The sequence below is a fragment of the Ambystoma mexicanum genome, chromosome 6q (genome assembly GCF_040938575.1).
Source record: "Ambystoma mexicanum isolate Mex_15411 chromosome 6q, UKY_AmexF1_1, whole genome shotgun sequence".
NCBI lineage: Eukaryota > Metazoa > Chordata > Amphibia > Caudata > Ambystomatidae > Ambystoma > Ambystoma mexicanum.
In genome coordinates this window covers 709138452-709282630 of record NC_090937.1, presented here as the reverse complement: position 1 = coordinate 709282630, position 144179 = coordinate 709138452, and positions in this window count along the sequence as shown.

Sequence of the window (144179 nt, the reverse complement as noted above, 5' to 3'; positions counted from 1 at the left end):
GATTCTGATGGACTTCCTAATCGTGACACTGATGGGTAAAACTTTGGTTGTATGAGAGCAAGATTCGGCATACAGTTAATTCTGGGTGACAACTCCCTTAACGCTAACTTAGCATATTACATTATTTTAATGGTGTCAGAGTTGGTGATAGTCAATTTATGCATATATTTGTCTGAGAGGAGCTTGAAGTGGCGTATAGGGGTGTGGTAAAGCTTATCTGTTATTCCATGGACTTCATGTGTAGGGCCTTGAACTGTGAAGTGCTTAAGACATGTGCCTTCCTATGAGGTGCAGGCATGAGAGTTGGGTTTGAATACCACCGTTGCCAATGCCTTTTTGAGGTTTTTCACTTTACAACAACAATCGCTTTAGGTAACATGAGTGCATACAGAAGGGTAGAAACATACTTTGTTCTTAGTTGGTGATTCTGCCAGTGTTTGGAATCCCCTTTGCTGCCATAACTGGCCATAATCATGAACTACACCAGAAGCATACTGGGAATCAGTGTATATGTTCACTGTTTTATTAGCGGCTTACACATATGCCCTTGCTAAGGCACACATGGCACGATTTGGGCTCAGAACCTTTTGGGTTGTGGTGCATGTTCTATTGTAGTTGTAGTGGAACATATGCAGAAACTAGTTTCCCTTGATCATTCCAAGTGCATGACCCATCTACAAAATAAAAGAATTCTTCAAAGGTATATCAAGAAGGTATTTGTTGTCTTGGGGAGGTTGGCCGTGAACAAAATTCAATCATGTAGTTCTCCATCAATCGGGCTTAGAAGTAATGAGGCAAGATTGAAGATAGAACAGCTAGTCAAAGTGATGTGAGAATTTTCCATTAGAATCAGTTCATACTTAGTAAGTTGGAAAGTAGACACATGCTGTTTTATGTTATGAGTAACAAGCAGTAACAGTGTGTTGGCACTGTGACAGTCAGGGGTGAGTCCAAAACTAAGGATTCTGATAATTGTACTGTCAGAACAGCAGTCACTACAGACTGGCAATAGAGAGGGAATGCAGTGGTAAGCGGGTCTAGAGTGGTGCTGCAGTAAGCTAGTGTGCAGTGTTTAGCCTTGTGTTTCTCTGTGAGCCCATCTAAAGCCAACCCATATTTTACATGACTAAAAGTGTGAAAGATTTTGCATAATCAGGCAAGAACAATGTGGGTGCAGTTTATAGTTGTAAATGTTTATTCTTCTGATGACCACTGTAATGATTCTAGTGTGTTAAGGCATGTGAGAGTTTGCAATGGTTTGACAATAATAGTATAATGTGATATCCATTGTCGCAATTTCCAGGCATCCCTAGGAAGGATCACATTTTGGGTAAAGTGGTAGGTCTGGGCATTTTTACAATATCTACTACACAGGTGTCTGTTAAATGTCGGGCACCTGCAGAAATAGTAACGTGTCCTTTTTGCATGCCCCATAAAATGGTGAGACTCTGAGTAAGTCATCTATGTACTGATAAGACTATATCATCAATGCCCCTTGTCACTATCTGGGAAAACAGGGTGGGAAATTCAGTGTACCCCTTTGGGAGCCTTACCCATATACAGTGCAGCCAAAGGTACAAAAACGGTGTGATCTGAATAGATTGGCATCTAGAAAAGAAGGCAGAGCATAGGTCTACAACAATAAAACAGTTGTCACAGTGACTCGATGGTCACTGTAGCACAGATGGAGGAAAGGACTGCTGTAGTTCCATCACATCATTTTTGGATCCTCAGAGTGCTCATCTAGTTTTTTCCAGCATGGCACCTGCGTTGCAACCCTCTAGTTTTCTCCTCTTGGGGTAAGATGTTAGTTTTCCTCTGTGTTCATCCTGGCTCTCTGTCTACGGATCCTTCATTCTTTGCCTCTTCTGCCGACCAAGTATTTTACTTTCTTGCAACTTCCCGACTCCTTTTCTTGTACTTCCACTACTTCCTGCTATCAACTTTGGAGCTTCTGTTCCTGCTGCCTCAAATTCTGTTATTCTGGACTTTGCTTGAAACATCCAGGGTTTTTTCTGCCATTGAGGCTTTTTCCCCACATATTGAGGGTTTGTCCCACTTGTCTTCCTCTGTGTTCCACCTGTATATTCAGGGGTACAACTTAGCAGCAGGTCAGGACCGACCTTATCTCTACCAAGAGCGTTTGAGAGATAGAAAGAAAGATGGGACTGACTCAACATCTCGGTGGACACCACCGAAAGGAAACACTACCAAACTCGCAGGTGAGAACAGGTTGAAGGAAATTATAGTAGAAGTATTAGGGTCTACTGGGAAGGGAATTTACAGCACTGAAGTCCTGCACAAATTGATTCTTGGTTTTGCCAGGTTTTCTCACAGGCAAGATAAGAGAATGACATGGGTTAGCAGTCAGAAAAATAATTCCTTTTTGTAACAACACATTTATGACAGTTGCTATTCATAGTTTCCTTGGGGCATAATGGGTACTGTGGCACTTTCAGGAGGGTTTACATAGATTTACCTGTATTCTTGTGTACTGTATATTTTGTAGGTGCCACACATTATTACCATATAGGGACCACAGGCAATCTGGAACGTAGAATATTACATCATCAAGCTCCTTGTTTAAGTGTGCATTTATTGGGGTAGAAGTGCTAACTGCTAACCTTGCAGAGTCACAAATACAATATCAGTGTTTACATAGGGGACAGCTAGAAATATTACATCCGGTATACAGCATCTCCTCCTCGGAAAATAACAGAAGGCGAATGACTTAAAAGAAAGGCATGCTTGCCAGAGATCAGACTCGGGGAAGCAGAAACATGCATTGGCACAGGGTGTAAAACATGTTGATTGGAAATGCCAAAATAGAGGTACAAGAAAGAGTGGCAGTGGGGAAGTCCTCAGATCAGAAGACAGATCTATTAGCCTCAGTGTCTGTGGAATCTGATACAGTTTGCCTCTTTATCACACACTGCACAAATGTACCTTCTTGATCTATGGGAATGAATGGATTCATGACGAGGTTCCCCTCACCCGGATGTCTTAGTAGGAATCGTCCCCTGGTGTAGAGGGTATTGTGTAAGGTGGATTGGGCAGATGCATATGGATTGGGGAAGATGGTACATTAAGGAACTGGGTGAGAAACTCCAATTGCGTCTGTTAGGGCATTCAAACTTCCAATGACCTTTACATTTATAATAATTACATGCTGTGCTGCTTTTAGATAGTACACCTGGAGTGACATTCATAGTAACTCTCCCGCAATCTCCCTTAATCTCTCCCTTGACTACTGACATGCTACACAGCGATTAGCCACTGTCACTAATTCCACTAATGGTTGTGGCAGATGGATGTCTGCCAATTGACACAAATAACCTTTAATTGTTGTTGATTTTTTTATTGTAACACCTGGACAAAGGCAGCTGCAGTCGCTTGCTGTTCAGTGTCTGTAGGTTTATTAATATCAGAATGCTATGAGCATGTCACTTTCAACCTGTCTAGAAAGTCTGCGTGGGATCCCTCTTTGATTTCTTTCCAATTGTGAATTTTAGCCCAGTCTGTTTGTTTGAGGCAGACATTGGGGATCCCTGCTATTAAATAGTGAATATTATTGATTCATTGATCATGAGGCTGCTACTGACCAATTACTGTGTTCAGTTAAAGGTTGGCACACCTCGGCTGACAGGATTATTCTCAAAAGCGGTTTTATATCTGCCCAAGATGGGGTGTAACACTGTATCATGGTTTGGATCTACTATATGAAATGCTCAAGTGTTTTTTGTATGGTTTGGAAATCTTTAGAAAAATGCTGACTGTAACTCATGTACAGTCACTAAATGTGTGCCATTGCCTGTGTCTTGGGTTAATTGTCTCAAAAGGGATTGAATTTGTACCACAACAAGACCAGACTGTGTTCTACTTCTAGTAGTAAAGGCAGCAAACACATGTGTTGCGGTGGCTGATATCCCTTCCCCTCCTCTTGGGAATATGCTCAAGGACTGGATGGCAATTGCTGTGCTCATAGTTAACGAGGGAGGTCTTGTGGGATTAGAGCAGTTTGTTGGTACAGAGCAGCTTGGTGAGGAATTTTAGTTGGACAAAAATAGTCAAAACAGTGTTCTTCTTTTTCGTCCTGCTTTGTTTCATTGAGTAACTAGATACAAAAGTAAGGTAGTCTTCTTTCCACCAGCTACAAGCACTCCTTTTGAATGCCTCACTTTTTCTATGTCAACAATAGCTGAAAGATCAGATGTTAAGTAATTCCTCTCAATTGAATACATCCATGTTTTGCTGTTGGTGTGCTTTTTGGTGTATCAGCAAAGTGTTTGACTGTTTTGTCCCCATTTCCACTCACACAAAAAGGGAATATCTGCTTATCTATGGAGCCCGAGGGAGTAAAAGAGTTTCAGTCACTAAAAAAAGGATAACTTCGCCAGGTGGGGCCTTAGGAAGGAATGCTCTCATTCAGTCTAGGACGGATCACAAGGTTTACTTGCTTTCAGAATCTACTTTCTTGGGAGTGGCCTGGTTCTAATGGAGTCAGTCCAGTCGCAGAGGGTCCTTCTCACTTTTTTTTATATCGAGGTGTCTGTTTCAAACGCAAAAGAGCACACTTAAAGCTATAACAAATGGGAAAAAAGGCTACCCTTTCCTTAAACGCAAGCAATTATGATGATCACGACTTCAACAAACAGTTTTCAGTCAATATATTCTATTGTACCATATTGTCTTTTAAAAACCAATGTATTGATCAATTGTTTCAATACATTTAAAAGCATCAAATATATCAACAAAATAGAATACGGCATTAAACACTTTCTGTTGGTTTATGCTGTGTGACAGTTTATGTAACATACAAAATGAGAGAACTCTGCTCACAAAAGGGGGTCAGTACACCATACAGTGTGCAAATGTAAATGGAACATTACTACAGAGTCTAAAAATCAACAGAGTGACACAATCCACAACCGAGTGTACCTAACATACGCAAAACTTGAGTCAGTAGATAAATGAAGACTAGAGACAAAGAATAAACTCTCTCCAAATTATAAGGTATTGAATGTCTTCCACAATAGAAAGTGGATAATCTCGCTGTATAGCAGATTGGCTCTTTCTGACTGAGGGATTGACTCCCTTCAGGGGATAACTGACAACATGTAATGTTTAATCATGGTCAGGTCGACACACAGTGTTTCAGCCCCATTTTTCAGATGCGTCCATCCTGAGATGTTCTTCACGGGATTGAAATAGGGCCTAAACCAGGACAGGAGGCTTCTTTACAAATGAAGATTAATCCGGCAAACCATCTTTTCCCTGAAAGAAAAAAAGATAAAAGACCTATTTGTTTATGGTACAACTAGAAAATCCTACAGATGTGTGTTTTAGTGAAAGTCACGACATGCAACTGACCTTAATCTTAATGTAGCGCAAATAGGGCTGTCATGATTCTTCTTTTCTTTCACGCAAAGTGCTCAATGAAGCCAAGAAGTGCACGCGCAATATCAACAGACATAGATGCCTTACTAAACAGCCTTCAAAAGACAAAGTAATGTGAGACAGACTATAGTTCATACGTACCAACATCGGAGTCTGGCACCTGCTTCTCTCACAACTCTGTGGGGCCTCCAACAGTCATTGCCCACTTTAAATGCAGCCCGCTGCTCCGTCTGCTCTTACACAAAAGATATGAAAAACATCGATCTGTATGAGTTGAACTGGAAATTCATGACTTTTAACATCTGCAGAACACAATGGGCCATATATCGGTATTGAGTGTCCTTGCAGACTCATTTACATTTGCAAAACCAAACGTGAAATTAGACCAAGAATTTGCAAACACAAGTTCTGTCTCAAAAACCGTATTGCGGACACATCACTTGTTGCCCACTATGTGAAAAAAAAACATAAATCAACTGAGCTCTTCTGGTTCATTGTTCAAACTGTCAACAAACTCCCTCGTGGTGGCAACAGAGATAATATCTTGCGCAAAATCGAATAAAAATGGATCCACAAATTGGATTCTGTAAGAACGGGCCTCAACGCAACCTTTAAATGGGGCCTGTTCATGCATTAAACTTTTTCACTGTTTTTCTCTTATGAATCTGTGATTTACATATTTGCATGTACGGCTGCATTTATACTATTCCTTTACATCATTTATGAATAGGAGCATAGATGTTTGTTGCCCCTGTAAAATATTTGCGATGTGACCTATCGAAATACATCTCCTCTAGTCTATTAAAGGGCTAACCAGTGGCCTGAGAACTCCTTTCCGGTGTCCCCGAAGTCTACACTAAGGTGGCCGCCATTAGGTACCAAGCATTGTTTCCTAGTGTTCTTAGAATGCATCCCTATGACGTCTAGATGCCAGCATGATTTGAAAGGGACAACAATCTCTTCCACGCATACCAAAATTGATATGCCTTGAAGCTCTTGTCTGTTTCAACTCTCCTTTGCATGAGGTATGTTATGGACAGCATAACCCCCTTGATTCATAGTTCTGTGCTGCGAATGAGTTGTTGCATGCAGGGGAACTCCCAATGAACGGTGTACTTTGCATGGTCCTTATTCAATGAACGCCCGTGTTTATAAGACCAACGTACACCATTACTGCACCTGGGGGCAGTGGCCACATTTCCCTTGCAGTCCTACTGTACCGCATATTTGTTAGAAATGACTCAAGGGGTTAACAATGGCTAGGAATTAACCTTAGCCCCCCCGTATTTCCATCCATGTAGTTAGTTATATTGTTGCAGTAACTATACAGCCATAACACCGACCAGTGTTTTTCCCTTAACAAGACTCAAATGCTTTACTAAGCAGCTTATGTCAAAACTACTTAGTAGTTCTCTTGTGTTCCATTATATGGGAAGCCATTCAAGTCAAAATTACCCTTTGTGAATGTGACATTAAAATGAATACAACTTGCAGTGAAATGAGTAAGGCATATACTGAGATGACTATAATACGTATCAAAATGAGTATACCATGTATTGAACTGAGTATGACATGCATTGAAGTGAATATGACACACGTTGAAGTGAATATCATATTCATTTCAATGCATGTCTTATTCATGTCAACGAATGCTATATTCACTTCAATGTTTGTGATATTCATTTCAATGGATGTTATATTCATTCCATTGCATGCCCTATTCACTTCAACGTGTGTCATATTAATTTCAATGGGTTTCATATTAATTTCATGTCTTATTAATTCCAATGCATGTTATATTCATCTAATGCATGCTAGACTCACTTCAATGTGTGTCATATTTATTTCGATGGGTGTCATATTTATTTCAATGCATGTCCTATTCATTTCAATGCATGTCCTATTCATTCCAATGCATGTTATATTCACTTCAGTGGTTGTCATATTCATTCCAATGCATGTCCTATTCACTTCAACGTGTGGCATATTCATTTCAATGGGTGTCATATTCATTCCATTGCATGTCCTATTTACTTCAACGTGTGTCAAATTCATTTCAATGGGTGTCATATTTATTTCAATGCAAGTCTTATTCATTCCAATGCATGGTATATTAGTTTCAATGCAGGTTACATGCACTTCAATATGAGTCATATTCATTTCAATGGGTGTCATATTCATTCCATTGCATGTGCTATTCACTTCAATGTGTGTCATATTAATTTCAATGGGTGTCATATTCATTCCATTGCATGTCGTATTCACTTCAACGTGTGACATATTCATTTCAATGGGTGTCATATTTTTTCAACGTGTGTCATATTAATTTCAATGGGCATTGCATGTCCTATTCATTTCACTGCATGTCTTATTCATTACAATGCATGTTATATACAGTTCAATGGTTGTCATGTTCATTTCAATGGGTGTCATATTCATTCCAATGCATGTTATATTCATTTCAAAGTGTATCATATTCATTTCAATGGGTGTCATATTCATTCCATTGCATGTCTTATTTACTTTGTGTGTCATATTCATTTCAATGGGTGTCATATTCATTCCATTGCATGTCTTATTTACTTCAATGTGTGTCATATTCATTTCAATGGGTGTCATATTTATTTCAATGCATGTCTTATTCATTCCAATGCATGTTGTATTAATTTCAATGCATGTTACATGTACTTCAATGTGAGTCATATTCATTTCACTGCATGTCTTATTCATTACAATGCATGTTATATACACTCCAATGGTTGTCATGTTCATTTCAATGGGTGTCATATGTTTTCAACGTGTCATATTAATTTCAATGGGCATTGCATGTCCTATTCATTTCACTGCATGTCTTATTCATTACAATGCATGTTATATACACTCCAATGGTTGTCATGTTCATTTCAATGGGTGTCATATTCATTCCAATGCATGTCTTATTTACTTCAACGTGTCATATTCATTTCAATGGGTGTCATATTTATTTCAATGCATGTCTTATTCATTCCAATGCATGTTGTATTAATTTCAATGCATGTTACATGCACTTCAATGTGAGTCATATTCATTTCAATGGGTGGCATATTCATTCCATTGAATGTCCTATTCACTTTAATGTGTGCCATATTCACTTCAACGTGTGTCATATTCATTTCAATGGGTGTCATATTAATTCCAGTGCATGTCCTATTCACTTTAACGTGTGCCATATTCACTTCAACGTGTGTCATATTCATTTCAATGAGTGTCATATTTATTTCAATGCATGTCTTATTCATTCCAATGCATATTATATTCACTTCAACGTGCCATATTAATTTCAATGGGTGTCATATTTATTTCAATGCATGTCTTATTCATTCCAATGCATGGTGTATTAATTTCAATGCATGTTATGCACTTCACTGTGAGTCATATTCATTTCAATGGGTGTCATATTCATTCCATTGCATGTCCTATTCACTTTAACGTGTGCCATAATCACTTCAACGTGTGTCATATTAATTTCAATGGGTGTCATATTAATTCTATTGCATGTCCTATTCACTTTAACGTGTGTCATATTCACTTCAACGTGTGTATATTCATTTCAATGAGTGTCATGCATGTCCTGTTCATTTCGATGCATGTCTTATTCATTACAATGCATATCATATTCACTTCAACGGGTCATATTTATTTCAATGGGTGTCATATTCATTCCATTAAATGTCGTATTCACTTCAACGAGTGTCATATTCATTTCATTGGGTGGCATATTTATTTCAACATGTGTCGTATTAATTTCAATGGGTGTTATATTCATTCCATTGTATGTCGTATTCACTTTAATGGGTGTCATATTCATTTCAATGTGTGCCCTATTCATTTCAATGCATGTCTTATTCATTGAATTTAACTGTATGTCATACTCATTTCAATAATGTTATACTAATTTCAATACGTATTATAGTCATTTCAGTGTATGCCTTACTCATTTCACTGCATGTTGTATGCATTTCAATATATCACATTCACAAAGGTGTAATTTTGACTTGAACGGCTTCCCATACCATTAAGCATCTTGACAGAGTCTTTCTGAAATTAGTTACAGTTCCTTACAGTTCCCCTAGTTAGAAAAAGGCATGTATTAGTAATGTGAAGAGGGCTGCACCGTTCTGCTCATTGCGATTACCAGTGTACAGCCATGTTGATTTTTTTTATTTTTGTAAACAAATTTATTTTAAAGCAAGGCAGGACAGGTTACAAATAACATTGCATGGCAACATTGCATATCATTAATAGTTTCTTCAGGTTCGTCTTCTCTTCCCCCCTCCCCGTTTCATATTCCAAGCCCCAGTCCCCGGACCTCCACTTCCAGTTCTCTTAGGCGATTTCGCAGCCCATTGCCCCTGCCTGTTCGGTGGTCTCCTGATCTCTTGGGTCCCATCGGGTGTTGATCGGTTTGAATGTCAGAGCAGGGAACCGCTGGTCATAGTCCAGTACCGGGGCCCAGATGTTCTGAAAGCGGTGTAGAACCCCCGCTCTCGCCGCAGTGACCTTTTCCGCGATCACGATGTCCCCGAGTTTTCCCCACCAATGTGCCATGCAGGGACCGTCCGGGGACTTCCAGAAGCGGGCTAGCACAGTTTTGCCTGCTAAGAGGCATTGTGTCAATATTTTTGCCCTATTTCTGGAGCGGGGGTAAATCCCAGGTGCCGGGACCCCCAGCAGGATGGTTTCAGGGTCCAGTGGGAGGGCGGTCCCGGTAATCTGTTCGATGGTCGACAGGCACCTAACCCAAAATTGCTGAATCTTGGAGCAGGTCCACCACATGTGAAAGAAGGAGCCGGGCTGAGCGCAGCCCCTCTAGCAGTGGGGGTCCACTCGTGGGTTCATATGGTGTAATCTGAGTGGGGGGGTAGTACCATCGCAGCATGAGCTTGTATGTGCATTCCTTGTTGGTGACACAGGAAGATGAGGTGTGGGTGCGTGTCCAAATGTCCACCCATGTTCGATCGTCAATCGAGTGGCCCAAGTCCACCTCCCACTGGGCCATACATCGAGTTTTTGCCACTAGAAAGTCCCCCATGAAGCGTCTATATAGGGTCGAGGTTCTGCCTCCAGCTGGCAGGTCTTTAAGTGTTAGCTCCAGGGGTGACAGGGGCGGGTGGCCGCTTGGAGGGTCTGGGGGTGGGCGCACCAGTGGTGGAGCTGGCAATAGGTAAATCTATCTCCCTCCTGGAGTTGAAACAACTCTTTGCATTGTTCAAAGGTGCAGGGTTTATTCCCAATGTATAGATGTTCCAGGGTTTCGAGGCCCCCCTCCATCCAATTTTGGAAGTTACGGGGATGGGCCCCCGGCGAGAAGTTTGGGTTATGAAAGATTGGTGAGAGCGGACTTTGCCCTCTTGGGATTCCCTTCCGTTTCAGGGCCCAGTCCCAGGAGCTTAAAGTGTGTTTGGTCGTCCGCAAGATGTTCTTCCAGCGCTCTCTGAGGGGAGGCTGAATATGTGGGAGGAATTGCAGGGGGAGCGGGAGTTGAGCTTGCTCCAATACCACCCATCTGGGGCAGGCTGTGCTTATCTGCCAGATGTGAATGTGTGCCAACTGCGCCGCTAACCTGTATGCCTGGAGATCAGGGATACAGGTTCCTGAGCCTGGCATTGCCGACTAGAGTCTTGTGGGGGATCCTGGCCTTCTTGCCTTTCCATATAAACTTTAGCATTTTCCTCTGTAGATCCTGGAGGGCTGGTGTCGGTATTGGTACGGCGAGGGAGCAGCAGGCGTAAAGGAATCTCGGGAGCAAGTTCATTTTGGTGGCTGTGATCCGACCCATTAGTGAGATTTCTTGCGTGGTCCAGTGCTTCAGGTCCCACTATAGTTCTCGAAATAATCTGGGGAAGTTTGCCTGTTAAGTGTCTTTCGGGTTTGCCGAGATATGAACTCCCAGATAGGGTATGGACCGTTCCCGCCACCTGATTGGGCACAATCTGGTTAGTGTCTCCCGTTCCTCTGGTCGGAGGCAGACACCCAGGGCTACTGATTTGGAAAAGTTGACAGTGAAGCCGGTGGCCTCCCCAAAGTTCTTTATTTCTGCCAGGGCATGCCTCGCTGAAGTGCTGGCTTCTGAGAGCGTCAGCAGTACGTCATCGACGTACAATGCAATTTTGTGTTGAGATGGGCCCACCTGTGGGCCCTTAATAAGGTCGTTCTGCCTGATCCTCTGGGCGAAGGGTTCCATTGTGAGGGCGAAGAGAAGGAGACATAGCGGACAGCCCTGTCTTGTCCTGCAGGTCAAGGAGATCGGAGCTGAGAGGGCGCCATTAATCCTCAGGATGGTTTTAGGGGCTTTGTAGTTGGCCAGAACCATGGACCAGAACGTTGGGCCAAAACCAAAAGCTTCTAGGGTGCACGGCATGAATGACCAGTCTACCCTGTCGAAAGCTTTGGTGGCGTCTAGGGGCATTAGGGCAATGCCTTGGGAGTGTCGGTGGGCGATGTCTATCAAGTCCAGGGTTCTCCGGATATTGTCTCCCGTGGTTCTGTACAGGATGAGGCCCGTTTGGTAGGGGTGGATTATGTCTGGCAGTATGTGTGATAACCGGATCTTACAGTAGAGGTTGGCATCTATATTCAGTAGAGCGATAGTTCTGTACGAGGCTGGGTCTCTTGGGTCCGTCCCTGGCTTAGGAAGGAGGACAGTTGTGGACTCTTGCATTGAGAGGGTCACTGAGCCCGACCCCTTGAATGAGTTAAAAAGTGTCACCATGTGGGGGATCAGTTGAGGTTTGAATATTTTATAGAATCTCGGGGAGAACCCGTCTGGGCCCGGGGCCTGCAATTTAAGGGCCTTGATAGCCTCGTTGACCTCTTTGTCTGTTATTGGAGTCTCCAGCTGCTCTCTCGTGGAATCGGGGAGGCGTGGCAGGGCGGCTCTCCGCAGGTATTCTTTTTGTTTGGATCAGTCTCGTGGGGGTGCCGTCATGACCTGAGTTAGGTGGTCCACTGCTAGTTGTTTCATTGTTTCAGAATAGTGAGTCACCCCTTGTGGGTCTCGGAGCCCTGCGATGGAGTTGGTGCGTCTCGTTTTGGTCAGCTTGGCAACCAGTAGCTTGTTAGCCTTGTTGTTTTTGGCGTAGTAAAATTGTTTGGTCTTGGCCAGTAATTGCGCAGTAAGCTCTACGCAGTGGGCCTCCAGCTTCTTTCTGGCTAAGCGGAGGGCTTGTTGAGATCTGGGGGACCATCCGTTTTTCTTTTGGGCTTCTTCTGCTGACCACAATTCTTCTTCCAGGGCTTGCCGGATTTGTCTCCGGTCCCGGTGGAATGCCACCCCTTGGGCGATCAGGGCTCCCCTGACCACTGCTTTCATCGCATCCCAGTTGTTAGCAGAGGAGCTGTCTGAGACCGGGTTCTCCTCAAAGAAGTTCCTAATGGTCAGTAAGATCGTTGTTTTTGTTCTCCCCTGTTCCCTTTCCCTTGCCTTGTTGCGCTCTGAAACACTTGTGTATGAGCGCGATAGAAATAAAATATCAATCAATATCAATCAATCAATGGTAGTTGCGATTTTGTCCCTGGTTAGCATGTCGTTGAGGATCGGGTCATAGAGCGACCATCTGCGTGGGGTGTTAGCTGTGGGGTCCTGGATGCGGAGTTCCATTATTATCGGATCATGATCCGATAGGATCCTTGGGCCGATGGATACCTTGTTGGTGAAAGCGAGGGTTTGGGGCAAAGATAGGAGGAGGTCAATTCTAGAGAAAGTTCAATGAACATGGGAGAAGAAAGAGTAGTCTCTCTCAGTGGGGTGGAGCACCCGCCAGGAGTCCACCACCTCCAGGGTTCTGAAAAAGTGCAGGAGGCTGAGGGCCTGCGTGAAGTCACCAGGGGTGGGGGATGGGATTTGTCTCTGGTGGGGTCTGGTACTCCATTGAAGTTTCCTCCTACTTTTGTATGGCCTTCCACGAAGCCCGAGAGGGAGGAACCCAGTGAGTCGTAAAAGGTTGCCTGCCCCGAGTTGGGGGTCTAGACTGATACAAAAGTATAAATGTCCCCCAGCAGAAGTCATTTGACAGCCACGAAGCGGCCCTCTGGGCAGGTCATAGAATCCAATATCTGGGGATTAGGTCTTTCCTAAAGAGGATCGCCATGCCCCCGCTCTTGGAGTCTCCCGAGGCAAAGAACTGGCGTGGGTAGGTGCAGGATCGAAGGCGGCTAAAGTCAGCTGGAAGGAGGTGAGTTTCTTGGAGCAATGCCACCCCAGCATTCACGTCCTGTAGTTTCTGTAAAATTGACTTGCGATTGGGGGGGCGTTAAGCCCGTTAATGTTCAATGAGAGGCATCTCAGTGTCTGATACTCCTGGGACAGAGCCTCAGTTACTCCCGGCTCCAGGGGGGGGAGGGAATTGGCCGAACGGCCAATAATTGTCATCATATAGGTGATTTGGGAGCGTGCTGTCCTGCTCTTGGGGTTTTAACACCGGCCCCCAACGGGAGGCCAACCTTTTAACTGGAGGGGTGGGCAACTTTGTGAGTGTAGCCCAACCCCAGGCCAACAGGGCCAATTGAGACATTAGGAGTAACATGTGTTTCCAAGGACTTTGAGGTGGGACGAACCTTGGAATGGGCATGATCCATGGGCGAAGGCCGCTGCAATGGGTGACCATAACTTTGTGCAGGGCCAGAACTGATGCGTTATGTTAGCATGGAGGGGGGGGCGTTGGGCGCCCAGGCAGGCAGCGCAGCAACGGGTCCTTTAGCATGACTTAAGATCCGATTACCTTCTCCTGTTGTTCCGTGATGCCCTCGACCATGAGAACTGCCTAGGTTGCAGGGGAGGGGCCGTCTCAGGGCTCCCCGTTGCCTCAGGGCTCTGCGAAGCGGCCCCCCTGGGGGAGGAGGGATGCATGATCTTGGCGGCATCATCCAGGTGATTGACCTTCCGAAGGGAGCCGTTAAATGAGAATTTCAGTGCCGTGGGGAAAAGCCATCTGTACCGGATTTGTCGCTCCTGAACGAAAAGGGCCAGAGGTCGGAGCACCCTTCTTCTTTGCAGGTTCAGCAGCAAAAGGTCCTGATAGATCTGGATAGGCAGGCCCTGGAAAGAGAGCTCATCACGAGAACGGCTAATGGCAGAGATGGCCTCTTTCGTGGAGAAGTAGTGGACTATAGTGATGACATCTGGAGGGAGGTCTGATTCCACTCCCCGGCGTGGGCGCAGTCTGTGGGTCCGATCCAGCAGTAGTTGGGATTTGTCCAGATGCGGGAGGAGGGCCTGGAAGAAGCCCCCAATATATTCTGGCAGGTTTTTGTCTAGGACTGAGGATGGGACTCCCCGAATCCGGAGATTGTTGCGGCAGGCTCTATTTTCCAAGTCCTCCTGCTTGAATTCGAGGATTTCACATTTGTCTTGAAGAGCTCTTAATGCCTGCTGGATGTCTCCCAACGTAGTTGCCTGGGCTTGGGAACGGTCCTCGACCTCACGTAGCCTTTGCTCCACCTCAGTTACCCTGTGGTCAGTTTGTTCCAATTTGGTGGTAAGTTCAGGCATGCAGGACCAAAATTCGGCTTTAATGTCTGCCATAAAAGCCAGCAGGTCACCCCTGGTGGACGGGGTATCACCCCCCTCCTGGGAAGTCTGCGATGTGGGCTTAGCAAGCTCAAGTTTTTTCCCTTTGTCCGGAGCGGAAAGCATGGTGGCAATGTCTGCGTTTTTGGATGTTTTCGTTTGCTTAGACATGGTGCCGGGTTGTGGGGTAGAAAAGGTGTTGGGAAGGCTGGCTTTGCGTCCAGCCAGCAGAGGGCCGGTTATGGGTCGAGGATGCTGGTCTCAAGGTCAGCTGACGTGAGGCCCCCCCAACCCCCAATGAGGATCCAATTCGACAGTTCCGAGGGGTGAAGGTGAAGGAGGAGTCCCCTATGTCTGGTAGGGGGAGGAGGAAGGGCACTCCGCTCCAGAGAGGCGAGAAGACCACTAGGTTTCCACTGGAATCAGGTTGGGGAAAGGAGCGTGAATGGAGCAATGGGCCGGGGTGCCCCAGGAAGTGGGTAGCTGGAGTGTGTCGCTTCTGGGGTTGCTGTGGGGTTGAAACCTCTCTCTAGCAGGAGATGGAGGGGGGGCGAGGGAGGGTGACCCAATATGGGAAACAGTCCATCTGTACCCGGAACCAGAAGCAGTAACACCGGGCCAGGGCACCAGGAGGATGGCGTCGCTCTGCCTGCCGGGTCTTTTCACCCCCAGTGAGTGGTATCAAGAGTCCAGGGCTCGGGGCTGCAGGTTGGGTGGGCAGTGGAGCTGGAGACACAGGACTGTGGGCCCCTCACGTTGGCCAAGCGGGGCTCCTTGCGCCTACACTCCCAGCTTTATCCCACTGGCTGGAGGAGAGAGAGAAGAGGAGCCTCCGAGTTCTGGGCCAGAGCAGAGGCACGGAGTGTAGGCTTGGGCCGGGGCACCCCAGGAATCGTGAGCACGGGTTCTGGGTCAGCTGCAGACTCTCTCCCAGGCGGAGGCTCAGTGCCAAGAAGAGGAGACAGAAGCCAGTTCCAGGGGCCTCCGGGGGGAGGGGGAAGCAGCCTCTCCGTGTCTCATTGGAGAGCACACTGCAGGCACCTATGGTGAGGGGTGGCGGGGGCCCAGGAAGGACCTGAAGAGGGCCCCCAACCCAACCCTCATTCCCCAGCAGCCCCTACCTGATGGGGTACCGATTGTGCCGTCGATCCTTCCGGAGTCGGGGGCGAGAGGTGCTGCGCCCTGCAGGGCTGTGAGTCGGTCCGGGGTGGGCTGCAGGGGTGTCGGAGACCTCGCTGTGTGGCCCGCTGCGTGCTGTCTGCTTCGGAGTGGATGCGGGGGGGAGGATCCGGGGAGACCACCTGCCTGGCACCTCCCAATAGATCCGGGATCCAAGGCGATCCGCACCAACGCCGAGGGCGGTCCCGGGTGCCGTCGGCCACCCCTCCGAGGTTCTGGAATAGGCGAGGTCCCCATCTTGATTCTCCGGACGCCTATACGAGCCAGTTGGTTCAGGGCCATTAACTTCGTTCAGGAGGAGCGATACGCTCCCCTCCTCGGCCCATTGATGCCTTAGGCGTTCCGACGCCCTGGGGGATAATTGGACTCCTGCCAGACTTCATGGAACCGCAATTATTTCGCCATTGCGGCGGGCTTCACACGGCTGGCCTCAAGGGAGCAGCCACATCGATGGCACTCCAAGCCACACCCCGCCATGCTGATTTATTAAACATATTATTTTTTACAGGAGATTAACGCGCCTTGCTAAAACCTATGAGTTATGCCGAACAAGGTGAAGGTCAGTAGCTTCTAGTGTTTCATTCCAACATAGTGATATGTTGTTGTTGTACAAAACTTTATTCAGCAGTTAAGCCATAAAAGCAGAAAAATATACAACAGATTACCAGGTTAATAAATTGAAAACTGCTTGTGGAAGTCATGATCATCATAATTGCTTGTGTTTAAGGCAGGGGAAGTCTGTTTTCCTATTTGTTATACCAGGAACTCATACAATTATTCAGTCACCGTCATTTGTTCGTCCCCACCGCTGGATGCCTTTCCCCCAAAAGGAATATGAGGAGTCGCAGCCTGGTCCCGAAAGCGTGCTTTTGCAAAATTGGTGTTAATCTGTCCAGAGGATTTTTTTAAATGTTGAAAAAGTAGGTAAGAATTTCTAATATCTCGGTTCGGTCTGCAGAATTGTAACAGTCACTGTTATTGTGCACAGATGCTGATTGGTCAAAAGTGAAATCTGATCAACGTAAAAAATTCAAACGGGCGCCATATTGTATTTGCAACCTACCCTTGCAGTCTACAAACATCACGTTAAGAAAATATTAAAAAACACAGTATTAAACTACATATGCAACACCCTCTGGGGAGGGGTGGTGAGGATGAGGAGGAATATTTGTAGCAAAGGGCAAATAAAAGGCGTTTTCCCTTGATGTCCGTGGACCCCTAAATGTTCGGGACTGTCAGTGCTGTTTCGGGGACAGCAAAATGCAAGTTTCCTTGCATCATACAATTTTACATTTGTCCTAGCTAGGAAACAACCATGACTTAAGGTGGCTCGGAGCTACCTCGGGCAGAGCACTGGTAGACAAAAGCCTCCTTGAGACAGGGTGCTGCCAGGGCTCTCTTAGTGCACTTTAAGAAGTGCCCATCCTGATTCTAATCAAAAACACTAATGCTAGTGTGGTAGGGATGCTGAAAGCTATGTGCACTGAGTACCTGACTTCCAAAGTACAACTCTTTTAAATGTGTATATATGATTCATAGTTTAGTGTCACTTCCCGGCAGAGTACTGGCATTCTGCTTGTTTAATTTATGTGCAGAGAAGGATTGCAGATTTGAATCATTTTGACAGTTATTTCATATATACATTTTTTGTGTTCCTACGTTTCCAAATTGCTTTTTGATTTCATGCAAAACATCAACTAGTTTGCATTGGTAGTATTTGTTGTCCTCTCCTTTCATACAGGTGTTCCCCTGGATGATGACAGGGCTAGCTGCAGATGTGCAGGATAAGTTAGCACCTTGATGTCTGTCTTTGGACAGCAAAAACACAATTAAAATCACATAGGCCCTCATTAAAGGTGTAGGGGAGGAGTGGTCCAAAAGACCCCCCTTGCCTACACCTCCACCCCAGGTGAGGGCCATGGCTCATCGGGCGTCCCCTCCTTACCACCAGGGCCCAGGTGGTGGATGGCTCACCTGCTGAAGACATTGCCCGCACGTATTGAATTTAGCTAGGCCTCAGAAACCATTTTGTCTACTAAAGATGGTGTGAGCTCAGAGCACTGTAGCGCGGCCCCCACCTTCGGAAAGTTTCAGTTATCCCTGTCGCCGCAGCACCATGGCAGATCCGCTGCGAGCCCGTTCCCACGAACAAGACGGACATGAGCTAGCGCAATACACTAACATTGTAACAGTTCATCTTCCGCAGTGTATCATCGCTGCCAGCATGACCCGGCCAGCAGGCCTGGGCAATGGAAAGAACAGTAAAATGGTCATCAGATGGCAGAAAGTCTCTACATATGAATGCCAAGACCACTTGCAAAGTATGCTTTTCTCCACAAAATCTCTTATATTACAAAAACCTGTAAAATGTATAAACATAAGAAAGCACGCCTCCATGATATAAGCAATGGCGAGCCCACACCATTGCAGTTGGGTACTAGTAATGAAGGAGCGTTCCAGGGATCTATTTGTTACGTGTATCACTGGGAAACCTACACTCCATGGTTTTGCGCCATAACCGAACTAATGCTGCTAGACTACACGAGAAGACGAATGTAACAATACAGAGGACTCATGTGCAGGATGCGCGAGAATGCACTTGTCATGTGTGTATGTCTAAAGCCCCTTATGTACCACCACCGTCACGTACAGTGGCGGGTTACTTTCTATGTACTCCACCAACCTCGCTACTACCTCACTTACTGCAAATGTATATGCATACAACTAAATACTGTAGCGTTAAACCATAGGGTACGAATAAGGTGCCCAGACTGGATATAATCGAGACACATCCAGCAAAGTTGAAATGCATGTTTTAAAGTGATTTGAATAAGTATTATAGAGTGTTCAAATGTTTGTGATGTTTTTACCTAAAGTCGGCAACACACGAGGGAGATACCTTTGTGAATATGTGCAAGGCCATTCCCCCTCCCTCCCTGCGAAGACTGCCAAACATGAGAGCAGAGGCCCGCGCCGCGCTGCTCCACCTCCCCCAACCAGACTGGAGCCGCTTCAAAGATTTGTAGCCCCCTCTGCAGCACCCAAGGCCGCGGCCCGCCACCTGCATTATTTACAGCACAGCAGTAAACCTCTGCCTGAACACACACTTCCAAAGGCGCCCTCTCGTAAACCCCACAACCCACCGGATCATCTTAAACTCATGGCCCTGTGCAATCAGGACACCCAACACTTTGACAACACACAGCGGCACATCCATAACAACTTCTAACAAGACAGAAAAGACCTGTACCGCCCGTCCCAGGCCCTGAAGCTTAGCACCTCGACCTATGGCCCCGGTCAACAGGACACTGGTAACCATGTCCTGACGTATTACCATCAGACCCCTCACAAGGTGCATTCCTCCTGTGTTGCATTAACCTGTAGAATAACCTATTGGAAGATTTACTAAAGAAGATAATATTGCAATGACCGAATGACTGCGGTGTGCGTGGCATAGGGCAAATAAGTCAGGAAAAGACATTCATCTCTGACACTGGTCGCGATGGCACAACAACACCGCCCGGATGAACTCAGCCAACCTGCCAGGCCCAGCCCAACCCACGAGGCTGACCAGTGACGTCTTCCAGCCAAAGCCAACCGCATAGCAGCAGCACCTATAGTTAGTCACCGTCACCCAATCCCATCGAACTTGTGCCCTCTATAGTATGTAGGTTCTTATGACGTTTTTTGTAAATATATACGCCTGTCTTTGCTATTGTCAGACAGAGAGCTCTCGGAGTTTGCAGAGTTCTTTGCATGCCCTATTCTGATTGATAAACTCCCATTTAAGCTCACCTGCAGGGCTAGCTGCAGATGTGCAGGATAAGTTAGCACCTTGATGTCTCTCTTTGGACAGCAAAAACACAATTAAAATCACATAGGCCCTCATTAAAGGTTACCGGCATCTTTTCCAGACCTACTCACTTTGATGCACAGACAGCTTTGTTCATATTAGCCTTGTCTTTTAAATTGGTCTACATTTGCTTAAATGAATAAAAAAATGCCAAATCCCAGGGTTGGCTTATGTAAAGTCCAAATTGATGGAATTTAACGCGGCCTCATATATTTATTTGCTAGATATTATGCTTGTAAACGTGGTTAAAGATCTCAAGTCTAAATTCTGGGACCATATATTACAGAAAAGGAAATACAGGAGATGTTGATATTATCTAACGAGGGGCATGAGATCATAGCTGTGCCATGTATTCAGAAATATTTATTATGGACCGAAAATCCCTCCCAGTGAATGTTGATTACCAGGGCACACTTTAATTGCCCGCCTCTGAGGCAATTCACAGGGAGAGCTATCACAGGGATATTGGAGTGTAATAGCACTAATCGGGGTTGTATACTGTGTAATTCCGACCACGAGGATCTAGCTCCCTTTCTGTTGTCTTGCTCGACCCTCTCTGAGATAAGAGCCAAGACTTTAAGGCCGTTATTTCGAGAACTTTGGTTCACACATTATAAACCTACCTTGCTCTATTTGTTATGAGTTCATTCCCTCAGAGTGGTTTGGGCAATTTTATCATTTCTGAGGCAAGCTTTGAACAAGGGTAATTTTAACTGAAATTTAGATGTTTATGACTTTGCCTTAGTCACCATATTTATTAATTAATTTAAGCAAATTTATTTAACTTTTTGTTTTAATAGGTTTCACCATGTCTTGAAATGAGATTTATGCTATGTATTTGTTTTTGTTTTTATGAAAACGTACGCTTCTGTTTTTATGGAGATCATTCTAATTTCTGAAATAAACTTTATTGATGATGATGATGGTGATGATGAATAGAGTTATTTAGTGAAGGGCTTACTTTACTTAAAACATTATATAAGAACGAATGAATGCACAGACAGCTTTGTTCATATTAGCCCAGTCTTTTTAAATTGGTCCACAAAAATATTTTGATACCTTCCAAACTTGTCTTTGAGTAATTCTGGAAAAGATAAAAAAAAATTTGAGAGTCTGTAGAACTCTACATGTTTCATGGCAAATTGCATAGATATTCCAGTAACATCTTCTAAATGATTAATTTCCCAATTAACAATAATTTGTGGGAGTTTTCAATTCACCCTGCACTGACATATTTGTAACACCTGAATCCATACCACACAGCCCAGCATCACCAAATTATAAAACCAAGTTCATGTGAGGTATTAAGTTGCTTTACATATATGTTTAACCAATTAACCCACAAATGTCTGAACCGTTAGGCCCTTTTGAATGAGGTAGCACATCGTTAGGTGGATGGGGAGCAGAATAACTCTTACACCAATAATAAGACTGACACAGGAAGTTGGCAAAGTAAACTGTTTTACTCTCAATTGTCTAAAACAGGGAGTACAACGGACATCAACGGACGTCTCGCAGCATAATCTCAATGCATCACATAATAAATAACACTGTTTGAGTAAAAACCCATCATAAGTGACGTCATACTACATGGAAAACTAAGAAAACATATTTAGGATCGTGGATGGTCTACGGGGGAACATCTAAGTATACTTTCTGTAGGGGATTGGATTGTGATTGGATCTCTGTAGTCAGGTAAACAACTTATGCCCACCCCTTGTGCAAGTCATTCTAAATATTTGTTAGACACACGACACACCAATGGCTCTCAAACCATAGAGCTCTTCAATACATGGTCCTCTATAATTGGTTGGCATGCTTGTACCCTTCTGGAATACAAAATTTGGCACTCCTAGTGTCTTTCCGTTGCACTTTAACAAGAGCTTGCCTCGCTTCTCCCTTCTTTGTATCTCCTTGAATAGATAACCAGTTCTTGGTTGCTGCAACCCTTGACACTGGGCCAGACAGCCTTCTCGATCCTTCATTGATTTTCAGCTGTTTTCTCTGCTGTGCCACATTTTCAGTGGAGCGGGTCAGTAGGGAGAAAGAGTGGAAGCAAGAGGAGGCACAGGGAGTGTATGGGACAGTGAGGTTGAGTGCACCAGGATTGGAGGGGAGTGGATGCTGAGTACACTGAGATGCAGCAGAGGCAGTGGTAGGTCGCTATATAAAGAGGACCCCAAGACTGTGAGTCTTGGGTGAAGGAGCAAGAAGGTTGGGCGGGAAGGAGATGGGAGAGGGCAGGGAAGGGATGGCATTGGAAGCCGGGTGAAAAATGACTTCTGTTTTGTTTGTTCAGCATAAGGCAGCTGTAAGGGTGTGGAAGTCGGAGACCGGCACACAGGAGGCATGTTTCTGGCTATAGACTTTTATTGGTAGTAAAATAAAATAGAAAACCTTGTCTGACCCTACTTCTAAGAGGGGCTTCCCTGCCTCAAGTAATACTAAGGAGTGTGTCAGGATGTCAGTCTAAAACAAAGAGTCCACAACCTATTTCCAACCCTTACACTGTTTACACAACTAAGGAAAAGGGTAGGTCTTCTTGATTCAGAAGAATGGTTTCTTTTTTCAGGATGATAGCCAAAAGTTCACTTCTGGGAGATTCAAAATAAAATGTTCTTCTTAAGGGATACAAAACAAAATTCTCAACAAAAGGCTCCTTGGATTGTTGTTCCAATAAGGCACATAGAACAAAGAGTCTTGCATCTGCACAATATCAAGGGAGGACCCCCTCCTCATGATTACTTTTACAATATCCACAAACACCAGGGGAAATGTTTCCCTTCCTCTGATCTTTTCCACGATGCTCACTGTGTTCACAGCCTACCTGTTTCACGAACCTGGCAGGCACTGTGACTATAACAAAGGTTTTGTGTATAGTTTGTTATTGGGTGTGGATCTCAATTCTGTCTTAGCTTTTCCTGATTCTAACAGTTTCTACACAGTTTTCTATCCTGCTATGTATTTTTGTTGTCGGGTCCCAAACCCCTTTAGTATTCTCTGTCTTGGGTCCCAGACTCCTTTGGTTCATTGCTTTTTGGTCCCTGAGGCCCTTGGCTTTGTACCTGGTGCACTATCCTACCAGGTATTCTTTCTGTCGGGTCCCATTTGGTATTTGTTTCTCTCTATTTTGGGTCCCAGATCCCTTTGGTTTCTTGCTCCGTTGATCTGGGCAACCCTGGCCTTCTATACTCCCAAGGTTTACCATGAAGAAGATGGCTCTGGCGGACCCTCCTTATTGGATCTGGGTCCGCGACTCGTGTCCCACTGCAGTGTAGTCTCTTGGGGATTCCCAGCAAGCCTCCCGGTTTTCCAACCCTTCTCTGGTTGCTCACTGATCTCTGTCAGCTGCTTCTTGGTCTCTTACCCCCATTCAGAGACCTCCTCCTGCGTTCGAGTTCCACTCCAGAGTGGCTTCCTGCTTTCGGGCCTCTCGTCCCTGGCAGACCACGCTCTCCAGCTCTCATGATGAGCTGACGCTTTGTCTTCCTGCTTCCAGACATGACCTGACCATGGTGGAGCTCTTTAGAGTATCTCTGCTGACGGGTAAGCGTCCTGTACTTGATTGTTTCACGCAGCTCCACACCGCTGGTACCGCAGCACTCAGCCCCCCCAGGGAGTATCTCTGACTGAGCTTGAATTTCCCTCTTCTATTTCACTTGTGTCTTGGCCAATAAGAATTCCACAATGGCCCTCATTACAAGGTTGCTGGTAGGCCGCTGGCAGTACCGATGGCCTACTGGCAACCTTGGCTTACTGTTTCCACTGCTCGATACTCCAGAAATATCAGGATGTTACGGGCAGCAGCAGAATGATAAGTTCCCATTCCCGTGGAGTCCCATAGGATGGCACAGGAATGGGAACAATAAAGTACTGGCACTGTTAGCAACATTGCCAGTGCTTCAGTGAATTATCTGCCGGTAGGGCCATGAGCTACCGGCAGGTCAAGCCTGTCGGTAGTTCACAGCCACTACAGTCAGACTCAGAGTGACGTGGCCCGCAAAAAGTGCCAGTAACATTGTTACTGGCACCTTAATTGCGGACTAGGCCACTCATAATGAGGGCCACACTCGACTGCTCAGTATGGTTCACAGAGGTGATCTCTTTGCTTCCGCACATCCTCCTCATCTCAGTACTGATCTTGAGGACACCTAGTGAGCCAGTTGGATTCTTCCTCATCCCAGTACTCCCTACCTTACTGGTTTTAAGGAAACAGATCGGAACACTTGGATTGGTGTTGTAGGGGGTTAGAGTGGAAGGCTGGTTAGGGTTAGGTGGGATATGGGGATACCATGTTCTCCTGGATTCTCACTACTCCCATAGGGGGCTTCCCTTGCCATGAGATCCAACCCCTGAGCACCACCCCCAGGGGGACTTTCGGGTAGCGGCCTCACCACCCTGGCCTCATGGGTAAGGGCTCTCCCTAAGGGAGAAGTGGTGACATTCGGGGATTCATCACACAGCAGAGAGTCATCCATTGAAAAATTGCTGGGAGACAGTTCTTTATCCATTCTGAGATGGCTGGGTGAAGGAATGAAATGCAAAAAATATTTAAGGGTCAAGTTAAGGACTTTGTGTAGTGGGGAAGGAGAGAAACTGGGTGATAGTTTTCTGGGATCTTTGGGTTGTAGAGGGTTTCTTTAGTAGAGGTAAGAAAGCTGCAGATTTGATGGAGACAGGGCAAGACTGTTCCCCTCATTACGAGTTGGCGGTGCAGAATTAACATGTCGGTTTTACCATATACCGGCACGTTTTCGCACTGGCCAACTATAAGGTGGCTGGTGAGGTGGCTGGAAGGACCTTGCCACATTACCAGCAAAAATAGCCTGTATTACAGGTGCTGGTAATACCGGCGTCTGTAATACCGGCACACTCCCCCATGGAGTTCTATTGGACTCAATGGAATGGGGAGTTACCACTTCACCGGCACTCATAATCAGGTGGACATTCCACCAGACCGACTACTTGTAACAGTATTACCATTTTCCGGTATCCTGGTGAAATTACTGCAGGATACCGCCAAACTCGTATTAAGGGCCTATGGGCCTCATTATGAGTTTGGAGGTAGCCATGTCGTTTTTACCGGCATGGCTACCCCCAAACCCGGGTCTGAGTCCCGAAAAATGGGATTTAACGGACCATTCTGACATTTGCAGGCCGGGTAATTCCCATTTTCGGAGTCAGCTGAGTCTTGGAGTGCTGTGTGCTGAATCCTGTTTTCGCTGCTCCATTGTGCTGCCTGGAGGCTGAGCCCTATCCCTGCTTCAAAGGCCCCTGACTCTTGCGGAGCAAACGCGGAGTCAGCTGAGTCTTGGAATCTTGGGAGTCTTTGGAGGCATGGAGGAAGGAGCCCCTTGGCGGAGGTCAGAACTGCACCCCATTCTACAGTCAACCATGTGCTTAAACAGTCTTTTACATGTCCGCGTCTTCGGCGCGAGTATGCTGGGTCTGTTGGTATGGACACCACACACGTCTGCACAGCTGACAGCAAAGCGGCAGACAAAGTCTTTCTATCTACCCAAGTAAGTGTCCAATCTGATGGCTGTGACTTTGCTCTTATGCAGGCTGCTACTAACATTGCCTCCATAAAGGAAACCTTCACTTCACGGCCGGATCTATTTACTAACTGCCTTACGTGTCACCAACATCTTTTCTCTAATGTCTGCAACACGTGTACCTCTAATTTACCGACCAGCAGTTTGGCAAGCTACCCCAAGCAACCTGAACCAGTGGCACCCTTCCCCCACTCCTCCTCTCCCTCCCTCACAAGTACTGTTACCTGCTCTGCCGACCAGGGAGGAGGTGGGATTGGGGGCCGGGGAGTGTCCTGTGCCGGTGTCAAGACTGCTGATGCCTCCCTGCCCACTTATACACTTGCTGCAGACAATGGTGGGCGTCGATCCGGTTTATGTCCATCTCCACCTCTGGGGGTCCCAATGCTGCGTGTGTTGGCTTGGCGTGCATCGATTATGTACTCTTCAGATGCAAATGCGGATGCGCCCTTAGACACACCCTTCTTTTCCGTGTCGGAAACTCTGACATATTGTGGGACGCCTGCACTCAAAGTCTGTGGTGAGACTTGTCCAACCTTTGAATTCATCCCAAATCTAAACACCATCACCTCGTTTGTCCCTAATACTGTTACTGCTACGGATGAAATCCAGCATGTACGTCACATAGAGCAAGAGGTGACGAACACTGTTTGTCTTTCAAGGATGCGCGCAGTAGGGGACTTTTCGTTAGTCGATTTAGGCCTGCTTGTAAATCCACAACCGACTTGCGAGAGTTTTTGTTGACAATTAATGCAAGCATGAAGGCAGGCAAACTGAAATGAGCCCTGACGATCTATTTGGACTCATAAAAAAGCCGGTCTTTTCAGAATCACAGCCTGCCGCGAGTTCCAAAGAGTTAATTAATCTCAATATGGGATCCGAGATGACACTCTATGGTCCTTCGACAAATGGTAACCCTGAACTCCACTCTATTGTGGATACGCCTATAAGGAGGAATTCGTTTGATGCTGTAAACAAATTATTAAAAGACCTAACAAAACTAAACAAATCTAGAACTGAAAAAAACACTAGACTTAGTTATTCACAACAATGTCCAAAATTCTGTTGAGAAAAACACTAATTCATCTAACTCAAATTGCTTGGGACTCACTGGTAAGCTATGCCGGATAGAAGATAGTGACTCGCCGGGTCTCAACTGCTCGCAACAAAGAGCGCTAAAGAAACGGTTTATACAAATTTCTGAGCCCAGTCAGACAATTGGGATGATACCAGAAAGTGTCCATACTTCTTTAACAAAGACTTGACAGTTACAACCCACTGAAACCTCATCGGATTCATCCTCGACTGACTCCTCCTTTAGTGAAAGAGACTTCCCAAAAATAAGACGTTCACAAAACAAGACACAACTCCTACGGTTTACCTCCTCTGTTTCATCTGAAGGGATTGTCAAAAAACTTCTTCAAGATATACAACCCACTCTGACTTCAGCTATGTCTATGATGATCTGTCCATTCCTTAAAATGTATGAACAGTTGAAAGACAGCGTAAATGATTTGAGTACTTTGGTGACCCTTCTGAACTCTAAAATGGTGAACATAGAAAATGACACCAATCTTTTCAAAAAACTGATTTACGACAAATAATAAAATTGATCACTCACGAGCTGTTCTGGTAGAGCAAAAACAGAACAACAGTGAGGACAAAAAACTCTTGGCAGAAGTTGTGAAACGGGCCATTGGCCTTCTAAAATCACAGAATTCTAACATATGTCATAATATTAGTCATACTGTGCCGCATATTCAAAGTACGTGTGACAAAATTAATAAAGGCACCTCCACTGATGCCCGTTTTAACATATGCAGTGGCACCTTGATCGCCAGAACAAATAAGGACCACGCTTGCAAAGGAGTCATCTATGAGTTTGCCTTCTATCATTTTGTCAACTTTAGCAACTGAATCAGTGGTCATCCCCACCAGAAGGCAATCGAACGACTCTCTAAGACCGAGGGACGAAAACACTACACAACTTCGTTGTGGGGAAGAAATAGCAAGTTTCTCGGAAGCAGTTTTAAGTTCTCAATCCGAGAAAAACACTGCAAATGCTAATGTGCAATTACCGGACTCCTCAAGAATAACCAAAGATCAAATTACAGATCAGGATAATCTCTATGAGGAGGTTGGTTATCAGACGCTCCGAACCCTGTCGCCTTTCCGATATTTGACCGCCGGATTCATCAGAGGGTTATACAGGGTGGTTTGAAAGCACCCCAGTCAAAGAAATCCAAAAACATCCGGACTAAAACTTCTAAAATGACAAACAACTCAAGAAAGTTTTTGCGGAACATTAAATCTGTCTATATGAATTTACAAGCCCTATCTGACCCCGAACAGTCAGTGCTTACAGCCCTTAAGGACGGACCGACTGTTGACCTTACTGAAGGACAAAAAGCAAATAGAGGCTCAGATGCATCTGAAGCAACTATGGGGATAACATCTGGAGAGTCAATTTCCCTTCCTACGTCCCCTGACATTACTGTCAATCTACTTGACATGTCAATTTACGAGGAAGTGGATCCTGAAATTCCAGCAGTGGATCACGAAATTTCCACAGGCCAAATGACCGTTCCAACTGTACTGGAAGTGAAATTACCTGCTCCGGTTCCTCTCCTTTTTGGTGCCAGAAGCAGTGCTAGGGTTTGCATCTTAATTCCATCTGAAATTTCACCTGCAGAGGTTCGACCTGTTCCCGCAAGTCCACTGTTTATGAAGCTGTGTCAGAGATGGGACAGGCTAGCCGAAGAACTTAAATCCTCCCATAACCCAACTAACTGAGACACAAACTGGTCTGCCTCAGGCCGCCTAAAACCAACAAACGTTCTATCAGCACTCAAGGAAAGTGAGCGACAGGATCCCAAGCAGCTCCCAGAAAGATCCTTAGGTGATCCTGTGTCTAAAAAAATTCACACTGGCACAAATGAGAAATCATACTCTAAATACTGCCTGGCACTGGAACGTATTAAAGAGAAAGACAATGCCCTTGTGCTTAACCGCAAAAATGTATTGCGACTTCTTCACTATGTTCCCTCACTACGAATGATCGAGACAAACGACGTAAAAGTCGTTGACTTCCACAATAACGAACGCCACGACATGGTGAGACTTCACATTGATTCGAGAATTGTTTGCAACACATTGCTGGAAGCTGCTCCAGTGCTGATTTCAATGGGCTTTGACATTACTGAAATTCACTTAAAGAAAGATCATGTAGTGACAAACCCTGAAATTAAGTCCAAAAACTTAGTTAAAAGGCGGACAAGTGATCATACAAGCCCTGCAAGTAATGCTTGTGCCTTAACTAAATTTGCTTGTGTAGGCAAGATGGAGAAATGCCTAGAAGCCTTATTGGCTGATGATTCTAACTTTAGAACAAAAAAAACTTCACTGTTTCCTACTGATCAAATTAAAATCACTATTGCCCAAAACATCAGTCTACCTGCAACTAACGCAATCTCAGCAACATCGGGTCTGTCTGTTGATTCCACTAAAGACTGGAGTTGGCTTTCAAAAGCTCTAATTCCTCAACATAAAGGATAATGCCAAATCCAACACAATGAGCTTGAAACAAATTGTACCCAGCTGGAACACCTGCGGCCATGTGCATCTGCAAATACCAACCTGGCTTGAAAACATTGATATCATGCCTGCCCAGGAAACTTGGTTGACTACATGCCCTGTCATTGATGGCTTTGAAATAGCTTTCAACCCTGCCACTAAAAAAACTGTGGGCAGGTCAATAGCTGGTCTCCTGACTCTAGTACGTAAAAGCTCGGCCACACGATTATTCAAACTCATAATCACACCCCTTACATCCAGACAACACTGATCCAGTCTGCAAATTCTTGTAATCAGAAAAAGGACCTCTTATATGTCCTTAAGGCATATTGGCATCATAAAGCCTCCCTGCATCTGTCTTTATTGACCAGATAACAGACATCATTGATTCTATCTATGAAGCAGACGGGGCAGCAAAAATACTGTTATGTGGCGATTTAAACATAATCTGCTTAGCTCCATCATCAACCAAACCTAAAACTTCAGCCTTGCAGAATGTGGCCCAACTATGGTCAGTGGAAATGGAGAGCAGAAATATGCATATGCTGAACGGGCATACCACTGGCGATATACCACCCAGACCTACGTGGAAGCGAGAACTTCAAGAATCTATGTTGGACTACTTCTTCGTTTCTGAGAGTATGCATAGAGAGTGTGCATATTAATGTGTTGAAATTACAGGTAAATTACATGATGGAAAGCAATCACAATTTAGTGATGCTCACTATTGCCGTTCCATCACAAAATGTTTCCGAGAAATGGTCTCACGACATAGTCGTAGAATCGAGTCGAGTTCGATTACGTCTGTCTGAATCAGAGATGACAAAAATAAATGCTGCTTATCAGGAGGACAAAATTCAACTCGAATATAATTATATCTTGGAAACCTATATGAAGAAAAAACAAGGTTTGAACAATTGCTGTTTCAAGAATTTGCATGCCTTTGACTTAGAGGTTCTCCAACATAAACGCAATATGAGAAGTGACATAAGAGCATGTAGCAGCAACTACTCTAATGAAACTGCAAAAAAGATCAAAAATATAAAATAAGTCTATAAGAACCGGATTAAACGACATAAAAAAGCCTTGATGCAATCTGATGCTGAAGTTATGCTGTCAAAATTGGGAAGTAACAACACACGTGAGTTCTGGAGCCTCATAAACAATCTTTCAGGCACTCAAACCGCTGGCTAACTCACTATAAGGATCTGTATGAGAAAAAAGTCTTTATTCCAGACTATTCCAGACTTACCTCTTCCAAAATTAGAGCATTGGGATCTGACGTTCTCCAAAGAAGACATCTTAGAGACAATTAACAACTTAGGCAAGTATAGGTTTTGGACACAGCCAGGCATGTGCTTTGAACTTTGTGACACAGACAATCCTTAGCTTTATTTAGGTAGGGATCTCCCACCTTAGCGTAGTGCAAGCTAGGCCTTTTACTACCTTCTTTATTTTAATAAAGGTTTGTAGCCCAAACTTTCAGTGCATTGTCTGTGTCTCATTCATGATGCCTTCACAGCCCCCAAATGAAAAGCAGTGAGCATATTTACCAGGCTAGCCTCATCATTCCAGTGATATGATTTAAGGGCGCCATCTGCACTGGGCTATCGTTCTACGTGGCCCTGCATGATGTCTATTCCGAATCTGAGTAAGGATCTGGACTATCACATGTGCTCTGGATATCACTTTGGACTAGCCATGAAGCTGTTTTAGGTCTCTGGATCTTCCAGACCCACAAACACCACTACGCTATAACCCTCCCAGCAGCAGGATCTCCTTTTCACAGGGTAACCAAAATCCATGGCTTTTGGTTGACAGTACTGTATGATTGTTGGTGATTTAGGTCACTCAGATGCATCCATGAAGCTGTCTGTTGTCTATACGTATGAAATGGAACTGTGAGACTCATTCCCTCCCTGTCGCGATGCTCAGATTTCACCCTGGGGATATAGTTGGGGCAGGGCTAGAACAACGCCTCTGCCCTATCCTCATGGATATGGCCTGGCCATCCTGTGCATGTACAGGAGGCTCATAAGTATTATGGACCATGGTCCCTTAGAAGAGTGTTCACTGATAGTTCCTTTCAGCAGGACCCATTCACCTCCAATGGAGAACAATAGTGGCTGGTCTACATGTTCCTTTAGGGAAAACCAACAGAAAGATGGCTATCAAGGGGTGGCCACAAGAATGATCCAAAGCCTAGTCTTTTTTTTTAACTTTGTTTATTTTTGAACAAGGCAGGATGACAATTACACAACCACTTGCAACATCATTAAAGCATTTTAAGCATGTTAACCCGCAGGCACTTTCCCGCGCCCCTCCCCCCTCCAACTCCCCCCAGGTCCGGGCTCCTCCCTCCGGGGCCGTCTGTCCCGCGCCCCGGCCACTATGTGTCCCTTTCGGGGTTTTCTTGATCCTTCAGGGTCCAGCGAGCGTTAATGGGTTTATAGGTCAGGGCTGGGAATCGCCGGTCATATTCCAGAACTGGGGCTCAGATGTTCTGAAATCTGTGTAGGGCCCCCGCCTTTTCCGCCATTACCTTTTCCACCACCAGTATGTCCCAGAGTTTCGTCCACCACTGGGCCATAAGGGGGCCTTCTGGGGACTTCCAGGCGCGGGCCAGGGTGGTTTTCCCGGTTAGTAAGCACTGGGTCAGCAATCTTGCTCTATTGCCAGCCCGTGGGTATATCGCTGGGATCGATGCTCCCAGCAGGACGGGCTCCGGCTCTAGCGGGATCGCTGACCCAGTGATTTGCGCAATGGTCTCTAGGCATGTCTTCCAGAATTGCTGAATCCGTGGACATGTCCACCACATGTGGAAAAAAGAGCCTGGGTGACCGCACCCTCTCCAGCAGAGGTAGTCCACTTGGGGGTTCATGTGATGAAGTCTGAGGGGCGGGTAATACCACCGTAGCATGATTTTGTAGGCGCTTTCCCTGTCTGTGATGCAGGTGGACGAGGTGTGCGTCCAGGTCCAGATGTCCACCCATGTCTGGTCTTCTATCGGGTGACCCAGGTCCGCTTCCCATTGGGCCATGCAGCGCGTTCTCGTGCTCAGGAAGTCCCCTAAGAATCACCTGTATAGGATAGATATCTTCCCGCGGGCCGGGAGGTCCCTGAGTGTCAGTTCCAGGGCGGTAGGGGGGCGCGTTACTGCCTGCAGAGTTTGGGGGTGTGTGCACCAGTGACTCAGTTGAATATAGGTGTATCTGTCTCTTTCCTGGAGTTGGAATTTTTCTTTACATTGCTCGAATGTCAGGGGTACCCCCTCCCCGTATAGCTGGTCTATGGTTTCAAGGCCGACGTTTATCCAGTTTTGGAAATTGCGGGGCTCGTGCCAGGCGAGAAGGCCGGGTTAAAGAAGATCAGGGATTGAGGGCTCAGGCCTCTCGGGACCCCCTTCCATTTTAGTGCCCAATCCCAGGACTTTAAGGTGTGATTAGTTGCCAGGAGAAGGTCTCCCCAGTGTGTTCGGAGAGGGGGTGGGATGTGTGGCAAGAATCGAAGTGGTAGCGGTATTATTGACTGTTCCAGCTCCACCCACCTGGGGCGATATGTGATTGTCTGCCATGCGTGGATTTGTGCTAATTGGGCTGCCACCTTGTAAGCCTGTAGGTCCGGGACTCCCAGACCTCCCAATTTGGAACCTCCCAATAGCGTTTTAGGGGGATTCTCGCCTTCTTACCTCTCCAGATAAATTTCAACATCTTCCTCTGTAGGTTTCGGAGGGCTGGAGCGGGGATCGCCACTGGGAGGGAGGCGCAGGCATAAAGGAATCTCGGGAGGAGGTTAATCTTGCACGCTGTTATGCCCCCTAGCAGCGAGATCTCCTGCGTCGTCCATCGTTTCAGGTCACCTTCCAGTTCCCCGAACAGCCGGGGAAAGTTTGCCTTGTATGTGTCTTTCGGGTCCGCTGAGATATAGCTCCCCAGATAAGGGATCGCCCTTTCTTCCCACGTGGTTGGGCACATTTTAGCCAGTGGTTCCCGTTCTCCCGGGGTGAGGCCGATGCTTAGGGCCGTAGACTTAGCGAAGTTTACCGAAAAGCCGGAAACCTCGCCATAGCTGTCTATCTCTTCTAGCGCGTGTAAGAGGGATTAGCTGGCTACTGAAAGCATGAGTAAGACATCATCGGCATACAGAGCGATTTTATGTTGCGAGGGGCCGACCCTCGGGCCTTTCATCTGATTGTTGAGTCTGATTCTTTGGGCAAAGGGCTCCATGGTCAGGGCAAACAGCAGTGGGGACAGCGGACAGCCCTGTCTAGTCCCGCAGGTCAGGGGGATTGGGGCCGAATGGTGTCCATTGATTCTCAGGAGCGTCTTCGGGCCAGTATAGTTAGCTAGTACCATTGATTGGAATGTTGCCCCAAAGCCAAAGGCCCCCAAGGTGTTTTTCATGAACGTCCAATCCACCCTGTCGAAGGCCTTGGTCGCATCTAGGGCCATTAGGACCAACTTCTGGGAGTTCCGGGCAGTAAGGTCCACCAGGTTAAGAGTTCTCCGGATGTTGTCTCCTGCCGCCCGATGTATGATGAAACCTGTTTGGTCTGGCTGAATGATCCCCGGTAGGATGGGTCCCAGGTGGTTCGCCAACATTTTGGAGTATAGGTTCGCATCAATGTTCAATAGAGCAATCGGCCTGTACGAGGCTAAGTCTCGTGGGTCTTTCCCAGGTTTAGGCAGGAGGATGGTGGTCGACTCCTGCATCGAGGGCGTCACAGATCCTGTCTCCCTGAAGGAGTTAAAGAGTGTGACCAGGGGGGGAACCAGTTGGGGCCTAAATAGTTTATAGAACCTTGCTGAGAATCCATCTGGACCCGGGGCTCGTGATTTGAGTGACTTGATGGCCTCCTCAATCTCCTCCTCTGTGATGGGCGCCTACAGCTCCTCCCTTTCGGTGTCAGAAAGCCGTAGTAGCGCCGCTTTACGTAGGTATTCCATTTGTTGCGGTTGGTTTTGTGGATTGGCCGTCATGATCTTGGCAAAGTAGTCCATCGATAGCTGTTGCTTTTTGGATTCCGAGAATTGGGTAACTCCTTTGGGGTCACGTAGGCCCGTGATAAAGTTGGTCCGTCTTAGTTTGGCCAGCTTGGCCACCAAGATTTTATTTGCCTTGTTGTTCTTCGCGTAATACGATTGTTTAGCTCCGGCCATGAGTAGGGCGGTCTGTTCCGCATAATGGGCCTCTAATTTCTTCCTGGCTATGCGCAAGGCTTTCTGTGTCTTAGGGGACCAACCTTTCTTCTTGTGGGTCTCTTCTGCGGCCTTCAGTTCTTCTTCCAAGGCTATCCGGGTTTGTCGCCTATTTCTATGGTAGGCTGCTCCCTGGGCGATCAGGGTGCCTCTGATGACTGCTTTCATTGCATCCCAGGTGTTCCCCACAGAGGTGTCGGATGCTGGGTTTTCTTCAAAGAAGCTCTTGATGGATTTTGCGATCTTGTCCCTTGTGGCCATCTCATTGAGGATGGGGTCGTATAGAGTCCATCTGCGTGGGCTGTCAGATTTTGGGTTCTGTTCCCGGATTTCCAGGATCACTGGGGCATGGTCTGATAGGGCTCTCGTGCCGATGGCCACCTCCTTGACGAAAGCTAGAGTTTGGGGGGAGGTTAAGAGGAGGTCAGTCCTCGAGAAGGTTCGATGGACGCCTGAATGAAAGGAGAATTCTTTTTCGGTGGGCTGAAGAACCCGCCAAGCGTCTACTACCTCCAGCGAACGGAACATCTTGAGGAGGCTCAGTGCCTGGGTGAAGTTGCTATGGGTGGGGGGCTGCGATTTGTCCTTTATGGGATCAGGAACACCGTTGAAGTCTCCTCCGATTATTGTCTGGCCTTCTATAAATGATGAGAGGGAGGTACTTAGCGAGTCACAAAAATATGATTGCCCGGTGTTGGGGGCGTATACCGAGATGAAGGTGTATAGGTCTCCTAGCAGAAGACATTTGACTGCTATAAAACGGCCTTCTGAACAGGCTTTTGTTTCCAATATCTGTGGGTTCAGGTCCTTCCGGTAGAGGATCGCAGTGCCCCCTTTTTTAGTTCCCCCTGAGGCGAAGAATTGGAAGGGGTACGATCGGGAGCAGAGCCGGCCGGTGTCCGACTGTAGTGCCTGCGTCTCCTGGAATCATGGCTATTGCCGCCTCTTCATCCTGAAGTTTGAGCAGAATTGTTTTCCGTTTGGCAGGTGAGTTCAGCCCATTGACGTTTAGAGAGAGGAGTCTCAAGATTTGGTGATCTGCCAACCGGTCATGTTCCGTGAGTTGAGCTGGCGTAGAGGGGGGGGAGCCGGGTGGAGGTGGGTCAACTGCCATTACTGTTGAGATTTAGATGTGTGTCATCCTGCACTTGAGTTTTTAACATGCGCCCCCAGCAGGGGGACGTAACCTTAATTAGCGGGTGGGCCGACATTGTGTGTGCGGACGCACCCTTGGCCAACTGGGCCAATAGAGGAGTCAAGGTGTAAAGTATCGTGGGTTTCCAAGGATATGATGTTGGAACTATCCCTGGGGTGGGTATGAACCGTGGGTATGTCCCGCCGCCACCGTCGAAGAGCTCTATTTATTCAGGGATGAGCTGGCGGTTCCATAGTGAGTGAGGGCGATACGGCCGAGGTTAGTGTGGCCCAGATCTCTGAGGTGCGCATCGCCCCTAGTTATCTCCTCCTGTGGTTTCGCTGAATCTTCGACCATGAGGACCGCCTGGGCTTTGGGGGGGAGGGGTGGTTCAGAGTCCCCCGCCTTTTCCGGATTCGGTGAGGAGGTCTCTCTGGGTGAGGTTGGCTGCATGATTGAATTTGCGTCCTCCAAATGACTGATTCATCGAACAGCGCCTCTGTATGAGAATTGTAGTGCCGTTGGGAACAACCACCTGTACCACACCTGTTGGTCTTGGAGAAAGAGTGCTAAGGGGTGGAGTGCCCTCCGTTTTTGTAGAGTGAGCAGCGAAAGGTCCTGGTAAATCTGAAGGGGGGAGCCTTGGAACTAGAGGGTTTCTCCCGTACGGCTAATCGCTGAGATGGCCTCCTTAGTTGTAAAGAAATGAACCCTGGTGATCACATCTGGGGGAGGGTCTGAGTCCACTCCCCGGCACGGGCGCAGTCGGTGGGTCCGATCTAGCAGTAGTTGGGATTTGTCTAGATCTGGTAGCAGGGCTTGAAAGAAGTCCCCTATGTATTCCGTTAACTTGTTGTCGGGGACAGAGGATGGGACCCCTCGGATCTGGAGATTATTGCAACGTGCCCTATTTTCGAGGTCCTCCTGTTTAAACTCTAGAATCTCATATTTATCTTGCAGGGCGTTGATGGATTGCTGGATTTCTCCAAGGGAGGCAGTGTGGGCTTGTGACCGATCCTCGATCTCCCCCAGCTGTTGTTCAACCTCTGTTACCCTCTGGTCCGTCTGCTCTACTTTGGAGGTGAGTTCTGATAGGCAGGAGCGAAATTCAGCCTTAATGTCTGCCATAAAGGCCACCAGATCCCCTCTAGTGGCAAGAGCATCTTTTTCCTCCGGCTGTTTCTGTGGGGTCAGTTTGAGAGGGTCCTGTTTCTTGCCTTTGTCCGCCCCTGCAAACATAGTGGGGATATCCGCGGCTTTGCCGGCTTTCGTTTTCCTGGACATGGTAGTTGTATGGAGGGGTCGGGTTGGGGAGGTTCCGGCGGCCACCAGAGGGCCCCAAGAATGTAAAGGAGGCCTCATAGGTGAACTCTCCTGGTGGGCACCCCCAAGGATCAGGACTTGCGACTTCTTGAGTGTTGACGGGCTGGTTAATTGAGTGTGTCCAATGGTGGCTGTCGTGAGGCGTTTTGCGTGGGGGGGCACCAGAGGTCCGTTGCTTTGATGAGCGCTGGATGAGCGTGCTGGGCGAGGATGTGAGCCGGGGTGCCCCAGGAAGAATGTGGGGGGTGAGAGTTCGTATCTAATTGGGGCTTAGCTGGCGGTGCTTCAGCTGGGCTAGTGTGAATTTGTGCTCTCAGCGCCCTTCACCGGGGAGGGTCTGCGCTCTTTGCGTGGGGAGGGGAGGCTGTGTTCCGGAGGTTCTGGACTGTGCCCCTGCACTGCTTAAGGGGCCAAGGGCATTCCCCCTGTTGTTGCTAAGTTCGGTCCAGGCCTGTGGCCGACAGATAATGCTGGGGAAGGTCTCGTGAGGAAGCCGGAGGTTTGCGGTGGGGGGCCGTGCCCTCAGCTGTAGTCGATTGGATCCAGGGGAGGAAGGCCAGCAGGTGACCCAGGAGGTCCGCGGTGCAGGGGAGCAACCTCGAGCATATGAATCGGCTGTCCACTGCTGCAGCGAGGCTATGGGGTGTAGTCGGGGCCTTCACCCGCGGGGCAGGTTGCCAGGGCTGGAGTGGCTTCCATAGCCCTGAGGAGGTCCAGACTGGATGGGCGTGCGGTGGGGTTCCCACCCGAGGCCCCAGCCCCCCGGTCCTGCGCTTGGAGTGACTGCTGGAGTTTGTGCTGGCTGGGGGCAGGGGCGGCTCCCGAGTGACCCCTGGTAGCGGGATGTTATTGGTACTCCCCCGTATTGTGGGCTCCTATAGGGCCTCGGCCGGGATCAGCTTGTGGTGCCCTGAGCCGCGCAGCGGGAGAAGGGGGGAGGTCAGGAGGAGCTCCTCCTTCGCCGCTCGACTCCGACAGGATTTCTGGGGTTGAGAGGGCCCCTGGTGGCTGTGCAGGTATAGTTGCAGCCGCGGTTCTCACCAGGGTCGCGGCCGGCTCTGCCTCCTTCTGGACCCCGGCTGGGCTCCGCAGGTGGGACCGTGGCTGTTTGCGCTGTCAGCTGTCAGTGCGCCCCCCTCTTCGTCCTCTGCCAGCTCCTCTCATCTCGGCCCGTTCCGCTCGTTAGGGTTAGCGGGCGTCCGCCATCTTGTTTTCCCAGGAGGGCGCTGGGCGCTGGGTGCTGGGTTTGAGAGGCAAATTTAGGCATAACGCGTGCGTGTTAGCCTGTCGACCTCGACCTCGGCAAGCTTCAGAGGTTCCGGTCACCAAAAATGGTACTGGCGATCACGGAGCTTTGCTGGAATCGCATGATATTTGTGGCGGCGGCGGGTCATCCACGGGAGGCTTCAAGGGAGCGACCGCATCAGTGGCGCTCCAAGCCACGCCCCCCCCAAAGCCTAGTCCTAAGGCATTCTTGGCCTCCTGGCTATTTCTAAACTAAAACACATCTATTGCAAGTCTTGTCCAACAGAAGAGTTCAAAAATACTATTCCGAAGCAGCCAGCTCTAGTCTAAAGACTGGACAAACAAAGGTTCCCCTGGGAAATCTCTTGTAGGGTTGCTCACAAAATCATCAGCCTATTAAGACATTGGAAAGGCAGTCTATTTTCCTCTCCCTGTTGTGTATTGCTGCTGCCATTTAATGATGTTAAAATGCAAAGGCTTGCTGGTCTCCCTGGTGGGAGATTTACAGGCTGTCTCTGCTGTGCCCTTTGCATCCATCCAAGGTGGCGTCCACAAGTGCTCACACAGCCTCGTTGCTGTGTAACAATCACCTGACAACCCACAGGCTTTAAAAAACTGGGCAACAAAGCCAGACGGTTTCTTCAACACTGAGGTACAGGTGAAGCTTCTGGGATGCACTTAGACCTTCTGGACATGGTTCGGCTGTGACATACTCTATGGATAAGTAGAGGGATAGGTATAAGGTTAAAATGTCATTATTATTATTTAGAAACTTTGATGTTATTGGTTGTAAGAACTCATCCAACTACAAAAGCGCTGTGATACTTGTGTGTAAAGGGCACCAGTGGGGTGAGTCTATTATAATTAGATTACCCAACAGTTTGTATAGAAAAATCTGAACACTACTATTTTAACACTATTATAATACAAACTCTTTTGGCACATATGTGAAGATAACATTAATGGATGAAATGATGTTTTAAATGTGAAGACCAAAGGCCCTCAAAGCCTTTTCAAATTGTCAAGATTCAAGTGTATAGAAGGTGAGTTCTAAATTAGTATAATCAACAAAGAGTTTAAAGCCGATTTAACATATATTTACACAACATCGACATATAGTTCTATAGGGAAGCAGACAGGATTGACCCTTGACAAAGGATTTAGGAGTCCGAAACATGATGCGAAATATTTCAATTCCAGAAGCGACAAATAGATTAATCTGCACAAGGGAATCTTTACTGATTATTGAATATGGATTAGATTTGCTTGTATAAATAATTTGTTTTCATATTTTCTCTTTTAAAAAAAATGGGGGTCGTTATGACCCTGGCAGTAGCCGTGCCGGTAAATATTGTCACGTCTGACGCCGGAGTTATGAATTTTCCGCCACCCGGCAATGGGGATTTACTGGGGCATTACAACCCCGCCGGTCCCGGGAATTCCCTATTGCCGGGTACCGGAAAATATTACTCTGCCTTCCCATTTGAGTCCCATTGGACTCAATGGGAATGGGGAGGCCGGATGCACCGGCACCATTCATGAATGGTACCGTGCATCCGTCGAGGTCTGCGCGTGGTATGCCGTTCAGCCTGCCAGGTCAGACCTGGTGGGCTGAAAGGCACCCGCTCTCAGAACTCGTAGTTTGCCGGTCCGAAAACAATGGTTTCGGCAACCTTACCGGTACCGTTGTTTTCCGGACCGGCAAATTTTAATGAGGCCCAATGTCTTTTTGAACTGTTGATGGAATGTGGTATAGTTAAATGAATGTGTATAATGTTCTAAACATACAAATTGCTTGTGTTTGAAATGTATGTATATAATGACAGTGGGCCTCATTACAACTCCGTTGGTAGCCGTGCCGGCAAAACCGGCACGGCTACCGCCGGAGTTGCATTTTTACCAGCACCTGCGAATGGGCAAGAGCTGGGTAATGCCGAGTTGGGCGGACCCGGTAACTGCCCATTTGCAAGTGCCGGCAATAAGGGACTCCCCATCCCCATTCGGCCCTGTGGGACGTCGGATTTACCGGCACCATTCAAAATGATGCCGCTTGCGGGTGCCGCTCTGCCAGCCAGGTCAGACCTGGGGGGCTGACAGGCACACGTGAGCACAGCTCGTAGTATGGTGGTCCAGGAACTCCGGTACTGGCATGCTTACCGGTACCGTAAGTTCCCGGACCGCCATGCTTATAATGAGGCCGAGTGTATTGTTAAAGAAATTCAAGTTTGACATTACAACGATTATAATGGTTGATTTCAATTACAATATGATTGATTTTGAAACTAATTGAAGAGGCTATTCTCGATTAGAGTGCAGGGGACTAACAGCGATTTCTTTTTCTTTTAATATTTGTTTGATAAGACCCACTGGAAGCCAGCCTGGATATCTGAGATGATGTATACCAGGTTCAGGAAGCTATTGCATGTCCTTGCTTGATCTTGCAGAGAGGGAGCAGCTACTTTTTGATGCAGACACAGAGGGTTGGTGGCTACCTTTGTGAAAGGGGTGTAGACCAGCGGGGGATTTGAATCCCTTCCTTCGTTTTGATTCACTAAACAGTCTGTGTGATAAGCAGCACTTGTCCACGTGACCATTGGACACTTAAGCTACCTCCTTGTTAGTGTACAGTCGTGTCTGTGCAGCAAATCAAACAATTCACATTCATTAAAATAAATGAGCTCTACATCATGGCAATCTTCCTCAATGCACCTAGGCACCAACCGCAGCAACAGACAAGGCACTGAAAGCAAGTTCCGTGGATGATGAATTGTTGACTCGTTGTACAGGTCAGAAGCACATGCGAGGGGTGGTGGTGGTGGGGGTAGCGGCTGATAGCGTTACTGATATTTCTACAATTGGTGGTTCAACTGACTGGTGTTGATATATAAGAGATCATGGTGACACTATAACTAATCTTCTTGACTCTAACTACTATAACCACAGGCATAAAGAGAGGAAAGCTGCTACTTTGAAAAGTGTTATGGCTCTACCACAAAGGAGAGTCACACTAAAATAGAAAATGGCTCTCCCCCAGGGCAGAGTCATACCTTGGCACATTTGTCCAGCTCTCCTGAACAGGGGAACCATTCTCAAAACAAGTGCATGGCTCTTTCCTGGACAGAGTAACACATTTAATATGTCTTTTTGTCTCACAGAGGTAGTTCCCTCTCTCTGCCACCCCCTCCCCTTGCACTTGTACAGGACAGTGAATATATAGGTGACTCCTCAAAGCATTCTTTGTTTCTCTGTCCTGGAACTCCCCTGGGCCAGCCACGGATCTGCATTTCAGGAATGTTCTGCCTTATTACCAGATGAGGTAATTATGCGTGTTGCCCCATGTGGAGGTAAGCCACCCATTCCCCCGAATCAGATCGGGGATCCAAGAGTACTTCGCACGTTGCTGGTGTCCCTGTGCCTGGTCGTGTGACTAGTAGCCTGGAATGCTTGGGGCACTTCCAATGACACCATTCCCTACATGAATGAATGGTAGTGAAGCCCAGCATCCCCAGGCTTGCAGACAGATGCATCATGCGTACAACTGACAGCTTCTTTGCAGCTGGTCTCAATAGGGTTACATTTTACCATAATGCTCAACATGAAACATATTTTACTACACTTCATGAACTTCTTGCAGTGTTTTCATGTTGCTGTGCACCCAGGGAGAAGTGGTCCCATGCAGAACCAAGGGACAGGCATTGATGTGCAGTCCTAGGCCTTCGGCCCAACTTGCTCGCTCTGCAACAATGGGCACACCAGACGTAGGCCTCCACATCATCTGCTACCACCTCGATTCCCAGTGCCTCTCGTTTGTCCTGCAGCCGGCTCATCCCCCTCACCCATAACTGCCTTCTGAACTTCCACATATGCCACCTACTCCTTCCCCTCCCCTCAATGCAGTTAATTACACACTTGCAATTGCAGCCACCACATTATCCTGCTCCTCACAGCTGTCCCTTCATCCTCCTTCACAGCCATCATTAACTACTCTTCCCTGAAAGTTGTTTCCCTTTCAGCCTCCACAGCTGCTTATTTTACTCCCAATGCTCCCACCTACACCTCCTATATTCATGCAATTGCCCACATCAATACAGTCCTACCACAGCACTTCCATTACAGCCTACACCTTCTTCTCCTCCATCTCCACCTCCATGAAAACCTGAGTCTCCTCCATCACTTCCTTATTCTGTTGCAGTTCGCCAGACTGCCACATTTTCCTCAGTCACAACCAGCTCCCCCCTCCACTTTACCTTTATCCTCCAACAGAAAGTTCACAACTTCCCCATTCCTGCCCCGACAAGCTGTTGTCAGGCACGACCACAATGTGCTGCTCCTCCACCAAATCAATTTTCGTCCAAATCTACACTCCCTCTTCCCCCTGAGTCTCGAATAAACAGGAGCAAAACAACCCTTTCAAAATCCATGTACCTTCCATTTCTCAATGTTCTGCCCAGTCCCAATATCCTAAATACAAACGTAAAATAAGGAAAAGGGATAAACAAAGAGTCATTCAACATAATATATATATACACACGCACACACGAGAAATGAAAAATCTCAAGGTATCACAAAAACCCACTAACACCCCCCCTAAATGTACTTTCGCACAATCTTCCAGACCCTCCTGCTTTCTCCAGCGGTCGATTATTCATGCTCCACCCGTCCAATAGCTTAGTAAAATTCACTGTGAAACAGGCTGTGATCTGCCTTTTCTATAGAACCTTGAATTTGTCAAGCGGTTTGAGGGGTCTGATTGGCTGCTCTAAACCTCCCATTTAAGAGTCTGAAGTGCCTAACGGTCCCGCAGGAGCATGCCATTCAACTTGTCTTGAACTCATACCAGGAAATTCATGATAGCTCTTGGGTTTGCTTGGGCAATTTCATTCATGACTGCATTTTTACTTGCTGTGCTATGAATTGTGTAGAAATTGCCTGCCCAAAGGAGACTAAACTTGATGTAGTCAGGGCAGTATTCCAACCTCGCTCGCTTTCTGCTCGCCATTCCTGCGCTGTCTACTTTGCCATAAACGTTGGCGTCTTCACCCTAGGTCTTCGAGACCTTATGTGCCCTCCAAAAAACATTTGGAAAATGTTCATTACTTTTAGAAGAACACATTAATGACAAGGTTTTCATTATCAGGTGTATTACTTCTCACACTAACACAAATCAGCGAGTCAAGCAAACATTAGAGCATTGTGGATTTCTCTGTCTAATTAAGATATAATTCAGAAGGTTAGGCACATCCCGGTTTAGCAGTATGACGGACTGCGAAAGCGGCACATCCCACCTTAAATCTGCCCAATCCTCTTCTCTTGTCACCCTGTCACCCTCCCGCACTGCCTCCAGCCCACCCCTTGCACTGGGGTCTGTATCGGTACCCATACAGTCCCCCCCCCTTTATTTCCTGCACTTATCTGACCTACCCTGTCTGCTGCCTTAAACTCAGCACTTGCCACTTGCTGGCTGCACTACCGTTTTTGTTGCTTTTTATCATTTATTTGTTACTCTGTTCCCTTTTTGCTCCGCACTTTCCACTTCTCCCCCTTCCTTGCACTTTTCCCCTCCCCCATGCACTTGCACGTTCTCAATGTCACTGGGCCTAGTAAGATCGTTGTTCTGTTCTGTTCTCCCCTGTTTCCCCTCCCTTGCCTTGTCGCGCTCTGAAACACTCGTGTATGAGTGCGATAGAAATAAAATTACCATTTCAATTTCTTTTGCCCCAGTCACCTCCTAGTGAGAGAGAACCATTTTATTCTTCAAATTGCCACGACCAATTTCGTCAAATCCCAATATTGGAATAATTCCCAATAGCAGCGTGCAAATCATGTTTTATCCATACCCTACACTAACAGAACAAAAACGGGTCAAAATAGCTTTTTCCGACAGAAATGTTGCAAGTCTAACCATCAGCGCTATCTGCATTTAATTTCTCTCTGTGGAAAGAATGTGTCCTTTTCCTGCTTAACAAATACAGCAAGTACCGTGTTTCCAGCATGAAGGAGCAGCGATTTGCGCATTGTTTACCAATGGAACCAGTCAATATTCTGCACATGATGCGTCTAAAGGGCCTTCCAAGCCACCAGCCCACATAGGGACTCGAACCAATATCTCTTGAATCCGGTTTTAGGCGGACCACCAGGGGTCTCGTTTGTATTTGAAAAACCTGGGTTACATTGTGGCCTAACCACAAACCATTGCATGCCATTAACAGGCCGACTTCCAAAGAAGGAATGACACTAAAATCTGAGTGCAGTGAGATTACTTTTCCAATAGTAAACATGTGTTATTCATGTGATATTTCAAAGCGGCGTCAGATGTTTGATGTTGTCTGCTACGCAGAACAACATCCAAATGGACACGACTGACAGCAATGTACGTTGCACAATTACCCATGTGTACACGGGCTTTTGGCTTTCTTGGGAGGCAACTTTAACACACATCAGCACTTTCTCCTCATGCGAATCGTCAGATATGCTTAATAAGGACCCCGTGTGTGCAGGCTGTTCCCGCCATGGATACATAATGCGGATGGTGGACGAGTCGTGCTTCTTCTGGCACAGAATACGAGGACCGACTAAATGCAAAAACTGCTCCAGTGCAAACATGCACTACATTAATGTATTTTTCACTGGGTCAGGGTGGGCTGGGGGTTTTCGCCAGATAAAAGGCTGCTGCATAATTGCACTGTGGCAGTGCAGGTGCTGGGTAGCTGCTGGCAGCATGAAATGACCTGACCGTCATTGATCAATCGTGCACACAAAGCTCAAATGGCTTCTAGTTATTGTAAGTCGTGTTATAACACTGATGACTGTTATGCTATGTCATGCTATGTTGTGTGGCTTCATAAGGCCACAGCATAGCACAAGAGTGGTCGGAGGGGTGCAGCTTTATCGGGTGATCAGCAATGCTTGTTTAGGTTTTCCAAATTGGAGGTGATTCTCGGTATGAGGAAATTAATTCCAGAAAGTTGCTCCCAACACGGAAAGAGCTCGACCTCCTCTGCCAGATAGATTCTCCATCTTAATAGAACATCATGCTCTTTCTGGTGTATCTGATCATTCTGGGCTATAGTTCTGGTGGTAGTCAGTGTCATTCTTAAAAAAAGTGCAACCTTCAAGTCACTTACTCGGGATTCAGAAGCGAACTTATAAAGGATTCGCACACGGATGTATGACCTTTCTCTTGGCATCCGTGTTGGCGTACATACCACACAGTTTGTGTAACTTTTGCATGGGTAACTTACTCGGAAACCAGCAAAAGTTGGCATTCTCAGTGGTGTGTTGGGGAGATGTACCTGCTTCAAGTGGCTGCCCCAGTCGTGATGAGGTACACACTCACAAAAGTGTAACTTTATGAGTGTTCAAGAAATGTCAACGTTGTCCTAGAACCTTTTCAGAACGCACTTACGTTACACCTGAACGTTCTAGGTGTACGTGTTGATTGTGAGTTACGAAAGTGAATGGAAGAATACACAAGCATGCAAAGTGCGAAGTCAGAAAGAGGATGTGTAATATTTAAGTTATAGAAAAAGGAGACTATTGTTTGTAAACGTTTTGCCTTAAATGAATCAAGCGCCCCCATCTATGCACAGTGTATCTGTATTTCATCTTCTAAATATGTTTGCAATGTGTGAGCAATAACTTCACATTGCATCGTTATAAATCATTTAGTTAAACCAGCCGGTCTATATGAGCCCTCGCTTACCGTGAAACTTCAAATGCACTATGATCAGTTTTGCAGCATCAGCTGGTGTCCAAGGGGTATACACTTTGGGGGTAACTCCTTGCACCTTCACAGCTCCTTCCACCCTCCTTTAGAGAGACGCACACCTGGGCTGCCTTTTGTCTTTGATGGTGGTGCGAACTGTCACCTTTATTTTATGCCTGCAAAATGAAGGCCAATGGACATCACCTCAGAGATCACCTGGGAGCTCTATAAAAATATGGCCTAACAGCATATTTAAAGTAGGAGACAAGAAAAAAGAAATGAAATAATTGCAAAGGGCTGACCCTTCTTTTCGTGTTTCAACACGCCTCACTCATTTCTGTCATTTTTTGGCTTTGGATGAAACCTTTGTGGGTGTATTTGTTTTCACATTATTTCCCTCGAATAGGATGGTCTTTCAGAGTGACGCAGTCACACTTCCCAGTTAGTGGACCAGTTGATCAGTAGTGCTTTCAGGAGGTTTAGCACGTCAAAAAGTCTATCAAATTTTTAGATCTCTCTACAAAGCACTCCGGGTTATGTCAAATCACTATGCGTGGAACACGGCAAAGATCTACCTACTCATAAAACCCAACTTACGGAGGTGAAACCCGCAAAGAGGCCTCTACCCTTCTGTTTTGTAGGGCCTTCTTATCTCCTAGGACAGGGGTTTGCAACCTTTGACTCTCCAGATGTTTTGCACTACAACTCCCATCATCCCCAACCAGCATATATAATGGCCAGATGCAGGTCTTTTTACGTCTTTTTTTTGTATTGAATTTTATTATTAGAGAATGAATTGTCTTCCATTTTTGGTAATTGTGTAAATGTCCTAGTTTTCTTTTCTGTTTTCTTTTTATTATATTATGTATTTATACAGTGTAAAACATTTAATATACTATGCAAACTAAAAAATAATATACAGATATCATGGGAATTGTGGTCTGAGAAATTTGGAGAGCCAAAGGCTGCCGATCCCTGTCCTAGGAGGTGGGCAGGAGTGGGTTTAAGAATAGTGCCGGTAATTTACAGGGTACAGGCACACTAAGCAAGATGGAATTTCCCGTCAGAATTAATGCCCACACTCCAGTCCACATTATTAATCTTCTTGCAGCAGCAAATATTGTTTGGGGCGCTCACATTTTGAGGAACCATACCGTTGGATATGTTTTGTAGCAGCCCAGAACACATCTTTGGTTCAATGGGCAGTGCCAGGCAATTACGTGTATCATGGTACTGCTCTTTGACACCAAGCTCTGCCCACTTTCCTCATGCTTTTTGTTTTCAGGTTCTAGGACAGGGGTCCTCACCATTGGCTAGGCCTGATGGGAGCTGTAATCCGAAACACCTGGAGAGCCGAATGTTGTAGACCCTGGTTCTAGGAGAAGGGACCACTGGCGCAATTTACGATTAAGCTGTAGTAGAACAATTTGCACAAAAGACGATTAAAGCATACCATTTCTGAAAAAAGAGTTTGTTTGTTAGTGGACTTGCAGGACTACGTAAATAAAAGTTACACAATTCATACACGATCCACCCAATCATTTTGGGAATGGTGGGCTCAACAGCAGGCATTACAGGACTGGGGCCATCCTTCCATTTTTGCAATCTGTTTATGGCTGATAATGTTGGATTGCTCACCAATACTCTGTTTTGAAATTTGCAACACAACAACTCTCGCCAAAGGAAGTCCGAGTAATCAAATGGTTGGGCAGCCGACCAAGACTCCTGCCCACTTTGCAGATTGAATGTCTTGACAAGTGTTGCCATCTTAGGGAAGCAATCATGACTAGACACGGATTGTTGTATCCTTGACTGGCAGGACGCCCAACAATGGGATCCCTTGAAAGGAAATGGTGTACCAAGGACCGTGAAGTGTTGTTATCCTGTCAAACACTCTTCACAGACGACATATTTTGCCAGCCCAACCCCACCTTCTTATATCACTCCCTGTAGAATAGCAATCATCTTTAACATGGGACATAAACAGCACAGGATTCCTTGCTATGGTGTAACGTGATAGATGATCAGCTTATTTAATTATTGGAGATTTCTTAAGGGTGCAAATGGTATTGCTACTTTTATTTTGTTTTCATATTTAATGTTATATGGTGTAAACCTAGATAGGAAGCACCAGAGCACTGTACACATAATTTGGGGTTGACAGAGGTTGATGGAAGCAGAGATTATAGTAGCTTGGATATCCCATACTGCAAGTGGTGGATTATACCAAGGAGTAGCAGGTCCTTAGTGACCCCTCTGTATTCCCTGAAGAACATGGGCTTGACTACCTTCCTGAGCAGCAGGGGTGTTGGGACAGTCCTAACTGCGACTGGAAGGATGTTTCAGCCGGTTGGGCTGTAGCAAGAGAAGGCCTGTTTCCTGCTTTTCTGTTTGCCTGCCATTTTTGTCTTGGCCCTGGTAAAGTAGTTGCAAAAATATATGGCTATCCAGGTTACAAAAGCAGCCCTCTGGTTTGCGAAAGGTTGAGCTTCCCCTTTCCATGTCAGCGCTGATTTACATTTCTCTTGAATTTGAATAAATGTAACCATCTGTCTCTTTTTCTTACTGCTGATGAATTACCCTACCCTATCAGCAATTAGCCTACCCTCTCAGCGTCATGAACGGGTCACCCTCCATTCCCAGAACACATGTATGAAACCTGCGTTACAGTATCCAGGTCTCTCACAATATGCAAAGATACGTGGGTCTATTTCATGTATTGTGGGGGTGGAGGGAGTCCAATAGCGTTCGTTTTCTTGTATCAATGTAGTGTATTTTTGATATTTATTGTGTGCAAACCCAGCGTCTGGAAGCAAGGGGGCTATTCATTGATAGACGTTACAAGCACATTTTAGAAGGTTTTGGGGGTGGAGAGGTCAGTCCTGGCCAATTGGAATCTATTGTCGGAATATTAGTCAGAAACATATAACAGTGCTGGGAGAGGGTTGTGGGTTGAATGGTGTGAGGGCTGTTTCCCAATGTATTTTTATTTTTGTATTTCTTATGTCATCAATTTTCGTCTATTATTTCCCCACCTGCCCTGCTACTCCTCACCACAATGACCAGAGGGGGAGGCACGTTAAGAACCTGCTGGGTTGGCAGCCATGGCGGACAGCATCTGCTGTCATCCCCATTCCCTGTGTTCTCAGCACATCCATGTAGTATCTCACAGGGCCTCCATCCAGCACCCCACAATGTCTCCTTTGGCTTAGAGCTAGCTTGACAAATCCAATTGTTGTATACACATTGGTTAGGTATGGGCATTGCATGCCCAAGTACCCACACCATTTCCAGGTTCTGTGTTATCACAAGTAATTAAGAACAATGTTTGCAAATTTGCCTGGCCATGAAAATGAAAATTAATATACCTTTAATAAGGGTGAAACTGACTTGGACTATTGATCTCCATAGACAGGGAGCTCCTTCTTTTTATGAATTAGTTGAGTTTTTGTTATAAAAAACCTGGTTAGTCACACCATTGCAATCTAAAACCCAGGTAGCCACAGCATTGCCAAATATATGGTAAGTTTGATAGGTGTACTGAGGTGCCTTATGCTCACTCAGGACAGCAGTGGCAGGTCCTGGTATGCCCATTTAGCACAGTAAGTCCAGGAACTATTGTGCCCCCTTAGAACACCAGTGCCATATTATGCTATGCCCATTTCGTATAGCAGTGCCAGATTTCACCATGCCCTGTTAAGGTAGCAGTGCAAATCTCCATTATGAGCGATTAGCACAGTAAGGCCAGGCACTATCAGACCCAGTCAGTACACCGGTGTCAGATTCCATATGGTTCATATCGCAAAGGAAGGGACAGGAACATTATGTCCAATTTCTTTATTGTTCAGTTGTTAGGCGCTTATACAGGGAGCAAATACTGTTTCAAAGCGCCCACAGGGCAACAGGGAGGGGGCAAGGGGAGCTAGACAATGTAATTACAACAATGATACATAAACAAATAATTAAATGCAAAAACATAAGAAGAGACAGTGGGGAGGGGAAGGCGAACCTACTATGCCTTGTGAGTGTTCAGAGCGTGCAAGTGCAGAATTGGCACAGCATGTTCAGATTCCACTATGCCCAATTACCGTAGAAGGCCAAATATCATTGTGCCAGTTCAGCAGAGTTGGGCCAGTTTCATTATGCCCAGTTAGTATAGAATGTTTATACTTTGCAATAGTGCATAAGTATTTATTTGAAAAAAAGGAGTTGTTAAAGAAGAGAGGAATGCATAGGTTAGTAGGTGGAGGGGTGATTTCACAAAGTCAGGTGGTCAAAATTGAACCATTAAGCGGTGTGTACACACCAACCTGTATCGAACAGGCAGTCATTTGGAATTACAGACATTTTGGCGGTTCTCGCAATCAGAAATGCATTCCCATAAAACCTATGCTTCTGGTAACTGCCTACAGTCAGGAAATCCTCCTCAATTACCAAACTCCATCTGTTACACGAGGCAGTGTCATTGACACTCTCCACTTTTTTTAATTCCCACCCTCTTACAAAGTAATCTTCTGAACCATTGCACAACATAAATTAACAGGATGCGTATATATAGCACGAAACACGTTACATTGATAATGTTACATCGAAAAGACGGACGACGGGGTAAGCGGACAAAAGACCAAGGGTGCATGTTTAGGGAGGCTTCTGAAAAATGACAATGAGGAGGGAGAAACAAACGGGCAGATGAAAGGAAAGGAAAGGGTTTTTATGCCTTTTCTTTTAGGTTATAATCTGTTTTTAGTATTATGATGTTTAATGTAGTTCGAATGAGATATGACAATATTGTGTTTTTGTTTCTTTTTTTTTCTTTTTTATACTTCTTTTGTAAAGTGGATAACATGTGTAAAAAACCTACTTGGTTATATCACAATAAAAAAAAAAGGAGGGTGGCACGTTTGGGGGAATTCACAAAGAGCTGTTTTAGTCATTCTTAAACATAGGGACGGTTTCCCAAGTTGCATTTGTTTGGGGATGATAGCAATCTGAGCAGACACATGGCTTGTGCCATGCGTGAACCTTTTATGTGCAAGACAGGGGGAGCCAAACGATATTCATGCATAATACTAACTGAAATGAAAAAGTAGGTCAATAATGCCCAGCACCACTCACTAATTCTGCAGCAGAATCAATAGCTAATACATATTTCTGAAACTTTGCCACCAAATCAAATGGAATTGTATTATATCCTTTCCTCATCTTACTTGAGATTCTTTTTGTTGCAGCTCCTTCTGATTCCATCCACTCGCCCGCCTCCCAGCCCGCCCCTTGCTCCGCATCACTTCCTATAGCTACGGTGGTGCGCGCTCATCCGAAGTGCCGTCTTAAGTGGCTGTTGGGCTGTGGAGGGGTGGGTGAGTGGAGCAATCATTATACTTTGATATTGATTCCTAAAATGTTTGTCAATCTGGCAGTCCATTGATTACTTGTGTGTTGTAGGTGCAAGTTGAGTCATTTTTTAAGAGACTCATATTTCATTGCTTTGGTGTGTATTTACTTCGTAGCTGTTATTTAGCTATTACTTATTACTTCTGTAAAATCCCGCTTCTTCCTATAAGAGAATTATATAACCTGCGTAGATTTCTCCCACATGCGCGTTTAAACAATGGTAAATGGTTTGCGTAGTGGGAGAAAATTAACAGGAAAAATGAAATCTCCAGTAAATGAATGTTCTGTCCCAACAACTTCTGCTGATAAGGAGGAACATTCTTCCATCACCACAGTGGAAAAAGAAATCAATACATCTTTAAGTCCAATCCCTGTCCTCCCATTGACAGAAGAGGTGTCTAATACCTTAGAAGAAGCTATAAACCTGGCTCCTGCGTTGCAGGCAATTTTAGATATTTTCCCAGATTCCTCTCCTGCCATGGGTGAGGTACTTCATCCCCTGATACCGGCCGTTATGCCTGTATCTTGTTCTCCACATCTGTTGGATGAGGTACACGATCCGCTGGATGCATTGAATAGACCTCCATTCAATGGCAATTGTACTTCTTTTGATCCTATCATAAAGCTCAGAATGTACTATGAACCCTCAATCTCCTAACAATGCTCCAGAAAATCTCAAATCGGGTCCAAAGATGGCTCCAAACTATGAAAATTAATACAGTCCTGAGGCTTTTCCTGTAATTACAAGGATCCTCAATCTGCTAGATAAGAGTCGTGAGCAGACACACAGAGAAGTAAGATTCCTACAACTTCAAATGTCTGAGATGATTGCCAAATTATGCAAAATTTAGGGTTTGCTCTTTACCTGTGATGCGATTTCTGCACTGTCGCAACACCATGATACTAGGGCAGAGGCCAATTCCATGGCCACCCAAACTAAATCTTTTGCGGAGGTAGTAACTGCAAGCTCAAATCAAAATCATCAGCCAGAATTGAGCTTGGAGGTATCCCTTCCGCAATTGGTTGGTTGCCTTGAATGTTACAAAGAACTGATATCTACAGTTAAGGAAATGGGCAAGAATCATGAGATCCAACCAAGTTCTAATGCTGTGGATCTCTTGGCACCACAGGCTACCCCTGAACATGTGACTTCTGACAGTCCCTCCACCCTTACTGACCTCATTGATCTGGTTGGGGAGACAAATGAGTCGAGGGGAGCCTCAGAGACAATGGACGAGGCCCACTGCCCTATATAGGTTCCCAATATCGTTTTAACCAGAAAACAAAAAAGAACCCTAGCTAGAACAGAAAAGCGAAAGGCATTTGACAAAAGAATGAAGGGAAAAGCTGAAAAAAATGAAAAAAATCAGCCATCAGATAACATGGATAGACACAACACACATATGAAAGACATACGCAACTTATCTGGTGGTGACCTCATTATTGATTTAAACCAACTAAATGAAGAGTCAAAAGCAATGCTCAATCTTTCTGAGCCAAACCATCAGACCCAAACATTGAATGCCCCACTAAATGCTTCTAAGGATTCATCAGGCACCAGGGGGGTGGCTGGAGATAATTCAAAGTTCATTGGAAAAGCAGGGAAACAGGCATCCCCAAACTAAACAAAAAAGCTATTACGGTAACGAAAGAAAAGGTTTCTGAGACACCTGTCTCTGCCCCAGCGATCGTAGTGTTTGCCCACAAACAATCAGATTTGTCAAACTTCTACCCTTTGTTGGGTATCAAGAAAACAGAGAAAGTAATTATTGGGTCAAGCAATGCGCAGCATGCAAAGAGTCCAGTTAGATCTAGAAATATGAATGAAAGCGAACTGCATTCTCTGCCTGCTGATCGCATCCTCAAACCCAATGATGGAGGAGGTCAAAGAGGCGAGCAAATGCATGAAGGGTGGTTTCCACAGGAAGTTGCAAATGGAAATGCTCCGACACCCTGCCAGGCAGTGAGTAGTGATGTCCATGACTTTGAGCCACCATCCCATACTTATCCTCATATGACAAATTAGCTCATATCTGCTACTTTGATGGGATGGGAAAGTGACCCAACTCGGCATGGCAAAGCCTGTTTGAATAGAACTTTCTTCTTAACCATCTTACAGGATATTCCATCTCTACGCATTATAAGATCCAATGACATTGAATGGGTTAAACTAGCCTCCATTAATAACAACAGAATGATTTGCCAACTCAATTCTTCTTTCATTATGAAATTAATTTGGGAGCACTGTGAATATCTTAAATCAATTGGCCTTTTTCCTTCACTGTTTTTGTCAATTGAGGAAGCAGCTAGTTATGTGGAAACTCCCCTGCCCCAAGTGGAGATGCCACCATCCAATTCCACCCAAAATGTCATTCCAAAAATAGATGCTAGTTCTATGAAACATCTAATTGCCTTTGTGTCTGCTCTTAAAGGGTTAACATGGATGGAATCCGATACAGAAGGAACAGATCCTCTGTCGAGACTGACAGGAGACTCTTAGCCCCGCTGAATTCAAAATCATGTCCTGGAATTCCTGTGGCCTCAACAATTTTAAATCTTGGCTCAGGAATAACAAACAAAATATTCCCGATGTTAATTTTGTTACAGGAAACAATGTCTCAGATGCCTTTTACTGCTGAGGGCTACATGGCATATACCCATGAGGCATCACAGGGTTCTCTAGGAAGACCAACAGGGGGACTAGCCATATTGATTAACACAGCATGTAATTGTTCCTCCAAATTTGTTAAAAGCTCTGATGTATTATTGGCTATTCAACTAACAACTCATGTGAATCCGTCAAATGTCATTTTATTGATCTGTATTTACTGGAACAAATGTATGACTGCGCTATGTGTTGTCTTGGATGAATTGAACCTTTTTACTAGAGATAGCCTTGATTGCAAATCCAATCGTAAGAATAATTGCTGGTGGTGACTTCAATGCTTTCTGTGATGACGTCGGGTCTCAATCGGATGATTTGAGGAAACAGCACTCTAAATTGTCAAGAAAAAATGGGCAAAAATGGACTAAGTTCTTTTTAGAATGGGACATTCAACTCCTCCCAACTATCTTAGAGCCATATAATTATACTTGGTCTAAGGGCGACAAGGCTCTATGATTGATTTTTTCTTTATGTCATTGGGGCTTTATCGATATTCTACTCCCGTTAATATCATTTACCTGACTCTTGGCGACCATATGATGATTATCACATTGACGTGGACCCCTTGCTCACTATTCTTAGAGAGGCACAGATCCACCCTACTGATGAGGTCCAACCAGACCGAAACATGTGTCTGGGGTTTCTGTTGGTACTCTTGTTCAGAGGAGAATTGCCTAGCATTTCGGTGCTGGACTGCCCCAGGGCAGGACAAAGACTGATATGTTTGGGATATTCCTTCTCTGTGAAAGATAGTGAGCTAAAGACTCTGGGTAAGTCTCTCGTAACCAGGACTAATGTCTAGCAGAGGGACTCCCAGGACCCCCCTTGTTAATTTGCATATTTAAGTAACTTTGGGTCTCACCCTAAGTTACTAGGGTAATCCAGACGTGGACCCCTTGCTCACTATTCTTAGACAGGCACAGCTCCACCCTACTGATGAGGTCCAACCAGACCGAAACACGTGTCTGGGGTTTCTGTTGGTACTCTTGTTCAGAGGAGAATTGCCTAGCATTTCGGTGCTGGACTGCCCCAGGGCAGGACAAAGACTGATATGTTTGGGATATTCCTTCCCTGTGAAAGATAGTGAGCTAAAGACACTGGGTAAGTCTCTCGTAACCAGGACTAATGTCTGGCAGAGGGACTCCCAGGACCCCCCTTGTTAATTTGATTATCACATTGATACATTTTCCTTTTGCACATTTTTCCGAAGACATTGCTTTAACGTTGTTAGAACCCGATCGACAGGCTCTTTCAGTGAGATGGAACCCTGCTCTCTTCCGCAAGTTCTTAAATCAGATAGCATCAGATTGTGAAATTATTACCACTTTTGAACCAGGTGGGCCATCTATGATGGAAATTGAAGCCAGAAATGTCACCCGTAACCATATTCATCTACTTAGGTTGGCATCACAAAGAAAGAGGCATACACCCTTAAATCACAAACATGCTCATTCCTACAATTTGAAACTTGCCATCTTAAAAAAAGGAAAACATTTCCTCATTGGACGTCTATTGAAAAATAACATCCGTTCTGTTGATCTAAAAGAACAAATAATGTATATTAAACAGTCTTATAAAAATAAAATTGTATGGATGAGAGGAGAACTGTTCTTAGTGGACAATCAAAATATGATATACCATCTATTAAGACATGATGATAGACATGTGTGGTCAATACTGCGTACCTTAACAACTGTCTCTTCTGCACAGAATCGGTCATTTCGGCAAAGGTCTGGGGAAACTATATCAAGAAAAAATATCAATTGCCGGAATGATATGCATCGCTTAGAGGCGATGTGCCCAAGTTAGATCCAGGTATGCAATCAATATGGCCCATTACTGATATTATGGAAGCCATACATAAACTAAAAAACTCTAAGGCCCCAGGCCCAGATGGCTTGCCACCGTGTGTATACAAAGCAGATCCTCTGCTATGGGCCCACGTTCTAAAATTACGTTTTGATGCGATTCTCCATACTGGTATTGTCCCTCCCTCCTGGCAATCTGCCCTTATTACTCCAATCTATAAAACAGGACCTCCCGATTCCCCCAGTAACTACCGCCCTATTGCACTCACCGACACCTCTTCTAAGATTTTTTCTTTACTTATGCTTCACCGTTTGCAACTGTACATTGACCAACATGCCCTGCTATGATCTTGTCAGGTGGGCTTTGGAAAAATCATTGGTTGCCCGTTAAATGCAACCATTTAGCTCATCTACGGGCCCATGCTCATTACTTTAAAATGGGCCCCGTTTATATGGCTAGTTTAGACTTAACTGTGGCTTTTGGTAGTGTGATACGCAAAATCCTCTGGAGCAAAATGTTAAAACTTGGTATACCTTTCTATTTGGTTGCTCTTACAGCTCTGCTACATCAAAAAACCAACTACCGAATTCGGCTGAATAGTGAGGGGGTGCTCAGCAATTCCATTCTTATGTGCAAAGTCTTAACCGGTAAAAGGCATCACATGCGACCATTCGACAACTATGAGCAGAGCACAAACACTGTTGTCTAGTTTAAGGACAATCACAATTCACTCTTCCTTTTGTAAGGCCGGCTTGTGAACTTGGCGTCTCTTTCAGTTTCCTAATTCATTGGCATGTCCTACTGTGACGCATGCTGAAAAGATGGACTTTTAGTCTTACTGCATGTTCCAACTCATAGAAGCTGGTGAATAATAAACCAACCTCATGCTTGTGAACAGTGCAAAAACATCCATCTTGCTGGGAAGCTGCCCGCTCTCACTGGAGCCGGCCAAGAAGAGGGAGACTTCCGTGGAATGAAACACCACTCATGCATCCAAGGGAGGTAGGGAAGAGCAAAGGAGGAGAACATGAGGCGAGTGGACTTTTAAGGATTTTAATCAGGCGACACACACCTTGGTCTCGGCCTAGTATGCAGCGCATGACTGAAATGCTTATCTCTTCATATATATTACATGGACGCGGTAGTGTCCATGTAGTTATGGTTAAGTTGGTGTTTCCATAAGAAGAGCATTTTTTGGGTGGCTTATAACTTCGCTCCCCATGGACGAATCCTCACCAAACTTTGCAAAAAAGGTATATGGCCGACTCTGAATTTTTTTGCAAAGTTTGGTCCAGGGGAGGGCAAAGTTATAGGGGGGTTCCCAAAACTTTTGTTTTTTCCCATAGACATAATGGGAAAAAACTTTGCGCACGCCTACAGCCCAAACCGCTGGACGGATTTACACCAAATTTGCAGCAGGAGCGGGGGCTTGGTCCCGAAAGCGTGCTTTTGCAAATTTGGTGTAAATCCGTCCAGTAGTTTTTTTGAAAATGACCAAAATGTAAGGCAAAAAAATGTGTGATATCTTCGTTCGCTCCGCGGACGGACATGCAACGTGTTTGCTGATTGGACGGCGTGGTGCGTGAAGCGCGTCAGATTTTCTGTGGTGCCCGCCATCTTGCATTCTCGGACGACCGCGGACAGCGCGGTGAAACTTGGATTAAAAATTGTATTTAGTGGAGTGTGTAAGAGTGTTTGGGGAGGATGGGGGAGTATGAGATAGGTTCAATGTTCTATTTTTTTTATATGCTAGATGCTTTTGTTGTGTTCGATTTGTCTGCGGACAACACGGCTGTTCTGAAATGTTCTATATAAACTAAATGGTGGGGTGTTATGAGGACAGAGTATGTGTCCGTTTTGTTCGCAAGCAAGCTAAAATTGAGCTAAGAACACTTGCGGTGTCCTTAAATGTTCGTACATAAACAAAATGGGGTGTCCGTATTGTACTCTGGCGAGTTGAATGTTTTCTAAGAACACTCGGGGTGTCCTGAAATGCTCCGATTACTTACTGGTAATCTTCATTACTCCTAGTCCTACTCTTCCTCGTCACATTACTGACGACCCTCCTCACCCTCCCTGCGGGGAAGGTCCCATGCTCCGGCTTGGTAATATGAAACTGAGTGATGTGGATGTGGGGGAGGAGTTATAGGAATTTAAAGAAATAGAAGAAGGTCCTGTGTCGGAGGCAGGGTCCTCATGAAGTAAGTACTGGGACGAGGAAGAGTGGACGTGGAGGTAATGTTTGCAATTAAACAAAATGGGGGTGTTCTGAGAACACTGTTCGTATTGTTCGTTGTCAGGCTGAAAGTGTTCTAAGAACCCTCCTTATGTCCGTTGACATTACAATTTCCTATGGCCCTTACCCGACTTTTTGTGCACTAAACAAACGATAAATCAGGCTGCTGTGCGTCGACATTATGTGATAATCCTATCACTTGCCCCATCGACCTGGCTGACCTGCTTTTGCGATACTAAATCATATCTCCCGCCCCTAAGCCTGACATTATCAAAGCATTCATATTCCCCATCTCTCTCCGTGACGGTACAGGGTGCGTAGCTAAACGCGCCCAGTCGTCTCCAGTCCTTCGTGACTTTACACAGAACCCGGAAAACAACACAGATCATCTCACAACACAGCGCGCAACAATTCAGAATATGAAACTGTGATTTAAAAGCAAACAGCAAGATTGTATATTTCGTAAAGTACTTTTATTTGACATCAAATGTTTAGAGAATATTCAGCGATTTGCATTTGTCTTGGCTGTCGATCCGCAAAAGTTCATCTTGAGTCACGCGCTGTTCCTTTGCGGTACACAGGGTGTTGGTTTATGATAAAAGAAGCACTATGGTCGCACTGATAATCGGAAGGCTGTTCTAACAACGAGGCATTAGACCACCATAATGGTTGGTATGTTGCTTCTAGCTGCTAGTACCACGTAAGACCCAGTCGTCTCCAGTCCTACGCGACTTTACACAGAACCCGGAAAACAACACAGATCATCTCACAACACAGCGCGCCACAATTCGGAATATGAAACTGTGATTTAAAAGCAAACAGCAAGATTGTACATTTTGTAAAGTACTTTTATTTGACATCAAATGTTTAGAGAATATTCAGCGATTTGCATTTGTCTTTGCTGTCGATCCACAAAAGTTCATCTTGAGTCACACACTGTTCCTTTGCTGTACACAGGGTGTTGGTTTATGATAAAAGAAGCACTATGGTTGCACTGATAATCGGAAGGCTGTTCCAACAATGAGGCATTAGACCACCATAATGGTTGGTATGTTGCTTCTAGCCGCTAGTACCGCGTAAGGGCATATTGGTCCTTGGCGATTGTCCCATAAAATGGTGAGGGTCATGAAGTTGTTTAGAAGTAGCTGCACCTGGCAGTTAAAAAATCCGTCGGCCGGGGTCTGAAAATCGTGGCATTGACAGTACAGAAGAACATAACTGTTTTAAAAAACATAAATTAGTCTCACCAGCCGATCTTCATTAAAAATATTCATTTTATTTATTAGGGCGTGAAACTATTTGCTATCGAGGATAGTGCAACGGAGTATGTTAACTTATTCCCATTAACGCACCCTCTGTCCTCTGCCTTTTTCAGAGCCCTCTAAGCGACAGGGGACCAATTAGGTGGTGATAGTGCGCAGTAGAAAACACTATGCCACATTGAACGAACAAGTACAACTTAACCGGGCTTTAACGCCACGCTATTGTTATTATATTCCGGTATAAAATAATCTAAAGGATTACTTACATTTTATTGGCATTTTCCATTGTCTAAGCGTAGTGCAGTCCCAAAATACGACTCCGTCTGTGCCAATGATCTTTCTCATAGTGATATAATATATAAAAGTGATTTAGTTTCAGAAATGTCATCCTTATCGTGTCTTACGTTTTTGCAACACTCCTTCAAAAGAAGTCTTTTAGCACGATCCCTGTCTGTCAAGGTAAAAAAACAATAGAACCTTATAGTGCGAGTCGTGGGCCTCTCCGGCACGCGAGCAAAAAATGGAAGCAGCTGACCTTCACTGTAAACGACCATAAATTCTTAGTTTGCAACATTCTGTGTTCAGCCATCTCTGAGAAATTGCTTTTTACACTCCATCTTTGTATATTGTTTGCGTGCTAATAAAAAAACGTTGTTAAAGGGACGTTATGGTTCCAAGTAAAACCAAAAAACCCCTGAAATTCGCCAGTTATGGTAAGCTAAGCAACCATAACTCGCGCCACCACCGTGCACTGCTAAGACTAACACCCAGGACATCAAAGATGACATCACAAATGTCATTGATGACATCACTGATGACATCACATGTGTATGTACTTTTCATGAAATATGTGTACAAGGGATTCTTATTATAATGTTGCAAAAAAAGTGTCAAGGATCATTGCAATAAATATCATACCCTAATTAGTGCTTTGAACAATGCATTGATATAAATGGCATTCTATTATGGGGTTCTATCTAGTATACTAAGCTACTAATGCAGAAACATAGCATTGTGTGCAGCCTACAAGATGAAGGTATAATATTTGTAATGTTAATATGTTGAATAATGAAATTATAATTGTTTTCTTAATAGATTTTTGTGTACTGTGAAATATGTAATAAGTAGCTAATAAAACCCATGTATTACATAGTTGCATTACTATAGAGAAAACAGAAAGAGACAAGAACACATACCAATATACATATACATAGGGAAAATAGCAGCTTTGAAACAGAGAAATCATCATTTATTTGCTTGAAAATAATGCTGTCTTTAAAGCTTGTGTCTTCCCCTATGTATATGTTTCATATGATGTGACTGGACTCTAAGGGAATTACTATAAGAACCTACTTGTAGGATACGTCTACAAATAAAATACAATTTTTAGTTTCTGACAGTTACTGAAGAAAACCATGTGGTCTAGATATGTCAGCAAAAGAAAAAAGAGTGAGCCAGAAGAACACTCGCGGTGTCCTGAAATGTTTGTACATAAAGAAAATGGGGGTGTTCTGAGGACGTTGTCTGTATTGTTCGCTGGAAAGTTGCATGTGTTATAAGAACACTCGCGGTGTCCTGAAATGTTTGAAAATAAACAAAATGGGGGTGTTCTGAGGACGTTCTCCGTATTCTGTGACTGCTTAGCTGTATGCAATGAGGGAATGGCACAGAGAGTGAAGTGGAAATGGTAGAAGGGCTGTCCAAGAGTTACGTGGTCCGCGGACACCGCGGCTGTCCGTGGACAGGGCGTGCTACATCCAGGGTTTTCCAGCAAATACAGCATGGAAAGAAGACTGTAGGGATCAGCCAATCAGATGTTGAGGTTGTGGATTTGTGTTAAAAGAGACTGTGTGTAGTGAAGATGGCAGAAGTGGAGAAAGTCAGGGTGTTGGTGCTCGGAGATATGTTTGTGCATGGTTTACAACAGTATGCTCAATGCAGGCATGTTGCAAAGAATTTTGATGTTAAAGGAGCGGAGGTTGTGTGGAGCACTGTGCCAGATTGCAATGTACAGGGAATTGTACAAGTTTGTGAAGATATGGGCAGGATCAACAGTCCCCATGTGGTAGTTTTGCACTATGGTGCTTTCCGTTTGGGCTATGTCAGTTCCCCTACTTTGTTGGCAGATTTGGAACACTTGGTTCAAGCAGTAATGAACATCCTTCCAAATGCCAAAGTATTTCTTTCTGGATTACTACCTAGGGCATTATGGGACAATAGTTCAGTTTTTTGTCCTCAGCAAAACAATGCTAGGTGTGTAATCAACCGAGGCATGTGTGCCTTCATGCTTAGAGCTGGTATGTTCTTCTGTAATACAGAGAATATTGATTCCAGTAATGCTGTTTATTTTAAAGAAGATGGCATTTCCTTATCTTTTATGGGAAATGCCATGCTGTTTTGGAATGTAAGGGTTGCTTTGGAGAAGGTTATTTGAAGATTTTAGGAGTAAAGTAAGAAAAAAAGAAGAAAAAGAATACAAAATAACAGGTGTCTGTCAAGCATCTGCAAAAAAAACAAAACAAATGGCTCTTTTCAGAGCCAACTTCTAAGGGGAAATGGGGCACACTATTTAAATTTACATACACCACGCTCAGATTTTCGATATGTCCGCGGACATGGCGGTAGTCCGCGGACATCGAAATCACTAGCTAGGGGTTCAGTATGTTCTATGTTACATGTATTTAAAGCCAGGGATATTATGGTTAGTTTGTGCTACTAAAAACCTATGAAATTCAGTAAAAAAAACTTTGTTAAAGGGACGTTATGGTTAGGTTTCGCTACTAAAAACCTATGAAATTCAGTAAAAAAACTTTGTTAAAGGGACGTTATGGTTAAGTTGCGCTACTAAAAATCTATGAAATTCAGTGAAAAAACTTAGTTAAAGGGACGTTATGGTTCAAAGTAAAACCGAAAAACCCCTGAAATTCAGCAGTTATGGTAAGATAAGCAACCATAACTCGCGCCACCATGCACTGCTAACACTAACACCCAGGACATCAAAGATGACATCACACATGTCATTGATGACATCACTGATGACATCACATGTGCATTTACTTTTCATAAAAACTCTGTACAAGGGATTCTTATAATGCTGACCAAAAACTGTCAAGGATCATTGGGATACATATCATGAGCTAATTAGTGCATTAAGCAATGCATTGATATAAATAGCATTCTATTATGAAGTTCTATCCAGTATACTAAGCTACTCATGCAGAAACATAGGCAGTGTGTGCAGCATACATGATGAAGGTGCCATATTCATAATCTTGCCATGTTGAATAGTGAAATGATAACTGCTTTCTTATTAGAGTTTTGCGTACTGTGAAACATGTAATAAGTAGATAATAAAACCCACTTAATACATAATTATTACAAACAAAATACAAAGAGACAACAACACATACAAATATGAGTATATACAGGGACAGTGAAGTAAACAAAAAAGCAGAAGTAGTAGCAGAAAGAGTTCATAACCTAACTGATTGTCTTTATGCAACTATTGCTCTGTTTCAAAGCTGCTACTTACCATATGTATGTGTATCACATGATGTGACTGCACCCAAAGGAAAGGAGAGTGAGTATAATGTATACAAATATGAGCATATACAGGGAAGGTAGAGTAATAAAAATAAAACTATGAGAAAGTGCTGATAACCCTAATGATTATCTTCATGCACAGAAAGGATTGCTCTCTTTCAAGCCTGTGTCTTCCGCTATGTATATGTTTCATATGATGTGACTTGACCCTAAGTCTACAAATATAGTACCTTTTCAATTTTTACTTCCTGACTGTTACTGAAGAAAACTATATATGTCAGTAAAGGGAAAAAAGGGAGAGCCAGACATGTGATGTCATCAGTGATGTCATCAATGACATTTGTGATGTCATCTTTGATGTCCTGGGTGTTAGTGTTAGCAGTGCACGGTGGCACGAGTTATGGTTGCTTATCTTACCATGACTGCCGAATTTCAGTTTTTTTTTTTCGGTTTTACTTTGAACCATAACGTCCCTTTAACAAAGTTTTTTCACTGAATTTCATAGGTTTTTAGTAGCGCAACTTAACCATAATGTCCCTTTAACAAAGTTTTTTTTACTGAATATAGATTATATATATATATATATATATATATATATATATATATATATATATATATATATATAGGTTCAATATTGAGATGGTACACCACTCATATCACACCCCCTTTTCAAATACCCTGGGTCACAATGGACCATGAACCAGGCTGGTTGGTAAAATACAATATTTATTTATTTATTTTAAAATTCAAAAGAAATCATACACTTTTAATATGGGGCAGCAATCACCAATGGGGTGATAATTATGATGGGAATGTGAGCAACACACAGGGTTTAACCTTCTAGTGGAACGTATACACAGCACAGCGGAATAGGAGCACTTTTTCATGTAGGAAAGAAAGCACCCAAGTTAGAATTTCCCCATGCAATGTTCCCTCAACCCACAAATAATCAGTTCTGAGTGGATAAACCGAAGCAGCAGGTAATCAGGAATAAGAAACAGGAAACATAATCCAAATCTGACCTTCCCACCACAAATAAGAGATATTTTAACCCCCTTGCAAAGTTGAAATGACACTCGAAAATGGACAAATGAATAATGAATGTGTGTTAAAAACCTTGAAGCAAATATAATTCCTCATTAAAGCAACTATGCAAAGACACTAATAATCACAAAGAATGGATTACCAGGAACATACAGTTCGAAAATGAGTGGAAAGTTTAAAACATTGCAGAAAAATGACATGTTGGAAACTGCAATTTTTCCGATTCCCACCTGAAATTACCCAAACGGTTTTTTAATTAAAATGGGTGAAATACACTGATTTGGAATGAGGTTCTTCGGTTGGGGAATACGGGTATATCACAGGAACAAGATGGAAGTGAAATTAAGTCTCTAGCTGGTAAATTGGGTGAGTTATGCAAGATATAAAAAAGTGTCCTTTGAGTAAAATAGAGTAAAATGGAGCTGTGAAATAGGAAAGGAAATCGGTTGTGACAAGAACAGTTTTACTGTACACTAGAGTATTCAGGCTAGGCCACCAAAGATGGACACAGTAAGTGCCAGGGTTGATTCGCGATTTCAACCCCGTCACCCCAGCATCCAACCCTGGCAGAAACCATTCCGATCACTCAAAATAGGACTAATGGTTTAGGATTACACAAGAAAAAATTACCAAAGAGATGGTGCTAGCACTAGAAATCAAGGGCAGGGTTGCAGGGATAATTCTGACAGTTTCAGCAAGTTACCACGATAAGGATAGGATGGCTTAGAGAGTGGGATAAGGATGAAGACAAGATATGCTATGGGTTTCTATGGGGTGGTGATAATACTCACAGTCCACTTTTTAGTTTTGGGATTTATGGACCGTCAATGCCTCTGGTCACTACACAGCAGCATGCCTGGCAAACAGCTGGGCAGTTCTGGCCACCGGATGGCACTTCTGGATTGGCAATTCTGGTCACTGGCTACTAAAGATCAGCAGGATGGCAGGGCATGCAGTTAGGGGCATCTGGATGCTTCCCAAAAACACCTCAGCTTTCCCCTTTTTAATGGGAGATTAGTGGGGTTTCATACTTGAGGCCTTGTTGGGAATGGGATCAGCACTACTTGGGGTTTGCAGTGGGCCCTGGGGTAGGGTCAGCAATTCTTTGGCCTTGTAGCTGGTATCTGGAATCTGGATGGATGGAGCAGGAACGCAGCGCAGGAACGTCAGGAAGAGTGTGTCCAGAGTCTTGTCAGGGACTCTTATTTATAATGCATAGTGACATCATAGACTATATTGCTGGGCAGGCTTAGCTAATCCCACCTCTGAACAACTGGATTGGACAATCAATGTTGGTTGCCTCCCCTGGGATGTGACTCAGATCCGGAGGTTGCATTTTATGATGTAAAAAGACTTCCCCCAGACCTTTTTGCCAAACATCTGTCATACCAGAATTTACACATGTATACAGCTGTGGCACCTTAATAAATGACATAATCAGGTTACATATTTTATGTAGAGCACAGCCGTCTTATCCTGCAATCTGTGAGACATTGTTTTGTACATTTAATAATCTTTGGTCATTTTCAGTGTGAAATGTTTGGCCTAAAATTCCATACCTTTATACATGGGTGTGGATGATCATAAGGGATGTATGTACAAACGTTCACATTTGCAACATGGAGGCTTTTCTTGTAATCCACAATACTTTGCCATTTCTGTCCCCAAAGTGTCAGTGAATTCTACCATGTCTTCAATGAAAGCCCATAGACTTATATTTAAACTATAACATTTTCACATTTTTACAAATTCCTGCTGCAGAGATAAAAAGTCTTTAAAGTTTATTTGTAAAATAGTCTTTGGAAGCAAATGTCAGTCCTTTGTCCTGCCCTGGACAATTTGTTTTCTTTTTCAGCTGCCACCAGCTGTCACTACAGCCCTGTGTGCGGCGGGGGTTCCCAGTTTGATTGAAGGTTTTATGGCCCCCTCCACTTGACAGGTTAGTGTCCCAGGACTTCTATTGTCCCAGCCTTGAGCACAGACAAATGTCTGACAAGCGTGTGAACTTTCTTTGTCTGGTCCATTCAAAGATTTTCAAGCTAGCAATCATTACTTTCGTGTCCTGGAAGTTCATGTTGTGGCTCCCTTCCTAGGGGGGAGCTTTAACTCTTCCAACCGGAATAACCTGTTTTTGACAGCATGCAAATTCAGCCAATGTGGTTTAAAACCTTTATTTTCTGATATTTTGTCCTGAATTAAAACAAACCTGTGGAATAAAATAGCCCATGTATGTATTTTCACCAGCCACAAACCCCTTCACATTGCTAGGTGATGGCTGGCAGGCTTTCCTTCAACAGTTTACTTTTTAAATAGGCATTTTTCTCCTTTAGTTTTGCAAAAGCCCATTTTTACACACGTATTGAAAACTTCTAGCATTTCCTTTCAAATTCGATTTTGCCATCTTACTTCCCAATATTACCTTGCAGCTATAAATATTTTCTTCTAGGCAATAGTTTATTTGAAGCACAGATGCTTTGAAACTGACATGGCTCAGATAGCTGGAGTCTCTTTTGAACTACTGAGCTTTGATATATTTGTAAAGAAATGAACGTGTTTTCCTGTGCGAGTAAAAGTGAAGCTCCTTGTTGATTTCTCTCAGAGTTGATTTCTCTCAGAGTTAGTTTGACAGGGCTTGTCATTCAGAAATCATGCCTGGTTTTGCTGAGGTACAATGAGATACATGGCAGGGCCTTATTAATCACAGTGATTTAAGGAAGAACAGATGGAAATAGCATCAGTAGCATTATTTTAAAGGTGAAAAGTTTCCTTTATAATGGAGATGTTGGGCTTTCTGCAAAACAGTGCTGCCTTTTCCCTCCATTTCTTTTGTACAGGCAAGAACACACTGGCACACTCCCTTAGTGTGTCCCCTTGTTCCATCCTGCCCCTGTGTGCTTGGCAAGAAGGTGCAGCCATCTTTTTTTTGCTGCAAAAACACAGTTTTGAGGCCATGGCGCTCACAGGAGCCAGCACAGCCATTTTGCTGTTTCTGGGCACATGCAGCTTGGTGATGTGGGGAAATACTGTTGAGTGGGTCAATATATCCCACAGGACGATACTAAGGTGCAGGGAACAGAAAGGAAAGACATCCCTTTGTATGAAGTTGGTCTTTCAGCCATTGGACTGTGAAGGAGGGGAAAGACTAGAGGTGGTACGAGGAATGGAGCAAATTCAGCCAATCAGCATGTGCTTGAAGCTGCCGTTTCTGAGTCAGACAAATCCTGCTTTGACGATTGTTCCATAGGAAGGAAACAAACAGACAAAGTACTTCGGTATCCCTGCACACATTTGAAACCTCAAAGAAAAGTAAAAATGAGTAGAGAAACCCCAGTCCTGGAAAATCCCAATGCTGACCCAAATGTCTTAGAAAATGTCCATGCAAATTTCATTCTGTCCATTTGGGATGAAAATCCTTGCAAATATTGCAACAGTCCAACTTCAGAGCTACAGGGAGACAAACTCTCTCTTTCACGACCACCATTGCAGGCAGTGATCCCCGAGAGGTACCTATACCACACTTCTCAATCTCATCGGGAAAACTGTTGCCCTTGTACTGTAATCAATCAACTGCACTGATTCTAGTAAACATTACCATGCCATACGACAGAGTCAACCACAACATCCTCTTTTACACCATTAAATTCATAAGGGGATCTCTGGGACATCCATGATTTTGCTGCCCCTTTCTATACGACGTATGATCCCTCGTGTCTATAGACCACCTTCAACCAACATCCTACCACCAAGCCTAGAGTATGGCGGTGCTGTGATGAAGTCTTGTACCTGGCTCTAGGGATGAGGTGGTGGTGGCAGGATCAGCTAAAGAGGTGTTAAAGAAGGTGACAGGAAGGAAGAAGTTGAAGACAGAGGTGGGAACAACTGAGAAGGAGAGAAGGCCAGTAAAGGTGGCGAGATCGGAAGCAGGACCGCTTTAGGAGGAGGAGGTTGGGCAACAAGGCAAGAAAGAGGCGTGACATCAGGATTCGTGAGGGATGACATAGAAGCATTCGTAACAAAGGAAGGCAGAGGCAGGAATGAGGTGGGAGATAAAAGGGAGAAGTTTGAAGAGTTAAGAGCAGGATGATAAAGAATCCGGGTCCTAATCAGCTAGAATAGAAAGGATTCAGCAAGCCCGGTTGACCTTAGGTAGGACCAGATGGTGGTAACAGAAATGAGAGGGTTTCAAGGGGGTTAACGTCAGTTTACAGAGGGGACGAGCATGAAGTGGGTAACTTCAGCCAACCGTAGGGATGCATTTCTGGCTATCCCTGCTGGCTACAACTGATAACCCGTCCCCCACAACACCTGATCTCCAAGTTAGTCAAAAGGTATGCAACTTCAGGAAGCCCACATCAGAACCCTGTGAGCCCAACATATCAGAAGGGCAGAGGTGAAGTAACCTGCCATGATCTATACAGATGTGGTCACTATCTTCAGAAGTATGAAAGCCTAGCTACCACCTCCATTGTTTCTCATGGGAGTCACCGGTTTCAATTTTTATTTGACCTATACTTGTACACAACCCTCAAATAAATAAAGTGAACCAAAAATATGTGGTCTTGCCATCTTCCTGGATCACCCTATGTCCTGTGTGAGAGGCCCTACAAGGATCATTGGTCTCCCCGTAACTGTGCAACACCTATATGTGGCCTCTTTCCTTCATCCTGGAACTGTTTAAAACTCTATTTTAATTGCATGCGTTAACGCTGGTGTACTGATCTGGCAGGACAAGAGCCGTTGACAAAATGATAGTCCTCCCCCAGCAAATCTATGACTGTATGGCTATTAGTGTCCTTGCCATCAATGGAAGAAAAACAGACGTTCTGTTGCTGAATTCACCCAAACCTCTTGACCATCAGTTATTGTGACCATAGCTTTGGGCACCCCTCCTAAACTCCTTGCTACTTTAAAAAACGTGCGTGAGATCTTTTATTTAGAGCTGACCAACCAATCCTCACATCTAGCTCATTATGAGAAAGTGCATCACTAGCATCAGAGGGAGCACTCAATTTGACCATTCACAGATTTCTGCCAGAAAGTGGAACTAGCCAGAGCCATTTGTACTGGCCATTTGAAATGGACCCTATACAGTCCCAAATGGCACAATACTGAGGAGCCAGGTTGGCAACAGGTCTCAAATGAGAGGATCATATCACGACAGAACTGAAAACCCTCCACTGGCTTCCAATAGAAGCCAGAGTAGAGTTCAAGACTGAGCTCTACTCGCTCACAAGTGGCCTTCCTAAAATAAAGGACCAAAATTCCTGATTTTGTCAATCCATCATTATCTACCTAAAAGCAGGCTCAGACTGGCCTATAGGCTGAACCAAAAATGCTAAATGCTGGTGTGGGCCAGCTTTGTTAGTCAAAGTGGGCCAGTTCTTCCACCAACGTGGGCCAGTTTGATGAGTTACTTCACTATGCAGCTAGTAGTTCTGAGCATTGTTTCTCAATACATATGCTTTGAATTGCTCAATTGTCGCTACATTTTATTGAACACCTCTCCCTTTGTTATTATTTCAAACTCTGTCACAAAAGGAATTTATTGCCATTTTCAATGGTGGGCCATTTTTTCATTGGTGCCCAAGACAATTCTATGGGCCAGTCACACCCTGCCTACAAGGAACATCAGGTGATATACTAGTGGGGAATTACCAAATAGACCCTGCAGCAGAGGCAAAAGGTTGGGGGTGATACATATCAAGATATTCTTTTATCAACCCAAGGATGTTTTTTCACAGGAGGCCAGACTAAAACTCATACTCTGAACTGTTCTTTTACATTTATTTTATTGATATAACCAAATTTAATCAGTTTTACAATATACTTCCATAAAACACAATAAAAAGCAATATTTATCATCTTTGAAATACCAATATTTAGCATCTTTAAAAAAAAAGGAAACCAAATTAATTTCTAAAATATATATATAAGTGTTTAAACAGTACACTTTTCCCCGAATTCAATTTCATTAAGGTAACTATAATCACCTGAATAGTAAATTCCTAGGGTAAATGTTTACACATTATCTTCATAATATGATTATAACATCCAATGTATAGAATTTGTAAAATGTTACCGATTTAGCTTTAGAATACATGAGTGTGGTTTCCTCTAAGGTAAACTTATCAACAGTATACAATTGTTAACAGGTCATAGTCTCCAGGAGATTATAAAAAAAGTGCGTTCATTATTACTGAGATCATACAGCATATTCAATTTTTAGGGGTTACAGGTTTCTTAATTTCAAACAGTTGTTTTAACTCATACATCGACAATGTCTTCATTCCATTTCATCTCGTTTAGAACGCCAATAGTTGCAATTCTTAGAGAGATTATGCGACCACAGTATATCATCCACCACATAACATCAGCTGTGAGTAACCTAAATTTCTCTAAGTTTCGTTTAAAATGTTGTTCACGTTTGGAGTTCAGTGTAGTACATTCAGTAAGTAGATGTCTCAAAGTTTTCAGTTGGTTTACAACTTTACAAAAGCAACATACATTGTATTTCATTAGTATAAGTTTGCGTCTGGCTCTCACCTCTCTTGTTTCCCAAAGTTTAAATCTCACTCTGAGGAATTGTATTGTGTGTCTGTGAGAAGAGGATTTTAGTAAGTATAATTCAACACTACTGCATTTTTTATGCAAGAAAGGGTTTTTAGGAAAATCACAGTACTTTACACATTTTTCTGTTGTGTAATTCCAGTCGCATAGAAATATTTTGGTTTTAGCTCTGGTTGGATTCCCAAGCAATTCGTCTAAGGAGATATCGGCATCAGCGAGGACCTCAATGACCACACTGCATCACTTAACCATACATTTATCATCAGTGGAAAACACATATTCTGCTAATGTACTGATCAGCTGATTTCTTTTTGGTGTTAGAATACATTTCCTAAATAACGCTATGATCTGCCATGTGTAATGGGCATATAGCGATATTAGTCCCAGTTTGAATCTGATCCAAGCTATCAGGGTTGATTGCGGCAACCCCAGAATACGCTTCCAGTGTTTACTCTCAAGGCACACCCATATATGTGTGGTTTAGGTTCTGACCCATGTAGCAATACTGGGTAACTTTCTGTTTGAAATAAGACAAGGCAGGTATAATGGAGAATTTGCTGTACTTGAACGTAGCCTGAATGATAAAAGCCTTGAGCGGTCACCATCTTTAACTTATCATTAAGATGTTGTATGTATAGGTTGTTATCTGTCCCAGCAATGATAAACGCCAAGTATGTATATTGGGATACCGTTTCTAACATCTCACCCTCAATGTTCCATTTAATCAGTTTCTTGTTTTTTTCTGGAGCCTTCTCCCATCTGGATTGCAGATCATCACCTTAGATTTGTTGCAATTCATTGAAAGCATGTTCTTAGTGACGTATTCTGCAAGGCCATTAAGTACATTTTGCAGACCACACGGGGTCTTGGAGATTAAAACAAGGCCAGGCGGGTTTCCCAGCCAATTTCAGGGAATCAGCTATGATGCCTTCAAATGTTCTATTGATGTCAGCTATGAAGAAATTAAACAACATAGCTGCAAGTATACACCCTTGTCTAAGGCCTCTGTAGGTCTTAATGTTATCAGTTAAGAGGCCTTCTAAATTAAGTCCAACTGTCAGAGTCGTATCAGAGTGCAAGGCATGTATTAATTTAATCAGATATTCAGGGCAACCTTCGTGCACCAGTTTATCGGTCAATAGTGGTTGTGCTACCGAATCAAAGACGGCTCTGAAATCGATAAAGGAAAACTATAACGGTTGCTTTATGAGTGCGTGATGTTGCATGACTGTTGTTAGAGATAGGAGGTTAATTGATGTCCCCACACCTGAAATAAACCCAGTTTGATATGGGTCTTGTTTGTTGTTGGTGAATGCCCATTTATTGAGATCTCGTAGGATAAATCTACAAAGATTTTACCCACGATATCCAATAAAGCAATGGATCTATAATTGGCCAGGCATGACCTGTCACCTCTCTTAAAAATTGGAACAACAACAGATGATTTCCAAGATGGAGGGATGCAGTCGGTATCAATCACATGGGAAAAAAAGTCATATACGATCCGGGCCCATTGCTGGGGATGTTGTTTCATCATTGAATTGGTGAGCCCATCCGGGCCCGGAGCTCTTGAATTGGAGGATTTATAAATGTACTCTAGGACATCTTCTTCGCATATTTGGAGTGAAAGATTACTTCGCAGTGTTGGTTGGAAGATGTTTGGATGAGTGTGTGAGGGAACATATAATTTTGTATAATACTCAATCCATTTAGTTTCTGTAACCCTGTTTATCTGGATTGGAGATTGTTTTAGATGGTTTGCAGCTTTAAGTAAGGCCCAAATTCTCGCCACATTTTTAGAGAGGATAACTTCAATCATCCTTTCTCCATCAGATTGATACAAACTCCATCTACGGCATCTCACTCACATTGTGTACGCACGTTGTAGTTTGCATACTTTTCCATTCCTGGCCTTTAAGGGTAAGTACTGAGCTCTCCTTTTCTCACGTCTCAGCAAGTTTTTTCGTTGCTGTATTTGCTGATCATAGCTATGTCTCGGAATAAAATGTGTGGTCGTCCTTGTGGAAGAATATAGACTAAACATTTGGAGTGTGACATTGTAAGGTTCCTCAGCCCACTGGACACATGATCGTCTCTCACGCAGCTTGGCATTAAAGGCAGTAAGTGTCACATCAGACCACTTAAATCGAACTCTAGAGTTGTTAACTGTTAAACAGCCATTATATTTGTTCTTTTTAGCTTCGTAAACAGAACAACCAGAATTCCATTGCATGGTCAGCATCTGATGGTCACCAAAGTTTTGAGGGACAATTTCAAATGAAGTCACCCTTTGGAACGTTGTCTCATCAGTACATATATAGTCAATGATTGACTTACTCGTTCCTCGACTCCATGTTTCTTTAGGAGGGACGTAATTTAAAATTGCCCCGTTTAACATTATCATGTTATGGTTGTACATAAACGTATTCTACAGCTCATGGGCAGGATTATGTTTACCGAGTGCCAATCAGCATACCCGAAGAGGGACAGCCTTTTGGATTTGCCTTGGCTGCCTGAAAGACGATCTCATGCCGCCCCAGACCGGTCATTCCAGTAACCACAGTTCTTGTAATGCAACAATATCAAACTCCTCCAAATTATTATTGCCTTCAACTGACAGATGTGCGTGGCCACAGGTGTACCAAGTTTCTAAACTAAATGGGCCTCATTACGAGTTTGGAGGTAGCCATGCTGTTTTTAGCAGCATGGCTACCCCCAAACTCGGGTCTGGGTCCCGCAAAAGGGGACTTACTGGGCCATTCCGACCTTGGAGGGCACAGTAATTCCCATTCGCGGGACCTGGACCCCGGACCCGGTATGTTCCCATTCCCATTTGAGCCCCCATAGGGCTCAATGGGAATGGGGAGGATGCTAACAACAGGCCTGTTAATGACGGGCCCGTTGTTAGCATCCTGTACTGCTAGCGGGCCTCACCCTGCATGTCTTGGTCTGGCCAGGCATCCAGAGCGGGACCCGCCGCAGAACTCCTAATGTGGCGGCCTTGGAATGAACGGTGCCGGTAAGTGATGTAGCTGCCAACGCTATCTCACTGGACACTGGACGTCTCTGACGCCTGAGGTTATTATATTTAGCGCAAATATTTCTACCTATCTTGGATGCGTCTAATAAATTGTTTAGTGCGTAGTTGGGCTGAGCACGGTCATTTTTTCAGATTTTTAGTTTTTTTATTTATTAGAGCATTCCCTTTGATGTGAGACTGGGCATCAAACATGTTATAGACCGGGTTTCCGCAATCTGTCTTCTGAGGTGAAGCCCGGTTTGTGAGGTCATTGGTTTCACAGACTACTAATTCAGGGGGTATGACGTTTCAGCTGGTTATTACACAAGATTCATCCGCCAAGGGAGATGCATTTCGGTGAATAACTGCGGTAAAGGTTGGAAGCACTGTTCGTTGGTCTTCCTCAGTTTGTTGTACGTTAGGGTGTGTATGAGGTAATAGTGGAACAGTGCAGGTATTAATCAAGGTACTGTTTGTACCAGGGAGTATTACTAGTTGTTGACCTTGAACATCTCTATTAAGTCCATCCATATTTTTCATTATAAGGTCCAGGTGTTGACCTTGCTGACTGATTTTGTCCTCCAATGATTCGAAAAGCTTAAATAGAGACATTATTGAAGTATTTATCACAGTCAGGGTTATTTCTAATAGCGAATTATGTTGGTAAGATGTATTCGTGTTTTCGGCCGATTCTCTATGGGTTCCACATGAGTCTTCTTGAGGGGAGCATGCGGCGTAGGGTATACAAACGATGATGCTAGTCCATCCGATCTCTGGGTATGTTGCTCGAATAGACTAGGTGATCCATACAAACTTCCTGCATTATGTTTGGGTCTATCATTTAGAATTGGAGCCTTGCATGGGGGTGAGTCATTGCCAGATAAACACTGGTCCATACCATTCACATCATCATTGCTCAGGTTCACATTCACATTGTCTATTGTTGCCGGGATTGTAGCTTCATTGGGAATTGGGTTCACAAATTCTACAGATTGGTTACAAATTCTGGGTTGCAAAGTAGTTGCAATATTAGTGGGTTGTGTGGTTAGGTCTAAAAGGGTGCCGGTCTCTGGCTCTGACTGAGTGGCGCACATTTCATTCATAAGTACTGTGTCAGATATATACATGTGCGGAGGTACGCTTTCAGGAGGGGAAATGGCGTTTGGAGGTTCAAGAGTACCAGGAAAGACTGCATTGTTTGAACCAAGCAAGACAGGTAATGTATCGGGTTCACATCGCGGAACACAGAAACCTCAGATATTGAGCCGTGTCGTTCTGGCGTGCCATCAAGCTGCACGCTCATTTTTTTCTTCAGGGCAATGTTAGGAGATGGCTTAGAAGGGGCTTTCTTCAATAGTACAGACGCTCTTGTTATGACTATGTTAGCTGGCATATGAGATTTCATGTAAGTTATGCCTTTCATGCTGTATTTCTACACGCAGCGTTCTAAAATACCAAGAACAACGTTCCTTGTTTGTCGCTTATTCACCAAATCACATGAACAGACCACAGAGTAACGACCAGAGGACACTGCACGCTTCACAATTATATATAAATTCTTCGAGCCAAAAGAGTAAAAATAAAGGAAAAAAGAGCAAAAACACCCCCGATACCACACTATGACAGTGATAACAGCATTAACAGCAAACTTTCCAAAGTGGACTTACAAAGCGCGTGCGGAAAGCGTGTGCATAGTCAGTAAATAGGCCTCTGGGAAATGTGGGCTAGCTTCAGTGCCCAAGTGAAAAAAAAGGAAATACAAAGTTGCAATTTCTTTTATATCCAACTAGAGTGCTATAAAGCCATAAGCTACAGTCCACGGTCAGTTGTTAGGTTAAATGCGTTCTCACTTGCAAATGAGCCCCAAAAAGAACCGGGAAAGCAGCAAGTTGAAGAACGTTGTAAGGCAGCTCCCAACAGCGCCATCCATCATTAACAGCGAACTTTCCAAAGCTGACTTACAAAACTCTGCACTCTCTAACAGTTTACCCTGAACGCCCCATCCTATAATTTATTCAAATTCAACACTGGGCTGTCTGGAAAGGAAATTCTCTGGTCTTGCTGTGAATGGAGTGTGGCCTATTTTTTGCATCTCTATCCTTCCCCAACCTATTCCTGATCCCAACCCACTGAACTACTTCCAAGTTGCATGAAGCGCTGTACAAAGACCAACTTTAAATATATTAATAGGCACTCTTCCCCTTGGCTCTAACTTTTAAAACCTGATCACTGACACATTATTCATACCACGTAGAATATTGAAGTGAATAATCCATTCTCCATTTGTGTATCACACATTACCTGTGCTACTGTTGTGGTGGGTAATACTTTGGAAAAATGTTCCAGCATTATATCTATTTCAGTTATCATGCCATACTTTCTTTCTTCTGTGTACAGGGTTGCTGCGCTTCACAATTTTGGAGGCTCCAGCCCCCCACTTCATATGTGGGCTTTGATTACTGTTCTGATGAGGTACCTTCAACATGGCCACCGGCGCGGTCGGCTGATCAGCTGCTCTGTACTTCCAACAGCCTACCATCGTGATTGGCTGAGCTTGGCTTGAGGGCATACCAGCCCCGCTGGAGCTGGCAGGTGATTCCCAGGCCCCTCCAGGGCCGACCTACAAAAGGCGCTGAAAGTGCACTTGGCTTTCTTTCTTCTGTGTGCAGGGTTGCTGCGCTCACAATTTTGGAGGCTTCAGCCCCCCACTTCACATGTGGGCTTTGATCACCATTCCGATGAGAGACCTTCAACATGGCCGCCACGTGCAGTCGGCGGATCAGCTGCTCTGTACTTCCTGCAACCTACCATCATGATTGTCTGAGCTCGGCTTGAACGTGTACTAGCACCCCCCCCCCCTGCAGACGGCAGGTGATCGCTGGCCCCCTCGAGGACCGACCTACAAAAGGCACTGAATGCGCACATGGCTTTCTTTCTTCTGTGTGCAGGGTTGCTGCGCTTTGCAATTTTGCAGGATGTGCAGGGTTGCAGCGCTTTGCAATTTTGCATGCTCCAGCCCCCCACTTCACATGTGGGCTTTGATCACTGTTCTGATGAGAGACCTTCAACATGGCCGCCCCGTGTGGTCGGCGGATCAGCTGCTCTGTACTTCCTGCAGCCTACCATCGCGATTGGCTGAGCTCGGCTTGAGCGCATACCAGCCCCCCGTAGCCAGCAGGTGATCGCCGGCCCCCTCGAGGGCCGACCTACAAAAGGCACTGAAAGCGCACATAGCTTTCTTTCTTCTGTGTGCAGGGTTGCTGCGCCTTGCAATTTTGCAGGCTCTAGTCGCCCACTTCACATGTGGGCTTTGATCACCGTTCAGGCGAGGGACCTTCAACATGGACGCCCCACACGGTCGGCTGATCAGCTTCTCTGTACTTCCTGCAGCCTACCATCGTGATTGACTGATCTCGCCTTGAAGGCATACCAGCCCCCCCGCAGCCAGCAAGTGATCGCTGGGCCCTCCAAGGGCCTCCATCTAAGGGACAGATCTCTACCTGATGCCTCTGCAGCTGGCACCTATGGCACTTCCCCGATGGGGGACCATGCAGCATTTACCCCTCACTCCCTTCCCCCTTCTCTTTCACTGCACTTGCATGCTCCGAATGTCACAAGGCCCATTAGGACCGCTGTTGTTTTATGATGTATTCTTTGTCATTTTTATTGATTATTTGTTCCCATGCTCCCTTTTCCTTTTGCATCGTGGCGCTTTGAAACAGTGTCTTGTATAAGAGTGAGAAGAGAACTGCACACATCCATGTTACTGCGCCATGGTTTGATTTCAATAACCAGAGTTAGTTCATGTGTAAAAGTTATCAATTTATTGATAGCCCTTTGCGATAACACGTGTTTCGGCACAAACCATGTGCCTTCCTCAGATCAGGGCAATGTTTCCATCGGCTGAATTTTCAGCTATGCATTAACGTAGTTGAGGAATGAGTCCCATCAGACTCATCTGAAAGTTCCAGAATTCGTCTAGCGCGTCGGCTTGTCAAGCCCTGATCTGAGGAAGGCACATGGTTTGTGCCGAAACACGTGTTATCGCAAAGGGCTATCAATAAATTGATAACTTTTACACATGAACCAACTCTGGTTATTGAAATCAAACCGCGGCGCAGTAACATGGATGTGTGCAGTTCTCTTCTCACTTTTTACTAACGGAGTGGGGGAACTCAGCGTCTCTGTTTCCCTGCACGCACCATTGCGACACTGCCAAGTTTGGCTTATGGATTTCCAGTCGTGGAGGTTAAGAGTGAGTCTTGTATAAGAGCCTTATAAATGGCCAATAAATAAATAAATAAAATACTTGTATATCCTGAATTCAGGTTGAATTTCATCATAATCTCTGCAACAAAAAAAAACACACTTGAGCATACATAGAGATTCCAAAGTTGCCTGCCCAGATTTTGTGGTATTTTTTCAAATCTCATGATTGCCACAATACATTCCAGAGGAGTGGAACCAGTGACATGTGAGGTGTTCTTTCGAAACCTTAGAATCGATAAGAGTATGGATATCTAGGATTGTATTAATTGAGACCTGCTATCGCTTCAGAAAAGAATCTGAAAGTAGGAGTTTCTTGACTTTGACTGATGGTGATCTCGCACCAAATGCCAAAATACGTGCCCCTTAACTCACAACAGAGGCCCTACGAACTCTATTCACAGAAAGCACTCTATGTAAGAACACATGTTCACAGTGCATTCTGCATAATCCAGGACAGCAGCCTCAGGTGACTTCAAATCCCAGAATGCACTGTACTCCGTATCAAGGTTTTACTGGATGACATTTCTCAGAATGCATTCTGCCTCACTAAGGAGCTCGTTTATAGTGTGACAGTAGGACCGACAGACCACCACAGTCACAAGCAACAACCATCCCCGTCTCTGCATCTCCAAAAAACTGCTGTATAATGACATGTATGCAACAGCGGAGGAAAGTCAATATGCGATACGACATTGGACACATCCACGCTGCTGGATCCGCTGGTGGATCCCATCCGCCACCATCAGAAATTATGTCCGACCACTTCCAGTATCAAACTGTACACTGGTGGAAATGTCAGACTAGCGAAAAACATTTGCTAACTCACAACAAACCCCATGCCACCAAATACACCTGCATCACGGCAGATACCAGGCAGGTCATTACATGGGTAACAAGGGGACAGGCTGGCAGAAAGTCAGAGCACAGATCTGAAGCCAGACTTCCCGGCAGGTGCCTACGCTCCCCGCTTCAAGGACGCCAAACTTGATGGTTTAGGACGCACATGTCCTACACAAATGCCCATCAATTAATATAATGTCTGTCTTCATTTATGTCATAGCAGGCACCATCTCCCAGGGTTCATGTAGTACAGCAGCAATGCAAGGCAGGCATCTGGGGTGGAAGGCTGCCAAGAAGGCGACTGCCACAGCCAACTCCACCACTGCCACTTCAATGTATCCAACCCAGAAAAATGCAAGAGGCCCTGGTGGAGAGACAAGCCAAACCCAGGCGAGGGAGCCTCACAGTAGGTGCCAGGGAGCTCTTTAGGGGCCACATGTCCGCACCCAAGTTTTGCAAGCCAGGAGACAGTTCAACACACCACACATGTGCAGGCAGAGGAGGACTTGCGACAGCAGACAGCGGAAGGTGGTCAGTTGTTTGGCCAGGAGGAGGGAGACCAGACACCTCAACAATTGGGAACCACTATACACCTCTGACCCAAATGACTTATGGCCTACCACATCACAACTAAATGTGCAAGCTTCCAGCACACACCACCCCCACTAGGCAACAGTGGTACCCCTGACCATGCTGACCTTTTGGTGTAGGGACAACCAGAGCTCAAATGAGAGTCATTACATTAGGCAGAGGAATGATATGTGCAGCTGCAGGAGGGTATTGTACAATGTCTTGAGGAACATAATAAGACCTCAGTATGCAGAATGAGATCCATGCCTAAATCAAGGAGTCCTTTGACCATCACAATGCAGCACGCATGCCCATTCTGCAATAATGAAGAGTGGATCACAAGCAGTCTGGAAGGGAAAAGGAAATTACATCTACAGAATGCCACAGTCACCTCATCAAACTGGGGCGTCAAACGAGCCGTGTCTGGCGTTGGAATCCTGCAACAGGACTTACATGTTGACTTAGTATGGCGCCTGGAGCCACATATTATCTTCAAGGCAGAGTAGCCACAGTACTGGACCAGTAGAACAGTGCAACAAGTCTTACTCCAACCATAGCAGGCACAGTCATCACCATCCCATGTTTAAGCCTGACATCTCGGGGGAGTTCACCACCAAACATGAGGTGATGTGCAACACCAACACATCTGAAATGAAGTCACCACATGCTTGCAAAAGGTGGCAACTCTGAGCAATCTGAACATGGTCCACCAAAATGGCAGTAATAACACGTGTGCAAGGGACACACAGGTGGCAACATCATGCAACATGCTCAGAATATCTTCAAGTCCCCTGCCCCTCTTGGACAACCATGAAGCAGCATGTGAGGAAATGTGCCCTCGATTTTTATGAATCCCAAGCCCCTGTTGGGCAACCGTGACCATGAATCAGCACGTGAGGCAGTAAACCCTGCATTGACTTACAGTATCAGCCCCTTTTGGGTTATGTGGGTGGACAGTGCTATGCAACATATCTTAGGATATGAATCAGAAAAGACAGGTGAGTGTTGCATGAACCTTTCATAGCCACCCTACTATCATGCCAACATTTGAAGTGGCCTGAATGATGGCCAGTGTGGCTGAAAATGGCCATATGGTGGTTGGCCCATCATTGCAACCTGGCTCATTGGAATGCTGTATTATGTTAGGGCTACTGCATGTCCCTCCATAATGACTTAATTGTAACTCTGATGTGCCGCAGTTTGGAGATTACACACTGAAGTCCGCAGCCAAGGTTTGCATGGGTATGCAGCATCATCTGTGGTAGTGGAAAGAAGAACAACCATTGGTCAATTTGGTAGATGTTCATGAGGTGTGATTTAAGCATACAAAAATGTTCTACAGATCATTACATAGAAGCAGTGTAACATGGTAATTAAATACCTTCAATTGCGTCAATATATTTCAAGACAATGGGGATCATTACAATACCGGTATAACAGGTACGGCTGCCGCTGGTATAATTTTTTTTTCTGGCACCCGCAAATGGGCAATTACCGGGTCATTATGGCCCCACCGGACCCGGTAATTGCCAATTCGCGGGGGCCAGAAAGAAATGCTCTCCAATCCCACTTGAGCCCCATAGGGCTCAATGGGAATGAGGAGGTCGGATGCACCGGCACCATTCAAATGGTGCCGGTGCATCCGACATGCTCTGCTCGCGGGTGCCGGTACGCCCACCAGGTTAGACCTGGCAGGCGGGAAGGCACCCATGAACGAACTTGTAGTTTGCCGGCCCAGTAACAACGGTACCAGCAAGATTACTAGTACCGTTGTTACCATACCGGCAAACTTATAATGAGGGCCAATGGCCCTAATTATGAGTTTGCCAGTAGGGCCTAGCGGCAACCTCGGCTTACCGTTTCCGCTGCCTGATATCCCGGTAATACCGGGATATTATGTGCAGTGGCGGAATGGGAACACTGAAACACCGGCACCTTTAGTAACGGTGCTGGTGCTTCAGTGAATTATCTGCCGGTGGGGGCTTGAACTACAGGAAGGTCAGGCCTGCCGCTAGTTCACAGCCCCTACCGGCAGACTCTGTGTGACTCGGTCCGGAAAAGGTGCTGGCAACCGTTGTTACTGGCACTTTTTTCCAGACCGGGTCACTCGTAATGAGGGCCACTGACTCTTAGAAAAAAAATATATATAAGACAATGAGCACTTCGACTTTTTTTTAACACAATCTTAAATGAATGTAATGTAATTCGTTTCTACAAAGTAACTTAATAATTCAATTGTACTAATTATATATGCTTGAATTATAGTAGAAATCATTCAATAAACGAGGATTGTTTTCACAATAAATGGACAAATTCATCCGGAAAATGTCACAAATATGCTAAATCATAATTTCACTTCTATTGTATACACCGCATAGAATAATGCTATTCCATTCCCTTTTGTAGGCCTCCAATAGTGCATTAGTGCAGTTTCTTCAATGCGTTTGGGAAAACCCTTTCCCTTACTTCTGCCTTGATTTACAACGGTTTATAAAATAACATTTCTAAAAAGAACTATTAGATATTTTCTAGTCTATTTATAATTTGGATGTTTAACTAAAGATCACACCTGTTTCCGGAGGAACCATACTTCTTAGTCAAAGGGTCTCATGAGTTGGGCGGTGCAAATAAAATGCAGCAGTATTACCATATACTGCTGCATTACCGCACTGCCCAGTTATGAGTTTGGCAGAACTATTAGTTTGGCGGAAATTTGGAGGATTCACCTGGAGCTGCAGGGAAATCCGCCACTTTTCTGCCAAATTTCAGCAGAATTACGACCGGCAGAATTACTGTTGCAATAATTCTACCAAAATCCCACATGGAGTCCTATTAAATGGGGACTAACACTGCCCCACCAGTTGTAATCTGGCAGCAATTCCGCGGACCAAGCAGTGGTAACGGTAATAAAGTTTGGTGGTATCGCTGCAGATCTACCGCGAGATACCACTAAACTCATGTCTTATGATACTCCGACCATCTAGACATTTGATTTAGAAGAATCCTCTAGTTTTGTCGGAAGTCCATTATATAAGGAGATAATCATCTGGAATATAAGAGATCCAACTCTTAATATCCCACATGGATACGTCGATAAGCCTTCTAAAATTGGTACAGGATCAAATGAATAATTTCTACCTCTTTTGGGAGAAATCTGTTTTAGAATCCCTTAAAAAATGGGACTTCATGAAAATGACCCTATACAAGTAATATGGGATCTGAGTATATAAAACTCTCAATGTTCTAAGTTGTTTCAACATCCAAGTTTGCTCTTTAATAAGAGTTTACATTAGTAGGAGCAGCTTGCAGCCCAGCATTCCCTGTAGAACTGGCGAAAACCAACTATTTGTTACATAGTTCCTTATAAAGAATTTCTGGATTTTTCCCATGTTGTTTCTTTCAGAAACTAATCAGTCAGTGATAGTAAGTGCGTACATCCTGGACAAGGTGCTATCTTGGCAAAAGAGTATCATGCAGGACACTAGCCATGATATGAATGCGTGTTGACTGTTTTTATAATATTGCTGTTATAAATTCGAATAGCAACACATATCTTGAATATATTCGGGAATCACTATGCCCCTGCTATTTAGAGCTATATACTTGGAGTGCATCAGTACAATTCATTGCAACATATATTTATAAAGACTTAACGATTCGCTAATATTGGTATTATTTGTGTGATAGTTGGATCACCATTGCGAAACTAGTTTACACAGATAAAGGAAACTCATGAGTCAGAATGATTATTTTCACTGCCATTGCATTTGACTTATCTAGAGAAGAAGTTTAGGTTGTTCTCTGTAATGAGGGCAGTACTAGTTAATAAGCCAATAGTGGCGGCCAACTTGAAATGTTACATTAGATTGTAAATTGACATGGCCATCCCATGCATACTACCATCTTCCAAGTGATGGATAATCACGTACAAGTACCTCTGTAATAGAAAGTTAAATGCATACATTCATTATGTAGTTAATCAGACACAACAATTAAATCCCACTCTAAATTCCTGCCCCTGGGTGTTAGTGCAGATGATTCCCTTTGTGCTAGCAGTTTATTCAGATTGCTGCCCCTTAGTGACAGTTGCACCACTGAAAAAATACCACATTTCTGCTGTGCCACTGTGTGATGTTCAGATAAACAGGTAGCAACTGGTGATTTCGAATTCATTAATCTGATATTGGATTTATGTTCGGTCCATTGTATTTTTGTCTTGCAGGTAATGTGATGAATCTGATGGATCCCTCACTGTTTTCCCGGTGGTGACCTCCTCCCGTGGGGCTGGAGGGATGGCAGCTGCTACCTGATCCTGACCTTGGGGGTGGCTATACGAGGGAGCATCACATGGGGGGACAAGCTCTGGGGAGATACCCTCCGTCCATCTGGTGAGACACAGTAGCCCCCTCCCCTTTACAGGATTAATCTGCCATTTGTAACAATCTAATGGCCCATTGTGATATTTTCTCTCTTTCACCAGGAGAGAATAGTGGAAAACATTGGCCAAAGGCCAACGTTCAACTAACCGACCCTGACAAATTATGAAAGACATTTGTTCAAGCTCCACATGCTCTTCTTCCAAACATAGTTTGACTTTAAAACCTATGGCAAACATTTATACCATATTCACAAAAAGGGACTAATGTTCCCACAATCCCCAGTACTCCACTGGGAAGAGGAGAGGAGTAATGATTATCACTCCACCAAGTCAGTAGATTGGCCCTTCCTTAAATCCTATTGGTCAAAGCCAGTATACAAAGGAAGAAAGAATCAGGAAGTGAGTGAGATTCTCTTCCAGGAGGACCTGGCTGCGAATAAATATGACAGAAGGGAAGGAACTGTCCACTGCTGTTTGGGCAAGAGGAGAGGGGAACCCTTGCACCCCAACTGCCAAAGGGGAGCTGAGGAATGCTGGAGGAGCCAAGAGGACCAGTCTGGCCCCTCCAGAAAGAAGGGGAACCCCTCGACCTTAGCAGGGTGCTACAGTCCAAAGTTACCTGCAGGTTTTCTCATGGAAAGCGAAGCCAAGGAAAGAGATTCCTGTGAAGGAAGGAGAAGACATTGGCTCCTGTTTGAGGGCTCATGAACAGTACGTACGAGTGTGGCGGAGCAGAGGAGGCCTCCACGGGAGGAGAGACGCTGCAGCAGAGACTACAGTGCCATGGAGCTGTTGGGAGCCGCAGAGATGGTCCTGGGTACTTGGCGAAGTTGATAGGCTGGCTTTCACCATTTCAGATCCTGAAGGGAAGTAGACGTACAACCACGGAGCCACGAAAGAGGCCAAAGGATGTCTACAGCCTCTAGATTGGAAATCGGGTGACAGCAATAAGCTGCAGAAGTGTGAAAATGCTGGATGAAGCCAGTGAGTCTACCTGAAGCTACTGCGGACCCCAGGACATTCCGGTGCCCACGCCAACAACAATTTGAACGTTGTAATTTTGAGAATACGGCGAAAGGCTTATTTGAATCCCAGAGTTCAGAAAGACAAACCCCAAATGAACTGGGAATATTTGAAATGTAAATGTGGGGTCAAACTTAAAATAATATTACCACAAGTATATATGTCAACCCAAGGGCAATAGCTGCAATATTGATGAATCAGAAAAGCACATGAGAAGTCTGGGTAAATCAAAGACCCCGGGCAAAGGAGCTATATATATGAGAAATCCTGACAAAAAAGATAGCAAGCAATTGATATGAATATTAAGACCTGGCAGGGGAGTATACCAGGCAAGTGAAACTCACAAGTGAAGACCTGGCAGGCGAGTACACCAGGCAAGTTGCATTGCACAAAGAAACCTAGGAGGGGAGTAAACCGGTATTTTACAAGTTTGCAAGCCTCAAGAACTGTTAAAGGAAAGACTGGAATTTGTTTGTTGAATCCTGGAAAGTATGATGTTAAAGGAGGACATTGCTATCCAGACTACAGAGAAAGTTGAATTAAAGAAAGACTGTTAAAGACTTGGTTGCATAAACAGCAATTTTGTGAACCAAACAAGATATCAAGGAAACGTTTACACAAGTGACTATTCATCTTACAATTGGGAATCCAGGAGAAGGAATACACCCTCTGGAACTAAAGGCTCCCGCCTTGGAGAACATGTTGGTTGGAATTTCACTTGTTTTAGTTGTGAACACTTTTTGGCCAGCTGAAGATATTTTCCCTTACTCATTGTTATGTGCAAGGGTCAGGATAGGGTACTTTGGACACAAGGACAGCTTTTCAGTTGTTAACATCCTGACTCTGACAGATCCTTAGTTTTGGTTCACAAAAGGGAAACTCTGTGACTCTCTTTCCCTCTCCATTCTTCCCTGCCTATCTGACACACTCAGCCGGACACACCTCCGACATTCTCATCTCTGCAGACATCCCCATCTCCAACCCTCTCATTACTCTTCTTTCCTGGTCTGATCATTATATCTTGTCCTCTCACCTGGACCACCTGTGTCCACCGGCTAAGCCCCCGCCCACACTGCCAGTCTCCTTCTCCGTCATTCAACCTATTAAGCGAGTGTCTGTTTCTGCTTTTGCCGCCACCTTGACTCTCCCTCCTACTCCTGCCATTGGCTTTCACTCTGACACTTCCATTACTAACCTTCAACTCTCCATCTCCAACACTCTGGACATCAATGCCCCTGTCATGAGGATCCACATGAAAGCTGCCTCCAAGTGCAATTCCAGGCATGACTCCAACCTGGCCTCTCTGAAGCGCAAGTTCAGAGCAGTTGAGCGGGAGTGGCAGGCTTCAAGCGCATCCTGCGACAAACTGGCCTGCCGCCTGCTCCAAAGGCAATACAGACTTTCCCTCTGCTCGAATAAGAGGGCATATATCCAAGCCTGCATCTCTGGGGCCACTAACAACCCAGTGAACATTTCAAAATCAGCAAGGAACTCGCCAATCCTACTGCAATCTCAATTTCTCCTCTGCCCTCCCTGGCCCTATGCAATTCTCTGGCCTCACACTTCATTACGAAGACTCAGGAAATCCTGGCCTCTCTCTCCTCTACATCACATGCTTGTCCCTCACCTGCTCTCAGGCATCCCTTGCCCCGCACCCTTCTCGCTTACTCTCCTCTTTCTCCCCCATATCTCCTGATGAGGTTTCTAGACAAGTTCACTCTATGAAAGTCTCATCCAAGTAGGTGCTCCCCTGCTGTTCCAGAACTATCAAGGACAACATTGTCTCCTTGACTCCAGCCTTGGCTGATTTCTGCAATCACTCCTTTACCACTGGATCCTTTCTGTCACTCTTCAAGCACTCCTTTGTGCACCCTCTCCTCAAAAAGCCCTCTGCCGCCCTTTCCTGTCTGGCTAACTACCAACCTATATCAATTACCCCCTTCATGGGTAAACTCTTGCAGAAAATACCCATCTCCCAGCTTATCCACCACACTGAATACGTTGGTTGTCTTTACGACCACCAGTGTGGCTTCAGAACTGCCAGAGGCACAGAAACTGCAACCCTGAACACCCATCAAGACTTGCTCGCTAATCTCGATTCCAACTCTTCTTCCGTTCTCATCCTTCTTGACTTTCCTCTGCCTTTGGTATGGTTAATCACGGCACTCTTATAAATTGGCTCTTGACTGGCTGATCCTCTTCCTCTCTGAACGACCTTCCCAGATTCAACTGGACCCTTTTCACTCCTCCATCTCACTCTCCACCTGTGGAGTCCCTCAGGGCTCTATTCTCTCACCTTGGCTTTTCAACATCTACATTGCCCCTTAGCCCATTTGTTCTCTGCCTGCTCTCCTTACTGCCAGTGTTATGCGTACAACACACAACTCTCCTTCAAGTATCCCTCCTCTGAATCCTCCACTCATGCATACCTGAGTATCTGTCTGCTATTCAGGTTTGGTGCTCTGCTAACAATCTCTGCCTTAATGCCAGTAAGACTGAGATCCTTCCCATTGTGACTCCAGCTCCCTCTTTCCTTCCTACACTCTTGCCGCCCTCCATGGGCCGCCGCCCCTCACCCTCCTGTGAGGCAAAAAACCTTGGTGTCATCTTTGACTCCTCTCTCTCCTTCTCTCCTCACATCACAGGCCTTAGCAAAAAGGCCCACTTTCAGCTGCACCTCCTTAGATGCATTCTCCCTTTCCTTGCCTTCTCCCAGAAACTCAATGTCTCCAGAGCTCTGATCCTTTCCAGTCTGGACTACTGTAACAGCCTCTTCCACAACCTACCTAACTCCTCCCTATGCCCCCTTCAAATAATCAAGAATAGGACTGCAAGACTTATCCTTGGCCTCAAACCTGATGATCGCATCTCTCCAGCCCTAAAATCTCTCTTCTGACTTCCGGTTGCTGCAAGGATCAAGTTCAAAACCCACTGCATCATCCACAATGCTTTCTGAGGCCTCGGACCCCTCTACATCCAACTCTCTCTCCTTAAATACCTACCTGCTAGAGCCCTTCAGTCTTCTAGCTCCAGTTCTCTGCAGATCAGATGCTTCTCCAAGCAGACAGCGTGGGGGGTAAATCTCTCTCCTCTTCAGGTGCCTCACTCTGGAATGGCCTCCCTGCCCCTCTCAGACTTGAGCCGGATCTCCTTAAGTTCTGGAAGCTTCTCAAGACCCTCTTTTTCTCGTCCTCCTTCCCTCTCCCTCCTCTGCTAATTTTCCCTCTCTGCCTCTTGACTGCTGCCTGGTTCCCTCAAATTCTTACAGGGCCCTACCCCACCAGTCTATCCCTGCACTTGGTCTCCTCTGACCCCCAACCTACACTTGCCCTTCTAGGCTCCCTCCCCCTGCACTAGCATGGATGGGTGTGAACCACATAAGCGCTTTCAGCCCTATTCTTCGCACTTGGCAAGTTGACCTTTTGCCCCTATATTCTCTTCTCCCTGGGCTCTGTCCACTTGGGCTCCCCTGGCACTTGCTTAACCTGCCTTCACTTCGCCCCCATCCCTGTCCCCTTCACTTCTATTACTACACTTGCACGATCTAAATGTCACAAGGCCTAGTAGGACCGTTCTGTTTTTGTCATCCCTGTTCCCCCCTTGTCTTGTTGCACCTTGAAACACACTGTGTATTGGTGCATTATAACAACCCAATAATTAAAGTAAAGCCCTCTTTAGCATAGGGATAGAGAGGCATTTTCCCATTCCTTCAATATCTTCTTGTGAAAACATGACAACCTTGTTTCCGGGTCTAATTTCTGACCCCTGACATATGATGTCAGGAGCGGGATCAGACTCAGTTGACACAAGCTGGGGATCCCACATAAATAGAGCAAATACTAGCCCCACAGTTGTTACATCTGGGAAAGAGTGGAGTGACATCATCTCTCCCACCATTGGGTCCTCTACCCAAGAAACCAAGACAGGTTCCAGTTCCCTAACACTTGTACCTGGGGAAAGATCTGGACAGGTCCTGTTTTCTGCCAATGGGCTGCGACCTATAGAAGGAAACCATGAGCCCTTTACTCATTCACATTCTAGGACGGGGGTTGTTTTCAAACCCCATAACCCACCAAGCTATTCTGCCAGTTAGGAAGGCCATAGAGGGCAATAGCTACCACCTTTTTTGTCCCCAAGATTGTCTGGTTCTGGAAAGAGACAAAGCGATAGTCTGTTGAAATTACAGCTAGACTGCCCCACCAGCTTGTCCCTTCTATGTTATACCTGTAGAGAAGGAAAGTTAAAAATTGTACCCCTACTGTCCTGATGAGATTAACTTAAATGTGTTTCTTAAACTCCCATGAAGATCAACAGGGGCGAGATATTGGGAAGCTTTGTATATGAGGTCTTATGGGAGCAACCCACTGGGGAGACCAAAGGAGAACACTCAGCGAACGACATCCCCGAAAACTGTTCCTATCCTTTAATAGAGGAAATGGATTAAAAACAGACCACGGGCGAGTCATTATGGGAGAAAGCAAAACCTCCCAATGCTTTAACATCTTTGAAATGTATCTCTCCCTGAAAAGTAAGACCTGATATCAACAAGAATTCTACTTCACACTCCGAGGAGGTTAAAAGTTAAAATCCCTAAATCCAAAGGCAAAATTCTCAGTCACCCTATTCCCTTGGGTTCCTTATTATCTTCCATTGGGGAACCTCTATGTAATCTTGGGCCTGAATTAAGATGCAAGGAGAAGGGACAGACCTCGGTCCTGTTGAAACCCCCGTCTGGGAACTAGTGGCTAGGGCACCCAAGGAAGTTCATGATAGAGACATAGAGACAGCGATGCCCTTGATGGAAAAGAAAACTGAAGATGAACCAGATCCCTCATGGGATGATTTTGGATGGATCCCTGTTGGCCCGCCAGAATAGGAGTGTTTCCCCTGTGGAAGTCTGCGACATCCCACAATCCATTGTCCATCCAATAGGCTCTAACTTACCATCAGAGCAGAGAGGCAAACCTGTTGTTGGAATTACACTTATTTTAGTTGTGAACACATTTTGGCCGGCTGAAGATATTTTCCCTTACACATTGTCTTTTGTTTATATTGTGAAGGTCAGGATAGAATGCGTTGGACACAAGGTCAGTTTTCCAGTTGTTGACATCCTGACTCTGACTGACAGATCCTGAGGGAAACACCTGTTTAGCATAGGGATAGAGAGGCATTGTTCCGCCCTTTTTCTTTTGATAAATATCTTCTTGTGAAAACATGACAACCTTGTGTCCGGCTCTCATTTCTGACCCCTCACAGTAGTCACGTAGAAAATGCCACAGGGACATTGATTACCATAGATTACATGCGATGAGTCACATGCCGCATAGTTACGTAGGGAAATCAATTTCCACAAATAAGGATGTCTAGCAGAGGGTCCTTTGATGGCATTGTTACAATGCTGGCAGTTTAAGTAAGGATAAGTACAATCCCTTTTAATTTTAATTGTCTTTCTAGTATTTTTCTGGGCATTAATAAGCCATTTTCTTAAGGAAGTGTCATTAAAATAAGAAAAATATTTTGGAAATAATTGAGCAGTCAGGTTGTCGTATTTTAGAACTTGCCTGTGATAATATGTTCATATGTTAATAGCACGGCTTTGATGTCAGTAGGTTGTGACATGTACCAACTTAGACGCATTCCTTGGTGTTTTGGGTTGTAACAACGTTGAAAGTTCTACTTTAAAAACGTTCTGTTCAGTGTCTAGCAATTTACATTTTATATGCCCTCGTGCCATGATTTGCAGCGTGGTTTCAAACTTTCGGATGCCACATTTTCAAGAGTCAACGTTATTCTTTTTACCCTCAAATATTGACTATATGGCACATTCTGAAGCATTTTCAGTGGTTAAAAACTGCTTGCATGCAGTAGGTTACTTCTGCCTGAAAATACATTTAGATTTGTCATAATTTGTAGTAAATTAATGTATGTCTCCTGTAGTCAAAAAAATCTAAAGAAATTTTGTAATGTAGTCTCAGATCCCTGCCTTACTAAATAGATATCATGAATGTAGCTGTGATAACAATGTCACATGGCCTTGACATTTGGTATAAATAATAATGAAATGATGTTTGTGTAAATAGATGAAAATGTTGGCATGTGCAGGGACCATACTTGCCCCCATAGAAGTTCCAGAAATGTGGAGCTAATATCGGTGTCTAAAGCAAAAATGTTTTTATAGTGTATCAATTTCAAAATAGTGACGAATACATGGTTTGCTCTTTCGATGTCGTGATTTAGAAAGAACCTTTCAAAAGCAGCTTCCAAACTTTCTTCGTGAGGTATTGAGGTGTACAAACTGACCATGCCAATGGCTACCAACAGATCGTTATCTTTGAATTCAACGGAGTTTAATAATCGTAAACATTCAGTGGTATTCTTAATATATATCTCTGTGGTTTGAACAAACTGTTGAAGGACGTCATAAGTATATTGAGCTAGTGGTTTTAGTAGACTGCATGATGCTGCTATAATGAGACATCTTGGTGGCTGGGTCAATGATTTAGGTAAAAAGTAAAACAGGCATGATGGCATATTAATTAGTCAAAAAGCATGTAGTATTATCAGAGATGCATCCTGGATCTCAACATAGTCACACTCCTTGGGGGGGTTGAACAGTTACCTATCAACCATGTCTGCCTGTTGATTATGTGTTGCATGAAACATAGCAGATTGCTGTTTTGCTAGACCAGTTCATCATGGGTGTACCCCAGGAACGTAAAAAGCTTTGTGCGCAGCCGACGAGTTCACCGTGAGCGCTGTTATGCTGAGGAAACTCTTCCCCTGAAGCTTGGATACCTGTTTTACTTTCGTTATTGTGGCGTTCGTTGGAAATGCGTGAGCAAGCCACTCCTACTTTCAGAGGCGTGCATAAAAACAAACTTGCATGTGCACCCGATGAGTGCACTGTGAGTGCTGTTACACTGAGGAAACTCTTCCCCTGAAGCTTGGAAATCTGTTTACCTTGCATTCGTTGGAACTGGTATGCTAATGACGAACTCAGAAAGTTAACTGTTACATATTGGACACAAAGATTTTGAACTTTGAATCATTATATGGAACATTAACAATAGTTTATTTTCCTTCTCTACTATAGCGTGAGCAAGCCACTCCTACTTGCAGAGGCATGCATAAAAACAAACCCGCGTCCACACCCGACGAGTGCACCGTGAGTACTGTTACGCGGTACAGTGGTGCCGGGTGCCCCCGCGCTTGTTTGCTAATTATCTAATCTGCCCTCGAATCATCTAACAAAGATTGCATACCATTGATCCCCAGTTTTTTGTTTTTTACTCTCAATTGACGATATGGCCGTTTACACCCTGAAAACAAATATGCCTGCTCTAATGAAAGGCATTGTTCCTCTAGTAAAATCTTCCATTCCAAATCAATCACGCATTCAAATGAAACGCTCTAAGTCAACAGCGACTGACATTTGGCATTTTTGCCTTACAGTTAAGCGGGGACCAGTTACTTTTCCAATTGAGATCCTGCAGCCCTCGTCTTCTGCCTATCCAGCAGCTACGACGGCTGCTGGCTCTACACATGTGTTAAATAAATCTGCACCTACTGCACCTGGATGAAGCACAATTACTGAGGTAAGCCCTTGAGTTTTGCGCCAGATGCGGCGATTTTGGCAAAATGCATGCAGAATTGTGTTCTCCACTGCTGGCAGGCCGGGGATTGTGAGATGGGCATTCTCCTGCTTTATTTCTACCCAATTCCTTGCGTTTGTGACTTTTCTGTGCTTTTGAGCATTGGTGCCTCTTTGTGCTTCCACCTTCAAGATGGCTGCAACATTTTCACCAAGTACAACTGCCTTGGACGGGCCTCGGTCTCCCCCTCCCTTTGGTTGCACTGGTCTAGATAGACCAATCCCAGCACGTGGGAGCCAGGAGCCGGCCCGGTCCACCATGGCCCACAAGTAGGCCCTGCATTCATTCCTCCTGCTTCCTTTCAACACTCGGAGCCTCCCTGCACGAGCTGCGGCGAATTCCTCCCTGCCAGCATGCTACACCTGGAGGTAGCACAATTACTGGGGTGAGCCCTTGATATTTGGCGTGTTTTGCACGGATGCATCCGATTTTGGCAAACTGCATGCAAAATTGTATTCTCCACCATAGCTCTCAACTCACCCGCTTTTGGCGGGTGTCACCCGCCTTGCAAAGGGCTGACTCACCCACCAAGCCTCCTGCACTCCCATTCATTCCAATGGGCGTCTCACCCGCCAAAAACAAAATCGGGTGATTTCACCTGCCTTTGCGAGGCAAATGGTTGAGAGCTATGCTCCACTGCTGGCAGGCTGGGGATTGCGAGATGAGCATTCTCCTGCTTTATTTCTACCTAATTCCTGGGTTTTGTGACTTTTCTCTGCTTTTGGGCATTGGTGCCTCTTTTTGCTTCCATCTTCAAGATGGCCGCAACATTTTCACCAAATACAGCTGCCTTGGGCTGCCCTCGGTCCCCCCCTCCCATTGGTTGCACTGGTCTAGATAGACCAATTCCAGCAACCGGGAGGCGGAAGCCCTCCCAGTCTACCAAGGCCCTTTCTACCACTGTCTGCACCGGTATGCCACCATGCTGCCCCGTGATGGCGTGTGTGCAGGGTCGGACTGGGACAAGAAATAGGCCTGGTCACCCAAAAAAAATTGCCCCCCCTCGCCTCAATAGCCTTGACCTCTGATGACCTCACCGGAGGTTATGTAATTTGACCCCACCCCATTTCACCCCACCCCAAAGTAACATCCCAGTAAGCGATGAAACACAACCTTTCACCCCTTGACAAAATAGAAAATATATATATATTTTTCAATTTTTTCCCCCAGGGACGAGAGGCCAATCCGACCCTGTGTGTGTGAGACCCCCACCTCCTTACCCTCTTGTGATGGTGTGTATGCCCCCCACCTCCTTACCCTCGTGATGGTGTGTGTGCCTCCACCCCCTGACCCCCATGATGGTGTGTGTGATTCCCCTTTCCCCCTGTGATGGTGTGTGTGGACCTCCCACCCCTGTAATGGTGTGTGTGCTCCCCACCCACCCCCTGTCCCCCTGTGATGGTGTTGACCGCCACCCACCCCCCTGCCCTCCTGTGATGGTGTGTGTGCCCCCCACCCACCCCCTTGTGATGTTGTGTCCCCCCCACCCCCCGTGTTGGTGTGTGTGCCCCCCACCAACTACCTGCTCCCCTGTGATGGTGTGTGTGCCCCCTCAAACCCCCTTGAACCCCTCTGATGGTGTGTGTGTGGCCCAAACCTGCCCCAATGCCCCCTTGATGGTGTGTGTGCCCTCCACCCTCCCCCATGCCAACCCTGTGGTGGTGTGTGTGCCCCCCACCCGCCCATCTCCCTTGATGTGGTATTGTTACCCCCTTCCCCCCCCCCCTCTGTTCTCTAGAACTTTGCTATTTCATATTTGCCTCCTCATCAGTATGAAAATTGCCTGTCTGTGTCCCCCCTCTTTTGTTCTTCTCCTTCCCCTTCCAGCGCTACTCTGAAAGGTCGGCTGGCCCAGTACATTGGTCGCTTGTTTTGTCCTTCTCCCCCTCCCTCACCCCTTATGCCTCCTCCCCACCCCTCCCCTCCTCATGTTAAATTCCAGCACTACCTCAATTGCCATGCAGGTATAGTAATTGTAGCCGTCTGTCTTTCTCAACCACCTGTCCTCTCCTCCTCCCCACCCCTCCCCTCCTCTTATTAAATTCCGACACTACCTCTATTGCCATCAGGCATAGCAATTGTAGCTGCCTGTCTTTCTCATCCACCTTCCCTCTCCTCCTTCTCTCCCTCTTACTGTCCATTAGCACTTACTCTATCATTTGTCTCGTGATCTCCGTGATAGCAGCTTGTCTGTCTCTCTAAACTCTTCGAATCGCAAGGTCTTCTCAAAATCTAGTCCTCACCTCACCACTTCAGTCTAAAGGGTCCTGGTTTACGAATGCTAATGCCCGAGGTAACCCTATCAATGAGCAGTAATGCCAAACATCTTGAAGTCCATTGTCAATGGCCATTTGGAACACGAGAGGGTTTTCTCACTTGCTGCACTCCAAGAATAGCAAATTAGCCTCTTACAATATACTAGTACTCCAAGAGACCTGGATGACGAGTCAACCAGTTTGGCCAGACTACCAGGTAGTGTGGAATCTGGCTATTAAGCAAAAGAAAGGCCAACCTGCTGCTGGTCTACTAACTGCAATAAAAGTAGACTCTGTTATTTCCCTTAAACCTTGGGCTTCCCCATACCCGGGTATCCAAGGTGTCTTTGCTAACCACATCTAATAGCTCCCATCCGCTGTTCCCTCAAGCTGCTCTGGTAAACATATACTGGAATCCAATTGCCATAGAGGACCAAACATTCTTTAAGCATCTAGAACAGGTTCTAGACCAAATTTTATTGAATACTTATTCAGCTGTAACCTTAATAGTAGGTGATTTAAATATCAAATGCATTCCCAATGAGACCAAGCCACTATCTCAGCGGGCAGCAAGGTGGACTGCCCGAATGGAGGCTCGTAACTTTACCATATTGAATGGCTCTGTGTTTGAGGATACTCCTCCTGTGCCTACTTGGTCTAGAGGGTCCTCTATGGTGATTCTAGATTATGCCTATGTTTCCACAAAGCCCATGAACAGAATCCAGTCTTTCACAATTATTCCTCTGATGCAAGTGATCACAACATCTTAGAGATAAAATGCATCCCTCATGCTGTTAGAGTAGGAACAGTATGCAAGGGTAATCTGAAACTGACCACTGGCAGAAACAGAATAAAGTCACTTCCCAAGCTACAAGGTCTGACATTCACTCTTGCAACCTGGGTCAATGACATCTCCCTGCCAAATCGTTTTGAATATGTGGATGCTTTGATGATAATTAATGAGAGCAGTTAATCGTCTGAATTTTAAACATTGATACCCTTATAATTCAGCCATCAATGCCTTGAAAGTTCCATTACGACATGACTTGAGACAGTGCGCTAATGAGAATGACCCTAAAATGATTGCCAACATACGCTCTTGCTACACAAATGTAATTCGACAAATTCAAAATAATCAGAGACAAGCAGATAGCGAACAAATGTTAATGGCAATAACAAGCAAATCAACTAGTCAAATATGGAACCTCTTGAAAGAGGATCCATCCTCTGCCTCAGACTCCCTATTCTTGAATTCAGTGAGTGAAGAGTCATGGGTCTTTCACTTTACCGCAATGTTTGCAAGACCACCGTCTCACAAAAACCCTTTAGTAATCCTGAAGACTGATTTATCTTGTCTTAAATATGATCACACAGACATTAAACTGCTCATCAAGAACCTAAACAGTTTGCGAGCCCCAGGACTAGATGGCTTATCTAACGCCATCTTAAAGAAATACATCCTCACAAATGGGCTCAGGTACTAGAAATTATCTTTAAGAATATTTGCGATACTGGATTCATTCCGAAAACATGGAAAGAATCCATAATTATACCCATTTTTAAAAAGGACAATCGAGCAGTCGCAGGTAACTATAGCACTTTTATATATTCCTGGAAAAAAAATTGCAATGCTCATTTTAAGAGATTTACTGAATGGTTTCAACAAGCGGATTTATTTGATTGTCATCAATCGGGTTTGGTCACGGGAATAGGAACACTCTTGGAACATTCTTATTTTATCTACAATCAAAGATCAAGCTTTTTACTCAAACCAACTGATTTACTTAGCCTTCATTGATTTTAAACAGGCATTTGATTTAGATTCTCGCAAGCTGCTGTGGTTGAAATTGATGCAAGCAGGTTGTCCACCACACATTTATATCTAATTCTTCAGTTTTATACAGATACTGCAATAAAAGTAAAATTAACAAGAAATGGCTTATTAATGACTGCAACACCGACAATGGGCCTCATTACAAGTCCGGCGGTAACCAAAACAGAAAAACCGGCAGGTTACCGCCAGACTCGTATTACCATTACGCATCTGTGATTCCCAGAATTACCGGGGCATTAGGACCCCAGTGACCTGGGAATTCTGGAGGCGGAATTGTGTAAGTCCCCATTCCCATGGAGCCCCATAGGACTCCATGGGGATGGGGACAATGGAAACACTGGTTCCATCTATGACAGAGCCGGTGTTTCCATGTCTGCCTGCAGGCAGGTGGTGTTAAACCCGCCAGGTCAGACCTGGCGGGAGTGACACCTCCGGCCTGCAGGACTCTCAATCAGCAGGTCCGGAAAGAACGGTGGCAGCAGTTTTACCACCACCGTTCTTTCCGTACCGGTAAGGTCGTAATGATGCCCAATGTCTGGTCTTAAACAGGGTTGTATTTTACCTTCAATTCTTTTTAACTTTTATATTAGTGATATTAACTGTGTTTTCAACCAGACTCATTCTTTTCCTCCAAAAATCGGAAATGACCATGTGTCTCGGTTACTTTATGCTGATGATTTAGTTTCATTAGACCAAACCCCAATTGGTCTGAAAGAAAATTGTCTGCATTAGAAACGTAGGACTAACCATTAATAGACAAAAATCCAACACTCTGATACTGTGGCCCAGTAAAAGGAAATCAAAAAGTAAATTCCGCTTGGTATTAGATAATAGCCAACTCACAATTGTGAATGAATATAAATATCTGGTTCTAAACATCAGTAACAGTGTTGCAGTTCTCCCTTATCGAAAAAAAACTAAAATAAAAAATGCAGACTCTAACATCGCAAGGGAGATTAATCCAAAAGAAATATGGACGATATTCTTATATTCCTGTAATCACCTTTTTTAAACAGAAGGTTGTACCAGTTATCATATATGGTGCCCAAGGTAAACAACCAAAGAACCATCCAAATTGGGACCATATAGAAGGGCAATACTGGAAGAAGATTTCATCCATACCAAAGAGTACTCCAATAGATATCTTATGATATGAACTGGGTTTGATCTCTTTAGCCACGATGGTAGCTTGGCAAGCACTAGTTCCATATAGAAAATGCATAAGCTGATTTCCCAAACCTAGTGAGTCCCCCAGCAGCTTTGCTGGATTTTTGGGATTTTTTTTTTATCCTGCTAAGAGTGAGACTCTTTTCCTCCCACTCTTAGACATGATTTGAGGTGTTCCTTTGACTTTGTATGTGTTCTATGGGCTATGGGGTCCTTTACCCCATAGGGCTTCATGTGTTTTTGGTATGTGGGTTACACAGCACCCTCCGTGCCGTAACCCAGGGGTGTCGTAGCGACCCCCAAACATAGACTCCATACCCTGGGACTGACTACTGTCTCCCAGGGCATGTAAAGTCACCATTGACTTTACTAGTCTCAAATTGTGAATAGAACCAGTACAAACCATCCTATTGTGGACGTACTGGTCTGGGCAATTCGATTGCCCCGGGGTCTGTTGTTCGAGGGGGCACTGTCCAGCCCCCTCGACCGAGTTTTGGCTGGTGGCAGTGGATGCTACTTTTTATATTCGACCGCAAATATATTCCTATGGGATTTTCCCATTGATCGAGGCTACCACTTTTTAATATAGCCTCGAACATACTGCCGGTTTTTAAATTAAAATAAATTCACCGGTTGGTATTTTTTGCCGAAACTTGGTTCCAAAATGGCGTTTGTGTTCGCTTCTGTGACTCCAACCCAAGTCGAGCCCTTTGTTCCACTTTTTGGCAGGCTTCTCCACAGAAGCCTCCAAAAGTGGTGCCACTCTGTCTGGGTATCACAGGGGGTGTGGGAGGGGGTTTAGGCACCCTGGACTGAGTTGCCTCGGCAACTCAAGTCACACTCTTGTGTGATTGGCCCAAACCACTTAGCATGTTTGATTGACAGCTAGGCTGAATGAATGGGGGTTTTCTGCATAAAAGCAGGGCTTTGGGGACTGGAACTTCAGAAGTCGCCACAGGACCTAAAGAATCTGAGGAGGGAGAAGCCGAGCCGACCTGCAATGAAGACACCACCGGTGGAGCCCTCCTGAACCGTCTCACCACTTTTCCCGACGACAGAGGAGATTTCCAGCCCGGAGAGTCTTCTTCCTTTGACTGGTGGGGATAACCAGTTTTCCCTTCTTGTCGCCTTCCTGGACCATCTTGTGGCCGTCTTGCCCCTGCCAAGCACCCCGGGAACCGGAATACCACAGTTTACCACTACCGTGAAGAAAAGGGTGGTACCTTGTAACCGGGAGACTGCACAGCTGGTTTCTTCCCTGGCAGTGCAACAACCTTCAGCTTTCCTCCACGTCGAGACCTCCTCTTCTTCTGGACGAAACACCGACTTGCACCCGCTGCCAGGAACAACTGCCCCCGCTGGAGCGTTCTTTCGACTTTCAGGTACTGTGTCCCGCCTGGCTTCCCTTGCGACAGATCGTTCGGGGTGACAGTAAATCCTCGATTTTCTAACCTGGGCTAGCCTGGGACCTGTTAACTAACTTTTCCTGAATTGCTCTCAATCTTTTGTGAACTTTCTACAAAGACTCTGTGGGCATAACCCCACTGTGTGATCCTTGACACATTTCGCTTGCTCTCTCTAAGAGTGGGCCTGGCATTTGAACTTCCTTGCTCTCCAGTAGATTTTGCCTAATCTGCCTCACTGTGGTTCTTTGAAAAGTATTGAAATGTGTGTGCTTTCATAACTCTGCCTTTTTCCCTCCCTTTTTAATAACTTAATAGAGTGCCATCTTATGTTAAGCGCTCACCTCTGTCTGAAAATAAGTGGTGTTTCTCACTAAGACTTGTCTAATAAGTAATCAGGGTTATATATATGATAGTGACTGTGTGTTGAATTTACTTACCTCTTTTTGTGCTAGTGTAATTTACAAGTGTGTCTTTAAATAAATAATTATATACTTTTACACCAAAGCTCTGGTCAGTGTTTGCTTGTGCTACTGTATCTCTGTACGTATTGTGTATACTCTATATACTGCCTAACTCATCTTGAGAGAAGTCTGACTGCTCAGCCACAGCTACCAGGTAAATCTGGGTGGTACAGACTGCTACATTGGGTTTACTGCCAACCACCTGTAGTCCTAAATCTTTTGCAGTGGTCCCTAAGGGAACTGCACAGGTTTCTGCCTAACAACCATGTGTCTTGGTTACTTTATGCTGATGATTTAGTTTTATTAGACCAAACCCCAATTGGTCTGAAAGAAAATTGTCTGCATTAGAAACGTAGGACTAACCATTAATAGCCAAAAATCCAACACTCTGATACTGTGGCCCAGTAAAAGGAAATCAAAAAGTAAATTCCTCTTGGTATTAGATAATAGCCAACTCACAATTGTGAATGAATATAAATATTTGGTTCTAAACATCAGTAACAGTGTTGCAGTTCTCCCTTATCGAAAAAAAACTAAAATAAAAAATGCAGACTCTAACATCGCAAGGGAGATTAATCCAAAAGAAATATGAACGATATTCTTATATTCCTGTAATCACCTTTTTTAAACGGAAGGTTGTACCAGTTATCATATATGGTGCCCAAGGTAAACAACCAAAGAACCATCCAAATTGGGACCATATAGAAGGGCAATACTGGAAGAAGATTTCATCCATACCAAAATGTACTCCAATAGATATCTTATGATATGAACTGGGCTTGATCTCTTTAGCCACGATGGTAGCTTGGCAAGCACTAGTTCCATATAGAAAATGCATAAGTAATCCAACCAAGGCAAAACCCTTGCTACCGTTGCTATTTTCATCTTTGAATGGACAACCATCAAGCCCTCTGTATGAATGGGAACTATAGGTTCCTAGTGATTGCATCGACAGCCAAACCATCGACAACCATATAATTGACAAGCATCTAACAAAACCCATCAAATGCATTTATTTATTTCTTTTATTTTTTATGGGGGGATTCCCTCCAACCCCTCCTTTTTAAACCATTAAAACACCTTTTTACTAAACCCTTTACAATTGAAAAAGAATGCATTCGATGTTTTTTTCAATGCATTATTTTCAATGGTATGGTCTGTCGATACTTTGTATTCGATGCAGTGAACGGATAACGGAACTATATTGTAAACATCATCTGATAAATGCCAATATTTCTCTTGAAACTCTGATTGAAAACCCAGACAAAGCAAAATCAAATCTCTGGGCTTGGGACTGGATTATGACCTGGAACAAGTGCTCAAAATACTTGACTTTTAACATTGTTGATTTTGCTTTAAAACCCATAAATTCGATCCCCTGATACTTGGTTGGAAAAATGTACTGATATTAGGTTTGCTGCTGGTATAATGAGACTTTGGTTAAACATATGGCCCACCAAGATCCAGACTGCGGTGCGCTCAAAAACATCAAATATGGACACAACTTGTCACTTCTCTAAAAACTAGAGTCACAGGGAAACTTGAAGCATTTAATTGTCTCTTGTCCAAATCTAGTACATCAAAGAAAAGATCTGTTTTTTAAACATTTAAGCCAATTTAGAATTTTAACTGAAGTTATTTGATGGACAAAATGTTTTAATAAAGACTCGATTTCTTCAAATATTGCCACAGTAAAGTTCATTCTGGCCTTAAAAATTCATGACAATGCCTTTCTGCTTAGATGATTGTATTGTTATAATTGGGCTGTAATAGTATTTTTTAAACTGATGTTTTATATAATGACTTTTATGTAATATTGTTGTGCTCCATAATCCTTGAATGTAATATTGTGCTCCTCTTTTACTGTGTTGTTTTGCCTGATGACAGCTTTAGAAATTGAATAATTCTATGTTTGGTTTTATCATTTGTTATTGTCTAACCGCATAACTATTTGAAAAAGTTGTAATTAACAACTGAGACAAATTAAATGAAATAAATAAATAAGAAAGCATCTGGGCATTACAAATATCCTGCAGGTTAAATCAGTAGAAGCCTTTCCCCTAACAGAACATGTGCTTCCATTCTTTGGGGGCATGAAAGCTACATGTGTTCTCTCTATGGAACCTACACTCTTTGAGATGGCTGCCATGCTGTAGACGGCACCGGTGTAGAAGGGGATGTATTCTGCCAGGATGGCACGGAAAGTGGTGTGAGATTTTCCTGCCTCGCCACTCACTGTGGTCGTCTGGAATGATGCTCATCAAACACTCGGGAAGGCTAATCCCTATGGCCATTCCCACCCAGATCCTGCCCCTCCCCACCCAAAACATCTCCTCATGGGAACTCTTTGAGCTCGCTTTAATTAAGTCTTGCCCTCAACCTTTTCACTGGAAGTGCCTGTCAGTGTTTTTTCAGAGCAGTCTTGTTAGTTGTAAACTCGCTACTGGTGTAATATGAATATATCAGCCATTCGTTTTATAAGCACTGTGCATCTCCTATGCTGAAGTCCTGTTACAAACATGCATTGGCAAAGCCAACTGTTTTTGCTTGTGTAAGTATTTGGCATTTGCCAGGCACTGCTATTGGATGTCCAGATACTCGCATCATTTTGCACCTGCTACCATCAATGCGCAGTTAATATTACTACGGCTGTGCCCGGCATTTGCCTACACAAAAGCCCAAACTGTTGGCATTGCCAATGCTTGTTTATTTTATAGATAGTAAGCTCCGAAGAAGCACACTGACAGGGTAATTCATAGAATTTCGCAGAAAAGTGTCGCAAGCGGCTGGCGCAGAGTGTCCGCGTGCGATTGACTGCGCCAGGCACGTGCGCTAAAACCGATTTCCGCGCACAGCATATTCATGGATTTCAGGCACCCAAACCAGCCGTGGCGCAGAGTATCGCAGCGACCCTGCAGCAGCGCCAGTAACGCCCCCAAGAACGCCCTCGCGCAAGGAAAAGCCATCAAAATCGCTAAATCATCGCAAAGGGCTGCGCTAACCCTGGACCAGTTTACAGGGCTGCCAAACAAGGAACGCAAAGCGGGTAACGTGCATATCAGGGGTACGCGTGAGGTTATACACGCGATTAGCCAGGGTACGTGTATTACAGGGGTACGCGGGAAGTTTAACACGCGATTAGCCAGGGTACGTGTATTACAGGGGTACGCGGGAAGTTTAACACGTGATTGGCCAGGGTACGTGTATTACAGGGGTACGCGGGAAGTTTAACACGCGATTGGCCAGGGTACGTGTATTACAGGGGTACGCGGGAAGTTTAACACGCGATTGGCCAGGGTACGTGTATTACAGGGGTACGCGGGAAGTTTAACACGCGATTGGCCAGGGTACGTGTATTACAGGGGTATGCGGGAAGTTTAACACGCAATTCGGCTGGGTACGTGTATTACAGGGATGCGATTTGGCCAGGTACGTGTATTACAGGGGTGCGCAGGAATTATCACACGCGATTTGGCTGGGTACGTGTATTACAGGGGTGCGTGGGAATCATCACACGCGATTAGGCTGGGTGGGTCCTCACAGGTGTTCCCTGTACACCCTCCACGGCCCCTGCAGGCAGCCTACAAAACAGGGGACTACCCTGCACACCTGCTCATGTCCCCCTGCACCCCCACCCCCCAGCAGTGCAGGGGCAGCCTCCACCAGGCCCCCACTCATGTCTCCCACCACCCCCACCCTCCCGCCACCAGGGGCAGCCTCCACCAGGCCCCCACTCATGTCCCCCTGCACCCCCACCCCCCCGCAGTGCATGGGCACCTTCCACCAGGCCCCCACCCATGTCTCCCACCACCCCCACCCCCCCGCCACCAGGGGCACTCTCCACCAAGCCCCCACCCATGTCTCCCACCACCCCCACCAGTGCAGGGGCACCCTCCACCAGGCCCCCACCCATGTCTCCCAACACCCCCACCCACCAGCACTGTGGGGCACGTGGCCAGCAGGCAGTCAGGCAGCAGCAGATGGCAGGTGGGAGCGTGCTCAGGGCTCTGGGGGGCAGTAATTTGGCCTCCTGGCCAGGAGCGTGGTCTCTCGTGTGTGAACGCGTGGACAGCCTGATAGGGAGTGAAATCCCACACGTCAGCAAAGGCCCTTAGCGCGTAAACCCGTCAACAGCATATGCGCGCCTATAGTCACCTGCACGTGCAGGAAATTGTTGCGTGACACGTCCCAGTGTCAAAGCATGTGATTGGTGAAAATGGATCTACACGCAGAAGTGACAAAGCGTGTGATTGGTGAAAATGGATCTACACGCAGAAGTGACAAAGCGTGTGATTGGTGAAAATGGATCTACACGCAGGAGTGACAAAGCGTGTGATTGGTGAACGTACACGCCGCGTAAGTGACGCTGTACGTGTGGGCCTGTATATAAGGTACATGTAGAACACCATTTCCTTGTACGTGCTTTTCGTGGAGAGCGAGTGGGTGAAATCTGTACTTCCTGTCGTTTCACACGCGATTTACTTCACGGCGTTTCCAGTTCGTATTCCCTGTTACCTCTGACAGCTTTTTCTCTTTTTTCTCTTTTACTGGTTTACCTGGGCCTGTTCCCTCAAACAGTGTCCCCTTCTACTGTTGTCCTGTCTTCTCAGACAGCGTACACATCTTCTTTTGGCGGGGGTTTAGCCAGCCAAACGCGCTCATTTTTCACGCTCTTTTACCTGGCAGACGGTGAGTCACGCACGTATCCAACTTCTGTGCTTGCCCCGTGTGTAGCCTACCCCTTCAGAGGTCATTCTAGGCTGCGTGTGACACGCATACGTTCATTCTTGTGTTACTGGGTGCCACAGCGTAGTGCAGGTTTTTCTTTCTGCACACGTGGTCTAGGAGGGGTTGCGTGCACGTCATCTCCCTTTTTTGGGCCTCCTGTGCGTTGCGTGACCCGTCATCTTTCCCCAGGGGTTACAATCAGCCGTGCTAGAGCACTAGGGTACAATTACCATCTGGTACCCAACCCCTTTGACCCCCAATTGCCCAGGACAATTGTCTACAGCCACTCCCATACGCACATTAATATCAGTGCCATGGCTGGGAGGCGAGGATTCCGTAAGGGTGGCAAAGGTGGAAGAGCCACAAGTGGTGGCCGTGGTGGATCCGGTAGGGGACGTGGTCGTAACTTGCAGGGTGAGCCTGTCCCCCCATGTGTGGAGGACCAGTCAAGGGCACCCATCATCCCCCCCCCCCCTCCCGTTGAGACTGAAGTGGCTGACACCATCCATGCTCAGCCCTTGATGGACCAGCCCATTGTGGCACCAGACCTGGCTGACTCCATGGCTGACTTCCAGGTCAGCAGGGCTATGACACGTGCGCTGGTGCACGTTGATGCCATCATGCCACGTGGATCTGGGGCAGCAAGGTCATCTGCTGCACCAAGGAGGCAGGGCGGAGTGGCTGCAGGGGCAGCTGCGGCTCCATCCACCCCAGCCCTCACACACCCAGCCAGGACAGTGTCGGTCCTAGTCCATGCTGCTGACATTCCCCCTGACACCATCACACTAGAGCCAATGCCTGCACCAACTCCCATGCTGAGTGTGCAATCCCACACTCCTGATACAGAGTCCACCAGGGCTCCTGCCCCTAGTGTCCAGAGCGGCGCAGGACACTCAGGATCACCACCACCTTCCAAGCGGAAGAGGAAGAGTGCTCGTCCGGCACAGGCTGATGCCCCAGACACGGCTACACAGTCCGGCCCGTCCAGGAAGCCCAGCTTCACGGATGACGAACTGAATGCACTTGTCGAGTATGTGTCCGGACATGACAACGAGATGGTCATTGTTGCAGGATCCAAGACCACACCTGCACAACGCCAGGCACACTGGCAGACCGTTGCGGACATCGTAAGTGCCCTTGGAATCGTGAGGCGCACAGCCAATGATTGCTATAAGCGCTGGAATGACCTAAAGCGCAGGGCAAAGAGTAAGCTGGCCTCAAGTCATGCCGCAACTCTAGTGACTGGAGGTGGGTCTCCAGTAGTAGACATGGAACTCACTCCACATGAGTCAGTCGCTGGGACCTACGTCACGGAGGAACAGATCCAAGGCGTGGGAGATCTGGCTGATTACGAGGCATTGTCCGGTGAGTGCACATGCATGTGTGTGTCATCCATGTGCATGGTGTGTGTGTGAGGGCTTCTGTTTGGGTGCCAGGTGAGAGTGTGTGCGCCTGAGTCGTATGGGTCAGCCATGTGCTTCATGCAATACTTCCTGCGCAGCTGCATTTGGCCATAGCAGTATCCCTTCTGCCAACAGTAGACATCTAGCACAACTGCACGCCAGTTGCCCTTGAAGTGTCACCTTGACACAACATATTTGCTTATTTTTCACTGTTCATTCAGTCAGTTTGTTTGCATTCCACCACTTTCACTAGGCATGTCGCTGTCCACTAGTCACATGTCTGACATGGGTATGGTAAAGAGGAGTGACTTTGTTACCTGGATATCATTTGTACACACATGTCCCTGTGCAATTTGACCTTTTCAGACTGGCAGCTCCAGGTGAAAAATCTGACCTGTTAGAATCAGAAAAGCTATTACATGCGGGAACTGGACTGAATGAATAGGTGCTGCCCTCCTCTCCATCTTCACTCAATAGCAATGGTACATGCCATCTGTGTGATGGCATGTGTGTTTCACCTGCCAATCACAGGCCAATGTGTGATGCCACTGCCAGGCAGCATGCAGAAAATTTGTTCATCTTCCATCTTGGTGTCATCAGTGTGTGCCATTTGCCTGCACTTCATACGCAGTGAGGGTGCATGCATGGGAGGGTTTTAGTCATGTGGGACATGTGTCAATCAAGTACTGGTTCTCTTGCTTCTCAGCCCTCAATGTGTGCCATGGTGCTAATGCCTGTTTCCATTACTTTGTTTTCATGTCTTTGCAGGGGAAGACGCACCTGATACTGCTGGGGTTGTGGAGATGGTGCAGACCCAGGAGGTGTCCCAGGGCCGACCAACCACCAGTGAGGGACGTGGTGCGGTGGTGGGGGAGAACCCACAAGTGCTGCAGGTCGTGCTCTCAAGGGGTGTCTCTGGCTGCACGAGCTGTACTCAGGTGTTGATTCGGATGAGACCTACGTGCCGTCGCAGGTGAGTGTTCCAGGGAGGGATTCTGTTCTGTCTCACCCACCTGCACCAGGGTCAGTACCCTCCATGGGGATGTCAGTGTTGGCAGCTACGCCTTCGGTGGTTACGGATGCAGGGTCACACTCCGCGACATCTGATCCTGTTCCTGGGCCAGCAGATCAGAGGGGGAATGCAGTCCTGCAGCTTCAGGCAGTGCCGGCACAGCAAGGCGCAGTTCGCCTTGCCCCAGACAGGTGTGGTGCCCGCCGACGTGGTGGCCGTACGCCACCCGGCAATACCGCATGGGAGCAATCCATTTACGGTATGGCTACCCAACAGGCTTCATCATCCGAGATGATGGCTCAGGCCATGGATAGGGTGGCCACTTCCATTGTCCCCCCAGAAAGGCTGATGGAGCGACTAGAGCAGGCAACCGACTCCATCTGCCAGTCACACAGGGAGGACATGTTGGGGTCCAACAGGGACAGGCGGGCAGCACTGGCGACTCTGCAGGAGGCCATCTCCATTGAGTCCCAGGGCCACAGGGAAGCCCTGAGGCAGGAGCTCCTACACCTCAGGACGACTCTTGTTGAGCTTGAGGCTTCAACACACCAAAGGACAGAACAGCAGCTGGAGCGTCTCACCCGTACGCTCTCAGCTGAGATGCAGGCAACGAGGGCGGAGGTCCGGGCATCACGTGAGTTGTTGCATGGGGACCTCCGCACACTCATCCTCCAGAACCAGACCTACCACACCCGCATGCTTGCAGCCATGGAGGAGCAGACTAGGGCCTTGCGTGGGCTGCCTCCCATCGTGCAACCACCTCCGGATGCAGCTGCACAGGGTGATAATAGCGACAGCAGTGATACTCCCACAATAGGGTAGCCGTGTGGGCCATGAGCCCATGGAGGTGTTTTATCTTCCCAGGATCCACGCAGGTGGGTTCTGGTGTGCATCCTGTCCTCGGACCTCCTGGGTGGCCTCCCCAACCCCCCCGGGCCCATCAATGGCCATTTTTGATTTTCTTATTTTTATTTTGATTTCTTTTATTCCCAATTTTTTGGGGACGATCTGTTGGCTTCAATGTGTTGGCTTCGATGTGTTGGCTTCGATGTGTTGGCTTCGATCTGTTGGCTTCCGTGGTTCCTGTGGGCATACGCTGCATTGTGGCTGGGCACATGCAGGCTTGTAATGTATTTGGTTCAGATGCTTGGGTTTGAGTCACACACACCCCTCCTGCTTCCCGTTTCCATGGGCTTGCAAAGGGTGTGCCCAAGTGACAGTGAATTACACAGTGACGTTGGACTCCCATGAGCTGTGTGGCCAGTCTGTAGTCAATACTGTGTATACATTCATAGTGCATATTGCTGTTGTGTTGTACACTGCATGTTGCATTGATGTGTAACTCTTCTTCTGTGTCTACCTCCCAATTTGCAGGTCCCTTCCTCAAGTCCACACAAGGACCTCTAGTCTGGCGATGGGGACCATGTTGGCAGCAGTGCACCTACAACTCTACATGGCGCCAACACTGCACAGTTGGTAGTGGTGGGAGTGCAGGCATTTCCAGGTGGTGAGACTACTAATATGTAACATTTGTGATGTCATGTTAATGGTACTACGTGCTCAAGTATGTTGTTGGTCCGGCATTGCTGTGAGCATTTCAGGTGTTGCAGGTTTCTAATAGTGCCACTGTACATAGTGAGAGTGATGTCATGTTGTGGGGATTACTTTGTTTACCTGCAATTAGCATGACATGGCACGGTGTGTCGTGTGGCAGTGCTGGGGTTGGGTTGGCTGACATGGCACTGTCCTCTTGTTGCATTTTGCAAGTGGGTATTCATTTTAGCTGCTTCAATGTGTAACTTCACAAAACTGCATTGGTGGTGTCTGTGTGGGTAGGGATGCACACATTGTGACACTTCCAGGTGAACAATCTCAGGCTGACATGGAATTCCCGGTTCATTCTCCAGACATTCAGGATCAGTGTCAGGTTGAGTCATCATTGATTGTCAGATGGAATGTGCCAGGGCAGTGTGCACTCCACAGGGGTGTGATTTCTATGTGAAGTAATTAGCCACTAGCTGTGTACGGGCTGCCTCCCCCCGTGCCCTTTCCCCTCCCATGCGCAGCGGCTGTGCATGTGGTTGGGGATGTGGGGCCACCACCATGTCCACGGCCAGGCCCCGGCGTGTTGCAACGTTGTGCAGGACACATGCTGCCACTATGATCCTGCACACTACTGGGGGAGCGTATAACAGCTGCCCGCCAGAACGGTCAAGGGAGCGAAAGCGTGACTTTAGCACTCCGAATGTGCGCTCCACTATGCCCCTGGTTGTAATGTGGGCTGTGTTAAATCTTACCTGGGGTGGCGTGGTGGGGTTCCGAATTGGCGTCATCATGTGGGGGCTGAGAGGGTAGGCACTGTCCCCTGTGGAGGTGGGGATTGGTATCATTGGTGAGGTTGTGACCTTGCTCAGTATCCAACATGCATGCATGTGCAGTGGCATACATACTCACCAAGCAGCCATGTATCGCCATGCCGCCCAGCTTCTAGGTCCCGGCTTAGGGTGGACATTCAGTAAATGAAGCTGTCGTGGGTGGAGCCGGGATAGTTGGCATATACTGAGGTGATGATTCCCTTGGCATTACATGCTACCTGCACGTTGATGGAATGCCAGTGCTTGCGGTTCCTATAGATGTGCTCAGATGCCCTGGGGGGACGTAGAGCCACATGGGTGCAGTCGATGGCACCTAGCACTTTGGGGAATCGTGCCACTGCGTAAAAATCCTGGGCGGCAGCATGCCTTTCTGCAGGTGTTCTGGGCAGGTATATGTGCCTGCGGACTGATGGGCGTGCAGTCATGATGTTCAAGACCTGGTGTAGGCAGCGTGACTGGGTGGCCTGTGACACCCCACCCACTATGGCACTTGTCCGCTGAAATGATCCAGTGGCTAAAAAGTGCAGTACATTGAGGACCTTCTCCAGGGGGCTGAGTGCTTGGGAGCACAGGGTGGGTGATGTGACTCACTCACCAGGTCCAGTATGATGTGTGGTGGAAACCTGTACCTCCCATACACCTGGTCATCAGGCATCCCGAAAAGGCTGGTTCTGGGTGTGAATATTCTGGCCCTGACTATCCTCCTCCTCCTCCTTTGGTAGCCCACTGCCACTGCTGCTAGGAACGGTATGTTCATCCTGGCGTCTGAGCTTGTTATTGTTAAAGTCCGCAATTTATGCTTAGCGCGTGTTCTAGGCGAGCGTGTGACCCGCGCACCCCTGGAATCCAGTTCCCAGTCCAATAGCGTGTGGAAATTCACACGCACCACGGGATACAGCGTGTGACCCGCGCACCCCTGGAATCCAGTTCCCAGTCCAATAGCGTGTGGAAATTCACACGCACCACGGGATACAGCGTGTGACCCGCGCACCCCTGGAATCCAGTTCCCAGTCCAATAGCGTGCGGAAATTCACACGCACCACGGGATACAGCGTGTGACCCGCGCACCCCTGGAATCCAGTTCCCAGTCCAATAGCGTGCGGAAATTCACACGCACCACGTGATACAGGTTCGCTGACGTACTTGCGTGTGTAAGTGGCCGCGCACCCATTAAATACACGTACATAGGCCAATCGCGTGTACGCGCACTTTTGTCCAATTACACGCGATGACACTCTGACGTGCAGTATCTCCACGTGTGCCCCGTCATCACGTGCTGAGTGGGGAACACCTGTGCGGGTCACGTCACAGACGCGCTTACGCGCTGAGGGACTCTGGTCCAATAGAATCGCGTATGCGTGCTGACGCGCTTACGCGCTAAGGGCCTTTCCTCGGATTTCACGCTGACGTGCAGGATTTTCACGTGCCAAATCACTCCGTATCAAGCTGGCCACGCGAAAACACACGGAAGCCCACGCTCCTGCCCAGAAGGCCGAGTTACTGCCCCCCAGTGCCCCGAGCTGCCTCCCACGTGCCATCTGCTGCTGCCTGCCTGCTGCCACCGTGCCCTGCCATTTGGTGCCTGCACATCAGCCATCTGCAGGGGTCCAGTTGCTGTGTCCACCCCTGCTGGAACTGAAGACTCCCGACTGGTATTACATCGCTCCACAGCCCAGCCCCAGGACCCAGTTGCCCACCCACACCTGCCTCTGGGGTTGCCATGTCGGGCACTTCCACATCTGGCACCAGTGGCAACCCCAGGCCAGAGGGGCAGAGGGGCACCAGCTTCACTGTCACCGAAGTTGGTGTCCTGGTGGAGCATGTCCTGGGGCAGTATGATGCCCTCTTTGGATCGTCCCGCGCCAGCAAGGAAGGACGGCAGAGGATCTGGGCCGACTGTGTGGTTGCCATCAACGCGGAGGGGGTGGCAACCCGCGACGTCCTGAAGATCAAGAAGCGCTGGGAGGACTTGAGGTCCAGGACCCTTGTGAAGGCCCGGCGCCTCGTGGAGGGGGGCCGGGGCCGCATGAGTTCCATCCAGATGAGGGTCCTGGAACGCGTACGCCCAGCGCTCCACGCCCAGATCCTTGAGAGGGAGGCCCGTCTGGAGTTGAGCGGTAAGTGTCCATGCATTACTGTGTGAGACAGGGCATGTTGCGGTGTGCTGGTTCTATGATACTTGCCTGTATGTGTGCCATAGGCCATGTATGCATGTATGTGTGCAGGGACATCATGGTAATGCATGTGCGACCAGTGATGTGTGATGCACATGGTTGTTGCATGTGTTGAAATGCCGCATGGGGAGCCCTATTCAGATTTTGAACATGAGAGCATGCCAGTCTCTGTACCTGGACATGGGTGGGGGTGAGGGATGGGTGCTGATGCCAGGTACATATATGGTAGCCATGTCTGTGTGCCTGACCTGCGTGTCTGTGACTTGTGCATGCCATGGATGCATGACACATGTGTGTGACAATGCAGAGATTCAGTAAAGCAGCCAAATTACCCTTGTATCCGCTGTGTTTGGTGTGTTTGGGGCCAGATGGATGTAACTGAGGTGAAGTGTGTGCATGTGATGGCCATGAGCCATGATGCATGTGAGTTACATATCATTGAATGTTTCAAGAGTCCATTGGACATGCATGGAAATGTCCATGGCATGCACCATGCCTGTTACTGTGTGTGTTTTGCCTGGACTGACCCATGTGTTGTGGAGGGACATGATGGAAGTGTACTTTGACAGTGGTGCTCATCTGCTATTGCTTCCTGTCTAGGGGACCATTGTACAGTGCCCTGATGCTTGTGTTCTTTGTCTCCCTCTACGCAGCGGCTAGTGAAGAAGAGGGCGGAGACGGCGCTGTGGAGCAAGGCGGCGGGGATGCCCCCACGGCTGCAGCGGAAGGGGTGGGTGAGCCCCCACAGGGGCCTGCTACGGTGGGAGACGGTGAGGAGCCATCCAGGTTGGTGGTTTGCACAGAGGAGGAGGAGGCCGCCACTGGGGCACACATGGGGCCTGGTGGGGGCATCCCTGCTGGTGCAAGTGGTGCAGTCCAGGGCCAGGGGCAGGAGGCAGCACAGGTCACCGTGGAGGGGCCTGTGCATGTCGCTGTCCCTGACCCTGTGAGTGCACCACCATGCACCAGCAGGGATGCCCCGTCCCAGGCCTGTCCGCAGGTAGAGGGGATGTCCATGTCACCTGACTCCCCTCCACCTGCGGACGTGGGAACCCCTGGCCGTGCGGAGAAGGTCCTGATTGGGGTCGCGATGCGCACGGCTGTGATTCGTGATGCCGTGCATGCTTCCCGGGAGGAGCACGCACGTCATCACGAAGTGCACCGTGCCGACGTGGCCCAATTGGGATCGGCCATGTTCGGGGGTTTCCTGCATGTGTTGGCCAATGTGGCGGCCCTCTCCTCCTCTGTGCAGGCTATCCACCAGTCGTTCTCCTTGCCGTCTTCCAGCCCAGATGCCACCAGGGCCCCCTGTGGACCTGCCCCGACCAATGCAGCCAGCTTGGTGGGGATCCCATCCCTGCCACAGTCGGGAGTCAGAGATCCAGCAGGGGTGGACACCAGAGCAACTGGACCCCAGCAGATGGAGGATGTGACGGCATCATCGGGCAGGGCACGTGCACGACGGCGTCGGTGGTTTCCATCAGCCTGGATGCCGTCGTGCTGGCACAGGCAGTTGCGTCGGAGGCAGCAGCAGGCTCAACGTGGGAGGCATCATGGCTCGGGGCCATCAACATCAGGGGTGCAGGCATCGGCTGGAGGGCAGGAGAACCCTGGAATGGGAGTGGCTTCCGTGTGGGAGAGGTTGTGCCAGCGGATAGGTGCGGAGCGGCAGCGGGCAGAGGAGGAACGGCTCACGATGGTCAGGGCGGAGGACTCCATGCGGAGGGCGCTGAGGCGGGCTGAGTGCCTCGAGGGTCTTCGCAGGGAGTTTGAGCTTGACACTGCGTTATCCCTGCGGGACCTCGGGGCCAGGGATCATGCCCGCCTCCAAGCCATTGACCAGGAGTTCGATGATGCCCTGGCCCATGACAACAACCAGTGAGCCGTCCGAATAGCCCGCTGCCTTTGTATATAGTTGTATAGTTAGGGTTAGGTTTCCTTTTGTTTTTTTTATTTTTTTTTGGTTGCGATTGGACAATGCACCACTTTTTTGTATATAGTTCACTTTTTAGTTAGTAGTCAGTTAGGTTTAATTTGGTAGGGCTCATGGACCCAGGATGATCTTCTTCATTGGCTTATTTTAATTTTTCAGAATTTTTTCTTGGACATTCATCTTGTTTTGTTTGATTTGCTTTGTGTTTTTTCTTATTTCATTTCCATTCTACTTGCTGTTAAATACATATTATTTTTTTAATCTTCAATGTGTCGTATCATCTCATTGCTTTCAGGCATGTCATGTTGGGTGTTTTGTCATTCACTTGCAGCCATTGTGTGTGACAGACATGTGTTAAATTGCATTATTTAAATTGGGGGTGTAACATGTAATTGCCTTTGATATGTGGGTGGGTGTGATAGTTGGTTGGGCCTTTTGGCAGGGGAGGATGGGCATTACGGACATGATTGGGGAATGTTGGGACCCAGGTGCAGGGGGGCATGGATTGGACATGGGTGGGGGCCTGCTGGCAGGTGCCCCACAGTGCTGGGGGGTGGGGGTGGTGGGAGACATGAGTTGGACATGGGTGGGGGCCTGCTGGCAGGTGCCCCACAGTGCTGGGGGGTGGGGGTGGTGGGAGACATGAGTTGGACATGGGTGGGGGCCTGCTGGCAGGTGCCCCACAGTGCTGGGGGGTGGGGGTGGTGGGAGACATGAGTGGGGGCCTGGTGGAGGGTGACCCTGCACTGCTGGGGTGTGGGGGTGGTGGGTGACATGAGTGGGGGCCTGGTGGAGGGTGACCCTGCACTGCTGGGGTGTGGGGGTGGTGGGTGACATGAGTGGGGGCCTGGTGGAGGGTGCCCCTGGTGGCTGGGGGGTGGGGGTGGTGGTAGACATGAGTGGGGGCCTGGTGGAGGGTGACCCTGCACTGCTGGGGTGTGGGGGTGGTGGGTGACATGAGTGGGGGCCTGGTGGAGGGTGACCCTGCACTGCTGGGGTGTGGGGGTGGTGGGTGACATGAGTGGGGGCCTGGTGGAGGGTGCCCCTGGTGGCTGGGGGGTGGGGGTGGTGGTAGACATGAGTGGGGGCCTGGTGGAGGGTGACCCTGCACTGCTGGGGTGTGGGGGTGGTGGGTGACATGAGTGGGGGCCTGGTGGAGGGTGACCCTGCACTGCTGGGGTGTGGGGGTGGTGGGTGACATGAGTGGGGGCCTGGTGGAGGGTGCCCCTGGTGGCTGGGGGGTGGGGGTGGTGGTAGACATGAGTGGGGGCCTGGTGGAGGGTGACCCTGCACTGCTGGGGTGTGGGGGTGGTGGGTGACATGAGTGGGGGCCTGGTGGAGGGTGCCCCTGCACTGCTGGGGTGTGGGGGTGGTGGGTGACATGAGTGGGGGCCTGGTGGAGGGTGACCCTGCACTGCTGGGGGGTGGGGGTGGTGGTAGACATGAGTGGGGGCCTGGTGGAGGGTGACCCTGCACTGCTGGGGTGTGGGGGTGGTGGGTGACATGAGTGGGGGCCTGGTGGAGGGTGACCCTGCACTGCTGGGGTGTGGTGGTGGTGGGTGACATGAGTGGGGGCCTGGTGGAGGGTGACCCTGCACTGCTGGGGTGTGGGGGTGGTGGGTGACATGAGTGGGGGCCTGGTGGAGGGTGCCCCTGGTGGCTGGGGGGTGGGGGTGGTGGGAGACATGAGTTGGACATGGGTGGGGGCCTGCTGGCAGGTGCCCCACAGTGCTGGGGGGTGGGGGGGTTGGGCGACATGAGTTGGACATGGGTGGGGGCCTGGTGGCAGGTGCCCCACAGTGCTGGGGGGTGGGGGTGGTGGGGGACATGAGTTGGACATGGGTGGGGGCCTGCTGGCAGGTGCCCCACAGTGCTGGGGGGTGGGGGTGCAAGGGGACATGAGTTGGTGTTCATTAGTTCAAGGAGACATGTGCCTTTGCTGGGGGGCATGCCCATGGTGGGTGGGCTGCCTGCGGGACATGACCAGGGATGCAGGGTAGTCCCCTGTGGTGTGGGCTGCCTGCAGGGGCCGTGGAGGGTGTACAGGGTACACCTGGGAGGACCCACACTGTCAAATCACATGTGGAACTTCCCGCGCACCCCTGGAATACACGCGCCCAGGCTGTTCGCGTGTGGAACTTCCCGCGCACCCCTGAAATACACGCGCCCAGGCTGTTCGCGTGTGGAACTTCCCGCGCACCCCTGAAATACACGCGCCCGGCTGTTCGCGTGTGGAACTTCCCGCGCACCCCTGATATACACGCGCCCAGGCTGTTCGCGTGTGGAACTTCCCGCGTACCCCTGGAATACACGCGCCCAGGCTGTTCGCGTGTGGAACTTCCCGCGCACCCCTGAAATACACACGCCCAGGCTGTTCGCGTGTGGAACTTCCCCCCCGCACCCCTGAAATACACGCGCCCAGGCTGTTCGCGTGTGGAACTTCCCGCGCACCCCTGAAATACACGCGCCCAGGCTGTTCGCGTGTGGAACTTCCCGCGCACCCCTGAAATACACGCGCCCAGGCTGTTCGCGTGTGGAACTTCCCGCGCACCCCTGAAATACACGCGCCCAGGCTGTTCGCGTGTGGAACTTCCCGCGCACCCCTGAAATACACGCACCCAGGCTGTTCGCGTGTGGAACTTCCCGCGCACCCCTGAAATACACGCGAACCCGCGCACCCCTGAAATACACGCGCCCAGGCTGTTCGCGTGTGGAACTTCCCCCGCACCCCTGAAATACACGCGCCTAGGCTATTCGCGTGTGGAACTTCACGCGAACCCCTGATATACACGTAGCCCGCTCCCCCAGACCCGATCGCGTGTGAAACTTCACGCGAACCCCTGTGATGCACGTACCCTGCTGAAATCGCGTGTTAGACTTCCCGCGCACCCCGGTATACACGCACACGTATTTTTTGTCAGCGGGTGTCCGTGTTTGTGGGTACCCCTTTGCACGTCATTTTTCCTGGAGGGCCACAGTATGGGACATTCATCATGGCAGTATATAGGTGCGATTTGTTGGCGCACCTTTTGGCGCACATTTCTTACAGCCACAGAGACGCTACCGCCTGCTTTCTAGTGGCGGTCGTGTTTGTGCCTGTGCGCTGGTTTGAGCGTGCGCTTTTTTCCCCTATTCTATTCCATGAATACGTGTTGTAGGCGAGCGTGTGGGCGTTCCGCGCACTTGTGCCCTGTACTTCCCCCGTGACGCCCACGTTTTGGCAAGTTGTTCCCCATTCCGAGTGTTACGCCCGTGTTCCGCCTACTTTTGTTGCGTGCGCCGCGCTATGTGCGATTTTCGCTGTGGCCTGTGCGATTTTCGCAGTGACCTGGCGCACGCTGTTAGATGGCCTGTGCGCCAACGTGCGCCGCGCACTTTTTATCGCACATCCGCTGGTTTTCTCGCGCACGGCCTTCCATGAATCGACGTGCGCTGCTTTTCGTGCGATTTTCGCTACTGCACTGCGATTTTCGCTATTCCACTGCGATTCGCACGTTTTTGCCCACTTGCGCCGCGCTATTTATTCCATGAATCGGCCTGTGAGTGTCTGATTAAACCCGTGAAAGTGTGAAACATGTGTTAGCCAATTGTAGTAATGTGTTGTTTTCAACAATGCCAATTGTGAGCCAAAATGTAATGCTATAATGTTTTATTTTATACTTAAAGTTTAAATGATACTAAAATTGTTGAATTACACCGGGTAGTGTAACATTGGGATCAATTCCACCGCGAGGAATGATCTACAACTAATTATAATAGTCATCAATGTACAGCGAAAGTCAATTATTTTGAAAGAACCGTTCATTTCGTTCTTTCTTTCTCTATAATGCTATCTAAATACACTAATTGCGATTCATTTTAATAATCCCCAATGCACAGCTAAATTCACTTACGTTAAAAGAACACTTCATTTTCTGATTTTGTTTTGTTGAAGATGATGATGTCAAAAACAAACAACAAATAAAGTATCAGTGCTCAAGATTCGTTGGAACTGTTGCTGTGGATGCACCATGATGTGTGTGATGCCCTTTGAGCGCCGGGAGGAGCACACCAACAAACTCAAAATCTGGGAATAAGGCAGCATGGAATACTTTAGAAATCCCGCCATATAACAATGTAGTTCCAACGCGAGTAACGTCTGCCAATAGGATTGAGCTGAGAGTGAAGATGGGCGCAGGGATGAGTGGAAGATATGAGCCAGGGGGGCGATGATGACACATAATTAGAGGAAGAGGGGCCATGGAGGGAGAGAGTGTGAGCGGCCAATGGAGGGTGAGAGAATGGTGATGGGGAGACATGGAGAACACGAGCGTGAGGTACGGCGAGAGAGAGGAGAGAGAATGGCCATAGGGGAGAGGGAGACAATGATGAAGGCCATGGGCAGAAGGAGAAGAGAAAATGCGGATGACGCAGACGCACAGCATTTACGTTCTGCTCTTGGCTTGGACAATGGCAAGGATGTGCAAAACATGGAAAAGCAGTTTTTCACCCCCAAGTCATATTTGGGGTCATATTGAAACGACGTACATGGAAGACTCATTCATATCCAACCACGAACAACCATGGAAGCAAGTGCCCTCTCTTGGGCATTCTCTGCCTGACCGATACATTATGGTCTCCCGCTTACCTTACGTTGCTAGTATGAAATAATTAGCATGGGATTTTGATTCTACGTCAGTGTGTTCGGCTGCGAGGATTGGATCGTTCACTGTGCCAGGGGCATGACATGCTGTCCCCAAGACCACCCCTCCTGACCGGGAATCACAATGCTCCCCCTTTGACAGAACGGCTTTAATAAGCAGCCATGCCTGACTACAAGTACAGTGAGAGGGCGGCTGTGAGGGTGGGAGTGAATGTCTGTCAAGGTTTCCCAGTTTGCCTCTGCAAACAGAAGACCAAAGTGAAAATAGATGAGAAACTCACAAATGAAACATGCTTAAGTTCCGTGGAGCAGAACTGCTTCTGATATATTGCTGACCCTAATTTTATTCAAGGTGACCACTCTCATCTATTTGCCAAACCTGCGGCAACTTTAATTAAAAAAACCTATTTAAAATACTCCCACATGCTAGATAGGTATTCAACCTATTGCTTGATGGCTAGGGCTGCAACTAAGCAGCATTGGGCTGAAGACAAGTGCACATAACAGCAGTAAAGAATTGAAGATCAGGGAGGGCAACTCGCGCTCTGAATATACGTTAATTAGTGACCAACATATATTATCACATAAATGTGTAGTATTAGAAAATGTGGTTTATTCCCCATGTTAGTACAGCAGTACAGCTGACACGGTAAGTCACCCAATACTAATCCTCTCACTGTGTTTTTGAAATACCGCAGTGTCATTATATGATTGTATAGTATGATCAAAAGATGTGGGCATCATGCTAATTGTTTGTTCAGCTTGGTAAAATATGCAAAACATGTGAATGACCCTAAGTAAGGGTGTTTTAAGAAAAGTTTGACAAATAAAGTTAACTATTGTATTATGAAACAGTGGTGAACGACTGAATGAAAACACAGATCAAATTTCAGAATCTGTTCAATGTGTTTTGAAAGACACCTGCAAGTGTCGAGATGGAGAGGTAGCCCATCATTCAAATCGGCTTAAGTTAAATATCATAATTAGAACACATGTTAGGTGATTAAACATGCCATACGTATGTGGAAACCAACGGTTTCCCCTTAAATTGAACACCCTATTATGTGACCATCCTTATAATTTTAGACTGAAGCATGCTCTCATCTTTAAATAAATATATACCTATTATAATTGATAGTTTATGCTGTGCTGTCCATGTGAGAAACTCTACTACAATAGTGCACTGAATGTTGAAATTCGTGCTTACCCTATTATGTAGTGTCAGTGCAATTCACCTAAAAAATGATAAGTTAAATATATCAGTCCGAACGAGATTATGTTGACCAAGTGTAATAAGGCTACTGGTGGGTAGTGGTGTGTTTCCGACCACGTACCTTTATTAGAATGCTCTGTCACTGGTCGTTGAATTCAATGAAGTGTAGCGATGTCTTGCGGTTCAGGTTCAAATACCTGTCTCACCTATGACATGACCATTAATTATAATAAAATCTAGATATGACATGGTTCAATGTTTGATATATTGATGTACTATGATCAAATCATACCTGAGCATAGTATTAAATAATGTAACTCGTCGCAATCGACTCCTGGAAATAATTTGCTGCTGCCAATGTATTCTCTTCCCAATCTGAGAGTTTAGATGTTTAAGCCATTATATAAAAACCTGCAATCCAAAACAAAAGGTATGTTCAAATATAACTGAAAAAATAAATTCCTAGAGAACGCTTCTCCCATGCCCATCAAATATAAATTATTGTCCATTATATATATATTTATATGCACCTTTGGAAACTCCCAAATCTGAAATGATTTGGATCTAAGATGAATCAACATCTGAGCCGATCTCCTAATGTTTATTTGTTTATTTATTTGGTAATGTGCACCGACCCCTTAGGTAGCTGGGTGCAGCAGAGACAAGTGTACACAAGGCTTAGTTACAACAGATGCGATGAGTACAACAAGACATTAACCTTAGTTACCACATGCGGGTTACAGTGATGCAGTGGTACTATGGTCACATAGATATGTGGTTACAGTAGGTACAGTAATAGCAATAAAGGGCCTAAAAATGGGTCAGAGTTACTACATGAGCAGTTACCGGGAAACAGTGATAGTGGTAGTTAATTAGCAATTTACAATAGAACAAGGAAAAGGGAGGAGGTCAGGGCCGGAATAGAGTCAGTTTTTAGTGGTCGTTTATTCGTAACTAGTTTAGCATATTGTGTCTGAATTTTAAGTAAGGTTGTTCAGTTCTCAGGGCTGGTGGGAGTGCGTTTCAAGATATGGCCGCCTTAACCGGGAAGCTGGAGCTGCCTGCCTTGGTTTGTTTGAATCTAGGGAGCTCTAGAAGATCGTCATTGGCTGATCTGGTTGGGAGTGTTGAGATTCTCCTATTTATTCTTTCTGTCAGATATGGGGGTGCTATGTTATTCAGACACTTGGAAGTAAGTGATGCTGTTTTGAGGAGAATCCTGTCGTTTATTTTTAGACAATGGAGATCTCTTCTGGATTTGGAAAAGTGCTCTCTATTGGGAATGTTCAAGGCTGCTCTTCGGGCGTTATTTTGAAGTCTTTGAATTTTATCTAGTATATATTTATTGGCACCTAGGTACAGGGCGTTGCATTAGTCCAATTTGGACATTATTAGTGCGTTGGCAAGAATGACGCAACTGGTTTCGGAGAGAAATGGCCTACAGGCTCTGATAAGTTTACAGGCATAGGCAGTCGAGGATGCTAGGGAGTTGACTTGTTTCTTAAGTGTTAAGGTCGAGCTGAGGTAGAAATCTAGCGTTTTTACTATGGGGATCACCTTAATTGTGTTACCGTCAATATTGAAGGAGGCGTAGCTGGGGCTAAGTTTATTTAGGTTCGCCTCTGAGCCCAGGATCAGTATCTCCGTTTTATCGTCATTCAGGCAGAGGCCATGGGATGCCATCCATGCCTGAATGAGGAGGTATATCTTGTTTACCAAGGCCGTGTCCTCCACAAATATAAATAATACATCCAAAGCCCCCATGTGGCAGTCATTATTGTTATATCATTGTAACATTCCTTCTCCCTACCCGAACCCCAATGTTTTCTTACCTATGATAGGCTTGCTTCAAGTATCCCGGGTTAAATTCCGAACGCGAGTGTGGCGGCGCACAGGTATGCAGAGGCAGCAAGTTACAAAACAAATTGCTCGAGCTATGGCTCATCCAATGTTATGTCTGGATTTTATTATAATGAATGGTCATGTCATAGGTGAGACAGGTATTTGAACCTGAGCCGCAAGACATCGCTACACTTGATTGTATTCACCGACCAGTGACAAAGCATTCTAATAAGGTACGTGGTCGGAAACACACCACTACCCACCAGTAGCCTTTTTACACTTGGTCACCATAATCTCGTTCAGACTGATATATTTAACTTATCATTTTTTAGGTGAATTGCACTGAGACTACATAATAGGGTAAGCACGAATTTCAACATTCTGTGCACTATTGTAGTAGAGTTTCTCACACGGACAACACAGCATAAACTATCAATCATAATAAGTATATATTTATTTAAAGAAGAGAGCATGCTTCAGTCTAAAATTATAATGGTCACATAATAGGGTGTTCATTTTAAGGGAAAACCGTTGGGTTCCACATACTTATGGCATGTCTAATCACCTAACATGTGTTCTAATTATGATATTTAACTTAAGCTGATTTGAATGATGTAATATTGATTTCAAATACATTGTTTATTATGGTATTCTCCATTTTCTCTCAAATTGCATATCTGAATCCACCACCCACCTCTATCCTGAAATGTGGTATGCTTTGGTGTTTTCTTTTTCTGCATATATATTTTCCTTCTTGCATTGGTTTATTCTTGAACATATATACATATGTGAACCATTGTTATTGACATTGTGTGACCATGGGAATATCTGTGGTCCATTTTCCGTCATAAATTCTTTTAAAGTTTCAATCTAATTCAATTGTGAACAGCCTTGAAAATGACCAGGAGGTCGAAACACGTGTCGGCTTTACTGCTGTACTCACATGTGGAATAAACCACATTTTCGGATACTATAGATTTGTGTGATAATATATGTTGGTCACTGATTAACTTATAATCCGAGCGCGAGTTGCCCTCCCTGATCTTCAATTCTTTTGTGCATTTTTACTTCAAATCATAGTGGGTGATTTGTGGGGAGTGTGGCACTTGCTGCCGATTCTGAATTCATAATCTGAAAGTGGTAAAGAGCGCACAGGAATCTATATCGATCCCACTACCCTATTTTCTTTGTTCACATAACAGCAGTGTGTGATCAGTGTGACAAATCAACTTCTGGGGCACTAGTGGTCCAAGGATGAATATCGGTTTCTGAACCATCAATCAACCCCACACCTCTAGTACACCAGAAGGGATCCGAACAGATTGGAAACATAAGCAAATTATAAACCTCCTGTCCAATTTTGGTAACGTGAGCGGAATGGCAGGCTTATCTCTGAAAGGTTGTGGATCATTGGTTAGTTGCAACACAGCAAAATGACAATTATTACTCAATGATAAAAGGGACTGTCCAGTCAAGGTTGTATAAAAAGATCTACTTTATTATTATCACAACAGAGAGTTCTAGCAACATTATGAAATACAACCCACCCTGTAAAGGAATGCAGAGGACAAACCGTTTCAAAGAAGGAAAAGGGATGCACTCTGGATATTGACTGGAGGGTGATCAGCATGGTAAATAATTGCAACAGTTCAAGGATATTTGGCTTCAGCACAAAGGGATGGGTCTTAAAATGTGCCTATGGGCCTTCAGAGAAGGACCAGGGGGGCAGAGCCACAATGTACCTTGTGCTTGTAGGTGTTATTGGCGCTCGTCACGGTTGAGTCCATTTCAGCTTTGCAGCCTCTGTGACAGAGTTCAAGACTGGAGACAGCTGCTGGTATCAGGCGGCCAACAGTTCGGTAAGCAAAGCCGGATGGATGGCTGCAGGGTTAGGATCCGTTTTCATAGTGCTGGTCGGCAGTTCTGAAGCACTGGTCAAGAAGTGTTGTATGGCTTAAAGCGACTGTGGCATAACAACATTCAGCATTGCAGTCGATTGACACTCGAGGGATTCGACTGTCTCGAAAATGCCCTTTAAGCTAGATGTCAGTAGATGCTTGTTGATGCACTTCTACTAGCTTCTTCACTGGGCTTGTGCCGTCTTTTAAGGTGGACGGCCCAAAGCTGGGGAGTGTGTTACAGGCAGCTGCCTTGTCCTTGGTTTTGGGTTCAGAGACTCTTTGGCATTTCCCACCTACGAAGCTTGCTGCAGATCCTAGCAGGGCACACTGTGTGCTGGCTGGGTACCGGTTCTGGAGCTGCTGGAGGGTCCTCTGGATTCAGTATATGTTTAGGGGAGGGATCTTGCTTCCCTCTTGGAGGCCCTAGCCCTCCTTCAATGGCGGTAGATGTAAGGCAGACTGCACCTTCAACCAGGGCTCAATGATGAGTTCTTCCTTCTGCTTCTGGTGAAGCCTTCAGATGATCTGCCAAAAGAGGGGCTCAGCCTACCTTATTTAACCAATCCTTTGTCCCCACCAACAATCTCCTGTATTGCTGAGGTCCTAACCAGAGTGCTTTGCAACAGAAAAGGTAAATGGGTGAAAACATATAATACTAAGTGTCACCCATCTTCCTGTCTTTTGTTTGTCAAAGGGTCGCTTTGGTTAATGGAGCTCTCTGTGGTTCCTGATTAAAGTGGCAGGTCTCCCTTGAAGCTGGGGCATGACCTGACTCTCTGGCTCCTGCAAACCACATTCTCATACCTTATGAATGGGGTCCCTCTGCGAGGTTGACTACTGTAAAAATGCAGTGCCAGACATGACAGTTATTGTCAATTCATACTTTAGGCGGGAGTTGGATTCAGGTTGACACAGTTGCATATGAAAGGTTGTTGGGGTTTCCTGTCTCCTTTGTTAACCTCTGCAGCCAGGCCCCATATGGGCCTGTTTGAATTACCCTATGAATGATATGCAAATCACTGCCACCAGCTGCAGGGCCCATAAAAAGGACAGTGTGGATCTATGGAGCTGTGGTGTGTTAATCAGGCTGGCCATGGCAGGGGGAAGGTTTGGTCCTCCCCTTCTGAAGATGCGTTGTGTACTCCTGTCATATCCCAACTAAATATGATAGGGGGGATTGCGCCTGTAGGCTGTATCGACCCAGAGTGCACAAGTCTATGCCTAATTTGTGCAGTGAGCATAGGAAAATGTGCACAGATTAGCCCCACACATTTTCCAGAGGTTGATCTACCATCATTCAATTTTAATTTCATTTAAACATTTCAAAAAAGACCAGGCTTGCACCCACCCACTGTGCGGATTGCCGAATCAGACAGCGTGCAATATACATTTCACGTTTCCCTCTACAAACATGAAGGCCAGGTTGATGAGAAAGTCAAGGATACTAAAATGTTCCTTAGAATTGGAGCAACTTCCGATTTTTCAGGTTACTTTCCCTTATCTATTTTTCAAATGTGCATCACATTTTAATCAAAACGCACTTAAAATAATAAAGTAGACAGGAAATTCAATCTCTGGACTCCCGCATGTAAGTGAAGTATTCGACCCCTTGGATAATCACCAGACGTACTGTAGTGGGAAGCAGCTATCTGATGTCAAGTGCTGACAAAGGGTTTTCCATACACCCCTCATTCGTTTCCTTTGCCCTTCCTGCTCCTGCCCCGGCACACACATCACATTCACACACAACACTCAGTCAAATGCATGCACACGTCCAGACACAAAGCGCTTCTCATGTAGGCGTACACGCATATTCATACACGACCATAACATTTGTTTGTCGTCCACTTAGCGTACACCTGCCACATGCACTGATCCAGATGGCCAGACAGTGAAGCATTTCTCAGAGGTTTGCCTCCTCTTTGGTGAGTGGGTGGGGGTAGCGTTGATAATGATGTTCGGCCCAGGGGTTTGTGGGTGATTTGAGAATAGCCATAGCACATGGGACAGGGACATGTGTTGATGGGAGAAGAAGACAGCAGCAATGTGAAATGTGAATAGAGCAGCTGGACACACAGCAGGCTCAAGCAGGAGCAAAGGAAGGATCACTGAGCACAGAAGCAAAAGCACGTGATTTGAAACTCAGCCTCAGATCAGCAAAATCAATGTGAAAGCCCCACCCATTGGTTTTAATAGTGTATGGTCACAGAAATTAACACATTGTACTTTTTTTCAATGTCTTGCGATGGAATGTTGCCAATTGCAATGCCAACCAGATCTCTTGCTTCCCAGAACCCTCTCTCTCGCTCTCCCTCGCTTTCTTTCGCAGCAGTGGTTTTGGCACCAATGAAGGAGCTTTGCACCACCAAAATGTGCTAAAACCGAAGAAGTGTTCAGTTTAAACTTGTTACAGTTTAAAATAGCAATACGTTGGCTTGTCTTTGAATTATTTGCGCTATTCTCAAAGTTAATTTGTACTGCTGTGATTAGGAGCCATATCTGCGCTAAATAGGCAATTAAAATTAATCTACTGGTCACATAAAGAAACATAATATAACTTTTCTTTCTAGTAGGGCAGGGGAATCGCTCAAGATATTTCGGGAGCTTATTAAACGCCCTTGCCTCAGGAGTAGCTTCTTTCACGCGTTTGTAGCTCACTCTCTGTTCTGAAGTTTCGCACCAACCAAGTTCCCATAACTTCTTCTTTACTTTATTTGGGTTTTGCATTACGGTTTCGGCATCTGTTCCCAGTTGTTCTAGCAGGTTTTCACAGTTTGCCTTCCACTGTGTGAAGATGGAGTCTGTTAATGTTTGGATTGGAGTATTTAATATTTTGAATTGGGGTAAGTCGTCGACTCCCAAAATGTTTCTGTACACAGTTAGGGTGTTCCACTGTACCCTGGCATTGATTGATATTAGGCCCAGTTCATAGCGCAAACAAACAACCAGGGCTCCTTTCGGAAGTTGGAGGGTCTTAGACCAAAAGATGTTCTCACACCATGTCCAGGTGTTAAACGAGCACCCCCAGCATTGTTTCTGCACCAAATATCAATGCCGGGATTGCTTTGGCTCTGTAGAATTCCGTTACTGATTTTAAACTGAATTTTCCGTATTTCCAGTTTATTGCCGCTATAGAAGAATTTAAATAGCGTACAACAAACATATATTTACTACACAATCTTATTCAACTTGCAATTGTTAATGCCACATGCATCCAGAAAGGAGAGTGGTGGCCTAACTAGGCAATCAACCAAGGACCAGCTAATTAATAAAGAAATATGTTAAAAAAAAGAAGAGAAACTTGTATGGCAGTAACAAGCAAACTGCTAAATAATAAAGAATAACAAAAGGAACTCAGTCCATCCCATAATTCCCCCCTATTGGTTGAGGAATGTTAAGTGGACACCTGAGCATACTGGATGGTTGCAGCTAAATTGACCCGTTCAGTGAAGGCAAGAGGAGGTGAACACCCAGTGTTAAGGGGAATTAGTACCCAACGAGTGTCAATGAGCTTGTTACAAGCAAGCTCGCTGGCCCTCGCCCAGGCCTTACCTCGCTGAGAAGGCTCTGAAGCCTCTGCTTCTCTGCCGTGGCCCCGGGTTCCTTGCCAGAGTGGATGCCATGGACAGGGAGAAGGGACTACAGATAGTCCCTTCTCCCTGTCCATGGTGTGCATTTTTTTTGTTTATTCTTTTTTCATTTACTTTAATTGCCGCCAAGGAAGGGGAGAAGGGACTACAGAGTTCCTTCTCCCCTTCCATAGCAACCATTTTCTTTGTTTAATATAGCCGCCATGCAGAGGGAAAACAGACTACATTTCCCAATCTGCGACAGACATTTTCTGTCTTTTTCATTTTTTTGGCAGTGAAACGCAACATGTCTCGCAACCAAAAAAAGGCCACTATTAGTACCCCGGTCTAACAGGCCGGACTACTAATAGCAATAAGCCCCTCAGTGGCGGGCCATTAAATGCATTTGGTAATGCCCCCGGGGCCTTCGTTGGGGCCCTCCCTATGCTCGGGCCTGTAGCGGTAATTAGCGGTAATGGCCCACTGGCTCTGGGCTTATTGCCTTATTATTGCCAAAGGAAGGAAGGAGATACGATGAGCAGCCAATGAAAGTAGGTGCACCTTCTGCTTTTTTTTCTTGAGACGGTTGGAGCAACGTTTCACGACTCAAGAAAAATTGCATTTAGTACCCCGGTATGATGTGCCAGGGTACTAATGGGAATATGACCCTCGGAGTGGGGCCATTACCCGACTGGGTAAAGCCCCTGGGGCTCTGTTAAAGTCTGAGCGCTATGGCCCCAGGGGCATTACCCGACCGGCAATGGCCCCCTCCTCGGGTCATAGTGCCTGAATACAATAGCTCTAGCTCTAGCTCTGGCTCTGGCTTACTCTGGCTGCAGTATCTCATTGGCATTCACGGTGTCCAGTCAGTATGTCGAACGCATTTTTTTGGAATGCAAAAATGTCAAACATTATGTCGAAAAAAAAATATTCAAATCTATCATTTTTGTATTTAATGTTTTTTTGGGGTTTTGGTAAGTAAAATAAAGTGTAAAAAAAATAATAAAATAGGGGCTGGGGATGTGAGGACCCAATTAAAAACACCCCATTAAAAAAAAATAATGAAACATTCAAAAAAAAAATGTCGACTTATTGTTTTCGACATTTTTGCATTCAAAATAATTGATTTCGAAATATTAACTATAAACCGGCATTCACATTACCCAATAACTACCCCTCGTCAAAACCTCTCCCCACCCTACACACATACACACCATTCTGATGAGATCACTGAACAAAATATAGGTTTTAGAGCGCTATGTTAATGAACAGTGCTGTAGTTTTCACATTCTACAATTTAGCTGGTTTCTAGAGCACGAAAACATGTTTGTGTTTTACAGTGGTGGCGCCCAATGTTTATATCTGTCAATATATATAACATTCTCCGTCCCTTCCATTTATAAATAACTTTTTCCTGGTTGTTGTTTTCCTCTAAATATTTGTGAAGGAACACAGAATGTGGCGTCAGATGAGTCCTGACTGCCTCAAATAAGAGGTCTGAAAAACAATGAGTCAAGGTAGCAGAGAACACAGTGAATGGTGCTGAAAATATGCCTTGAAGTTGAACTTCCGTCTCCTGGATCCTTGTGTACAGCTGGCCAGGCCTTGTAAATAACTAGGATGTTGCCATGTTTTCTTTCCATTTATCACCAGAAGAATGTGCTCTCTCCAGAAGAGGCGTAAGAGAAGAGAAAGCAGAATGTTGCAGTGATCGCAGCAACGCCTTCAAATCAGCAAGAGAGAGATGGCGATCTGCACAGTAATCATTAATAAGGACATAAATACCACCTACCACTAGGGACTAACAAAGCCTGTCACAGAGAAGGTCCCCAAGGGAACGGGAAAACTCTTTTAGGAGAGACACAGGATTTCTTTTCCTCTGAAGAGGAGGAGGCAATGATACCAGAGTCTATAGTAGTCTGTTGCCAGAAGTACATTTTCTTCCCCAAAGATAATTATTCTGATGGTGATAATAACTGTTCTGATCAGTCCTGTATTGGAAGTAGAAATCCTTTTCCCAAGGTTAAGCATAATTGTAAAGGTCAAAGCTCTCATGCTCAACAAGGGAACATGAAAGATGAATTTATGAATATTACCATATTAGATTGTGGAAGTCATAAATTCCCTAGAGACGAACACCATGCAGTAAAACCTTATTATCACCCTTTTAAAAAGAGGTTTATAGAAAGAAACAAAGTTTGTAACTATTATTTATTTAAAAGGAGTACATTGAACGTTGGAGAATTCAAGTACCACGATGCCAAAAGTACTTAGACGAAGAAGAAGGCTGCAGAGGCTTTGAACTGCAGGTTGCAGTCCATTAAGGTTAATGACCCAGACCGGATGGAGGCTGAGAGGCATAACAGGCCCCATCAGGTGCAGGTCACAAGGAGTAGCAGCAGTAGTGGAAGGTGGAGTGCTTGTTGTTACTCCGCAGCAAGATTGCAGCTGAAGGGAAGCAATGACGCAGGAACTGCAAACTTTTGCTGTACGGATTCCGGTTCTGAGAGGGGGTCTCCATTCAGGGACTCTGTTTGCAGACCTCGTGCAGCGTGAAGCGTGAAGTCGGAACTCTCCCCAAAAAGGAACAGGTTTGGGTGGCGGGCGAGCACCTGATAGCCTGGGGACCAAGGAAACCTCCAATTCTGAAAGGTGCGGCACAAAGAAAACCGAGTGAGGCAGTTTTTCAGTCCGCGTGAAGCAGAAGAGGCAAAGAGCTCACTGGTAGCGGAGCGAGCGGACGCACAAGCCAAACCTGGTGAGTTATGATATGCTATGATATGGCATTTATAGCGCTCCTATACACAAGTGTTTCAAGGAGCGACGAGGCAAGGAAGGGGCTACAGAAGGAGGACAGAGACAATGATCTTAATAGGTCAGGTGAAATTGAGATCGCACAAGTGCAGGGGAGGAGGAAGGAAGGGGAAAGGTGCAAGGGGAAAGAGGAGAGGGCAGTGCTGTACATGGGATCAAAACAATAATAAGAAGTGCGGGCAGCAGGTGGCAGGTGCAAGGGTAAGTGCAGACAGCAGGTGTCCAAAAGTGTAGGTGGGGACTGAAAAATTAGTTACAGACCCAAGTGAAAGGGTTGCCACGAGGCAGTGCAGGTGTGCAACTTGGCGGGCAGGGACCTGGGCCTGAAATCAGAGGGTAGCCAGGGGACCAGTGCAGTATAAGACAGGAAATCAGCAGGGGAGTGGAAGAGAGAAGGCAGAAGCAAAGAGGAAGGTGTTGAGGTGCTTCCGGAACCGGAGATGGTTCTCTTCAAGTTTCAGAGAGGTAGGGAGGCTATTCCAGAGGGACGCCCCAGTCAAAGAAAGAGATCTACCACCAACTCGTTGGCTGGAGAAGCGACTGACCGTGAGGAAGTTGCAGATGTAGGAGCGAAGAGCTGGAGTAGGAAGGTATTTACGAAAAGTGAGTTGGAGGTATTGAGTACCCAGCCCCAGAAGGCCTTGTGGACAATGCAGAGGGTCTTTAACTTAATCCTCACAGCCACTGGGAGCCAATGCAGAGATTTCAGTGCTGGAGAGATATAATCCCTGGGCTTCAGGCCAAGGACAAGTCTCGCAGTCCTGTTCTGGATGAGTTGCAGAGGGCGGAGAGCAGAAGCAAGCAGATTTAGAAAGAGGCTGTTGCAGTAGTCCAGCCTAGAGAGAACCAGAGCACTAAAGACAGTGGGCCTCATTACATGTTAGGTGGCCGTGGAATGAATGGTGCCGGTAAGGGACCAGCACTATTCATTCCGGGCCGCCCTATTACGAGGTCTGCAGTGGGTTCCACTCTGGAACGCCTGGTCAGACCAGACGTGCAGAGCGGGATCCGCTAGCAGACCAGGATGCTAACAACGGGCCCATAATTAACGGTCCCGTTGTTAGCATCCTCCCCATTCCCATTGAGTCCTAAGGGGGCTCAAATGGGAATGGGGATGTACCGCGTCCGGGTCCCGAGAATGGTTATTACCGGGCCCGCCAAAGTCGGCATGGCCTGGTAATTTCCTATTACTGGAACCCGGACCCGGTACCCGGTATGGGGGTAGCCATGCCGCTAAAAGCAGCATGGCTACCTCCATACTCGTAATGAGGCCCATTGAGCTTCTAGGGGAAGGAGAGGAAAAGAACAACACCCCCGAGGAGGTGCAGTTGATAGTTTGACTTCATAGAGACATCAGAGATGTGAGGAGCAAAGTAGAGTGTGGAGTCGAAGATGACCCCAAGGTTCTTAGATTCACAGGTGGAAGCAGGAAGAGGGCCAAGGGAGGCCTGTTAGAGAGTGACAGGAAAGGAAGGTGCAGGTGTGCTGGTGAGGAGAAACTCCATCTTACTGGCATTAAGGCAGATATCGTTGGTGGCACACCACTCCTGGATAGCAGACAGTCAGAGATGAGCGAAGGAGAAGAGGTGGCAGAGGGGAGCCTGAAAACGAGCTGAGTGTCATCCACATAGCATTGCAAGTTGGAGAAGAGAGCGGCAATGCGGTGTGTAAGAGGCTCCAGGTTTTGGTTGAACAGCCAGGGAGAGAGTGAGATAGAGGAAAGGAAGGACCCAAGTTGGACCTGAGAGGGTCGGTCAGAGAGGAAAGCGGTCAGCCAGGCCAGGGCCTGATCGGTGATACCAGGTTATCAGAGAGATGATTGAGCAGGATGGCATGGTTGGCCATGTCAAAGGCAGAAGAGAGATCAAGTAAGATGAGGACAGAGGGGAGATTAGAGTCAAGGCTAGAGAGCAAGTCTTCACAGATGTTCAGGAGAGCAGTTTCTGTGCTTCTGGCTGCTCTAAGCCAGACTGATGGTCATGGAGACAACCAACAGATTCGGTGTGAAGATTAAGCTGGCAGATGGCCAGCTTTTCCAGTAGTTTTCCCAGGAAAGGAGTGATGGAGATCGGGCGATAGACGGGCAGGAGGGGCCGCCTGATGGTTCACTTGAATACTGTGACCCCAGAGTGCTCTGTGATTGCCCGCTACCCAAACGTGGTCTTTTTGAATACTGAACAAATTGAAAAGAAAACAAAGTGGCAAAAAAGTAGATACTGTATGAATCGAACTGGTGAAAAGCTAAGAGATATTCACTTTGAATGGCATGTTGATAGAAAGGGAAGAAGTGGCAGAACCATTATAAATCTAAAGGTCAGAATAATTGCCAACAATTCACAAGGGCAGTATTGCCAAACCCAAAAGAGGGCAATAGTGAATCTACTTGAAGAGAACCAAGATTGCCAAGGTCAAAGGTGAGAAGTTTCGCAACCAGATGTATATGTACCCTATTGTAAAAGAGAAACAAAGGCAATAGAAAGAACTGACCTGAACAAGCATTGCCTAAGCCAAATAAGAGCAGGAGTAGGAGAAACCCAGTATCAACACTTGCTTAAATCCAGAGTGAGAGAACAAGAGTGGCACGACGACTACCCTTCAGACAGGTGTTCAGAAGGAGAGGGGCATAACATGCTTTGCCTGTGACAGTTACAAGTGTGGAACAAACAGAACCAATGTGTCTTATGGTTTCCCAGAAGACTTAGTGAACATTGAAGTTGCAGAAAGTCTAGGACTTTATAAGTTGTACAAAGCAGAAACGTGCCACAGAAGTACTTGTAGTAGTAGTAGTAATAGTTTTGCATTGTCCTGGCAGAATAGACCACTAGGGCAAAGGACTTTAGTAGTAGGTGTAGTAATTTCGTATTGTCCTGGCAGGAGAGTGCACCAAGACAAAGGACTTTTATAGTGTAGGCCTAGCAGGTGAGTAGACCAGGCGGAACTCTCTGAAGGTCTGTGGTATTGCTTGAGGTATTAAAGAAGAAGTGGCAAGACCACCAAAGCACATGATTAAGTGTTTTGGTATTATCTTGGCTAATCATTATTATTGATGAGAGGGCACTGTGAACTATTGCAGTATGATCCGGACAGAAGTGTTTTCATTAACATAAATGCACTATGGAAGTATATCCTTTTGTTACAAATAAGTAATTGCTGATGAGAGTGCATTGTGAACTATTGCAAAATCATTCTGACAGATGTCTGTGTTCACATTATACACTGTGCAATTATACCTGCTTGCTGCTAAGAAGGAGTGGTGTGGAACTCTCTTCCATCAGTGAAGAGACAAAAGACTTGCAGAACAATTTTGAACTGTTGGTTAATCACAAGTGAGAGACTTATCAAAGAAGAAGAACTTTATTTGAACTTTGCTGTGCTAACAGATTTCCTTATCCTTTCGAATCATTGACTGCTATCCAGATTGAATCTAGGGAAGGGGAATTCACCCAGATTACAAAATGGAACTATTATAAGGTCTACAGATATCAATGTTCCTATTTGTCATATTGAAACTGCTATGTATTACCTTTTTGAGTTAATTGTATGAATACTGTGATTGACAGAATCCTTTTGTTAGAGTGTTTGCTTTAGCTTGTTTTATAGGTAGGGAAATCCTCATTAGGTTAGGGAAAGTGAGGCGTTAATCAAACCATTTTGAGTTTAATGAAATGGCATCTTTCAAAAAATTCTCAGAAAGTTGTCTACCTCACATCTCTGACCCCTAACAGACAGCAGTAGACTGGAAGAAGAAAGAAATGTTCCTCGCCATTCCCTGCCGAGACAGGGAAACCAAAATGTGATACAAGGTGGCCACTTTGATGGAGACCCTACTTGCTACCCTGACCCTGACCAAAGCATGTGAATACTGTGAAAGCTCGATGACACACCTGCATATCGCAAGAATCAAGAAGTCTAAAAGGGACCTATATGACTCAACATTCCAGCAAGAAGCATTGAAGGAATGCCCAGAGACAGATGAGAAGCCTAAGAGTGAAATCCCAAAGGCTTGGTAGAAGTCTAAAGGTGCATCATGAAAGCAGAGTTTCTGAAAACGTGTCATGGCTGCGAGTGTCATTTGGAGGAACATTCCCTTGAGAACTTTATTTTGTCATGTAGACTGGGGCTGGGCATTTGACAACAGGATTTTGTGAACACTTTTGTGGGCCAAAACGTGTAGCCTTTGTGCTTTAGCATATGGCGAGCTGGGAGGCTAAGGTCTTATTAAGAGTGGATTTTGGATATTTCTGTTGCACAGTTTTTAAGACATTGTGCCTCATTATGAGTGTGGCGGTCTGGAAATAAGGGTGCCGGTAGCAACGTACCCGCACCCTTTCTGTACCGGCACACTCTGATTCTGCGGGTGGGGACCATTACACCTGGCAGGTCTGACCGCAGAGTTTTCACAGAAGCACTGCGACCGTTAAAAACGGTGCAGCTGCTTCCATCTCCCCACTCCCATCGAGTGCTATGGGACTCAACGGGAATGGGGACCAACATTTTCCAGCACCTGACATCCTGGGCTCCGGGACTTGTAATGTCTCAGTGGCATCGGGATATCAGGTGCCAGAAAAGTGTTACGTCATAATGAGGCCCATTGCCTTGTAGAATAGGTTGTCCCTGAAGGGACAAGGAGTCTATCAGGATGGTTCTATGTCAATATTTTGCTTTCTGAAGGTCGCATTTAAAAAAATTATTTATTTCGGTCGATTTTGTGCAGTCCTCAGAAAGCAAAAAAAGGACATGACCCAGGCTTTCTTTTTAAATGCTGCACTCGTGTATGATAGGGGTAGGACATTTCAATTGAGAAAGATTGGTCTGTGCGGTCACAGAGTAGTCTTTCTAAATCGATAATTTTTTCAGTAAGTACCGTCAGAATAGGTTACATACGTCTCCCATCCCTGACACTGTTTCATCAGGAACTTCTTATTTGTAAATCTGCTCCTTAGTTCCTATAGACATTTGGTCCAATACTTTCCTTGACTTAAAGTATAAACGCACCTCGCTGAAACACACCTGATCTTTGTCACTTGTATCATTGCTCAATCTCCCTACACCTCAAAATCCTTAAGATCATTTTCCATGCAGTTGCAAATGGTGGACATTCTCCAAAGATAACGGACCCATAAGTTGCACTTCTGTGACTATAGTAGTGTCAAAAACCGGAGTAAAACAGCCATTTAGTTCGTGGAGCCGCAGAGACTTCCATGTGTCAATCTGTGGGAGGGTTTACATGCGCTTTAGGGGAGGAATTACAGAAACTTTGCACCAGTACAAGTGTAATTAGCACCGGGAAATTAATTGCCTGAGTGCAAAAACACAAATTTACTAAAATCACTTTTAGAACAGGGCAATGTTTGCCCTAGTCCTAATCCTTTAACCTGGTGCAAAAATAAATTTACATAATATGCTTTTTGCATTAGAGCAATTTTCTTACTATTACTAATTGGACTTGAACTGGTTCCCAGTTTCTTAATTACCAACCTAGATGCTTAAATAACACCATTGATTGATTATACTGGACTTGATGCTACTTGTCGCATCCAACATTACTTAATCCTAATAAATAATTTTCTTATCCAGGTGAGTTCCATCAAAGGGTGACACGTGAACACCTACAAAGCATTAAAACAACTTTAAGTGCAAAGTGTTAGACTATCCCCTCAAATCATTTCTTGGACCAATTATCAAAACTTTGCCTTAGTGCAAAAAAAGAGAGCTAATTATTTTAGCACCAATTTTGCAGGATGTATAATAGTGAATGCAACAAACACACTTTCCCCAATCTGTATTATCAAAGAAAATATTTTACATGGGCGAAAATGAGGCAATATATTTTTATACTATGTTTGCTGTATCATTAAAAGAAATGTAGGAACCACATTCTTTTTTATGTTACGCAGCAAACCTAGCACAAAAACCATACTGAATTATGTTTTCCCTTGTGCAAACGTCTTTAGATAATACAGATTTGGGAAAACCTGTTTTCTCCATTCTGTTGTAGAGAGAACACTCTGTGGTACCTACCAGGCTATAGCATCCAAAGCCACCCCCTGCAAAAATAACCCAATGTCGCTTGAGAAATAAACATGGGTCTTTGCAGGTTCTCATGGGAATGCTTCCCCCATTAGTTGTGCCTCATGCTCCCTTTCACACACTCACCTCATTCTTACCTCTACACCACGTTCCCTCACATGATATCCTAGCATCTCTGATTTCCTATTCTTGCTGTTGCTTCAACCCATTTTCCCCATATATAGACTGCCATTAGGCTCTGCCTCCCCAAACTCATGCCCACCTCATTAGCCACTTATTGTCCGTATATTGCCTGGTTGCACACTGGTTGACCCGTCTTTTCTTGATGAATGGTCCTGCATTCAATTTCTTGCATTCATGGGTACTGGCCTTGCTTGCCCCATCTGCATCCTCCCCCATCATATCCAGCTCTCCGAGGGCGAATGTTCAATGGCCTTCCAAAAGCCATTAACTAGGTGCCAAAGTGGACCTCTCAATCCTACTGCCACTGCTGGTCCTTTTTCTACCTGGTTTGATCTTTCGCCTCATACTGCCCAGGCTAAATGAGAAACCTGGGTGTGCGGGGTGTTTTAATAAGGAAGAAGCTGCCACAATCACCTCAACTGAATAAGCAGACAGACAATTTACGGGGTTGCGACATGCATGAACTAGTTCCAATACTGAAGGACCATGATGTTCCTCTCCATGGCACAGATTATTCATTATTTTACAGCTTTTTACTATTTATTAAGTTTCCCATTTGTGATTACTGCATTGAAAGACAATAGTAATCACCTATTTCCATTGATGCAGACTTCAAAATTATCTAATTCTTTTAACAAAGGGAACTCAACCACTCAATAATCGTTCAGTGAGAATGATTCACTAATATTAATATTATCATATTCATTGGTTTTTCTTCATTGCAGATTGGGTTACCCTACATAATAGTAGACACATTTTCATAAGGTGAATTTTGTCTATGTCCAAGTCTGCACTTATTGATGAAGTGAGCTGGATACATTGAATAATATAGAATGATATAATTGGCTCAAAAGGATTGAGGTGAGTGGGTGACATATTCCTATCCTACTGCGACTGAACTTCCATTAGTGTGTATTTTGGGGATTACATGTTCTCTTTTTTGTATCACTCTCACCCTGTATCTTTTCATGTCAGAAATATTAGTTCGTTTTTTATGAAGCGTTCATTTCAACATAATGAGTAAGATATAACAATCTAATTGCCTCAAAGGACTAAGAAATATAGCAGTTCATAAATTATGTACAACAGTTTCCACCATGCTCAGTAGTTAGGAAGTCAGCAGTTAAGAACAATTCCCCTGTATGTTGCAGTTAACAAACTCGATTCAACATTAATAACTTGAAGTGCCCCTGATGAAAATCCTGTACCTATGATAGAGGATTGAAACATGTTGGGCTCCATGTCTTCAAGTACAATTGCACATACATTTGGTGTCAAACATAGATTGAGACATTGAATGTAACTTATATTGAAATAGTTCACACATTTCGGTATGGGAGAGTGAAGTTGCTGTTATCGTGCATTACACTGTCATTTTTTGTCTTCATACAACTTATATTTTACTGATTTATGTGATTGCAATGACTTATTTTGCATTGGTCATTTATTAAGCACCTTTACAAATATGTCTCTCAAGGCCCAACAAGGCAAGGGGGTGAGAGTGGAACGATCCTTCTAGGCCTTGTAAATTCAGATTGTGCAAGGGCAGGTTATTCAAACGTGTGTTGCTCAGCATGGTCCTGCTTCCAAGACCCGCATGTAGCTCTCAGTTGTACTTACTGTTGTTTGATGCCATATTTCACATAATAACTAGACTACTTGTGTATCATGCACTGTAGATATTGATTTTATTTGGATGTAAACAATTTTGACATAAAGCAGGAGCATATGAATACAGTTAGAGGGTAAAATGACAATTCAGTTTCACCCCTTTTTTAATAACTCAGACACTCACTGATCTCACCCATATTCATGAAGACATTTTATGGTGGCACTGCCTCCTGGGTGTACACAAGGACTACTACACTTAAATAGTAGCCAAGGAAAACATACTCTTTTGCACAGAAGCCAAATAACCCACAGCCCATGTCCTGGTGTCAACAGATTACAAATAGGGAACGTATATACACAAGAAAGACTTAGGAATGAAAACAGATAAACAACACATGAAAAGTGATGCCACTCTCTTGTCCCTTCTCTCTCTCTGCACTTGCACATTCCGAATGCTCACAAGGCCGAGTAGGACCGCCTCTGTCTTTCTCATCATTGTTATTCTATTTGCCTTTCATTCACATGTTCCCTCCCCTTTGCCCTGTAGGGACTTTGAAACGCAATTTCTTGACATATAAGCACCTTACAAATGCACAATAAAATACAAATAAATAGATAAATAAATAAATTAAACACATTGTCAGAGCAATAGAGGGCAGACTTGTATTGATAGTAAGGACAGACTTCCGCTTCCATTACAGATTCTGCAAGTGAGGTACAGCTGTACGTTGGTCAACTAATTACAAAATATTTTTGGGGATAGCATAAAACTTTGTATCCCATTAAAGATTCTGCAAAGAAAGTTTCAAAAGAAGCCTTCTCCCTACTTTGACCTATCTTTGCAGTCTGCTATGCTCAATCTGCATGAGGGGGTATGTGGTATATTTTCAGCCCAGGAAAATGAACAGAAAGACCTCTAACGCGAAAGACATTCTTCTTATGGAAAGGCACACTGGCAGAATGAAAAGCCAGCTACCAACTTTAACACAGACAAGGTGCCTAGTGAATGCAGATTGTGTGTTTTTTGCAGTTGAAACGAGGAGTATGCTGAAAAGTAAAATCAGATTGCAGAAAGGAATTGAAAATGCACCATGGGAATGCCAAAATGAACAGCAGCATTCGACTTGCATCTGCCACATATTAAAAAAGGGCTGTTTGTAAACAAAAAGAAATACACTTTCTGCTGGGGCCTTGCATGTGATGCAGCTGAAATGATAAAGACATAGAGAAAAAGGTTCCCTTGCTAAAATGACCACATTTTGAGAAGGCCTTGAATAGTGATAGCAAGAGGAAAGTTATTACAATAAATACAATGCTTCACATGAAGAATACATGGCACAGATTGAAAAGGCTATTTTCTTTCAGATGTAACATGTAAATATGAGCCCAGGAAAGACAAGATTGTAGGTTTCGATTCTTGATAAAGAGTCAGTAGCTGGGCAGAACACTGTAGTGATTAAAGATCTTTATGTTGGCCTGGTCTCTGGTCGAAGCAATACAATAACAATTAGATGTGGAAGAAGAAGGGCAAAAGAGTTAACTCCATGCTGAATTAACATTGCGACACAGAGGCTTTGACCACATGGTTTCAACAAAATGGAAACTGAAACTGAGGAAAGTTGTGAAATAAAAGTCAAGATTTGTATACATGTTGAAGATTCCCATTGGACTTTCACAACTTTGAGTTTTTCTCAGCAACAACAAGTTGCACTAAGTTCATTCTTGTGTCATTTCAAAGCTGGTGACAAACACGTTATTTTGATGTCATTTGCATCTTCGATTTGCAAGTTCGATTTTGGGAAACCCTGTAACAATCAAAAATGTTTTTCTAGCTTCCCTGAAAATGTTCTGATTCCGAATGTTAGGGAGCTGATGGCTTATTAAATTGGATATCTGGGTTAAAAAATGTGACATTCCTAGTATTGTTTTTGCATAAATGGCAAAAAATCACAATTCAAATGTGAAACATCCTGCCGAAACGGGAATAATTTTCATGAGTATGGCAGGAGTAGAGGAGTCTAAAAATATCTGTTTTTTGTGTATGTGTAAAAGTTGTCAATTGGGACTTTTGCAGTGCAAATTATATGTGTAAAAAAAAAAAAAAAGTCATGCAGGTGGGTGTTTCCATCTTTCGCATCACTTCAATCATTAAAATCCAAGGGCCTATCGGTAGAGGGGGTTGAACTTTGGAAGAGGACTGTAAGGGTCCAATGAAAATTCAGTGCTATTAAGTGAACACCTCCTTATTTCAATATTTCAGGGGTGGGACCTCACCCTAAGAGGGACAAACCATCTGGGAAGTGATGCCTAAAAATCTTCAAGGAAAGTATTTGCCTAACAACCACTTGCGTGTGTCCTGGCACTAATGCCTAATGCTACCTGGGTTGGAAAGGACTAAAGATTTCAGCAGGATACTTTACCAGGGACACAGCAAATGGGAAAGCCTCAAATCTGACTGGGCCCTATGATTAAGGAAAGCAAAATGAGGGATGGATGCTGGTGGCTCTCTTTAACTGAAGTATTTTTCCCTGTGCTGTCCATGTAAGAGGTGCCCTGCAGACTTTCCTGAGCACCAAAACAGAGATTTCCGATGTAAGTAGATAGCCAAATTAAATTCACTCTGTGGGGATCTGCCTGAATATTAAATTAATTAATTCCAGTATAGATTGACACAGGGGGAGCTCGGGGGAGTTCGAAACCTGCACCCTCTTTCCTAGCGGGAAGTTAAGTTATAGTAATTTAAAGTAATTGGATACATCTATTTTTCCTGTCAACGCTAGACTTCCCTAACGAAACGGGTGTCCTTGTCCAAAAACAAAATGTCACAAACCTAAGCGGCCGAAACCCCAAAGCACAGACATCCAGTGCCTGCCAAGTGTTTGGCCGCAGATTGGAAACAGCAACTGACCAACACAATCCCAACCAGAAAAACAATGGTTTTGAGGGTTGCCCAGAGCTTTGCCAGTGGTTTTGAATGCTTTGAACCCTTCCAGACATCACCTTCCCGTTTTGCTTATTTGGTAAGTAACACACTGTTTTCTTTGTTATATGGAAGATAGAGGGGAAGGATGTGTTGCAGGTCACAGTAATTGCAGGTTTTATTTATTATTTTGAAATGTAAACAGCAGCAGCAGCTCCACAACATCACCGCTATAAAAGCCTCTTGGTCCTACAGACCTAGGCTACTCCTCACTGATGACGCCCAATTAGGCTGAAACATGTCTGGGGATGCTTGTGGTCTCATGTAGAAGGGAACCTGGCAGTTAAGGCTGGACTGCCCCTTTTGGGGTGGGACCAAGCATGATTTTCTAATAGTCTTTCGCCGCCTGCAGTTGCTTGGCAGGATGAAAAATGATGGGCTGCGGGAATGCCCAGAACAGTGGCAGTGGTTTTGAATGATTTGAAACCTTCCAGCCATCACCTTTCTCTTTTGCTTACTTGGTAAGTAATTCACATTTCTTTTTGTTAGATGGGAGACAGAGGGGACATTTTGGAGGATGTGTTGCAGGTCACAGAAATTTGTTTTTTTTAAATTTCAAAATGTAAGCAGCAGCTCCACAAAATCACCCCTGCTGAGTTTAGAGACTTAGGCTACTCCTCACTCATGACACCAAATGAGGCTGGAACATGTCTGGAGATGCTTGTGGTCTCGTGCAGAAGGAATTTGACCAAGCAGTTCGTGTTGGACTGCCCATTTTGGGGTGGGAGCAAGCATGATTTGCATATGATCTTTCCCCTTCTGTAGTGGCTTGACAGGTTGAAAAACAATGGTCTGGAGGGTTGCCCAGAGCTGTGCCTGTGGTTATGAATGATTTGAAACCTTCCAGCCATCACCATTCTGTGTTGCTTACTTGGTAAGTAACCCACAGTTTTTTTGTTAGATGGGAGATGGAGTGGAAGAATGTGTTGCAGGTCACAGTAATGTAGGTTTTTTAAAATATTAAATGTAAACAGCAGCAGCAGTTCGATGACATCACCCATAGAAAACATACATTTCCGATGTAAGTAGATAGCGAAATGAAATTCTTTGTGTGCGGGATCTGCCTGCCTTAATAGTGGGCGGAGGGCAAACTATCTAGATCCGTAGCATATTTTACTGAATATTACTTTAATTAAATCAAATATAAATTGACACAGGGGAAGCTCGGGGGAGTTTGAAACCTACCCCCTCTTTCCTAGCGGGAAGTTAAGTTATAGTAATTTAAAGTAATTGGATACATCTATTTTTCCTGTCAACCCCAGAATTCTCTAAAGAAAAGGGGTGTCCTTCTTCAAAAACAAAATTCCTCACTGTCACCACTGGGTTAAATGAAACCAAGCGTAATTCTCCATCGAAAAGGTCTTTCCCTAAACCAATACATGTTTGCAAGTTGGATAGTTCGCCAACATATAAAGGTAATTTCCTATCGATCTTTCCCCTTCTGTAGTGGCTTAGCAGGTTGAAAAAAGATGGTCTGGAGGGTTGCCCAGATCTGCGCCTGTGGTTATGAATGATTTGAAACCTTCCAGCCCTCACCATTCTGTTTTGCTTGTTTGGTAAGTAATCCACAATTGTTTTTTGTTAGATGGGAGATAGAGGGGAAGAATGTGTAGCAGGTCACAGTAATGCAGGTATTTTCAAATTTGAAATGTAAACAGCAGCAGCAACTCCATGACATCACCCCCAGAAAAGGCCCATTTTATTTTATTTGCCCCTTTATATCTTGCTTAATGCCAGCCTCCTCCAGCTCCTAAGCGCTGGAACAGGAACTGAACCCATTTTGTACTGCATCCTCTTGTTCCCAAAGCAAGTGCATTTCCCCTGAACTATCCTTCCAAATATATATTTATTTTTGCTTGAGGTATCAACAGATGGTTTACTTCAATGGTGGATGGCATCTTCATGTTAATTAATTATCTCACCTTGCTTCTATCTACAGTGTGCCTGTGATACAGGTCTGGCAGATCTGGTTCCGGTCACATAGTGCCCAGGCAGGATTGGTGGCAGAAGCCACTGGCACACACCCCTCATCACAGGCGCAGTGGCTCACTGGATGTGCAAAGCAGACAACGAGAAACACATGAGATTTGCATTCATGCTGTGCTGTCACTGAGTACTGCAGGTTGCTCTTATCCCTTCCAAGCTAGCTAGACATAGCCCCCATACACTTCCTGTTGCTACAGTACTCGGTATGGGCTGCACAGACAGACTCAACCATTCAGACATTCTTCACTAATGGACTGCCAACCTGTTACTGATGGTGGCTTCATGTTTTTTCCCGTATCTCTGTTATTTCTAACTAGATTGTGATTCCAGGGGGAAAAAGCTGTAGCACATTTAGCTACATTTTTTTCATGTGCAACACAGATCCTCTTGCCACTGCCTCTTTGTCCAGTGTCCCAAGGGTCAGAAGGACAGGTTTAGGGTTAGCAGAGGGGGAGCCAGGGTTAGCAACTGCTACCCCTGGCCACACCCAAATGACATCCTTGGAGAAAGTGCTCCATATGTCTGCTGACTAGAGGCTGGAACCATGGCCACTATAGGGGTGCATGCAGGACGTGGCTATAGGCCATGCCTCATGGGGAATGGCCACAAGTCACATGCCCTGCAGGCACACATCCAAAGGCCAATGTCTGCAGGACATGGCTAGGGTGCAGTGCCCACAGGGCCTGGCCATAGACATGCCCGGTAAGGGTGCTATGTCAAATGCATACCCTCAGACTATATACTAGATGACATACATGTGGACAATATGGCCAGAGGTACTGTGGCTGGAATATGGCTGAATGCAATGCACCCAAGGTACTGCACCAAGAGGAACCATTCCTGCGTCTTGGCCATAGACAAGGCCCTGATTGAGGTGCCCAATAGGCCCGGCAACAGACCACCTCTTTCAACTACTGTGTTTAGAGGTACAGTATCAGTACATGGCCACAAGCTATGTCTAGGCAACAGTGCTCAAAGGGGATGTAGGTGAGGGCATAGGCCTAAAGACGTGGGCCTAAAAACATGCTATCTTTGCATAAACCCCAGGGCATTACCTATGGCCATGTCCTGTGGGTACTATTGGGAGGGGTAACTGGCTCAGGACAAGGCTGCAGGCCATTCATTTTGTGCAGGCCATTCTTTTTATGCAGTATCTATAGCGCTTGAGAAATCTACATTCCCCTGCTCTTTTCCTTTCCTATGTTCCACTAAGAAATAATAAGGCTGTAAATCCAGAAACATATGCATGACTCTTGCATTAGTATCTTTGCAAAGGCTTAAGCATTTTTTTTAAACTTCTTTTTATTCATTATTGCATTAACAAAGAGTCAAAAAACAACAAAAAAAAGGAGGAAACAACAAGTACGAGTCAACACGAACGACAACATCAACCTAAAACTTATACCCTACTCCCCCCGCACCCCCCCGTGGTACAGCACCCAAGGGCCACCTCCTGTTCCCGCCTCCCCCCAACCATACTCTTAACCATATATGTCCAGTAATTTAAGTCTCTGCGGGCTCCATTGTTCTGTGAAGTCCCCTTTTAAGTATTCCAGGGTCTCCCCCCAATCTGCGTAGAAAGACTCCAATTTGTTATCCGCAGCATAAGAGGCCCACTCCAACGACACAATATCCCACATTTACCTCAGCCAGTCCTGCTCCTTCGGGATCGAGGGCCCCTTCCACCTTTGCGTGATGAGGGTCAAGGCCGCCAAGGTAAATATCACTGATCCTTTACTGCGGCCGCATCCTGCAGCTTCCACCCCCCCTCCCTCCCCCATTCCACTCTTCCCCAGCAAGATCTCCAGTGGGTTCCGAAAAGCTCCCCCTCCCAAAGCCTGAGCGGTAGCCTGCTTAAGTCCATTCCAGAAGGGTTTAATGACGGGGCAATCCCACCAGGTATGTGAGGCCGTGCCTCTCTCCCCACACCCCCTCCAGCATTCCCCCGAAACGGCAGGGTTCATTGCATGAAGTCGGGCGGGAGTATAATGCCACCCCACCATGCATTTGTACCAAACCTTCCAAACCTGGATAGCCTTCGCAAGTTTGGGGATCCGCGCCCAGTCTCTCCCAATGAGCCTGCTCCATTCGAACCCCGGAATGCCTCTCCCAATCTGCCATGTAGGCCCAACTAGTACACAGACTACCTCTCTCTAATTGTTTGTATAAGTCTGAGATAAGCCCCTTTGTGCCCTCATGGGTTGTTAAGAACCTTTCAAAGTGGGTTAGATCTCTAGTCGCCGCTCGCCTTATGGCCGGAGACATCACCCAGTGCCTGATTTGAAAATACCGAAGCCGCTCCCTTTCCCCCAAACCGAATTCCTTTTTACATTCCTCAAATGTTTTCACTCTCTCTCCAATGAACATGTCCATCAGGGTCCTACATCCCCCCTCCTCCCAATCCAAAAAACTCCCCTCTCCATCCCTGGAGTGAAGTCCCCACTCTGGAAGATAGGGGTAAACGGCGACGGAAAATTCATAGTCCCCCATCTCACCACAGACCGATCCCAGCTATCAGCTTCACTTCTCGTGATGTCGCTCAAATAGATATGTGAGGGTCGCAGACGTCGCGGGAGCCAGAGAACCTCCCCCAAATGATGCCGAGCCACCGCCCTGTCCATCCTCACCCAATGCTTCGGGTAATCTTTCGAAACCCATTCTTTGATTATCCTGAGCTGTGCCGCC